This window comes from Brassica rapa, chromosome A01 (assembly GCF_000309985.2).
Source record: "Brassica rapa cultivar Chiifu-401-42 chromosome A01, CAAS_Brap_v3.01, whole genome shotgun sequence".
Classification (NCBI taxonomy): domain Eukaryota; kingdom Viridiplantae; phylum Streptophyta; class Magnoliopsida; order Brassicales; family Brassicaceae; genus Brassica; species Brassica rapa.
In genome coordinates, this window is record NC_024795.2 from 15,627,804 (window position 1) to 15,768,874 (window position 141,071).

The 141,071-nt window shown below is 37.4% G+C and overlaps 15 protein-coding genes, 1 long non-coding RNA gene and 1 pseudogene across 22 annotated transcripts in view; 7 read left to right on the top strand and 10 right to left on the bottom strand.

Annotated features, from left to right (window-relative positions):
• Window positions 1–8,259, bottom strand: part of LOC117127920 — a 14,886-nt gene extending 6,627 nt beyond the window's left edge. Inside the window, exon 1 of the mRNA XM_033278941.1 lies at window positions 1–8,259. This exon is cut by the window's left edge and continues 3,508 nt beyond it. Coding sequence (XP_033134832.1) covers window positions 1–169 — 169 coding nt within the window. The 5' untranslated portion in view covers window positions 170–8,259.
• Window positions 691–1,230, bottom strand: LOC117126718. The gene has a single exon (XM_033275637.1). The coding sequence runs from the start codon at window positions 1,228–1,230 to the stop codon at window positions 691–693; it is 540 nt and encodes a 179-aa protein (XP_033131528.1).
• Window positions 8,260–8,386: 127 nt separating the features above from the next.
• On the top strand, window positions 8,387–12,615 carry LOC103873146 (xyloglucan endotransglucosylase/hydrolase protein 31). The gene is made up of 4 exons (XM_009151575.3): window positions 8,387–9,395; window positions 9,830–9,930; window positions 10,099–10,316; window positions 10,454–12,615. Exons 1-4 carry the CDS (start codon window positions 9,197–9,199, stop codon window positions 10,812–10,814), a joined length of 879 nt encoding a protein of 292 aa, XP_009149823.1. The 5' UTR covers window positions 8,387–9,196; the 3' UTR covers window positions 10,815–12,615.
• A 6,393-nt stretch (window positions 12,616–19,008) lies between these two features.
• On the bottom strand, window positions 19,009–22,131 carry LOC103873136. Its single transcript, XM_009151566.3, has 2 exons — window positions 21,240–22,131; window positions 19,009–21,022 (listed from the first exon to the last, which is right to left on the bottom strand). The coding sequence occupies exon 2, from the start codon at window positions 20,893–20,895 to the stop codon at window positions 19,231–19,233; it is 1,665 nt and encodes a 554-aa protein (XP_009149814.1). The 5' UTR covers window positions 20,896–21,022; window positions 21,240–22,131; the 3' UTR covers window positions 19,009–19,230.
• A 3,608-nt stretch (window positions 22,132–25,739) lies between these two features.
• On the top strand, window positions 25,740–29,749 carry LOC103873110 (uncharacterized protein At3g43530). 2 transcript variants are annotated; one of them, XM_009151543.2, is made up of 7 exons: window positions 25,748–26,720; window positions 27,180–27,962; window positions 28,039–28,200; window positions 28,288–28,816; window positions 28,944–29,192; window positions 29,266–29,334; window positions 29,408–29,749. In XM_009151543.2, exons 1-7 carry the CDS (start codon window positions 26,277–26,279, stop codon window positions 29,575–29,577), a joined length of 2,406 nt encoding a protein of 801 aa, XP_009149791.2. In that variant the 5' UTR covers window positions 25,748–26,276; the 3' UTR covers window positions 29,578–29,749. The 2 variants fall into 2 exon arrangements, with proteins under 2 accessions (XP_009149799.2, XP_009149791.2); XM_009151551.2 differs by lacking the exon at window positions 29,266–29,334 and having other exon boundaries at window positions 25,740–26,720.
• LOC103873383 lies at window positions 27,278–34,145 on the bottom strand. Its single transcript, XM_009151793.2, has 2 exons — window positions 30,461–34,145; window positions 27,278–27,499 (listed from the first exon to the last, which is right to left on the bottom strand). The coding sequence occupies exon 1, from the start codon at window positions 33,022–33,024 to the stop codon at window positions 30,667–30,669; it is 2,358 nt and encodes a 785-aa protein (XP_009150041.2). The 5' UTR covers window positions 33,025–34,145; the 3' UTR covers window positions 27,278–27,499; window positions 30,461–30,666.
• A 14,675-nt stretch (window positions 34,146–48,820) lies between these two features.
• Window positions 48,821–54,715, top strand: LOC103873100. The gene is made up of 2 exons (XM_009151532.3): window positions 48,821–53,126; window positions 53,551–54,715. The coding sequence occupies exons 1-2, from the start codon at window positions 53,076–53,078 to the stop codon at window positions 54,214–54,216; spliced, it is 717 nt and encodes a 238-aa protein (XP_009149780.1). The 5' UTR covers window positions 48,821–53,075; the 3' UTR covers window positions 54,217–54,715.
• A 2,403-nt stretch (window positions 54,716–57,118) lies between these two features.
• LOC103873090 (cation/H(+) antiporter 4) lies at window positions 57,119–67,798 on the bottom strand. Its single transcript, XM_009151523.3, has 3 exons — window positions 67,495–67,798; window positions 66,367–67,425; window positions 57,119–66,213 (listed from the first exon to the last, which is right to left on the bottom strand). The coding sequence occupies exons 1-3, from the start codon at window positions 67,756–67,758 to the stop codon at window positions 65,083–65,085; spliced, it is 2,454 nt and encodes an 817-aa protein (XP_009149771.1). The 5' UTR covers window positions 67,759–67,798; the 3' UTR covers window positions 57,119–65,082.
• Window positions 67,799–68,036: 238 nt separating this feature from the next.
• Window positions 68,037–69,629, bottom strand: LOC103873073 (50S ribosomal protein L9, chloroplastic). 2 transcript variants are annotated; one of them, XM_009151510.3, is made up of 7 exons: window positions 69,366–69,629; window positions 69,093–69,220; window positions 68,963–69,008; window positions 68,776–68,873; window positions 68,655–68,702; window positions 68,386–68,550; window positions 68,037–68,235 (listed from the first exon to the last, which is right to left on the bottom strand). In XM_009151510.3, exons 1-6 carry the CDS (start codon window positions 69,513–69,515, stop codon window positions 68,430–68,432), a joined length of 591 nt encoding a protein of 196 aa, XP_009149758.1. In that variant the 5' UTR covers window positions 69,516–69,629; the 3' UTR covers window positions 68,037–68,235; window positions 68,386–68,429. The 2 variants fall into 2 exon arrangements, with proteins under 2 accessions (XP_009149758.1, XP_009149752.1); XM_009151504.3 differs by having other exon boundaries at window positions 68,037–68,242.
• Window positions 69,630–81,210: 11,581 nt separating this feature from the next.
• PAO (pheophorbide a oxygenase, chloroplastic) lies at window positions 81,211–83,727 on the bottom strand. The gene is made up of 7 exons (XM_009151496.3): window positions 83,201–83,727; window positions 82,703–82,938; window positions 82,503–82,629; window positions 82,270–82,406; window positions 82,036–82,195; window positions 81,685–81,969; window positions 81,211–81,581 (listed from the first exon to the last, which is right to left on the bottom strand). The coding sequence occupies exons 1-7, from the start codon at window positions 83,609–83,611 to the stop codon at window positions 81,327–81,329; spliced, it is 1,611 nt and encodes a 536-aa protein (XP_009149744.1). The 5' UTR covers window positions 83,612–83,727; the 3' UTR covers window positions 81,211–81,326.
• Window positions 83,728–85,235: 1,508 nt separating this feature from the next.
• On the bottom strand, window positions 85,236–87,960 carry LOC108871832. Its single transcript, XM_018658804.2, has 3 exons — window positions 87,446–87,960; window positions 86,312–86,375; window positions 85,236–85,634 (listed from the first exon to the last, which is right to left on the bottom strand). The coding sequence occupies exons 1-3, from the start codon at window positions 87,604–87,606 to the stop codon at window positions 85,515–85,517; spliced, it is 345 nt and encodes a 114-aa protein (XP_018514320.1). The 5' UTR covers window positions 87,607–87,960; the 3' UTR covers window positions 85,236–85,514.
• Window positions 87,961–89,915: 1,955 nt separating this feature from the next.
• Window positions 89,916–91,160, top strand: LOC103873347. Its single transcript, XM_009151764.1, has one exon. The coding sequence runs from the start codon at window positions 89,916–89,918 to the stop codon at window positions 91,158–91,160; it is 1,245 nt and encodes a 414-aa protein (XP_009150012.1).
• Window positions 91,161–98,639: 7,479 nt separating this feature from the next.
• Window positions 98,640–101,828, bottom strand: LOC103873044 (BTB/POZ domain-containing protein At3g44820). 3 transcript variants are annotated; one of them, XM_009151480.3, is made up of 3 exons: window positions 101,534–101,828; window positions 101,169–101,238; window positions 98,640–100,882 (listed from the first exon to the last, which is right to left on the bottom strand). In XM_009151480.3, the coding sequence occupies exons 1-3, from the start codon at window positions 101,581–101,583 to the stop codon at window positions 99,077–99,079; spliced, it is 1,926 nt and encodes a 641-aa protein (XP_009149728.1). In that variant the 5' UTR covers window positions 101,584–101,828; the 3' UTR covers window positions 98,640–99,076. The 3 variants fall into 3 exon arrangements, with proteins under 3 accessions (XP_009149728.1, XP_009149734.1, XP_033135999.1); XM_009151486.3 differs by having other exon boundaries at window positions 98,640–101,083; window positions 101,534–101,816; XM_033280108.1 differs by having other exon boundaries at window positions 101,169–101,442; window positions 101,534–101,814.
• A 716-nt stretch (window positions 101,829–102,544) lies between these two features.
• LOC117128209 lies at window positions 102,545–108,328 on the top strand. 2 transcript variants are annotated; one of them, XR_004451441.1, is made up of 3 exons: window positions 103,514–106,164; window positions 106,229–106,327; window positions 106,419–108,328. It is a non-coding gene; the product is annotated as an uncharacterized LOC117128209 (long non-coding RNA). The 2 variants fall into 2 exon arrangements; XR_004451440.1 differs by having other exon boundaries at window positions 102,545–106,327.
• A 554-nt stretch (window positions 108,329–108,882) lies between these two features.
• On the top strand, window positions 108,883–118,169 carry LOC103873031 (annotated as a pseudogene).
• A 2,138-nt stretch (window positions 118,170–120,307) lies between these two features.
• Window positions 120,308–128,098, top strand: LOC103873020 (AP-2 complex subunit alpha-2). Its single transcript, XM_009151453.3, has 27 exons — window positions 120,308–120,690; window positions 120,961–121,092; window positions 121,378–121,503; window positions 121,693–121,755; window positions 121,833–121,930; window positions 122,003–122,210; window positions 122,383–122,454; window positions 122,533–122,625; window positions 123,025–123,126; window positions 123,242–123,339; window positions 123,871–123,952; window positions 124,047–124,135; window positions 124,277–124,382; window positions 124,470–124,535; window positions 124,740–124,846; window positions 124,936–125,040; window positions 125,131–125,251; window positions 125,355–125,519; window positions 125,612–125,848; window positions 126,189–126,269; window positions 126,441–126,605; window positions 126,693–126,779; window positions 126,874–126,999; window positions 127,077–127,157; window positions 127,249–127,320; window positions 127,400–127,479; window positions 127,584–128,098. The coding sequence occupies exons 1-27, from the start codon at window positions 120,565–120,567 to the stop codon at window positions 127,738–127,740; spliced, it is 3,045 nt and encodes a 1,014-aa protein (XP_009149701.1). The 5' UTR covers window positions 120,308–120,564; the 3' UTR covers window positions 127,741–128,098.
• A 7,877-nt stretch (window positions 128,099–135,975) lies between these two features.
• The window catches only part of LOC103873000 (DDT domain-containing protein PTM), a 7,532-nt gene continuing 2,436 nt past the window's right edge, over window positions 135,976–141,071 (bottom strand). For both annotated transcript variants that reach the window (XM_018658776.2, XM_009151431.3), the window contains 8 exons: window positions 140,358–141,044; window positions 139,226–140,144; window positions 138,729–139,008; window positions 138,514–138,638; window positions 137,962–138,428; window positions 137,831–137,859; window positions 137,086–137,562; window positions 135,976–136,991 (listed from right to left, as the gene is read on the bottom strand). In XM_018658776.2, coding sequence (XP_018514292.1) covers window positions 136,147–136,991; window positions 137,086–137,562; window positions 137,831–137,859; window positions 137,962–138,428; window positions 138,514–138,638; window positions 138,729–139,008; window positions 139,226–140,144; window positions 140,358–141,044 — 3,829 coding nt within the window. In that variant the 3' untranslated portion in view covers window positions 135,976–136,146. The remainder of the gene's footprint in view (window positions 136,992–137,085; window positions 137,563–137,830; window positions 137,860–137,961; window positions 138,429–138,513; window positions 138,639–138,728; window positions 139,009–139,225; window positions 140,145–140,357; window positions 141,045–141,071) is intronic.

Below are 141,071 nucleotides of genomic sequence, written 5' to 3' on the forward strand. Positions count from 1 at the left end.
CTGAGGCGGCGGCTTTAATATCGATCGATGTACCAGGCGTGGTATCGATCGATGCAGATGATCGTTTTGCTGGATGAGGGTGGGAATCGACCGATGCTGAGTAGTTGATGTCGATCGATGGTGTAGGCGTGTTGTTGAAGGAATGGGTTGAATATCTTTCATCCTGCATAGCAATCTTTGTAGCTCTTTCCTTCCAGTAATCCTCATCATACTCCTCAGTAGGATCCTATTTGGATGAAAGAATCACAGTCTCCACTACAAAACTTTCATGGAATCCACTATCTGCCCAACTGCCTATGGAATAGTCATCTCGTCCGTTCTTGTTGGGTTGTTGAAAGGCAAAGTCTGGATAGTACTAATCTGGTAATGTGGAGTGGTCTACCGGTTGCATCTCGTCGAGCGATGTGGGATAGCGTTCATCGGTCGTCGGTGACTCATTGGAATCGATCGATGTGACAGTGTGAGTGTCAATCGATTCTGAGTACTCGGTTTCGTAATCTGCTCCACAATGACATGCTGCAATGTAGCCAAGATTCCAAGCTCCACGAGGTTGACCTGTTGTCTCACAACTCGAACTAGATCATAGTGGACGCCTGGATCTATATGTGTCTGACATAATCTGTTTGTGTTCATGTCACATACAGCTCCAACTGTAGCTAGGAAAGCTCTTCCAAGCAGAAGTGAAGAGTTTTAATTAAGCTTGATGTCCAGGACTTGAAAATCTACTGGGACAAGGGTGTTACCAATCTGTACCTCAAGGTCTCTTATGATGCTTCCTGAGCTCCTTTCTGAAAGATCCACGAAGGTGAAAGATTCTGATGAGGGCTCTATTTTCAGACCTAGCTGGTTTGCCATAACCTTAGGTAGGATACTGACTGATGCTCCTGTGTCACAAAGTGCATAGGGAAATTCAATACCCTTTACCAGAAATGGTATTACAAACTTCCCAGGATCACTCTTCTTCTTCAATGTGATCCTTAGTTTCATCCTTTCCCTGACATGATGAAACATTCTCCTAATGTCCTCCTTAGTTTCCTTAGTCTCCTTGAAGAACATCCACAACCGGTGTGTGAAATAAACTTCATCAAATTGTTTCTCCACTAGGATTCTGAGGACTCTCTTAGTGAAACCATTCATGTTCTTCTCATTAGCTTCCCTCTTAATGTTCTTAGGAGTTTTCTCCTTCCTTTTTCTTAACACTCTTCCCTCAGTTGCCTCATCAACTTGCATAGCCTCTGGTGTAGTGTCTGAAGGGTTGGTTGTAGGTTCTGGTAGGTTTGCTAAAGGTTTAGGTGGTGGTCTGAGTGCGTTGATTCAGTTACTATCAATTGATGGCAATCGCACTCGGTGGGTGAGAGGTATCAGTCGATCGATGGGAGGTGAGGGGGGTCGATCGATGTCGGTCTCTCTTTGTCGATCAATGTCTGGCTCATGCGGTCGATCGATTTTGACGTAGAGAAGGGAGGGTGGGTGAGGGTGTTTTTCTGCAAATTCCTCATAAGTCATGATTTGAACTGCACTACACTCCGCAATCGATTCAGCAGATGACGTCGATCGATGTCTAGAGTAATCCGTCGATCGATCTTTGTCTTGGTCTGTCGAGCGATATGCATCCGTTGACATCGGTCGAGACCAGTGTGATCCGCAAACTCATGGAGCTTTCGACTTCGAAGTCTCCTTCTCCAAGCTTCTCATGCTTCACCACTTGCCTGAAATCATCATCTAGGATGGCATTCACGTGGTGTTTTGCTTTCTCAACTCCTACCTCTCTAGCCAAGGCTTCTTGCCTCTGTACAGTGTCTCCAGTCTGAGCCACTTGCATTTCAAGCTTCCTCACTTGAGTTCCTAAGGTCTCAATTCTTGTGTTCAGACTGTTGTAGGTAGAATCTATCTTTCCATTGAAGTCCACAGTTAGTTGCTGTTGTCCTTCCAGAACTCTGTCAAGTAGTGCATCAATCTTGTTTTCCTGAGTCTGTGGTGGTGGATTCTGGTAGTATGAGTTTCCATAGCCTCAGCTGTTGTTGCTGAAAGGTTTCTGGAACTGTGAACTCTGGTTACTCCTCTGACCATTGCCATAGAAGTTTATGTTTCCACCCTGGTTTCCAGATCTCTGAAATCCAGTACCTCCAATGTAGTTCACATCCTCTTCTCCTTCCATTTCTACAACTACTTCTCCTTCAGCTGAATAGACATGCTTCCTAAGAAGCTCATGAACCACATCTAACTTTGCTCTAACTTCGTCCCTCTGTTCCTTTCCTAGGGATGCAACAAACTTCTTCCTCTCAAAGTTAGTGTTCTTGGTGCTGCTGCTGTTTGCTAGATTTTCTATCAGTCTCGTAGCCTCCACCGGATTCCTGGTGTTGAACTTTCCCTCGCTAGCTGTATCAAGAGCCATTTGATACCTCAAGGCGATACCTGTGAAGAAAGTGCTTAGCAGTTGCACTTCATTGAATCTATAGTGTAGACAGTCTCGCTGGAAGAACTTGAATCTGATCCACGCATCTTTAAAAGACTCTCCAGTCTCATGCGCGAACGTAGCAATTTTGCTCCTCAAGTCTTCAGCGCATGCCTCATCAAAGAATTTTTGCAAGAAAGCATTCTTGATGTCGGCCCAGGATTTTAGAGATCATGTGGGTAGCTACTTAAGCCAGTGCATCGCTTCTCCAGTTAGAGTATACTTGAAGAGCATGACCAATAGGTAGTCCTCAGGGACTCCATCCATACGAATAGCAGCGATAAGATCCTCGAACCTCTCCAGATGATCCATAGGATGCTCGTGCGATAACCCAGAGAGGATAGCTGCGACACGAGTGTATAGTACTGAGGCTTCAGCTCAAAATTCTCCTTCTGAATCTCTGGAAGGCGAATAGGTGATCTGTTGGTGTAGTACTCGTCTGGACGATTGCAGTCGGCCAGTGCCTTTGGTGGAGCAGCATCTTCTACAGGTTAAGCAGCTCGTGTAGTATCAGCATCAGGGATTACATTCCCCTAAGTGTCTAGTTTCTGACCTGTTGTATTACGCGAATGACCATCCTGGTCATACAGGTTTCCATTCTCATCCTTTTCTGAGAATAACAGTCGCAACCATGTTCCGCGACTGAGGATCGATCGATGTAAGCGGTGTAGGATCAATCGATGTCGAACGAGGTATATCGATCGACGATGAAGGTCGGGTATCGGTCGATGGGTTGGTGCGAGAATCAGTCGACGTTAAAGCTGCTGCGTCGATCGATGTGATAAGTTGACCTTTGCGGATCGTGCATTCGAGGTGAGCAGGATCTTCTGAGAATAGCAGGTGTTTTTCCTTGTTACTTTTGGTACTGCTGGGCATGCACGTGAAAAGAGAAGAAAAAAATTTTGTGTCAGAATGGGGGTAAAGAAAAAGAAAAGAATTAATAACACTAAATCTAATGGCGATCAAAGCTCCCCGGAAACGGCGCCAAATTTGATACCACAATTACCCTAAGCAGTGAATTACTCTCTCAAATAAGAGGTTCAATTGTAGTACTTAGGGATCGAATCCACAAAGAGCTAGGGAACCTATTAAATCTAGTAATTTATTAATTCTAAGTGTTTGTTGTTTTATGGTTTTAAAGTAAATAGCAATCCTAATTGAGCAAGTCTATTGCTCGACTAACAAGATGATTTGGGGGTGTAACTTATTAGAAATGTATTAGATGCAGGGTTTCTATTCAGGTATTGGAGATTATAATCCTATAGATGCGTATCAGTTGCATGCATGATATATTAGAGCTCAACCCCTTAGACACAGTGATCAACGATGGCAATGTTTCACTGATTAACTAACTAGATCTTGGATCTCAACTGTCGTATATTGATCACGAGAAAGTGTCGATCGATGGTCCTATAGGGATATCGATCGATACACCTTTCACAAATATCGATCGATTGTCAAAAGATAGTATTGATCGATGCTTCTAGTTAAGCCTTAGGCGTAAGTTGATAATGCTCACTAGCTTTCTAGTTCAACGGTAGCCTTTTTCCAGTTGTCTAGTATGACAGATTAAATTCAGGACTGGATGGTCAAGGATGCTTTACTCATGCAGATTCCTAGATTCAATATTCTAGGTAGATAATCTAGAACAAGCATTAATAACAATCAATCAATGAATACCACAACTTAGCAATCTATAGTTGGGGCTAATCCCTCAAACCTATTTGAACCCTGAATCTAACAAGTAAACTACTCAGACATAGCTAAGCAATTCATGACACAAAATGTAAATAAAAATGCATAGACTAGAATAGATGAATCAATGGAGTTCCAATCACAAATCTCTCTATGATCTTCTCTCCTAAAACTCTCTGCTGAAAATAAGAATACAAAGGTAGCTTAAAGCTCTCTTGCCTCCTAACACTTAAGCAAGTATATATCTATTAGGTTAAAAACTCGTCAGGGGTAATCTTGTAATTTGGTGAAGTCTTGGATTTATAGTCAGCTGGAACCAAGTCGTGCTTCCGCGTCTCGGCATTAAGCGATGGTACAGGATGTACATCGATCGATCTTAATCTTCAATCTCGAGGCTCCTCTTCTGTATCGATCGACGACACTGCATGTGTATCGATCGATGACACTGCTTGTGCATCGATCGATTGTGTCTTCTTCGTATCGACCTCTAATGGTCAGCTTGGATGAATACTCATTTAAGCTCCTAAATGCTCCATAATCATCACTTTACTCCAAGATACTTCTGAACCTGAAAACATACTTAATAGGATAGAATATATAGTATATAGATAGTGAAATACTTATATACCATGGGTGAAAATGAGTCAAATCCATGGTATATCACGCATCATCAAAGAAGTTACGCATGAATGCATTTTTATGTCAGTCCAGGATGTAAGAGATCCTGGTTCCAGCTTCTTAAGCAAATATGAAGCATCTCCAGCAAATGAGAACTTGGAGAGCTTACATAACAAATAGTCTTCATGGACTCCATTGACTTTATTAGCAGATACTAGATCCTCGAATTGCTCCAACTGATCCATTGGGTGCTCATGTGAGAGACCATGGAATGGCGCTTGTCCCACAAGAGTGAAGTAAGCAGGCTTGAACTCGAAATCGTACCTTTGGAAAGCAGGGGACGAATTGCATATCTGTTGGCATAAAATTGATCTGGAAGATTGTAGTCAGCCAACTTTCTGGGTCGAGTAGCCTCACATTAGCTGCAGCATTCTCAACTTCATACAAGCTTCTGCTTCTGGATCAGGGATTCTAGCCCCCTTATCATATATCCTTCGACCTGTTGTGTTACATAGGTGAATCCTCTGGGTTACGCAAGGCTCCATTCTCATATCGGGTTAATACTAGAGGTGTGACCATGTTGTTAACTTGCGGGCTTGTATTGATCAATGCTTCTGAAAAAGTGTCGATCATTGTTTGCCTACGAGTAGTGTCGATCGGCGGAGTTGTTTTATCGATCGATGATGATCGCTTTCCTTTGCGGATTGTACGCTCGAGTTGACAAGGGTCTGATGGTTGTAAGAGATTTATTTCATTACGGCTTCCGGTGTTGTTGGACATGCACCAGGGAGAGATCGTTTTCCTTACTGCTTCTGGTATCGAATCTAGCACTTGTGGATCGAATCCACTGGGAGTGGGGGGACACAGTAGATCAGCTGAATAGTGATATCAAGCTAGGAAAAGATATGTTAAGACAGTTAATATTAATAAGCAGTAGAAAAGATAGATGAGATGTGTGTTCACAGATAAGATAGAAGTTAGACTTTCAGGTTAGGTAATCCAAATTATAATCTAGTTGCTATGTGCATGTGAATAATCAATCCTAAAACTCAAATTCTAACGTAATATATCCAGCTCTCGCTGTGAGTCTACGTGTTGAAATTCTATGTCCACGCTCTTGCGTGTCACACTCAAATCGATATCGATCGATGCACATATATAGTGTCAATTGATACTCTTCCAAACAAGCTTTAAGCTTTGATCAATAAGTTCACTAAATTGGTTAGGCCAGCAAGTAATCGCTCGTGTCTAACAACTTTGCTCAAAAATATTGCTATAAGGTATGAGTATACTCTCGTAGTTGTCAACTCCTAAATCATTATCGTAGTTAGCTACTCTAGAATGCAATCAATAAGTACTAACTCTGTGAATGACGTCAATTTATCACCTTAGCAGTTCAATCAATAGAAAACATCCAAACGTAAAAATTTAAACCGGATCCAACCCGAAATAATAATTATAATGAAATAAAAGGAATTTGGAAGTTAAATAAGACCAAGAAGCAATGACAACATTATATACTTTCTTATGTACTAATTTAATGTTTTATTAAACTTCTCTGATGTTAAATAATTTTCTTGATTCAAGATTTATTAATGATATATTTTCATAATAATATTTTAATTAAAATGAATTATAAACTACTACATAGTAAAAATAAAAAAAAAATGTAATAAGATAACGATGAAGCTTGATTTGTTTTTGACTAAACATATGTACGGTGACAATAATAATATTAATTTTATATGAGCAAACATGGAAATGTATATATCAAACATGTGTTTGATTTTCGTATAACCAAACACATAAATACCAATCATGACAAAATCCTAAATTTTGATTTTTGTTAATTTAATAGCTTTATCATCATACTTGTCATCAAATTATTTTTTTAAATACTATTAAATACGTATGTTTACTTTTGTTAGGATTTTTTTTTTAAAGGAAAAAAAATCTATTTTATAAATCTTGTTTTTATTTACAATTAAAAAAAGAAAAACTATCCAATAATTTTTTATATTTTTGGTTAGTATTATAGAAAAGGAAAAGTATTATCATATAAACTTTTACAATTATCTTCTGTTTAGAATTTCAGAAAATTATTATTGCTATCAAATAATTATTTCTAGTTACTATTAAATAATTTTAAATTATGATTTTTACAGTTCATATCAATACTATTTTTACACTTCATTTTTAATTAAATAATTTTTAGTATCATGTTCGTCATCAAATTTTCTACACTATCAAATAACTTCTTACAATTCTCTTTTGGTTAGGAATTAAAAAATATGACACAAATCTCTTTTTTTTTCGGATTTTCTTTTTTAAGGAAAAAACCTATCAAATATTTTATTACAGTTTTTTGGTTTTATAAAAGAAAATTAAAATTACATAATCTTGTATAATTATTTTTTTCTAGGATTTAGAAAATAAAAATACTATCAAATAATTATTTCCAGCAAATATTAACTATTTTAAAAACTTTCTATTTTGAAAATTCGTTTCCCCAATATCACTAATATTTTTAATTAAATATTTTCATTATCATATTATTTTCAAAATTCCTTTTCTCAACATCACTAATATTTTTAATTAAATATTTTCATTATCATATTTATCATTAAATTTTTTAAGTAAAAATTACTTTTACAATTCTATTTGGTTATGATTTAAAAGGAAAACACAATCTTATTTGGTTAAGATTAAAAGAGGAAAAAGTTATTTTCACATAATGATAGATTTTTATTAATACATACACAATGTTTCTTTTTGTACAAATGACACAATCATATCATGTGAAATATTTGAAGTAATTTTTGGTTTATAAATTTTTAACACAAAATTATCTATTAAAAAGAATAGTTAGTTATTTATAAGATATAAGTTACTTTAAAAAAATTAAAAAGGAAAATTCCAACTATAATTTTTTCTTGTTTTTTAAGATTTTTATAAAACTAATATATTTCGAATTAAAAAAATTATCTTTAGTTAATTATATATTGTGTCTTATACATACAAACATATATTCCTCATACTTACACATACTTATGTACGATAAAAACATCAAAATTTAAAAAACTTGTGTTAGCATCATAAGATGTAATAAGGATGATAAAAAAATTGAGCTGTTTAAAAAAATTAAAAGAAAATACTCAGATAATATTTTTCTTGTCAATGCTATTTTTGTTAAAATAATATGAGGAATCTTAAACCTAAATAGATGTGAAAATAATATTAATTTGGTTTGTATTTTTGTAGCATACATTTATCTGTTAAAAATGAAAGTTAGTTATTTATATGAAAATAATAAGAGTACTTTTACATTTTTATTTTCTTAGGTTTAAAAAAAGGAATATCACTAATTTTATAGTTAGTTTTTCTATTTGATTTTTATTAAATAATTCTTGTACTTGTAGGATTTTATAATTCATTTTTTTTTAAATAAATATTTTCTCTTATAATATCTTTCTTTAGTATCTTTAAAATGAAAAATATACAAAATATTTTATAAAGATAAAAAATACTTTCAAATAGCTTTTTACAATTATTCTTTGTTTATAGAATTTTCAAAAAAATAAATTTACTATCAAATATTTTTAAAAGATTATAAAAAGAGCCGTACAAATATAATTGTAAAAGGCTATGTGATAGTAATTTTCCTTTTCTTAACTCCTAAAAAGAATAATAAACTGTTTTTGTAATAATTTTCCTTTTCTAGTGTCAAAAAATGTAATAATAATTTTTTTTTTCTAAATCTTTTTAAATCCTAATAAAAGAGAATTGTAACATATTTTTGACAAATGTTACAATCTTAATAAATTAATTGACACATGTTGTAATCATATTAATTAGGAAATTTGAAGAACCAAGCTTTATATAATAAGATAAGTATATATTTTTTTATGTTTAGCTTTTAAGTTTTTAATTTTATTTCGTATATATCTAAACCAATTTTGTATAATCTAAATCCAAACGATATATAATTAATTTATGGATTCTAGGATGTAATACAAAACCGATCTGAAACCGATGTGTTATATCCAAACTCAACCCATACTAGTAAATTTACTAGAATGTAACCTAGGAATTGTTATAAAATAGAACCAAAATCTGAAATATCCAATCCGAAGCCAACGTCCAAGTTTTAATATTACGTATTTACGTACTCCATCTTCTTGATTAATTCGTTTATTATGCAAGTTGACATGAAATCTTCATATTTGGTAAATGGCATGGGATATTGGAATCAATCTATAAGGCCCATCCAATCAACGGATAACAGACACTCACTTCTGTAGCTGTAGGACCTACAGACTCTCTATTTAAACACCACCTGTGTTCTCCGTTTTTCTTCATTCATTCATAAATCTAATTATTCTCCCTTTTGTGGTAACCACTCAAAAGTTCTACTACCTCACTCTCCATATGGCTTTTCTTGTTATTCTTCTAGCTCTCTTAGTGTTCTCCCATTGTGGTTACAGCCAACGTTCTCCTTCGCCAGGATACTACCCCAGTTCTCGAGTACCGACTTCACCATATGATCGTGATTTTCGAACTCAATGGGGATTTCAACACCAGCGCAGAGAACACGATATAACCACTCTTTGGCTCGACAAAGCTTCTGGTCTTGTTCTTTCTTTTTTTTTTCTTTTTTTTAACTCAATCTTGTTCTTTCTTTTTCACCTTTTTCGTGTGCATCCAAATTTGTCGATTTATTGGTCCATATTTTGTGTCCATGTTATATACGTCTAAAGTATTATATGGTATTCATTTGAAAAAGGAACAAAGAAAAATGATATGAATGTTTTTAGCAAAAAAAAAATATGAATGTTAATTTGATATGAATTGATTTAGGTATGTGACGATTTGTTTCTTTGTCGAACCTCCCGCACTTATTTTCCTGATGTTATTTAATTCACCGCTCGTCTTGAAAATGTGTCGGCAGCTTATAGTATTTATGATATTTTATTTCCAATTAATTATTTTAATCAGTATAATTTATGCTTTTGTCGTATATAATAAAAACACTGTAATTAATTTAAATGTGATTATGAACAGGGAGTGGATTCAAGTCTATCCGTCCGTACATATCGGGTTACTTTGGTGCTTCCATTAAACTTCAATCAGGCTACACAGCTGGAGTTGATACGTCTTTCTTTGTAAACCCACACCCCCCCCCCTCCCCCCCCTAAAAAAAATCCCCCTTGAAACTATCCAATTAATCTAAAAATAATATATATATATATATGTATATATATATAGTTACTGACTTAAAGAGTTACAAAGACACAAAATTTCATATAATTTTTTTTTTGTTGGATTTCTAGCTCTCGAACCACCAAGAGCATCCTGGAGACCACGACGAGGTTGATATCGAGTTTCTAGGGACAACGCCAGGGAAACCTTATAGCCTTCAGACTAATGTATTCGTTAGGGGAAGTGGTGACCGAAATGTCATCGGGAGAGAGATGAAATTTAACTTGTGGTTTGATCCTACTCAAGATTTTCACCATTACGCAATTTTGTGGAACCCTAATCAAGTAGTGTAAGTTAAAAACTATTTTTTCTATACGTACAGAAGAACCGTTTATACCAATTATATCCATCTTTTTGAGAAACAAAATACATCCATATGTTACGTTTGATATACTAATTAAATGGTCAATTTTTCATATTATATAGATTTTATGTAGACGATGTACCCATACGTACGTATGATAGAAAGAATGAAGCTATCTTCCCTACAAGACCTATGTGGGTGTACGGATCGATATGGGATGCATCAGACTGGGCCACGGAAAACGGGAGGATCAAAGCCGACTATCGATACCAACCATTTGTTGCGCAGTATAGAAATTTCAAACTAGCGGGATGCACGGCAGACAGGTCTAACTCATGCAGACCACCATCAGCTGCACCTACGGGGAACCGAGGACTGAGCCAGCAACAAATGGGGGCAATGGCATGGGCACAGAGGAACTTCTTGGTCTATAACTATTGCCATGATCCTAAAAGAGACCATACGCAGACACCAGAGTGTTAAAACAAACAAACAAACAACCAAAAGAAGAAGGTTTTAATACTTATTTTGCATTATCAATTATACGTTTAAGTTAATAATAGGAGGTATTGAGACGGGTCCACACTGGAAACTGGAGTGCAGCAGTTGAGCGTCCCGTCCTCCATGATTTGAGATTAAAAAAAGGTTTTTATAATCTTCTTTTTTTCTATTTGTGATTTTTTAATAATTGTTGAAATACTGTGTGATATTTTTAATATATGGTATTGTATAGTTGTGTAACCCCAAAAAACAAAGAGAGTGGTTGGCTTGAACTTTATGCTGGATTATATATTAACATGTGAACCTACAATCGCCATAATAAGGATAGAAAATAAAAAGGACAAACACTGAATTGTAACAACGCAGTCTAATGGTTGATTAGTGAATGACAAATTGATTTACAAAATAGTTTTGGCTGATGAATTTTAGCAGCAACAATATGCATATATATATATATATATATTGATGGGTTATTTTTGACAACCTCAAATAACGATCTACCGGTGTACTTTCAATGTGGCTCATGGAATAAGCGGTTAGGCAGATATTTCATTTCTAAACGGTTAATTAGGCAGATTTTATTCAACACATACAAACAAAATTGATGGGTTATTTTTGCAAACAGAGTAGGAATGTTTTTTTTTTTGGTATTGTAAAAGGAACGGTAGGAAATGTTGCGTAATATATCGTACTAGTGTTACCCGTGCATACGCACGGAAATATTTTTTCTACAAATAAAATTAGTTTACATTACATACATATAATTAACATGTAAAAAGTTAGCCAAAAAAATTAAAGTTAGCATAAAAGCATTAACACATTTATCACTGATTAACGAAAGTTAGATCTGTTAAAAAGTTAAGAATGTAAAATAATTTGAGTAATCAAAATTACTTTATATGTAAGTTTGAAAATATGTGATTTTTATATAGATGATACATTATACATCAGATAAGACTGAAACATCAAACATCTGTTAGTTACTCTTATCAAAATGGCATTGTGAAAGAAATCTATTCTTAAGTTCCAAAAAAAAAAGTTCTTAATTGACATATCTGGTAAATTTTACCAGATTTATCAACACTTACACAATCACAAAGGCATATTATTAATTGACACTTACACTGGCTCAAGAAATCTGGTTTTGGAAGTAGCGACTCCATTCAAAGGTGGTTTGCAGCTCCATCTAGAAGAATTACATGGGTCTTTGATAGCTCATTTACTGTTTCTTTTGTAACATCCTCATCTGATGTTCTAATGCCTGAACAATATGTTAGAAATGTTTTGAGTACAACAAAAATCTATCTTAACCACAGCATGAATATAGTTGGAAAACCCGAATCTAATCCAGTGACATCTTCAATTTGTTTCCAGCAAAAAAAAAGGTGAAATAGTTGAAGATATGTATAGACGATGGAAGAGATGTGTCTAAACCTTTACCAAATGCAACTACTTAGAATCTATGAATCAGATAAATAGCTTTAATAAATGACCTAAGAGAGGCTAGGGGAAGCTAGGAAATGTGAATTTCATCGTGAGTTTAAGCCGAAACGGTTTAGAGATCGAGGGTTTTGGATGACAAACTGAGGATTTTTAGTAAGATAGATTTGTGCTATTTTGAATTAGCGTTTTAAAATTGAAGGAGTATACTCATGTACTGTTTTCGATGGAGAGTTTTATTATTTGTTTGTAAAATCCAAGAGATTAGGATAGGAGTATGGAAAATAAATTAGTCTGCAAAAAAATAAAAATAAAAATAAAAAATAAATCTAGATGAAGAAAGCAAATAGTGGGTAGTTACATTTTTTCTCAACATTTTTTCTCAACATTATTTTATTTCAAATGATTGTTTCTTAATTTTGATAAACAGTATTTAGGTGGCAAAATTTGATGATTTGATTGGTCATGTTACTTGTGATTTAGTATATAGAGGATATATAGCCCGATAGTGAAACATTTGCACAGATACAAGGGCTTGATAGCGAAACAAAGTGCAGTTGCAGTGGCGTGTTTAATATTTTTGAAAATTCCAGTAGACAATTTAGAAACTCTACACTTGTTGCTAAAATAAATCGATTTAATTAACAAAACCTTATATTCTCTCTAAAACCAAAAAGTATATACTCCATCCGTTTCATGAAAATAGATTTTCTAGTGTTTTCGCACATATTTAGAAAATACATTAAATCACTATAATAAACGTATCATTTTCAGCAATTTTTAATTTTTAATATATTTTAACTAATAGTAATTTAATAAAATCAATTAATTTTTTGGAAGTTTACAATTTTTTTATAGAAAACAAAAAATATCGATCTTTGTGAAACAATTTTTTTTTAAAACATCTTTCTTTTTAAAACGGAGGAGATATATATCTATATTATTAAAACTGAAGTACACATTAAGATTGTTTGGAAACTTAAATAGTAGTCTTAGTGAAATTTGTTTGAAAATATGGATAGCAGTTTTAAAAAAGAAATTTGTTTGGAAATATGAATAGTAGTATAAAAAATATAACATTGTTTGGAAACATGAATAACAATATATTAAAAAAAAGTAATAGGCTTATGTTAATAATAAAAATTAGAAGTCCATTATATTATGATAAACTATCTATTTGAGCAAACTTTAAAATATACGTAAATTGACTAACCTAATTATCTACAAGCATTTTTTTGTCTAAAATAATCATAAAATAAAATTTAAACTTTATATAAATATTTCAAATCAAAATAATCATTTAAAGTTGATTTATATCAAAAATTGATTTAAATATACATATATTCAAAATTTTATTTTTACTAAATTATTTTCCAATAACCATTATTAAAATAATGTTTTCAATATATATAAGAAAAATACAATAAAAGCCAATTTCATATACCAACTTAAATTATGGTTTTTATATTTCATATTAAATTTTAAAAATATTATATATTATTATGTATACGATGAAACATATAAAATACTATTAATTATATGATTACTTATATGATGGTACATATAAAATCTGATTAATTATGTGATGACATATATTTGATATGTAATAGTGACTAGGGGTGGGCTTTTGGGTATCTATTCGGGTTCGGTTTGGTTTGTTTGGATTTTGGGTTTTCACGGTCAAAGATTTCAGACCCATTAAGATATTTCTAAATTTTGGTTCGAATTATTTTTAGATCTTTGCGGGTTTGGGTTTGGGTTCGAAAAACCTATTTAAATTATTTTTTAAAAAATTTAAATTCATTATATACTTTAAATTTCTCAAAATCTATAAACAAAATAAAATTTCACATATAAATTTGAATAACATATGTTAGAATACCTACATTTAACATATAAATTGGTTTATTTTAAATATTTGGATCGAGAATCAATAATTATTTTAATATTTTTGGTGTTTTGAGTATGCTTTAAATATTTTAAATATTTATTTTTAACTATTTGTAGATATTTTCAAGTATTTAAACCAATTTAAAAGTATCGTATGTATTTTGGATGTCTTTATATATATTAAAACTAAAAATAATTAATTAATTTTTTTTTTTTTGTCATCAACTTATACAGACTCATATAGACTCTGTGAACCATGTTGGTAGATTTGCATCCATGTGAACGACGAAAGACGGTTGCTTCCTTGCACTGCGTGCTAGGCTGTCCGCCTTGGTATTGTGCGTTCTTGAAACATAGAGAATCTCTGATCGGAGGAAACTTGCTTTCAGGAGTTGTAAATCTTCTAAATAATTTGCAAAAGCTGGCCATTCTTCTGGTTCCGAAACCATCTTCACCAATTGAGAACAATCTGTTGCAAACGTGACCTGAAATTGTCGTAAATTCCTCATACATTCCATTGCCCAGATAAGCGATTCCATCTCTGCATGAAGAGGAGAAAGACAAGCTCTAACATTTCACGCCCCCATCAGTCCATCAAATCCTTCTAAAGTACTAAACCATCCTTGTCCAGAAAAAGTATCTTTCTCTTTCCAAGAAGCATCTGTGAAACACCATCTTCCTGGAATTACCGGTAGTGTAGTAATCTCTATGTTTTGTGCTATCCTCTGGTCGTTCGATATTTGTGCCTCTGCCCAGAGTGTTGACTCTGTTTCTGCCCGCTTAAGAGTTTCCCGAGGATCGATATCCATGTTACTGAAGACTTTACTATTCCTTCCTTTCCAAATATACCATAATATCCATGCAAACTGATGGTCATCCATCTGAGGAAATACTCTCCAAAAAAGAGGATCCATATTTGTGAAAAGAGAAGAAGTGGGGAAAATATCTGGATTTGATGGAATCTTCGAGAGAGCCCAAACCTGAAATGCTGGAGGACATTCGAAAAATACATGATTTACCGATTCCTCAGAGGCACCACATCTTGCACAACATATATCCCCTTGTAATCCTCTTGCAGATAGATTTTTCTTAACTGCTATACATCCTGTTACCAATTGCCATAAAAAATGTTTTAGTTTTGGTGGACATTTTATTTTCCAGCAGAACGCCTTTATAGCATCGATTGTGGGTCCAAAGAGTAACGGTGGTCTTTCCTTGTCTGGATAAACTCTTTCTGCCTGATATCCAGATTTAACCGTATATTTCCCATTTTTTGTGAAGTGCCATCCATCCTTGTCTATCCCCTGAGTTCGACTCAGTGGTATACTTTCTATAATTTTTGCATCTTGTGGGTCCACCAAATCCCTAATCACCTGCAAGTTCCAAGTTCGCGAAGTGGAATTAATGAGAGAATCCACTGTGAGGTCCGGGTAGAAATCGTGTTGTTTTTTATTGGCTGGTCTCGGGCGAGTGGTTGGGAGCCATGGATCATTCCATACTGAGATAGATGATCCTGATCCCACCCTTTTGATTAGTCCTTTGCTAACCAGAGATCTAGCAGAAATTATACTCCGCCAGCCATATGACGGAGAATTTGAACAGATCGATTCCAGGGGTGAGGCATTCCGGAAATATCGACCTTTGAAAACTCTAGAAAATAAAGTATTTGGCTTCTCTATTAGCCGCCACAACTGCTTAGCTAGCATCGCTGTATTGAAATCAGTAATATCTTTAAACCCCAAACCTCCATCATCCTTATCGACACATACTTTGTCCCAGGATTTCCAGTGCATACCTCTTGTACTCCCCCCTGGACTCCATCAAAATTGCGCTACCGCACTCGTCAGTTTTTTAACAGTTGCCTTAGGCAGGCGATAACAGGACATCACATGATTTGGTAATGCAGTAACCACAGATTTGATAATCACTTCCTTACCTCCTTTTGTGAAAAACCTAAAAGTCCAACCATTGACTCTATTATTTAGTCTGTCCAGGACAAAACTAAAAACTTGTATTTTGGATCCTCCAAGATTTTCCGGTAAACCTAAGTAAGATCCCATTCCTCCTATATTCTGGATTCCCAGAATATCCCTTAACTCCTGTCTAACCGATTCTTCAATTTTGTGGCCAAATTGGATGGACGACTTCTCAAAATTTATAAGTTGTCCTGATACTACCTCGTATTCCTTTAATATCCTGAGGATAGTTTGACACTCCTCTTTCTGCGCTTTACAAAAGAAGAGACTATCGTCCGCAAATAGCAAATGAGATATTGATGGACATGCTCTAGCTACCTTCATTCCCGTTAATTGTTTCCCTTGCTCTGCCTTTTTTATGTTTGCAATTAAAGCCTCAGTACATAAAATGAATAAATAAGGAGATAAAGGGTCCCCTTGACGTAAACCCCGATGTGGGACAATGAGACCACGTGGATGACCATTCAGGAGAACCCGATATTGAACCGATGATATACATTCCATCATTAGTTTAATCCAGTGAAGATCAAACCCCATCCTCTGTAGTAAAGCCTTTATAAAATCCCATTCCACTCGATCATACGCTTTACTCATATCCGTTTTAATGGCCATAAACTTTCCCTGACATGCCTTATTGGTTCTCAAACCATGGAACATCTCCTGAGCGATAAGAATATTATCAGAGATCAACCGACCTGCAACGAAAGCTGATTGCGTTTCCGATATAAGATAAGGGAGACATCTTTTCAACCGCTGACACAAAACCTTCGAAATAATCATATACCCCACGTTACATAGACTGATGGGCCTCAACTCCGTCATCCTGGTAGGTCTCTCCGTTTTAGGGATCATACAAATGTTAGTAATATTTAACCTTGGATCCAAAGTACCAGATTCCAGAAAATTATTTACCATATTAACCAGATCATCCTTAATAACATGCCAAGAGTGTTGGAAAAAAAGAGCAGTCATACCATCTGGGCCTGGCGCTTTCTCTGGATGCATCATAAACAAAGCCTCTTTGACCTCGGATTCGGTTGCTATTCTAAGCAATCGTTGATTCATCTGAGGTGTAATACCAGGTGTTACCTTTGTGAGAAAATTATCAAATTCTGATGGTGCAGTGGTAGTAAATAAATCTTCAAAATAGTCTACTGCTACCTTTTCCACCTCATTATCCTTTGTAATCCAGTTCCCCGCAGCATCATATAGCCCCACAATCCTATTACATACCCGCCTTTGTTTCGTTAAAGCATGATAGAATTTTGTATTGAGATCTCCCGATGAGTGCCACATATTCCGACTTTTCTGATGTCAATATTCTTCTTCATCCTTATATGCATCTTGTAACTTCCGGGATACTTCCAAAATATCCTCCTGCGACCTATTATTATCTGTTTGTACCTCTTCGAGAGCTTTCTGTAGATCATTTATTTTTTCCTTTCCATAAGGGGGATTATTTTTTCGCCATTTAGCAATTTCATGACGACAATTGCCAATTTTCTCCACTATACCTTCAGATTGTCCTGCTCTATAATTTGACCAACCCATTGTGATTGAATCCATAAGTCCTTCTTGTCCAATCCATCTCTTATCAAATCGGAACTGGCCTTTCCTTCTCACAACTTTATCCTCCAAGTAGGCCACAACTGGTCGATGATCAGATGCCACCAGTCCTAAATACTCTGTATGAGAACATGGAAACAAAGTGTGCCATTCCTCATTAGCTAAAGCCCGATCCAGTCGACATCTAACCATCACTGCTCCTTTTCCTTTTCCTCTTCTTCCTTGCCATGACATTTTGTTTCCCCGAGCCGGGAACTCCAATAATCCATTGTTGCGTATCATGTTGTTAAAAGGAATAAATGAGTCCGCACTTCTCAAAGATCCTCCCTCTTTTTCATGGTTTCCAGTGATCTCATTTAAATCACCAATAATGAACCAGGGTTCGGATCGTGAGAGCCCATATCTAGTTAACCTCTCCCACACTTGTTCCCTCTGTTTCTGAACTGGGTCCCCATACACAAAAGTTAGATAAACAACCTTTCCAAGAGCCACTGCTTCCACATCTATCATCCTATTACTGGAGTATAAAATCTTAACTTGATACTCATTGTTGTAAAAAAGAGCTAATCCACCACTCCTCCCAATTGGATCCACTGTAACCAGGTTATCAAATCCAATATGAGATTGAAAGTTTTGGACAAACTCTAAATCTTGTTTAGTTTCTGATAAAAATAAAAAATCCGGTTTATGTTTATGCCAAATTTCCCTTAGATAGCTGATAGTCCAGTTGCTTCCCATTCCTCGACAATTCCAACTAAGTACTCTCATTAAAAAAAATTTTGAAAGAGCCTTTTCAAGCTAGAGAAGCAGGTGTGAAGAAACCTTTTATAATGAACAATTTTATACAATCCAGTGAACAAAAATAGCATGACCCAATAACCCAATAACACGAAATATCGCATTTTCTTTGCCATTATAAACCGTAGACCCCTCAAAAAATTAACTCCTGACGAGTGACCTTTTATTTGATAATCTCCATAACTTTGACATAATATCTTATTTAAGTACGTGATGCATGACAATCTCAAACGCACATGCCTATCAGCTCTTGCCCATACATAACGGTCCCTACTATCCAGTAAAAGATTAACGCCATCAACCATAATCCATTGACAAGCCGCCTTTGTACGAAACATAGAAGGAATCAGATCTTCTCCATCTCCTCCTCTATGACTTAAAGAGGTCATGTAATCAGAAGTATCATCCCATGCTGATCCTAAGAATAAATAATATTGCCAATACCCTTGTGCATCAACGTAATCCTTGACATGCTTCAACCACAAGCAATGTGAACCGGAAGCCCATAAACCAAAAAAACCAATTTTATTCCATAAACGAACCATGAATAGAGATTGAGGCCAATACAAAACCAGTAAAATAATACTTAACCATAAAAACCAGACATTGCTCAATGAGCTTATTAAGAAAACAGAAATTAAACCACCACAACGTGAAACCATCACACGAGCTCGCACTTCTTCATGATTGTAATCCATAAAAAACATCACTGTTTGTTGATTGGAGGTTTAGGGTTTGAAGTACCCTGCTCCGCACCATGCTTTGTTCCCTCGCCATGCTTCGTACCCTCTCCCTGCCTGGAAGTCGACTTGCTCTGAATGCGTTTGCGCGGTGAGATTAGAGAATGCACCATCCTCATCTTGGAAGTGCCAACCACAAGTGGAACTCCTTTGAACAACTTCTTTTTTGGTCCTTTGTTCTTCTCCCCCCCCAACCGTATTCTCTATCTTCTCCAGCTCTCCCTCTTCACCAATCTCAACACTGGCGGCACTGTCACCTTGTACTAGAGCCTGGTTCCCATCAGCCTCCTCATCCGTAACATCCTGAAACTCCTCCTCCCCCTCAATGGTCACCACCCCCTCCTTCAGTGAAGGATCATTTTCATCAGTATCCATATCATCCGTTTTCACCAAAGTTTCCTGTTCCAACATTACTTCATTGATAACATCAAGTCCATTCTCGACCACCTCGTTCCTCATACATACCTGATCAGCTCCGAGCCCTTTGACAGGTGCCAAAATCACATCGCCTTCTCTCTGCTGAGACGCTTCCCGGTTTGTTACCACTGGCTCTAAGGGTTGAGAAGATCTCATGGTGCCCTCATAAGTGCGCCCCTTACTCCTCTCCTGATTTAGAAAGTTTTCTCGAGGACTACGTTCTCTTCTCACTCCTCGGAACCCTGAAGACCTGTAACGCCCATCCTGAATGGAGTTCCTGTTGAGCTCATGCCTGGGCCGACGGTAGCGTGAATCTATCTCCTCACCCTTGAAGCGGCTTCCATCAGCACTCGGCCTCCTGGTATCTCTTCCTGACACACGGACCCAGTTTGTCTCATCATCCTCCACCATTTTCCCCTTACCCTTCCCTTGATAAGCTCTGCCCTCATTGTTTTGCTCCCGACGACCATCGTTACCATTGATAACAACCCCTTTATAACTTGCTGCTCGTTCTCCACCCCTCTCGGTTCTTGCCTCCCGCGCTTCAATCTTTCCCTTCGGGCTTTCCATATTCAATGGACACTTTGTCATATCATGACATAAGCTGAAGCACATAGAACAGTAACCAAAGAGCTTCTCATATCTCAATGCGATCAGCTCCTCCCCTCCTCCGTAGAATTCCCCACCGCAAAAATCCACTGATGTCTCGAAACAGAGACACTGTGCTCCATCGACGACCACCTTAACTCTCCCGTACTCAAGGTCCACCTCCACGACATTACCTAAAGCTCCTCCAATACTTTCAAAAGTCGGCTCTGCCCAATATTGTAGCGGAACCCCCAAGACACGGACCCAAAAGGTGATCTCCGTGGGGTAGCTCTTCTCCATCACTGGCTTCCACCTCACGAGAGAGATCATCCAGTAATAAAAGTGGTACGGCTGCATCTTCAAGACCTCCTCGATGTCTTCTTCATTATTGAAATCAAACTGAAACCTTCCAAGACCAAGATCAGCTCCAGCGACCCTGTCTTCCACTTTCCAGATTTTTGGCAGCATGATGATCAAAGCCGTGACGTCTTGTTCCTGAGGATTCATACACTTGCCAATCAGGGTCTTGTCATAGTTTTGGATGAGCGCCGAATTGTCAAAATGAGGCATTGTGATTCTCAAGGGCTTGCGGGCAGCTTCACCACCATTTTTGTTCCCCGCCTTAACAAGAAGCTGTCCTTGAGTCATGTTGATGACAATCACAAAGAATTCAACCAAAAGGAATATAAGGGAAAAGAGATTGCTTTGTTGTAAAGTGATGATATGAAGTCTCGCCTCTCTTCCCCTTTTATAGTACTCCTTCTCTCCCTGAGATCTGACGCAAATAAAAAAACATTGAAGACCAAATATTGTATCCTCAATCATGCGATACTGCAAATACTGAAAAGATTTGCGAGTGATTCTCCGAATCAATCCAAAGAATCCCGTTACTACATCAATTTGAAAAACGAAATTCCGATATAATTGTATCAAGATCCTGAGCGTAGAAACCCCCTTTAACCCCTTCCTTTGATGAACCAAAGAGATCATACCTTGATTACACAGAATATTTTCCAGAATAGTTTGGGAGAGTCGGAGCAATCCGAACCAATCAGATACTCCCTTAATTTCCCAGATCTCCAATATCCAGCCAAATCCCTTAACACCTTTCTTCGAAATCAAATCCCTGTGTCGCCATCTTGCGATTCCTCTGTTTCCTTCACGTGATATTCCAAATCCATCCATCGAAGGAGTATCTCCATTTGTATTTCCCGAATCATTCCGTAAATCCCCCGAAAATTTCAAGAAATCAAACATCGAACCCTAGATCCCCTTTGTCGTCGCCATCGCCATCGCTTTGAGAGAATGTGGGCTTATAAAAATATTATATATATATCTAAAAAAAAAAAAAAAAAAGGGTGGGATCAGATTTTTCGAATACATTTGAGTATCTGAAATACTCCGGTTCGGATCAGATTTTGAATCTCTAAATATCAAAATTTTGAATAATTTGGATATTTAATCAATTTCGGTTCAGTTTTGGTACTACTCTTTCGGATTGGGATCGGTTCGGTTCTTCAAATTTGGATTTTTTTTCTAGCCTAATATTGACATGAAAAACAAATAGCAACATATTTTTTTAAAATACACTTGCGCGGGTGCGCGGGTAAAAATCTAGTTTAGTTTCATTAACAAAACAAAAAACGAGGAGGGGTCATTCAGCAATTCATTAAAATCTATAGGTGAGGGATACTGGTGCATCTCATGAGCGTCGAAAATGACAATGATGAGCAACGTCTCCCAATTTCGAAAGAGATAGTGAAAAGTGTGGAACCCAATCTAATTCTCGAAGATTTCGTCACCTCGTGGGTTACAAATGAAAGAAACATCCCCCTATACATTAAAAGAGTCACTTTAGTGATTTCTGCTGAGGTGGCACTCATATAGAGCTTCTAAGAAAAAACGTTATAATTCTATTGGCTGGTTTTTTTGAATTTTTCTTTTTCATTTATTTTTATCAATCGCTTATGTAGAAAAGCCCAAAACTATTGTCGATTTCGTTAAGCCCATATATAGCTAGAGGATAATAATTATCGATTTAGTTTAACCTTGGGTACCCGTTCGGGTTCGGGTCGGGTATTTCGGATTTTCGGGTATTTTGGTATAGAGGTGTAGAACCCGTTCGGGTATTTCTGTACTTCGGGTCGGGTTCGGGTATTTTTAGTTCGGATTCGGTTATTTCGGATATGGTTTGGATATTTAGATTTTGAAAAAAAAAATTAAAATTTTCATTTCTCAAGTTTCTTATATTTAAAAATATAACTTTCAGTTAACTAATTTTTTATTTTTAATAGATTGAATAGTTAATAGATTTGGACATAACATTTTAAAACTAAAAAGGCATTAATTTAGTTATTTTTTTTTAATTTCGGATGTAACTTTTTGTTAATTTTTTAAATAAAAAACTTGACATGCATTTTAAGTGAGTAGCAAATCATTTTTTTCGTAATTGTATGTATATCATATGAACTTAAAGTATGTGTAGTATCAATATAAATATTTTATATAAAATGAGAGATGTAAACTAAAAATATAAGGTTAATTATACATATGTTCGGTTATCTTCGGATATCCATTCGGGTTTGGGTATTATCCGTTCGGGTTCGGGTATCCAATCTCTCCTTATTCAATACACGTTCGGGTATTTTGCTACTTCGGTTCGGATTTCAGTTCGGGTTTTTCGGATCGGGTTCGGGTGCCACTTCGGATATCGGGTAAAGTGCCCACCCCTACTAATTAGGTTGTTTATTTTTAATAACTTACCTTTCTAATATGGATTACTTGCGCAAGTTGAAATCATTAAATATGCAAATAACGTATTGACAAAATTTGTTTTTAATAACTTACCTTTCTAATATAGATTACTTGCGCAAGTTGAAATCATTAACTATGCAAATCACTTATTCACAATATGGATTACTTGCGCAAGTTGAATACATTAAATTTTATCGATTTAGTTTACCCTTGGGCAAGATTTAGAATTAAGATAAATATTAAAAACATTCCTTATTATTCAAACGGTAAACTTGCGCATGTTGATATCATATTTATTATATTGCTTACAAAATATTTTAATGTTTCTAATTAGGTTGTTTGTTTTTAATAATTTACCTTTCTAATATGGATTACTTGCGCAAGTTAAAATGATATCATATGCAAATCATTTTTTAACAATACACATTTAATATCTTTCTTTAAACGATTTTATTATTTATTGTGCAAAATATTAAAATTATTAATATGAGAATAAATCGACTGTATATATATAGGAGACACCCAAGGTCTTAAAATACAAACATTCTCTTTTCATTCTTTAAAGTATTATTCACAAATCTCTCCTCTCATACTATTAAGGTATTACGACAATGCTGCTTGTGTGCTAAGAAAAATGTGTTTAGACGCAAAGGCTCCTCATCTTTAGAACCCTGAACTCAACTATTTGTGTCTTATCTCCAAAAAGCATGTTTGGTCTATCTTTTCCATGTGTTGAATACTGGTAACGACAATATGGTCTTCCTTTTTTTATATGTAGACCAGGTCGTAAGAGTGATAGTGATCCAGAAAACCTTGATTGAACATGCTGAGAAGCTTCGCCAAGTTAAAGCAGTTCTTGAAGAGGTTCTTTAGTACTTTCTTTCTCTTTGTTGAATATTGTCCGGGAAAGTATTACATAGTATCATTTAGTAATACTATCTTATATCATTTTTTTTTGTTGGATATACTATCTTATAAGTAAGCTAGCATTATGCATTTTTTATTTAATTCATGATGTCATTTTCTCACAGCAGAGAACCTTTTGGAATGGCACAGGGAGGAAATTTCTCAGAGATATACATGAAGGTTCAACTGAAGCCGCTGAAGTGGGATGACGAAGGCGAAGAATAAAGACCTGTAGAGGTCCTTATGATTCTTAAATAAGGCGGTGTTCTAACTCACGCTGGTAGAAAACAGGTGTTTACATACTCTACCATTTAATTTGTCATTGTTATATATATATATGTTTTCCAAATATGGAAGAATTGTTTAACTTATTGACGTTTAACATCACTTGCCATATAATCTAACCAATATTACAAATAATAATTTATGGAAACTATTCTCGAAATTATTGAAAGACTAATAATGTTTTATTTATTACTTTTAATATTTATAACCTATAAAATAAAATGAACAAAATTTTATATAAGATAATTATAATAGTTTTATCCTCTACTTGATGAACTGTGTTCGAATATAATTATGTAATAACTATTTTAAATATTACAAAATCCAAAAATGGTTATTAATATTATTTTTAAATTATTTATCGTTGTTTAAAGAATAAATTTATCATAATTTCAAAATAATTTATAAAATGCTTACAAAATGCAAGGCAAAGTTGCACTTTCAAGAGTTAAGTCGAGATCTGGATTAAAAATCCTAATAACTGGTAAAGAAGGGAAGCCGAAGACAAAAACATTGAATGTTGTCTACAAACAAATTTTTCAGAATATTCCGTAGTCACGGTATGTAATTTTAATCTACTTTTTTTCAAATACAAATTTTAAAATATATAAACTGTTACAATTATTTATTTTTTGTATTTGCCAGATGGGTTGTGATGAGTTAGGAGACCGATGAAGGTATGTCAATTTAATATTATTTCATGTTCAAGAAAATTTAGAAATTTATAAATCTATCAAATAATGTTAACCCGTCAAATTGCTTACAAAATTTATTTAATTTTTTGCACGTTTTTAATTGAATTTGCTTTCTTTATCGAGAAATGTACTTCGTAATTTATATTATTTATGGATAATATTTTGATTTTTTTATATTTTCTTTTAATATGTCTACATAAATTTTTGTTTATTATTTATGGAAAAATAATATTATTCACCTAAATAAAGAATTACGACACATATACAATCCTCCTATACATTAAAAGAGAAGCACTTTAGTGATTTCTGCTGACATGACATTAATATAGAGCTTCTCAGAAAAATTGTTATAATTCTATTGGTCAATTTTTTTGAATTTTATTTTTCATTTATTTTAATCAATCGCTTATGTAGACAAGCCCAAAACTATTGTCGATTTCGTTAAGCCCATATATAGCTAGGGGATAATAATTATCGATTTAGTTTAGCATTGGGCAAGATTTAAAACAAAGACAAATATTAAAAACTTTCCTTATTATTCAAACAGTAACCTTGCGCATGTTGATATCATATTAATTACATTTGCTTAGAAAATATTATAATGTTTCTAATTAGTAAGGTGGGCGTTCGGGTACCCGTTCGGGTTCGGGTCGGGTATTTTGGATTTTCGAGTATTTCGGTATAGAGGTGTAGAACCCATTCGGATATTTCTGTACTTCGGGTCGGGTTCGGATATTTTTAGTTCGGAATCGGTTATTTTTTTAGATCGGGTTTGGATATTTAGAATTTGAAAAAAAAAATTAAAATTTTCATTTCTCAATTTTCTTATATTTAAAAATATAACTTTCAGTTAACTAATTTTTTTAATTTTAATAGATTGAATGGTTAATAGATTTAGACATAAAAATTTAAAACTAAAAAGGGATCAAATGCTGGGATGGACCAGGAGGGCACAAAAAAATCTAGAATAAACCCCTTCTTTTTTTCTTTTCTTAATGAATTAAAAATAAATCAAGATTAAATAGAAAATACCACAAAACCTAAAACTTCAATATATTTACATATCCAACCAGTCACCCACCCACTTACAATTAACCCGACCCGACCCGTGTTTTAATAACCCTAAATCCCTAAATTCTTTGTCTTCGACAAAACCAATGAAATCACGATCTCCCTCTATCTCCCATTACTAATCAAACTTGGTAACAATCATCTTGAATAACATCTATTTCTCCAATTTCGTCTCACTCATTGAGAGACTATGTCTCCAAAGACTCGACTTGCGGAAAAAAAAAACAATGAAGATGTGCTGGAGAAGAAGAAGAACGAGTCAATAGCGAAGAAGAAGAAAACTGCAGCGGAGAAGAAGAAAGGAGGGAGAAGAAGAAGATGGACTCCGCGAGAAAGAAAAAAGAAACATCAGTGAAAAGAAGGATAGAGGCCGTGAAAAAAAAGAGAGATGCGGCGAAGAAGAAGACTGAAACCGAGACCGCAGAGAAGAAGAGGAAGAGAAACAGTGGTGTCGACGGTGGGTCCTTGTCGAATCCAACCAAGCGGGCTCGGAACACCGCATCTCCACCGGAACAGGAACATCAAGGCGATAATTCCCCAGCACCATCAGCGGAATTGCCTTCTCAGGCCGATGTCGAGAGTACTCGGGCACCTAGTGAGGCCAAGAATCCACTGCAACCTCCAGTAACCTCACTTTCAATCTCAGAATCTGCCACAAATTGTCCTTCACATCGTTTAGACAATCACGATGAGGAGATTGTATCCAACAACAGAGATTCACACACACCCGAGGCTGCCATTGACCATACTGCGCAAAGAACGGTAAACAACTCAATTTAAAATAGTTTTGAAAATGTCTATGATTGGGTTGAACTAACAAATAGGTGGAATTATATAAGTAGTGTAACTGGTACAAATCAAAGAATGAAACTAGTTTCACTAGTAATAATATGTTGTAAACGAAACTTAGTGGAACTAGTATAACTAGTACAACCACGCTAAGTATAACTAATATAACCGGTACAACTATCAAAAGTATAACTAGTTTAACTAATACAACTCAGTATCGTATAACTAGTACAACTAAAAGAGTGAAAATGGTGTAACTGGTAATAATATGTTGTAAACAAATTCAGTGGAACTAGTATAACTAGTACGATCACATTTTTTATAACTAGTACAACTATTAAAAGTGCAACTAGATTAATTGTGATGTGTAACTTATAACACTTGTACAACTATGGTTTAATATTTTTGTAATTTTGTTTTGTTTTTTTGCAGGAGGCTGAGGATATGGCGGTAAACCCCCTTAGACCAAATGAGTTTTTCTTCAAACCGAAGGATTATCGGAAGTCTTGTAAGCTTCAATCAAGATGCCACCAATACAAATTCATGACGATCCTTGGGGGGTTAGATGAATCAGAAAAGAGGTGGTTTCTTGAACACCCACAGTTCAAGCACTTGTTCCACATGGTTTGCACCTCAACTAGAAAGATGATGGGATTGTGGATGTTGCTACTCCGCACCATTTCTACGCATAAGAGTCAGCAAGCGTGGTTTGCTGTAAATGGTGTTCCTATTCGGTACTCGATCAGGGAACACGGTCTCATCTCAGGTTTATACTGCCACCAGTATCCTGAAAATTATCAGAGTGGCTTGAACATGATGTTTGCGGAGAAACAGTTTAGGAAAATGTTCATGAAGAAGCTGAAAAAGCTGAAGAATAAGAAGAAGAAACCAGAGGAAGAGGAACTAAAGGTGACAGTTCAGGATGTGGAAGAGAAGCTTTCGCAGATGAAGCTAGATCGTACCAATGACCGGCTGAAGGTGGCTATTCTGTACTTTTTGGCCACAGTTATAGATGGGAAGTCCAAATATGGAGGCCCCATCGATCCTTTTCTTCTGCAAATTGTTGATGATCTAGAGCTGTGTAATAAATTTCCATGGGGACGTTTCACGTTTGATCACTGCATGAAAGAGATCAAACATGTGAAGGATCGTCTTAGAAGAGGACTGCCCGAAAACCCGAAATGGACATTTCCTGGGTTCATCAACCCTTTAGAGGTAAATTGCATGAATATTTCAGAAGCATATAATATATGATATATGAACTAATATGTTTGCTTGCAATGATGTGCAGATATTGGCATTTGAATGCATTCCTGTCCTGAAGGCAGAATTTAGAGAACCTGTGCCAAACTACGACCCTAGTTGTCCAAGAATGTGCAAGTGGAAGTTCACATCAACTGGGACAACAGAATATGCACTGGAAGAACTTTATAAGGCTCTTGGAAACACAAAGGTGAAAATTTAGTAAGATGTTTCTGGAATGTTTGATGAAACTTTGGGTTCAGTAAACTTAATAATGCTTAATCTGTTTTTTTTTCAGACAATTTCTAGCATTTTGCCACCAATTGAACGTGAGCAGCAAGTTATCAACCAGAAAATGGACGAAGGATGTTGGGAAGATATGGAACTTTTAGATGATGGGGATGATGATGATGCAATTGTTGATGTATGGAACAAGTTCATAGTTCAGGAAAGAGGGCAGATATTTTGGGAGGATATATGCATGGAAGATATTAAGTCTCGAAGTCTAGAGATAGAACAGCTAGAAGGAGATCAACTGGAGGAGGAGGAGCATGAGGCTGGGAACGAGCCTGAGGAGCATGAGGCTGGGAACGAGCCTCCGAGGATTGTCGGTGGAGAAGCTGTGGCAGAACTTGAAAGTTTAAAAGAAACGGTGATGAGTCTGATGAGTCTGATGACTACAATGGAAGGGAATGTTAATAACAAGCTTGAGGGTTTTGACAGAAGACTAAAAATGTTGGAAGGAGATAGTATTGGGAGAGAAGGTTTTGAAAATATGGACTTTCAATATAATGAAGATGGTGGAACGTCTGGACAGCAAGAGAAAGGTATAATTACATTTTAAAAAGTATTCTTGTTGTGTGTTGTTCTTGTGTTGTGTGTTGTTTTTGTGTTGTGTGTGGACAAAAAGACAAAGGTATAAACACAATATTAATCTTGTGTTGTGTGTTCCAGGTAATGAGGACGAGGAGGATGAGGATGATGGGAAGGAGGCTGAGCATGATGATGATAATGGCGAGAAGGATGATACTGAGAAAGAGCATGAGGACGAGGAGGCTGAGGATGATGGGAATGAGCACGAGGACGAGGATAATGACGAGAAGGATCATGACGAGGAGGCTGAGGATGATGGGAATGAGCATGAGAACGATGGGAAAGAGCTTGAAAAGGAGCTAGAGGTGCAGCCAGAAAAAGAGGCAACTGGTAACTTGTTGTGCTGTGAATTTGGAGCATTGACATTGCAAATCGGTTCTAATGTGTTTTGACATTGTTGTAGATGATGCTGAGGATGATGGGAAAGAGCCTCAAAAGGAGCTAGACGTGCAGCCAGAAAAAGAGGCAACTGGTAACTTGTTGCGCTGTGAATTTGGAGCATTGACATTGCAAATTGGTTCTAATGTGTTCTGACATTGTTGTAGATGATGCCGAGGAATATACACTTCGAGTAATGGAAGCAGCTGCAGAGAAGGTTGAGGCAGAAGCTGCAGAGAACGTTGAGGCAGAAGCTGCGAGAAAAGAAGCAATGACGAGGCCAAAGAGGGTGTTGAAGCCTTCACACTTGCAGAAGTCTCCTTTTGTTAAGAAGTGATTGAAGTTGTTGCTTTTTTTATGTTAGGAAACTTGTTTGTGGCTTTTGTTAAACTAGATCTTTTTAAAACTTCTACTGATGTAAACCTTGTTAGGAAACTTATTTGTGGTTTTTGCATTATAAAAACTGGATTTGCAGTTGTGTTTAGTTTAATAGAGAAGATTTGCAGGTATTGGCTATAACTAATATTACTAGTTTTAGTGAGTCTAAGTTATTAAGAATGGTACAACTAGTACAACTATCAGAAATATGGAACAATGAGCTTAAATAACATGTGTAAAACCTGAGACACAATAAAATAGCTTTCGTAAACATGTTATAAACATGTTAAACGTGGCTGAACATAAATAACACATAGTTGTACCACTTTATGTAGTTGTACCAGTATATGGTTGTACCAGTAAACCAGTTGTACCATATTGCACATAGTTGTACTTTTGGACCGAAAATGCAAATATTAATTGTACTAGATAAAATATTTGTATACCTCAGTTGTACAACTCTCATTTATTTAGATACATATGCGCACATGCAATGAAATCATTAATTTTGTTAAAACATATTTGGTGTATGTTTTTCAAGAATATAGTGAACAAACTAGTAAACAAACCTTTAAAGTATAAGGTAGATCATGAAAACTTATGTGATCATGTAATAATTGTAAAAAAAATTGATAAATTTTTTGAATAATTAGGATGGACCACTCTAAGTATCTTCCTACTTGTCTATTCTATTGTTATTTACTTATGGAAAGCCAAATAGAATTTAAAACTTTTATAACCGAAGCAGTTGTACCAGTTATACTAGTATTTCTTTCCTCATATATATAATGTAGTTGTTCTAGTTTTCCTAGTATTATAATATGTAGTTATACGAGTTGTACCGGTATAACATCACAGAAACGTGAGTGTTATGTTATATGAAGTTTTACCAGTTGTACCTGTAGTACTTGGCAGAAACAGCACATTACATAAAATAAGTTCCACAACACATAAATAAGTTCTACAACACTTAAATAAGTTCCACAACACATAAACAAGTTCCACAATACTTAAATAAGTTTCACATACATAAAAACATAATCAAGGCTTATTCATTGTTCTCATTTCCATCATGACCACTTCCTTCGTTGTCACCTCCCTCGTCGCCACTTCCTTCGCTGCCACTTCCCTCGCTGCTACTTTCATCGCTGTCACTTCCGTCATTTTCACCGACCAATGGTGGATACTTCTTCTTTTTCTTCCTCCGATATTCTCCTGCAGATGGGAATCTAGTAACTTGTAGTCTTCCTTTCTTTTTCTCAACATAAGGAGGGAAGACAACCTGAGATCGGATTTCTTCAGGAATTTTGTAACTCTCCCATGAAGAATGATGAGGCACTGGATATATTGTCCTGTAATATGCCAAAGTCCACTGCTCCATCCAGTAATACCTAGAACAATAATGTTCAGCCATTTCTCCTCGCGCCATGATGGCAGCAAGTGCATGCACACAAGGATACCGGTCAATATCAAAACACCTACAGTAGCATGTTCCATTGCTCAAATCAACAAAATAACCTTGACCGTCCTTTCCAATCACATTGTAGTGACGTTCAAATCTGTTTAGCTCCCTCACCTCAAGCTTTTTTGCCTTCGGATAATTGTGATGCAATATCCCATGCACGTACGAGACTAGTATCTGCCTCTCTGGTACACGCAAAGATAACTGTCGATATTTGTTAAACCATTCTACAATCTTCCCCACCACCACATCAATCATAGGCAACAACGCATATTTCCTTGGTTCTTTTAAAACACCATTGATAGATTCAACAGTGTTGGTTGTATCTATGTTGTACCTTTCTCCCGGAAATTTACATCTTGCCCATTTGGTCTCATGAACACTGTCATCTAGATAAGCGGCGGCCTGAGGATACGTGCTCCTGAAATCATTGTAGCACTTTCTGAACTCTATCTGTGTGTACATACCAGCTATTTTTCTGAACTTTTTGGCAACCCCTTTCTTGTTAACATTGCTGCATGCTCCACTGACATTATTAGACAAGTGATAATTGCAATATCCATGAATTGCCAATGGGTACACCTCGTGTACTTTCTTTATGATGCTTTGGTTTCTATCAGTACAAAATACAAGTTGGGGATCATCTGGTATCAAAGTTTTCAATATAGTCAAAAACCACTCCCAGCTCGCATTTTTCTCACTATCTACTACTGCAAAAGCGAGGGGATAATGATGATGGTCTGGATCCTGAGCAGTGGCAATGAGAAGCACTCCTTTGTACACACCCTTTAGGTGAGTTCCATCCATTATTATCACTTTCCTCATCGCCTTAAACCCTTCGATGCAAGCTCCGAGCGCAAAGAACATATACTTAAACTGATTAGTCTCATCCACTACTAATCGTGTAATGGTATCAGGATTCATCTTTTCTAACATGTACAAGTAAGATGGCAGTCTAGCAAAACTCTCCTCAGGGTTATCACGCAGATCACTGACAGCTTGGTGTTTCCCTCTCAAAGCCGTAGAATATGAAACCTTGACACCTAGTTTGTTCTTCACCAAACTTATGATAGTAGTTGGATCTGGAGTCTTGAATTGGCCTGGATAATCAGCGTGCACCACTGATGCGACCAAGCTTGGTGTGCCTCTTTTCCCCCTCTTAATTATACTTCCCTCTCCCCGAGAACACGTATGCATCTTTCTATACTTTCTGATAGTGAAAAATGCCGAGTTTTTCAGCTTTGCAGCTCGTAAATACCATCTGCATCCAACCCCACGACATTTCAATACATAAAGAACAGGATTCGACTTCAATATATCAACCTCAAAACAATTCGAATGCACTCCTCTGTCCACTAAATCCCTCACTTCCTTCTTAGTTGCAAATTCTTGATCCATACTCATATCAATACCATCATCCCACTCAACATTGACAATTGTTTCTTCAGCTGGTGTAACAGCTGCCAACTCCTCCCTATCATCCATTTCATCACCCTCTCCATTGCTTTTCTCATGCTCGTACCCATCTGATTGTTTTTGAGGAACAATTGCCAACTCCTCAACTTCAACCATACCATAATTAGCTCTGGCATCACTCAGAATTTCCTCATTCATAGAAAAATGCTCCTTACTCTGATTTTCTGAGATGATTTCGGAAAGCTCCACATGCAAGACACTACGCCGGTTTTTCTTGTCTACCTCCATTAAATATCCTAAAACATCTTCATCATCCAAAATATAACAAGGCCTCTTATTATCCACGACCAGAGGAAAGTAACTAAGTTGAAGCTTTGTCGCAGCTACATCGATATTCATTTTCTTGCATATTCTATCAACCAAGTGAGAATAAGTAATCTCCTCATATCTTCCTTTTATCACTAATGTAGAAATATGCCGGTCTCCACCATGATCAAAATGTATCACCACAGCTCCACTACTATCCATAGTTCCTGAAAAGGAGTAAAAACCAACATTACCGCTTAATAGTTATGCCAGTTATACGAGTTTTACTGTTGCTAAAATTCTGGTTATACTAGTATTACCAGTTAGACTGGTTTACATGTAACAGTAATTAATTATAAGTAATACTAGTAATACCAGTTATACTATGTTCACTCGGCACATGACTACTATAAGTTATACAAGTTCTACCCATATTTTTATTTAATGTTACTTAGAGTTATAGCAGGTGTATTAGTTGTACGTTTCGTATGAATAATAACAGTAATACTAATTCTGCCAGTATTACTATTTTCACTTTTTTAAGTTGTACCAGTGTCACTGGTTCTTAACGAATTTTTAAAAGTTGTACCAGTTGTACCGTAAGCAAAAATGATTTGTTCTACAATATTGTGCTTCATACTTCAACAACATTATATTAAACCTTACAACATGATTCATAACGTTAACAAACATATTATGTGACTAAACCGAAACAGAAAACGAAAAAAAAAAGACTGAGAAGAGTGAAAGAGAAAGAGAGGGAGAGAGTATACATACACTTACCTAAAGATTTCTGAACCAAAGACGTCGTACATGTGATATTTTAAAGCGTCATAAGCTGTAGAAAAACCATAAGAAACAGAGTTAAGGGTTTGTAGATGAAGAATTGAAAAAGAGAATTTTGGTTGGTGAAGGGAGTGAATTTTCGTGTAGTTGAAGTGAAATGAAGAAGAAGAAGATGGATTAAATTTCGGTGGGACCCAGGCGAAAAAGAGAGAGAGAGATCCGATTTTAAGGGAGAAATTGGAGGGTTCAGATTATAAAATAGATAATCTGATCTAATAGTCAACATTGATCTATCATTAAAGGTAAAATGGTCATTTTACACCCTTTGGTCCATACAGATTTTTTTTGGATGTTCTAGATTATGTTTTGGTCCATTTAGTCCAAATCAGATTTTAGTCCACTAAAAAGGCATTAATTTAGTTATTTTTTAAAAAAAAATTAGATGTAATTTTTTGTTAATTTTTTAAATAAAAAACTTGACATGCATTTTCGGATCGGGTTCGGTTGCCACTTCGGATATCGGGTAAAGTGTCCACCCCTACTAATTAGGTTGTTTGTTTTTAATAACTTACCTTTCTAATATGGATTACTTGCGCAAGTTGAAATCATTAAATATGCAAATAACTTATTGACAAAATTTGTTTTTAATAACTTACCTTTCTAATATGGATTACTTGCGCAAGTTAAAATCATTAAATATGCAAATCACTTATTCACAATATGGATTACTTGCACAAGTTGAAATCATTAAATATTATCGATTTAGTTTACCCTTGGACAAGATTTAGAATTAAGACAAATATTAAAAAATTTGCTTATTATTCAAACGGTAAACTTGCGCATGTTGATATCATATTTATTACATTGCTTACAAAATATTTTAATGTTTCTAATTAGGTTGTTTGTTTTTAATAATTTACCTTTCTAATATGGATTACTTGCGCCAAGTTAAAATCATATCATATGCAAATCATTTTTTGACAATACACATTTAATATCTTTCTTTAAACGATTTCATTATTTACTGTGCAAAATATTGTGCGTCATTAATATGAAAAATAAATCGACTGTATATATATATGAGACACCCAAGGTCTTAAAATACAAACATTCTCTTTTCATTCTTTAAAGTATTATTCACAAATCTCTCCTCTCATACTATTAAGGTATTACGACGATGCTGCTTGTGTGCTAAGAAAAATGTGTTTAGACGCAAAGGCTCTTCATCTTTCATCGACTCTGCCACCCACTTTGCCTTAGAAGTATTATATGCTACTTGATGAATCGACTCTGCCACCCACTTTCATCGACTCTGCCACCCACTTTACCTTGGAAGTATTATAGAAAGATTAATAATGTTTTATTTATTACTTTTAATATTTATAAACTATAAAATACAATGAACGAAATTTTATATAAGATAATTATAATAGTTTTATACTCTACTTGATGAATTATGTTCGAATATAATTATATAATAACTATTTTAAATATTACAAAATCCAAAAATGTTTATTAATATTATTTTTAAATTATTAATCGTCGAACACCCTGGTCAACCACTTTAATCTCAAAAACGCTTCCTTGCACGTGAGAGACTGTTTCGATTTCTAACACCATCGATCCATTAAATTCATCGTCTTTACTGACTGACCTGTTATCGGCCCTAAACCACCGCGGTAATTAAACACCTCTCTCTCTCTCTCTTCTCTCTCTCTCTCTCTCTCTCTCTCTCTCTCTCTTCTCTCTCTCTCGCTCTCTCTCTCTCTCTCTCTCTCTCTCTCTCTCTCTCCTCTCTCTCTCTCTCTCTCTCTCTCTCTCTCTCTCCTCTCTCTCTCTCTCTCTCTCTCTCTCTCTCTCTCTCTCTCTCTCTCTCTCTCTCTCTCTCTCTCTCTCTCTCTCTCTCTCTCTCTCTCTCTCTCTCTCTCTCTCTCTCTCTCTCTCTCTCTCTCTCTCTCTCTCTCTCTCTCTCTCTCTCTCTCTCTCTCTCTCTCTCTCTCTCTCTCTCTCTCTCTCTGATAATCGTAAAATACCCTTTAATAGTTTTACACACGTTTTTAGATACACCTATTAATGTGTGTATACATGTGTTTGTGGATAATCGTGTACACCAACATCCACGTACACCAGCATCCATGTACAAAAATACTAAATTTTATGTGCACCACTTGATTAATACACTGTGATTTGTTAAGAAAATAAATAAACCAATATAACCATAGCCGGTGTTAAAAAAGAAAACAAGAAAATAGAGCGAAGGGAGATTTTAGAGCATGTGAGCAATATTGGAACATATCCAAAAGAGCCCGCTGTTTTTGCAGGAACCTTCAAGGTCCATTATGTAATCATGGCCATAGAGGCACTTTGGTGATTTGATGACCTCATAGTCAGGAAATTAGAAGGTTAGAGTGTAGCTGTTTAAATGTGGCGCCAGGAACAGAGTCAATCTCCACTCAAGCTCATCGGCCAGTTCCAATAAGGTCGTCATGAATTTCAGCGAACTCCAGAAAAATTTTATCGGCTTCTTTATCTTTACCAAGACAAATGTTGAAAACACTGACAGCCAACGTTGACAATCCGTGCGTTGGGACGTTTGGTTCCAAGACGTTGATGGCATGCTCCACATCAAATGTTGCTGCGTAAAGACTTTCGTAGTAGACAGCGTCTGTATTTTCAGCACTAACGCATTTGAACAAGAACTCACAGAATTTTCTACCTAAGCGGATTTCTAAGTTTATAAGCATAGGAGTGACATTGCACGTCTGCAAGACCGAGGGTTCATGGACAAGAGCGTATCCGTGCTTCCCAGGCCGCAAGAAAGGTCTAAGGTGCCAAATTGAATCCTCCCCAACTAATCCAATTATTTTGCAAATAATTTCGTCCGAAAGATTAGGAAGAAGTTGACGTGCCATCGTATTCGGTGAAAAATGGCTTTGCTAGGAGGTTGATAATATTGTCTGAGTTAAATAGAAAAGTTATTTGACCACCCCCACTCCCAAACAAGAAATGCAGTTCCGATATTACGTAGCCTCCTATGACAAAAAGGGTAAAAGTAAGTGTGAAATTAAATTTGATATTTACCAACTAATGTCAAATTTATTAACTAATGTACACATCCTATGACGACACGTACACCCCTAATAAATTGGAGAAAGATGATTCAAATATTGTATTTACATATACTGTTAGAGTCTGATAGCCATAAATGAAGCTGTGTACATTTTACTGAAATATATCACCTAAGCAATTACTCTAACCTTACTCTCAACGAAACTACCTTTACTCTAACCTTTATTGTTACCTTTAGTTTGTACTGACTACTGATACTGGTTAGAAGTATAGCCCAAATGTATTTCGTTGTTTATCATTGCAGGCCCAATGTATTAACATTAAGACCGATTTCGTGGTGGTTCGCCAAACTAATGCCATTAAGTGGTTTTAGAAGGACTGACGTGACAGTTGAGTTGCTAGAAGTATAAGTTCCCTAAACTGTTTTTTCCATCATCGTCGTCATCTTCTAGATCCACGAAATTAGCAGAACTATGTGTGGGAACTGAAATTCACCGATTTTCGTAATCGGACGAAAGTTAGGAAACCCTAACTATTCCTAAGGTCTCAGATTCTCTGCGAGAGCCAACGACAAGTGATCAGATAAATGCGGAAAATATGAAAAGATAACAAAATAAATTTATAGAAAAGGTAGATCTTATTTCGAATCCGCGTAAGAGCGTTGCGATCATTTCAAGAGATTATAAAAGCTTCGGCCGCAAGAGCTGTCAGCGAATTACCTAGTTATAACAACCTACAACCTTAAACCTAGTTGAGTCGCAGCTCGATAACAGAAGACATAAAAGATATGAAAAAAGTTTTGATTGATTTCGGACTGAACCTTATGAAAAGCTGACTACATACCACTTTCGAAGATCAAGCCGAACGTAGTTCAAGGGTGAACCAAGAGATCGAACTGTTTGTGCGTGTTCGTCTGGTAATCGGGTGCCAGTCATAGAAACAGAGCATGTCGAGAATAAAGCTTAAAATTTTCTAAGTCTAAAAAATTGTCCCTTTGCCTCTTCAACCTCGACATCTTTATATACTCCTCCTAGAGGCGGTTTTCTCTTTCCCTTTCTGCCCTTGGTCGAGTTTATCGCTTCGCGGAAATATTCCATTTTCCTTCAATCTTCGTGTTTATCTTTGGAAACATGACATTTAATCTCCGAACTTGATATTTATCTTCTCCTGCATAACAAATGATAAACAGTCATAACCATTGGGCTTGATTTGGTATAAAATCGTAAGTGGGCTTTTAGCCGCGTTCTGGACCCTTTCAGACCGTTTTCCAACTTAAGCATTTTTACGATTTATCGAAAGAGCGCTTCTGAAACGATGTCGATTCCGAAGAAGGTTCAAATTTCTTGTATAGTGGAGGCAGTCCAGGTGTTTAGTTAACTGTTGCCGTCTTATACGATCAATTTGAACTTCATATGAGACAACGAGTTATTGCGGTTTTAAATCGTAAAGTTCCTACGGTGACTCTGATCGAGATGAAACAAGAGCATGTTCGATCCAATCCCGAAGGAGGGAGCTACGAGGATGGGACTGTGATAGCAATATCCTTCCAACTCAGCCATCCGCCGAACTTGACTAGTCCAGCTCGGCGGATGGCCGAGCTGGTCATGTGTTCGGTCCAGCTCGGCCATCCGCCGAACTGGACTGGTCCAGCTCGGCGGATAGCCGTGCTGGTCGCGTGTTTGATCCAGCTCGGCAATCCGCCGAACTGGACTTGTCCAGCTTGACGGATGGCCGAGCTGGTCGTGTTGTCGATCCAGCTCGGCCATCCGCCGAGCTGGTCGTGTTGTCGATCCAGCTCGGCCATCCGCCGAGCTGGTCGCGTGGCCGAGCTGGACGGTGTGCTCTGTCCACCCTTCGATAAAGCGGGCATAACTTATGCTACAGGATGCTGATTAACCTCAGACCGGTGGAATTGGAAAGCTAACTCAAATCTATATCTTGTGTCAAAATATGGGCTCAATCAAACCATGAGAATGTCTTCATCCATAGCTAAGCATCTGGCGCGTATGTGCAGTTCTGCACCTCAAAAGGTTTGAACGAACAAGTTAGACTGCTTGTTTGGTTCCGTGATCCATTTCTCTCGAGTCTTTTACTCAATAACTTTTGTCGAGAGTGTGTCGAGAAAGCTTTGGTACAGAAACTCAATTTTTGGACGTTTATTTCGAGATAACTGTTTTTGACCCAAACAATGTTTGCTTCTTATTGTCGATAAAATAATTATAGAACGTCGTAGAACCTTTTCAATAAGAATTATACAGAATTTATATTGCGAGAAATATTTTCCTGGGACTTTTAGACATTGATTCCGTCGTGATCGATTTTGACCCCAATAGTTAGCCCCCCATCTCGTTAGAATTGTGAGCTTTTAGCGTGAAGTTCTAGCGAGTGGCTTGGCAAGTTAGGCAAGTTAGGAGAAATTAATGGTTGAAAAGGTCTGTGGTAAGTAGTATTCTCGTTCTTCTGAGAGTGGAATGCGAGAATTTTGGGGCTGCTCCTTATACGTATCCTTGTTGAAGGGATCAAGCCTTTCTTAGTTTGTCTTAGAGTTAAGATTCTTAACCTGCTTTCCAGCGAGACCTTTACGGTCTAGTTTATATGTCGTGTAGAGGTTATCAGGCATGTTGCTGCCGTTGGCATTTTATATGGGTGTAGAGTTAAGACTACGAGTTCTCATCTCGTAATGTAACTCTGTCTGAACTGCTATATCTGTGATATGTTTCGAGAGTTTCCCGCAGTGCGTAAACTTGCGGGATTTCTGAAGACGCTCGAATATTAGCCAAGAGACAAATTTTGGGATCTCGTATCAGGGTGTTTGATACTATGCTTAGAGATGTTAGAGACCAGTGTGCTGGGATTAAGACAAGACCTAAGTCTAAGCACATCTGTAGGGGGTGCAATGACTACTTCGACTTACGTTTCCCTTATCGTTTTTGACCTGATTCCATCCCGCTTTAAAGTCCTCGATATGTTCTCGGCCTAGGTGACTTGTATGGTAGCAATCGAGCATCTCTTTGAGGACAAATTTTAAGTCTCCCGAACGTGCTGACCAAAAGTTAAGATTTTTTTATATAGCGCTATTACCCTTTTGTCGGGTGTTCGAGAACTATCTCTACGAGATGGCTTAGTCTGTTTAGGACGTTGAGAGTTTGTTGTGATCAGCAACAAACTTATCGGTAGATATTACCGTTTCTGACTCTTCGCGAAGGATATGTGTTTGAGAAGATGTTAGTGTGTGTGGGAACCGAAATTCGCACTGTCAATTTCCGTTTAAATTAGGAAACTAGGAAAACCCTAATTTCCCAGAGGAGCCGGATCTCTGCGGGGCCAACGACAAGTGACCAAATAGATGCGGAAAATATGAAAAGATAATAAAACGAATTTAGAGAAAATAGTATATCTTATTTCGAATCTGCGTAAGAGCGTTACGATCATTACAACAGATTATAAAAAATTGGCCGCAAAGGCTGTCAGCGAGTTACCTAGTTCTGGCGACCTAAAACCTTAAACCTAGTTGAGTTGCAGCTCGATAACAAAAGACAAAAAAGATACAAAAAAAGGTTTTTGATTGATTTCAGACTGAACCTTATTAAAGGCTGCCTACGTACCCCTTTCGAGGATCAAGCCGAACGTAGTTCAATTGATAGAGCTGGACAAGAGATCGAACACCCTGGGCGAGTCCGTCTAGTAATTGAGTGCCAGTCATAGAAACCGAACTTGTCGAGAATAAAGCCTAAAGTTTCTAAGTGCAGAGAATTCTGAGTCTAAAAGAGTTCCCCCCTTATGCCTCTCGCCTAGGACTTCTTATATACTTACTCCTAGGTCGGTTTGCGCTTTCTCCTTTCTGCCCTTAAGCCATCATAGCTCAAAAATGGAGATATTCCATTTTCCCGATCTTTGTGATTATCTTCGGAACTTAACATTTATCCCCAGAAACTTGAAATTTATCTTGTCTTACGAACCAAGCATAAACCATCATAAGGCTTATGGGTTTTCGGTTAAGAAATCGTAAGTGGGCTTCGAGCTGTGTTTTAGGTCTCTTTGGGCCGTCTTTGACTCGAAACGTTTATTATCCATCTTCCTTCTTACTTGGATCAAGAACGAACTCCCAACCAACATTATCCATCTTCCATTGTCCAAAAACAGTAATTGAGTGCAACATTATCTGCATAATAAAACTTACATCAGAAGATCTGAAGTCACATTGCAAAACTATTTTTTTTAAAGACAACAAGGTATAGTGAATCGTAGCGGCAAGAGATCATCATTGTTAAGGCAACCATAAAAAAAACACTTGGCCTTTGTTCATAGATCTTATTACAATTGACTGTTTGTTGTACATGGTGTCTCAGATCTGGTTTCGAAGTTTCTATCAATCAAATCGCATATAATCTGTTCGCCTTCCACCAATAAATTAACTTAATTTTATCAAAAATAAAGGGAGATTTGACAGCAAAGAAAGTAGTTATGAGGCTGAAAAGTATGAAAAACTGTGAATCTGATATGGGAGAAAGCTGTTGAAGACTTGAAGATAAAGTGTTGTCTTTTATTTCTTTTTTAATTTATATAAAACTAATATTGACATTTTTGTTGGAAAAAAGTTAAATAGTAATTTCAAAAGAGGATGGTTTTTCTTAACAATTTTTCTTTGGAAGGATACCATTCTCCTTTTTTTTATTTTCGGAAGTAGAGCATTTCAATAAATGACCCTCTATTTTAATAATAAGGGGATTAGTGATTTATGATGTGTCTTAACCTATACTTAATATGAAAACGAATGTGAATTATAAGTGTAGGTGACAAATAAATATAAAATCATTTGTTATAGTTCAATTGATTTTTGCTCTAATTTCAAACAAAGATTATACTAACATATTTCATTTATTAGTCTCAAGGTTTGAAATTGCACCTAGCTCCATACCAACTAATGTACGACCGTTGAAAACAAATGGAGATGCTTAATTACTTCCGATCACCATTTAACCGGACGAGTATATGACCGTGTTTTCGAACATGGATTAATAGTATGTGATTTTAACTTTTTTATGACTACATATCGACTAATTCTAAAAGCTACCACAATATTTTTGTATTATGTATTTTAACTTTTGTGGTAGTTTCAAATTTATATATATCGACTAATTTCTGAAACATACTACAACTTTCCCTTTATTACACTTTTTCTAAAGTTTTTTTGTAAAATAAATTTTGGTTTTTGCTATGTAAGAAAATACATAAAGAAAAATCATAAAAATACAAAATTACATAAGACCCAAAGCAAATCCATATTAGGCTCGATCAGGAGAAGCCTGAACCAGCTTGACCCACAAAAAGGCCTATATCCAAAACCCTCCGGAAACCCTAGCTCCACTTGAAATTAATGAAACCGTTGTCAAGAACCCCGCCAAAGCAACCATGAAGAAAGGAGAAGATGAAGAGAAGAGGAGGACTGGTACGAACCCCTATCGTCTAAACCACAACCCAGACGAAATCAAGAAAAAAAAAAACAAAGGCGAATCACTATGAACGGATAGACTCATCAAAAGAAAGGAAAGATGTTCCTCTGTTTCTTCTTGTTGGCAACATTAACGACATTGGGAATCTCTAACTACATGTCTCCGTTTTAGATTATTCCCAGTAGCTAAAGCCTTTGATAGTAGCTTCCAAAGAAAGTGTTTGAGCTTAGTCGGCACATCTGTTTTCCATATTTTGTGCTTGACATTTGCATCACCATATGTTTGCAATCCATTTTCCTGATCCAGTAGATGTGTACTCAGCCAATAGCCTGATTTAACTGTATAAATACCATCTTCATTGTAGTTCCACCCCAATAGGTCCATCTTTGCCTTGCTACTTAACTTAATTTGAAGAATCTTATCTATGTCTTCTGGTACCACTACAGCTTCTAGTTTTCCAACATCCCAGTTGCTTTTGTCTGAATTCATAAAAGCAGTAACTGATGTATCTGAACGAAGTCCATTTAGTGATCTTGGTGGCCGTGGTGGATGATATGGAATCCATGGGTCCAACCACATTCTAGTTGTAGAGCCATTTCCTATCACCACTCTCATTCCTTTAGCCACTAGTTCCCTTCCAAATAAGATAGACTTCCAAGCATAAGAGGATTTTTTCTTTTGACTCGCTGTTAAAATACTACTATCTGGGAAGTAACGAGCCTTTAAAACTCTTGCCATGATACAATTTGGTGCTTGAAGAATACGCCAAACTTGCTTACCCAATAAAGCTTGATTAAAGATTTCTATATCCCGAAATCCTAATCCACCTTCTCGTTTTGGTTTACATACTCGTTTCCAAGCGTACCAGTGTAGACCCGTCCTGTCTCCTGATCCCCACCAGAACTTACCCAGAATTCTGTTGATGTCTTCACAGATTCCTTTAGGTAGTCTGAAAACATTCATAATGAAAATAGGCATAGCCAAAGCTACTGCTTTCAACAAGACTTCCTTTCCTCCATGTGAGAGATACTTTTTTTCCAACCTTCTGTCACAGCTCTGACTTTATCCGTGATGTATGCAAGCATATCACTTTTCTTATTTCCAAATTGCTCTGGCAAACCGAGGTATTTGCCTATACCTCCCACATTATGTATTTGGAGAATGTTTCTCACCTGAGTTTGAACCGCTGGCGTCACCCTACTCCCAAAGGTGATCGATGATTTCCTAAGATTTATAGCATGACCCGAGACTTTTTCATATAATTGGAAGATGTTCTTCATAGTAGTAGCAGACCTTTTATTTGCCAGCGAGAAGAACAAGGAGTCATCTGCAAATAATAAATGGTTAACAGCAGGGGCTTGAATCGCTATTTTCACTCCTAATAGCTTTCTCTGCTCCATAGCTTTGGTCATGAGGTGTGATAATGCTTCAGCACACAATATGAAGAGATAGGGTGATAATGGATCACCCTGTCTGATTCCTCTCTCCGGTCTTATGTAGCCTTCTGGTGAGCCATTTATTAACACTGAGAAGATAACTGACTTCACACATATCATAATCCATTGAATCCATTTTGAGTCTAACCCCATTCTCTGCATTATTTCCTCCAAAAAACTCTACTCCAGTCGATCATAAGCTTTTGTAATATCCGTCTTCACTGCCATGTATGACTTTGATTGTCTTTTCCTTGCTTTTAAAGCATGAAAAATTTCATGAGCAACAATGATGTTGTCCGTTATCATTCTGCCCAGGATGAAAGCAGTTTGATTCTTAGTAATGATGCTTCCCAAATGAGTCTTGAGCCTATTAACCAATATCTTGGATATCACCTTGTAAGCCACGTTACATAAAGCTATTGGCCTGAACTCTGACATGTTGGAAGGAGGATAAACCTTTAGAATCAATCTGAGATTTGTATGATTAATCTGTTGATCTAGTTCTCCTCGCTCAAAGAAAGCTGTAATCTCTTCTACTATTTCAGGCTTCAGATCATCCCAGAACTGGTGATAGAAAACAGCAGTAAATCCATCAGGTCCAGGAGCTCTATGTGGTACAATGTCAAACATAGCTTGTTGTATTTCCTCAGCAGTCTCTCCTCTTGTTAGATCCGCATTCATTTCATTAGTTATTAGAGCTTGAAAACCTTCAAAGACCTCATTATATAGAGATGGATTTATCGGGGAAGATGAAAATAAACCTTGGAAATAATCCACAGCAACCTGAGTTACTTCTCTGTGATCCTTTCTTGTAACTCCATTTCCATCTTGGATAGTTGTTATTGTGCTTCGAATTCTCTTCCCTTTAGTAACGGCATGGAAATACTTTGTGTTTCTATCTCCTGATCTAAGATCTTAGCCACTGAACTCTGCTCTTATGTTTCCAAAATTCTTCTTCCTCCAGGTAAGCTTGGTTAAGCGCTTCTTTCAATTCTGTACGTTCCCTGTTTGTTGTTGAAGCTAAAGTGATTGCTGCATCTAGCCGGCAACAAAGTAACTGAATTCTCTCTGCAGAGTTGACCTGATTACTTCTCTTCCACACTGAGATATGTTGTCTGCATCTGTGCAAACGTTGGGACAGAGGTTGTCTGAGTAGTTGTTGCTGTCCATTCCCATTCCATCATCTTCTTACTGTGTCTTGGAAACCTTCTTTTGAGCCATCCGAGAATCATATTTGAAAAATCTTTTTGGTTTCTCTTGATCATACGATATATAAGTGACCAAAGGTCTGTGATCAGAATCACCTATCTCCAAAAATTATGTTTCTGAACCCGGATATTCTGTTAACCACTGTGAATTAGCCATTGTGCGATCCAGACAGCATTGAACCAAGTGGTTTCCTCAAAATTAGATATATTGGATTGCATTTATTTCTCAAAATTTAACCATAATATTATTGTGAAAAAATAAATTAAAATTATGATTAATTCTTTTTGTTGCATTTTGACTTTTGATTTTGTGTATAAGAATTTGGATTGTTTAAGGTGTTATTTTGTGGGTTATATTGAGTTACACATATTTCTTTACATCGAGTACAACTACTTTTGATTGTAGTTAAACTAAACTTGATTTGTTTTATTTATTTAATTAGTTCTTTGATATGTAATTATTCTTTCTTAAATTATTTTTATAATTTGATGTGTAGATTTGTAACAATAATACAAAAAACTGAAGTATTGATTAGTACGAAATTTTATAAACCGACATTACCAATAAATTTTTGAAAACTCATAAACGGATATCAGTATTACAAAATATTTTTTATAAACTTTAGGTAGCTTTATACTTTAGATGTATAAAATATAAATTACAATATTCTAAATAATCTTAACCATAAAAATTCATATTGGTTTATGTATTCTTATTATAGTTATATTATGATATACAAATCTATAAAATTTATAAATAAAATGAAAATATTAATCCTTGAAGAATTTTAGTGGTATATTAGGTTTGATTAAAGTTTGTAGATTGTTTATCTATGTACGTTATAGGAAATTATATTGAAAACGTAAATGACAATTAAAATTAACAAAAGACAATTATGAAAAAGTGAACAAACATCTCAATAGTAGCAATTATAAACTATTTTTAGTTCATTAAAAATATTTTAGTATGTGTTTATTTACACTAATTTCGTAATAATATGAGAAAGTAGATTGTTATAGATAAAATATTTTTATTAGTCATAAATATATATTATGCTGTTAAATATTAGGGGAAATTTTACTTCTACACTTTCTTTAGTACCACATTTCAAGTATACCACTAGTATGGGGACATTTTCACAAATACACTTTTCATTAATGACCAAAAGACCATATTAGCCCTAATTTATCTCTCTCTCTCTCTCTCTCTCTCTCTCTCTCTCTCTCTCTCTCTCTCTCTCTCTCTCTCTCTCTCTCTCTCTCTCTTCTCTCTCTCTCTCTCTCTCTCTCTCTCTCTCTCTCTCTCTCGCGATCCTCTTTTCTTCCTCTCTCTTTATCTCGATCTTTTTTCTTCTTCTCTGTCTCCGATTCAACGGAGATCCACCGTCTCTCCTCCTTCTCCTCCGTCCTTAACCAAGGCTTGGATATCGCGTCTCTCCTCCTTCTCCTCTTACTTCCTCCGATTCTGCGATCTCGGATTGCTTCGCAACCACACCAAAGCTCTCTGCCTCTCCGCCGGCGCCGGACACGCTCCAATGGCGATGGCCCAGATCGAGTTATCTGACGTTACCGCCGTGGAGTTGGTGGATTCACTTCCTCTCGAGAGGAGAGCTGATCCTCATAACCTTCATTTTTCGACGGTGCGTTTGATTTCGCGTTTACTGCGCATCTTGATGATGCTCTGTTTCCGTGGAGGGTCGTGGAGGAGATGGAGAGGACGGTGAGGCGAGGCGCAGTTGATTATTTAACAAACTTTATAAACTGTCTTATATGCCTTTCTAAATTGTCTTTAAGTTGATTGAGTTACTTAACACATCGTTTTCTGCAGCTGAAATGGAGCCTTCACTTGCGTTATATCATACTTTTTATCGCTGCTAAAAGAAACAGACTCTGCAATCTAAGACCCAAGAAGAAACTAAAAAATGTCAATGGTTGGTCAATAAGACTTTATAAAAAAAACAAGAGACAATGATGAATTTGATGATTAACATTGTAGATCAAAGAAAATGTGTGATGGCAGAGTTGTGGCTCTCATATAAGCTTGAACATATGCTTCTTTTTTGAGTGTCGGGGACTGAACATGTCAATTACATTACTAAATAACTTCGATTTATAAAGAGTTATAAATTTTCAAAAACTCAATGTTCACTATTAGAAATCTTTCTCTTAGATCAGAATATTAATAGATAACTCTTTCTCTTAGATCAAAACAACAAAATCCGAAAAAATACTTACAGGTTGTGATTCTTGCTGAGGATTCAACATTTGAAGTTATAAGACAGTTTATAAAGTTTGTTAAATAATTTATAAGGTTTATAAATTCTGCACAATTTTGAAGTTAACTACGAGGTATTGTGATACTTCAACAGAGCTACCAGACAAGCCAAAACTGATCATCCAACGTTCAAATATGAATTATGTTGAAAATGATTTTTTGTATTTTAGGTAAGGATGAATTTAGTGAAATTGAGAATTCACACCTTGCGGAAGTGTTGTAGAACTAGCTAGAAAGAATAACATTCAATTTTCAGGAGAACCTTATGCAAATAAGATTATTGACGAATGGGGGTAGATCTATGGTTCACTTTCTCATATCAACCAATGGGGTTAGATCTATGATTATTGATGAATGTAAATAATTTATAAAAGTTTATAAAAAACGTTATGAAAGCATACATTCAATTTATAAGGGTATTATATGAGTTCCATAGGTTTATAAATCAACTAAAAGAGTCTATAACAATTTAGAAAGCCTTATAAAACAATTTATAATGGTTTGTATAATAATTTATAAGGGTACGTAAATAATGTATATGGGTTTATAAAAATAATTTATTAAGTTTATACACCATTATAAATATTATAAAATGATTTATATGGGAATTTAAAATTTCTGAAGCGGTGGAGTCTTGATTGCTGTCCACATGTACCTCAGAATCTGCCATGTATCATCATCTCTTTACAAAGCCTTATTAGGATATGTAAAATTATTTGTAAGAGTTTATAAACTATTAATAAATGCATATAAAAAAGTCATAAAATCTATAAACCATTTATAAATGTTTATAAGAAAGTTATGAAAGTTTATAAATAATTTATAAGGGATATGTATACTATTAATAAGAGTTTATAAAAACTGTATGAAAGATTATATTCAATTTATAAGAGGTATTATAAGAGTTGTATAGGTTTATAAATCAACTAAAAGAGTCTAAAACCATTTAGAAAGCCTTATAAAATAATTTATAATGGTTTGTATAATAATTTATAAGGGTTTATAAGGGTATGTAAATAATGTATACGGGTTTATAAAAATAATTTATTAAGTTTATACACCGTTATAAAATATTATAAAATGATTTATAAGAGAATTTAAAATTTCTGAAGCGGTGGAGTTTTGATTGCTGTCCACATGTACCTCAGAATCTGCCACGTATCATCATTTCCTTACAAATCCTTATAAGGATATGTAAAATTATTTGTAAGAGTTTATAAACTATTAATAAATGCATATAAAACAAGTTATAAAATCTATAAACCATTTATAAATGTTTATAAGAAAGTTATGAAAGTTTATAAATAATTTATAAGGGGTATGTATACTATTAATAAGAGTTTATAAAAAATTTTATGAAAGATTATATTCAATTTATAAGGGGTATTATAAGAGTTGTATAGGTTTATAAATCAACTAAAAGAGTCTATAACCATTTAGAAAGCCTTATAAAATAATTTATAATGGTTTGTATAATAATGTATACGGGTTTATAAAAATAATTTATAAAGTTTATACACCATTGTAAAGGATTATAATAAAACAATTTATAAGGATATGTAAAATTTCTGAAGCGGTGGAGCCGTGCTTGCTGTCCGCATGTGCCTTAGAATCTGTCACGTATCATCATCTCTTTACAAAGCCTTATAAGGGTATGTAAAATTATTTGTAAGAGTATATAAACCATTAATAAAGACATATAAAACAAGTTATAAGATCTATAAATCATTTATAAATGTTTATAAAAAAGTTATGAAAGTTTATAAATAATTTATAAGAGGTATGTATACTATTAATAAGGGTTTATAAAAACTTTATGAAAGCCTTATAAAATAATTTATAATGGTTTGTATAATAATATATAAGGGTTTACAAGAGTATGTAAATATTTTATAAGGGTTTATAAAAATAGTTTATAAAGTTTATACACCATAATAAAGGATTATAAAATAATTTATAAAAGTATGTAAAATTTCTGAAGCGGTGGAGTCTTGCTTGCTGTCCTCATGTGCCTCACAATCTGCCACGTATCATCATCTCTTTACAAAAGTATATAACTATTTATACAGGTTTATAAAACTATTTAAAAGGGTGTATTAAACTATTTACAAAAACATATAAGCTATTTATAAGTCTATTGTTAAAAGTACAACTCGACGATTTATAAGTTTTTATTAAGAAGTTTTTAAACAAGAGTTGATTGTATATGTCTATACAAAACACATAAATGTTTGAACTTGAGAAGTCTTGTGAGGAATGCTAGGCAGAATGAGTGTAAGAAACTCAAAGTGATTTATAAGCGTTTATAAATTTATTTACAATGGCTTATAAGGTAATTTTTCTAAAATCCCTCCAAAAGACAATCAACACAAAAAAGACATATCTGGTGAAAGAGCCACGTCCTTCAACAAGGGATATATTGCTTTAACATAGTCTGAGAACATCAAGGCTTCTCCATATCTCACTCTTCTATAAAAGAAACAATTGAAACCAAACTCACTTACATGTCCAACTAATATCTTCAACTATGCAACTACTAAAAGAGAGATACAATTGTTTTAGTATAAGAGATGTCTAAATAAGATGAGAGAGAAGAATGTACTAAGAAGCCAACTCTGCAACGTTTATAAATCGTTATAAATATGTAATTCTTTGATAGCACAAACCACATTCTTCTTCAGAGTCTCTCTTACCTCTTCAAACAGCTCACCAACCTCGTAAATTTTCAAAATCTGAACAAAAGCCAGTCACATATTATTTCTACGCATCAGCATTCACTTCCAAAAATAAGATTCAAAAATAGTATGCTTTCGTAACTCAACAAACTCATCATTCATCTCCACTGCTTCTGTAGATATTATACACAAAACAAGACATAAAAAATAAACTCACAAAGTATAAATAGAACGTTACACTACCAAAACACCAACGTTCCACCTCATATACTGCACATACTAAAACATTGCTAGTCAAACTACAAATAGTAGCATTGTATTACCTTAAGGAAGTGAGATACTTAGATATGCATATCACAATACACATTTGTAATTCTCTGCAACATCACCAAATCAACCAAGAGAAGAAGTAATCATAGAATAATTATACTCTTAGGTTAGTACCTTCTCATGAATTAAATAATTATATAAATCTGAAAACTATGACAATAAATCAACCAAATCAATAATTGTACTCTTACGTTAAGCTTTGTGTCTTTTGATTGCTAACAGATCAACAGTAAGATTTGAAAGGACCCAATTTATAAGATCTTATAAATTTGAGATCTGAAAACTTCACTTGAAAAACTTCGTCTTCTTTCTTAGAAACATATCGATTTTGATAAATCAAGCTAAGATTACAAAAAGAGGCAAAAATCACCATATACTATCATCTTACCTTTGTTAGTGTTTCTTAGGCGTTGGGAGAGAGATCGTCTCGTTCGTCTGAGCTTGTCGAGTCTGTCAGCTTTGCCGGAGAACTTCTCGGCATGCGATTTGTGACGAACGTGACCGATTTAGCATCGGAGGATTACTACGACTACATAATGCCGGCGGAGGAACGGCGGGATGTCCACTCGCCGCCACGCTCTCCCAATCCGGTCGAGTTCGTCGGAGATCGTCGAGTTCGCCGGAGATCGCCAAGTTCGCCGGAGATCGCCGAATTCGCCGGAGATCGCCGAGTTTGTCGGAGATCTCGTTGGAGCTCGTCTCAATTTGATCTCATTTTCATCTCGTGACAGACATTTGGAGAAGAATAGATCTAGGTTAAATTAATGAAATGAGGGGTATAATGGTACTTTAGCCATTAAAATTTTAATGGTAAATTTGAAAAGTGTAAAGTTGAAAAGTGGTATTAGGAAAGTGGTATTAATGGCAATTCCCCAAGAAATCCTAAATATTATGTTTTTAAAAGATGATTATTTTGTTTTAACATCAAAATTCTTCTTTTGGGAACTTTCCTTTTTATGAAATCACATTATATATAAAATATATTTTCATTCTCATATATTTATAATATATAATTTCATAAAATAAGTTTTCTTCCTTTTTGTAAATATACTTTTGTATTATATGAATATTTCTTTTTATTATATATGTTATTGAAAAATATAAAAAAAACTAAAATTAATAACTTAATTGACATAAATTATGAAATATATGTTTTAATAATGATAATTAAATATAATATTTTAATTATTAAAAGTAATTCTGTAAGTAACCATCGAAAAATTAATGTGTGCATAACATGTAAAAAATTAACTTCTCACATAATATTATATAATAGAAAAAAAAAACTAAAAGTGGAAATATAGCATTTGGTTTCCGCTTTTCTCGGTGTAATGTGAAATCGGCGTAATGTCAAAAGACTATACTCTTACGGTCTTTGTGTCGTCTTGGGTAAAAGACAAGAAATGGTGTTGTACCCAAAGACAATACTATAGAAGAAAACAAACCTGCTTTAAGAGGATTAGACTACTGAGAGAGTGAGCCCCGTAAGTAAGTGAAATACTACAGCATCGGTCATTGCACCGAACCAAAAGCTAGGGTCGTGCCTAGTGTTTTGGAAGTCAATATGAACGTTTTAATACTTACGTTTGTTACAAATGGACTTGAAAAGTCTTATAGATAACTGTTTACAAATATACCAACTGAAAATTTCTAAATTAAGGACCTCAATAATTCTATAATATTACCAAGCAAACGCAAATGCTTTATCACATAGTTCTAGCCCTACACAGATGACAGAGCAGTGTTCAGCAATAAGTAGTAAAAAATAAAAAGAATTGTCAAAACATATCTTATGTCTATTTATCGCATAGTTCCCTGACGACCCCGACTGTCAAAACATTTTCAGTTCACTTCTACTTTTGTCTCTATAATAGTATTTAGAAGTAAAATCACTTTAACTCATTTCTATTTTTACTTCTAAACATAGATTACTAATTTTTTTCTTATATTTATAAAGCAAGAAATATCATTATTTTATATTTTAATTTCGGAAATCTCTATTTTAGAAAAATACAGCAGAGCAAAACACATATCTATTATAGAGTTCTTTTATTTTAGAAATAAAAATAGGATAATACATTGGAAATTGTTTTATGAAACATTAAAAAAAAGTTGGAAACAACTTTCCTTCAAGTGTACTTTTCCTTTTCTAATTTAAATTTCGTATAAATTGTTAATTTTAGGTAATGTATTCTATGTGAAATTCAGAGTTCTTTGTATTGAAATGATAAATTTTTTGTCAAACATGTTTTTTTTTTCTAACAGAAAAATCAATTAAAATTTAGTGCTGTTGAATTTCTAAGTTTAAGATAAATTTTAAAATTCACTGTAAACATAACTATGTCAATTAGTAGTGGAGTTTAAGAGATTCGTGGTGGTTTAAAATATCTTTCAATATTTTGTTGAAGTTCCTTAGTTAAAAATATACAAATCTAAATCATATGGCTAAAGATGAGAATTAATAATGTTTTAACCAATTTTATAAGAATTTTATTAATTCAGTCAAAATCATCTAAACCTTCGATATAAACATTACTGCAAATTTCTTCAATGTATATACTGAATATATCCCCTTACACTATACGAATATGTTAGAGTGCAATTAGTTAGGTAACTTCAATGTATATGATTAATGCTGAGTAGTGGCTAATGCCGATAAATGTATTTTATATGAAAAGAAAATATATATTAAATCATACTTTATGAGCATTTTTCCCTTCCTAATAAGTGATATCCGATTATCTTGTATATGCGTAATGGATACAATAATCTTTATATTTATTTTGGGTGGGGTTTGAAATTTTTGTAGAATACGTTGGTTATATAGAAGATGAAAGGAGTTGAAAGCTCTGCATATTACAGGCATATGCTTCCTTTAAGCAGTCCACGAAGTTTCACTACTTTATAACTCTCTCTCTTTCTTTCCATTCTCCCTTGCATAGAACAACCCTTCACTAAACCCATTATCTTCCTCTATATCTTGCACACTTATTTAGATACTAAAGATCTTTCACTTAATATTTATTTTTGAAAGAAAGATTATGGACCAGAACAATGCTCTTCTTACCTGGGCTTACTTCTCTCATGGAAAGGTGAACATTTTCTTTCAACATTCTGGTTTCCTCTGTTTTTATGAAACACTAGTTATGCTTTCTTCAGTTACTCACTTTTCTGCTTAGATCTATGCATAATGTAGGTCCAAGACCATAATTTTTTTTCTGAATTTCTCTGTCTTCTTCTTTGTCTGTGTAAAAAAAAACCTTAAACTGAATTTTTAACTTTGTTCTGAGATTTCAAAGTCTTATTCTTTCATGGGTGTTCTTAATCCGTTGATAATTTAGCTTAACTTTAGCGTTTTTGTATGAAAAGTAGCTGGAAAAGACAACAACTTTGAGGATAATTGCTTTGCTTGCGCGCTTAATTAGTGACCTAAACCCTAATTTGCAAATGAATTGCTCAAATTTAGGGGTTTCTCTGTTATTTTCTGATTGTTTTGTTTTCTGTTGAATTGTTCAGACAATGGAAGAGCTAAGACAGGCTCTTGTGTACACGACACTGGAGCTAGAACAAACGAAGCTCGTGGCTCAAGAGGAACTAAGGAAGAGAGATGAACAACTGATCCATCTCGAAGATGTTTTAGCCAAAACCCTCAAAGAAAGAGACGAAGCTCTCGAGAAATGTAATAATCTCATCTACGACAATCTCTTGCTTCAACCGCAACATAACCAGGATCATATCACTCCTCCTTTATCAGGAGCTTCAAGCATCGAAGAAGAGCAACTTCAACCGCACCAGCAGAATCCTAACTCAAACAAAAGCTTTTCGTCTTCAGACACCGAAGAAAGCATCATGTCCCCATCAGTGATCAATCCAAACCAAACATCTCAGGTAGAGATAATGGCTACTTTGTTGCTGGAAAAGCCATTGCCTGAAAAGGGAAGTCTTTTACAAGCTGTTCTCAAGGCAGGTCCATTGCTTCAGACACTACTCTTGGCTGGTCCCTTGCCTCAATGGCGCCACCCCCCACCGCCACTTGAGTCCTCTGAGATCCCTCCAGTCACCCTTCCACCGCTTCTGTTTGAGAGCTCAGTTATCAACAATGGCTGTGGGAATCCAAACAAGAGAAGAGCTTTCTCAATCTCAGATGGGTCTTATTCAGAAACTAAGTACGAGAGTGTTTAACCAGAAATTCCGCACTCATCTTTTATTCTTACTCAGCGAAAATAGTAATAGTCTTCTAATATACCACATACATTTCACTTTTATTGTATTAATTTCACTTAGGGTTATAGTGAGAGTGGTCTTTTTAGTCAGTTTTAAGTAGATAGAACTTGATTTTGTTTTTCTACATTTGTGGAGTGTGAATCTGATCCATTTAGGGTTTTAGATCTAGGGTGATGATGGGAATGAACTCCCCTGGTTTAAACTCAAGCTAAAACTAGAGTTTTTTTTACCAAGTGAGAGAGTTTTGCTTTTGTTTTTGTTTCTGTTGCTTATTGATTGTTGTTTCCTAACCCAATTTCACATCCATGTTTTGGCTCCATGAATGTAAAATTATTGGGGTTTTTTATTATGTTTTTATTTTTTACTTCTATTTGTAAAATACAATATTTGTAAAGCTAGAATGTTGAATGTGATGCATGTTGGGTGTTTAATTAAAAGACAATACTAAGAGATCTTTTTTGGAGGGTGTTTAAATATAGAAATTGGAAACTTCAAGGGTATGTTCCTTACAAAAAGTATGTTCAAGGTGTATAATGTAATATTTTGTTGAAAGGGGAGATGGGAACCGGAAAGTCGATGGGTAAGCCAACAACTAGTAAAGAATAGATTTGATGTTTTATCATTTTTCGGGATGTCGGTGGGTCCTGAAGATCCACAACTGGATCTTTTGTCTATGTGCTAAAAAAGCTAGGTGTGGTGCACTGTGCACACATTATCATATGGGCCTTCTTCAAAGGAAAAAATAGAAGTCGAGATTCAAGATTCTATTTGGAATCCTCTGTCTTTTTTATCAAGCATCAATTTGTAATCTCTTAAAGTTCAGATATTTAAAAGGATTGTTGAGATTTTGATTTCTGAATGATTGCTGAACTCTTTACTTCTACAATTTTTTTTACGCCATTTACTTCTATAAAATTAAAAGTGAAACATCCGCATTTTTAATTTCAAATCAATAAACTAAATTTATGAAATTTTCATTTAATTAATACTCAAAGAACATTTCCAATATCAAAAATTTACTCCCTCCGTTTTGTTTACATGACGTTTTAGAACTTTTGTTTTGTTTTGAAATAGTTGACGTTTTCCATAATGATAAATGATTTTATTAATTACCCTTTCATTGTTATTATACAATTCGGTCAACAATCCCAAGCTTCAAGTAGAAACAACACGTATTTTATGTGTTTTATGAGAGATAAAAAATTTCAGCAATTAAAAAATTAATAATTGAAGAAACAAACTAATAGTATTAGCACAATTGCTATTTTTGCTCTTTCAACCCACGAAATGATTAAGAAATAGAAATTGGAATCAATTACATTTGACCAAATAGTGATGATAATAATAATAATAACCTACAATAAATTCTCAGCATTAAAAATATAACGAAAAGGATAAAAAAGGTATTGTATCAACTGCCTTAATCTATGTGAAAGGTCCTAAAACGTTATATATATCCAAAGGAGGGAATAATAGATAAAAGAAAATTTTAAATATATATTGATAAAATCATAAAAACGAAAATAAAAAAACAAGAAAACAATCCTCAAAGCATCCGTCCGATACAAATTATTCATGCTCGTAAATGTAATTATAGTCAAATTATTTTGATAAATTTGGTAATGTATTAAACTATAGGCAAATCTAACAATGTTCTTTATAAATATAAAAATCTCTTAAGTTTTAAAAAACAAACAACTTAATATTGTTAATTAAAATGATGAAATCCAATACCATATTTAATCTGGAATTTAATCAAGGTTTCAAAATCTACACCTAATAAATATATTGAATATATTTAAAACATTTTTTTGTGGAAATTTGGTTCCTAATCTTCTGAAAGAATATTCTTGCAATAGTTATTAAATGGCAATAAAATTAGAACATCTTGTGGTGTTTTCATGAAGATTGTGAGATTTGATTAGAAAATTAGAAAATCTGAAAACAATGAGTAAAATAGAGTTTTAGCACCATCAATTGTTGGTATTTGAGTTCTTATGACTTTCTAATGAAACACTGGATTTAGTGAAAAGAGACATTTTTTTTTTTGACAACGAAAAGTTATTCTATTACTCAAGTTTGAGGTGGTCTAGCTACCAATAAAACATAAATCTCTATGGAACGACCTCGCATTCTTAGCAAAGAGACATTAAGGGAAGGAAACCAAATGATTTATCCACAAAAAAAATCACATATTATGCCACAAATTATGTGGAAATGTCATTTAGAACAAACATCACTTCTTTTAATACTATTTCAAGGAATTTTGACGCGCGAGAAGAATATATACATGTATTCTTATGACTTGCATTCAGAATATATACATGTATTCTTATGACTTGCATTCAGAATTGGAGGCTCTATAATGGGTTATACACACATGTTGTCTTGGTCTTTTGAAGATGGTCTTATCACCAACATAATAGCCGGGGCTTTTTTATGATTCTAAAGTTGAAAAGTAATTTGTTTCCTTCCAAATCTCTTTGATTGTTTGCTTACTCAATTGTAGAGTTTCCATGTTGGTTTCGAGAGCAAAGAGGCTAGGGATCGTTACTCTCGTGTAGGTTACATTCTTTTACAGTTACAAGAAAAAGGGTTACATTCATTTAAAGTGACTCAAAATATTGAAAGTTCTAAAACTCCATACGGATCAAATAGATCTTTTAAAATAGGAAAATAATTACTAAACGTATACACATGTATTTAAAACTAAAAGATTAAGAAGTTAAGCTTTTCCAAATGAAAAAAATATTTATAATTTAACAAAACGTATATTGAATAATAGTAGGACAGAAAATACAGAATGTATTTCATCATATATTAAATAATTATAAAATTTGCATAAAATGTGATTTTTTTTTGAAACACTAGTGAAAACATATGGATGGGTGATTGGTTGGACTGTAAGAAGTGACTTTAACTTTATTTTTCATCTACAACCTTAAATACTATCAATCATGTTTTATCTTGATTTTTAAAGTTACAATAAAAAAATTAAAGCTACAGCAAAAACACACAAAAAATGGTTGTAAAAATCTTATTTTCTAAAACTTCATTTTTTATCTGTAGAAAATTTTACAGCTATATCTCTTAAAGTTAAATCCAAAAATTCTAAGTAAAGTAGAAAGAATTTGATTTTTGATTTAATTACCGTGGAAGTGCAGATCTTAACGTATCTTCTTACAAGATGGATGAGGTGCTTTGTGGATTTTAATATTGAAACTTTATCTTAAGTTATTCATTATTGAATTATTTTTTTAATTATTTCAATGGGAGCTGTAGTTGTGCTATAATTGTAGTATCATATACTTAAAACTCAAGAAACAAGTTTTGTATCCATTTTATTAAAATATATATTACCCATGTACTATTTGTATATTTATTATGCTTAAGGGAAAAGTTAAGACTTGAGAGTGATTATATAGAGATTGCATACTCTATTAATTGGTCTTTTCCTTAAAGCAAAAGGCCAAACTTGGTACTGCTTAAAAATGATTTCAGGACTAGTATAGTACGTTTCTTTTACAGACAATAAGAAATTTCGATTGTACGAGAAAATCTTGTTTTTCTTCTCTTTTTGAGCCCTACAATGTCATGATTATGCTTATTCCTTCTTTTTTGGGTTCAATTGCCAAGGAAAATAAACATAAAAATATTAAAGAAAAATAACACAGATATATATATATATATATATATTATTAATTTTATGAAACTAAATTTTCATATTTTTATTGATTCAGGCCCCATAAGATAGTATAAAAATACTCACATAGTGGTGGTCTAATTACAGGCGATCTTCGTCTGGATTTAAAGATACTCTACTACAGTGTGACCATGCAGATATGAATTTATTACTTATGGTTCATTTGAATACTTAAGAATAAATGTAAGCACTTTTGTAGATTTGGAATATCCCAGATTATACAAAAGAAAAACTCACAAAAAAAGAATCAATAAACCGCATATTCATCCTAACTCAAGTTAACCATTACAAAATTGGTCTTTTACTGTGGTTAATGAATTGTAAACGATGCTTTTCTAATCAAAAATTTTAAAAGTTCAATTCCCTAATCAAGTTTGAAACTAGTATTCTCCATTAAAATTCATAATTAAGTTAAATAGTGTATATAGAGAGAAAGACTCAAATCTTGGCCCAACTACAATTCTAGTCCAACAAGAATTAGATACAAAACCAAGTAAGAAAAAGACGTTAATTTTCTCTTTGTCATATCGGTCAAAGACGTGATATGAATCCAAAAGGGAATAAGATATTGAAGATGGTGAGTGTTAAAAATATAGAGGTGATATAGGCTTTTGAAGGCATCCGAGAAAGAAGAAAAAAATACGAGAGCTAGGGAAATAGAGAGAGACAATAGAATCAATAGTTAAGGTTATGGTTCTTAAGGAAAACTTGTGAATTATATTTTGTTTTTGTAAGGAAACCATGTGAATAAAGAGAGAGAGTTTTGATATTGATTTCATTCTAAGTTTAAGCACTAAGAAAATGTTTAAAACCTAACAAGTGTCATAAGAGCAATCCAAGTTTGATTACAAGTGCTAGGAGGAGATATGGAATCAATATCGGGAAAGTTTGAAGTTGAGAAGTTTGATGGAAAAGGTGATTTTGGGTTATGGAAGTACAAGATGCTAATGCAATTGGAGCTTCTAGGGTTAGATTATATGATTCAGGAAGTTTCGATCACGCCTTCTGATACATGAAGAATAAAGACGAAGAACTGCCAGAAGTCAAAGTAGATCCGCTGAAGGAAAAAAGGCAAAGAATCTAATATGCATGAGCCTAGGAAATTTGGTTCTGCATAAGATGATGAAGGAAACAACTACGATAGGAGTTTGGAAGGCTTTGGAAAGAGATTACCAAACGAAGACACTTCCTGACATGATTTACATGAAGCAAAGGTTTGCGAGCTTCAAGATGGAAGATCACAAGAGCATGGAGGAAAACATGGATACTTTTCTTAAGCTAGTTTCAGATCTTAATTGCAAGTCTAAATATCAACATTAGCGATGAAGACCGAATAATTCAAGTTCTATCTAGCTTTCCCCAGTAATTTGATTCACTAGTTGACACGCATAAGTACAGAACTGCAAAAGAAACTTTTACCATGAACATCATGATTAATTCAGCATACTCCAAAGAAGTGGAGTTAAAGGAAAAGAGACTCCTGAAAAAATCCAGGCCTGACGCAGAGGGCTTGTATGTAGAATCAAAGGGCAGATCAGATAAAAGAAGTTATGAAGGAAAATCAAATCCATGGAGAGGAAAATCTAACGGCAGGGCAATATCTAAGTCCAATCAAAGATTCTAAAAAAACAGGTTGTTTTATCTGTGGAGGAGGACAATGGAAAAGAGAATGTCCTGAAAGGAGACATTCAGAGTCTGCAAACCTTACAATGGAGCCGAAGCAACTATTAGTGTTAACAGCTAGTGCACAAGACACTAACCAAGAATGGATTATGGATTATGGATTTTGGATGTTATGTTTGATTTCAAGGAATTCAATGGTGGTCCAGTGTTAATGGCTGATAACATTCAATGTGACATCAAACAAATTGGAAAAATAAAATTCAGATGGCTATGAAGTGATACTCACAGATGTTAGATACATACTGGAGGTGAATAGAAATTTAATTTCCTGTGGGATGTTAGAAAAATCAGGCTTTTTTAATAGAAAAATCAGGTTGCAAATATAAAAGAAAAAAATTCATGTGTACTTCTACAAAGATAACAAGAAGGTGATATCATAAAAATATCACGATGGAGTTTATTATCTACAAGGCACAATTGATAAGAGTAAGAAGAACATTCCTAGAGTGGAGAAAGAAATCATAAAGAATAACTCAAAGAAGGTGACGTTTGCAAAAAGTCTGATTTAGGGAGATAGATTTGAAACAAATGACTCATCAGCTCAAGGTGGAGACTCTTTTTCAACAGCAAAAAAAAAAATTGAGTCTAAGGTGGGTGGAGGATAATCACCAACGAGAGCTGAAGGGAGACGACTATCACAGCCGGTAAAACAAAGCATATCACCAAATAAGTATAACATTACAAATATCACCTTAATCAGCTTAAAGAGAAAGAATGACCTTACCAGGAAGTTGAAGTGGAAATGGGTTCGTCGGAGTAAAGGAAGAGTCTCCAAAAGGGCACCGGAAACACTGGAAAACGGCATATTTAGAAATCACCATAAGATTTCATGGTCAAAATTCAATAGAGGGTAAATCTTTGCAACTTCAAGTAGGAATAGTCAAAACTATATCAAGCAGGCTCAAAATTCAGAGAATCTCACCAGAAAGCAGCAGTACGGCGGTAATATGGATTGAATTTATCAACACCAACATGGAAAAACAGATTCACTAGCTGATTTGCCCTAGTATTTACTACTTTAGGCCATATATTAGGTCATATTTAGAGTATATTATATAATTCGAGTCTATTCTAGGTCATTTATAGGTTTAGGTACGTTTTGGAGAACTTTGGAGATTATGGAACAAGTTGAAACTTGATGAGGAGAGAACCCATAGCTGTGCAGAAAGGAGGATCGAGATATGATGTAAATATCTCTAAGAAGCAAAGGCAGAATCCTAGTAGGGATTATGCTTTAATAGTATAGATTTGCCATGAGATCCTCCAAAAGAAATAATACATATTCACACAAATCGACTGTAGAGGAAAATTACATGGATTCGTGGGTATCTTTGATAAGTCTCATAACTGAACAGCTGGTGGGCATTCAAATAAAATATGGTTTATTGATTCCTCTTATGCTCCACACCTTTCATAGAGGACATCACATTTTATTGCTCTTGATATTAGGTTATTCCTCATTGGTAAACAACCTGAAATAATTTGCCAAAGAAAGTGTTTTAGCTTTGGTGAACACATATTTTTCATGAGTGTTCTCGCATAGCCTTTGTATCCAGGTGTAAACTGGTACATTTCGAACTCTATAATGGTAAAGTTTTTCTAATTGATAACCAGATTGATCGTATATTTTCTGGATTGTGTAAAGTGTCATCCTTCTTTTTCCATCGTTGGTATCTGACTTACCGGATTGCTTTCTATGAGTGATGCATCTTCTGGTTCCACCAATGTCCTTAAAATCAGTGAATTTCACTTGTGAGATGTAGGTTTGATGAGCTTGTCTACAATAAGTGCATAGTCAAAAAGAGTTGATTTACTGGTTGCTGGTCTCAGGCGGTTGGTTGGGATCCAAGGATCATTCTATACTGAGATAGACGATCATGTTCCACCCTTTTGTATAGTCGTCTGCTTACCAGAGATCTAGCTGATACAATACTATGCCAACCATACGATGACGAATATGATCGTATTGGTTCTAATGGGCTCGTGTTCCTGACGTATTAAACTTTAAATACTTTAGAAAATAGAAAGTTTGGCTTTTTGATTAATTTCCAGAACTATTTTCGTAGCATTTATGTATTAAAGTCCACAAGGGTCTTGAATCCTATAACTCCCTCCTCTTTTGAAAAACATAGTTTATTTCAAGCAATCAAGTGCATACCCCTTCCATTTCCTTTGTAACTCCACCAACATTGTGATATAATAATACTTGTTAATTTCGACGTAATTGTTTTTGGTCATCTAAAACAGGACATGACATGATTTGGCATAGCCGTTGCAACTGATTTTATAAGTAATTGCTTCCCTCCTTTTCTCAGATATTTAAATGTTAATCCATTCACCCTTTTATGCATCCTTTCATGAAAGAATCCAAAAATCTGTGTGTTTTGAACCTCCAGGATGTAAATGTAAGATGACACAACAATAAGGTAATGCAGAAAGTAAAGCAAGAGACAAACATCTATAAGCAACCCTTAAGCTTTATTAGAAATCGCCTTATACACTCTATTACAAGTTCTGCTTAATCAGCTTTACACAGTCTGTTACACCCTAACAACTGCTACTGAAAGATTCTTAAGCTACCCGCTTGTGTTTCTCTTCCGTCGAGTACTTCAGCCACTGCTTCAGCACGACCCAGAACACTTCCAAGAGCACTTTATATTGCACTGATATAATACATTTCATCCTCAACTGGATCCCTTGTGAATCGAACCCTGTTTTCGTGAGTAGTGCCTGAACAAAACTCCATTCCACCCTGTCGTAAGCTTTACTCATATTTGCTTTGATCGTCATAAATTTCTACTGAAATGATTTATTTGTCCTCAATCCATGGAACATCTCTTGCGCTATTAATATGTTATCTGATATTTATCTTTTTAAGACAAAAGCAGATTGTGTTTTCGAGATTAACTTTGGTAGGCAATTCCTTAGTCGCTTACATAGGACCTTTCATATAATCTTGTAACCCACATTACAAAGACTGATTGGACGTAAATCCGTTTGTATTTGAGTTTTTGGAATCAAACATATATTTTTCATATTCAGCCTCCCATCCAATTTCTATGTTCTCATGAAATTGTTCACCTGCTCGATAATATCCATCTAGACCATGTGACACGCATGCTAGAAAAAAGCGTTGTCAGGACTTCCTCTAGACCAGAGTCCTGGTGTTCTTACAGGATGCATCATAAGCAAAGCTTGTCAAACTTCCTCTTCTGTTCAGTAATAGTTGTCAGGACTTTGTAGAAAATTATCAAACTTAGATGGAGAAATAGATGTGAAAATATCTGTAAAATAATCCACCGCCGCATTCTCCACCTCCTGATCCTTTGTTACCCACTGTCCATCATCCTTATGTAAACCAATTATCATGTTCCTAGACCTTCCTTGTTTTGTCAGTTCATGGTAAAATTTTGTATTTGAATGCCCTGCAGTATGCTAGATATTCCTACTCTTTTGTTGTCAATAATCCTCCTCATCTCTTATATGCCTCATGTAAATTTCTGGAAATTTCTAATATATCCTTTTGAATTATAGTTAATCTTGTTTAACCTCATCTAAAGCTTTCTGTAACTCACTTATCTTCTTTTTTCCATAAGGAGGGTTATTTTTCTTCCATCTGAAAATTTTGTGTCTACAATTACTCAACTTAGTCACAAAGTCTTGTTCTGGTCGGCCAATATCTGAAAACCATCCAGGGGTAATAGATTCAAGTAGACACTCTTGTTTGATCCATCTTTTGTCAAACCAAAAAATTTCTCTCCTCCTTGTAACTTCGTCCTCAATAGTTGCTATTATCGGTATGTGGTTACATTCTACTAATCCCAAGTTTTCTGTTAAAGAGCATGGACATAAAGTATGCCAGTCCCCGTTTGCCAATGCTTTATCCAATCTGCATCTAACCATTTTGTTCCCTCTTCTTCCTTGCCATGATATCGTATTTTCCAAACCTAAAAGTTTAAGTAGACCACAATTTCTTATAATATTATTAAAACCCATAAAGGATCCGATGTTTCTGTCAGGTCTTTTTTTTTGTTTTTCATAATTTCTAGTAATCTCATTCAAGTCTCATATAATAAATCAAGGTTCTGTCTTTGTAGTCCATACCTCGCCAGTCTTTCTCGTACTTGATCCCTCTTGTTTTGAACGACTTCTCCATATACAAGTCATAAATACTTTTTCCCGCAAATTTACACTTCAACTTCTATCATTCTGTTACAGGCGTATATAATGTTGTTGTTGAAATCAGTATTGTAATACAATGCCAAACCACCACTTGTTCCTTGTGGATCAACTATAACCATATAGCCAAAATGAAGTCGGAAATAATGAACAAAGTTGAAGTTTGCTTTGTCTCGGATAAAAAAAAGTCTGGTATTTTTATTGATCATTATTTTTAAGAGACTTGATTGATCATTATTTGTATTGATTGTTAAACCGGAACTAGGATAATAGATGATTCAACGGTTGATTGAATTGATTGATGTTAAAAACTGTTATATATATATATATATATGTATATACATAGTTATGAGTAGGAGCTATGCGAGAGGGCGTGAGTTCAAAGATGTCTGAGCTTCGACGCTATGGTGTTACGGGCGTGAGTTCAGAGACGTTTGAGCTTCGATGCTACTGTTTTGGGCGTGGTGCAGAGACGTTTGCATTCGACACTATGATGGGCGGGGGTACAGAGACATACTATACTAGCGACGCTACGAGTATATGTGCATATCCTTATGAGGAAATGTGTGGTGCAGAGAGTAGCTGTATGCTATTAGCGCATTGATTGTTATTTTGTGTGGTATAATAGACACCGTGTTTGTTTTATGTTAGGGCTTAAGCCTACATAGTTGTAGTGCTATGAACTGAGTCAGTGGTTTGCGGTTTAGCATCACATACCTTGCTGGGCAACTCCCATGTTGCTCACCCCGCCTTTCTTTTACCCTTTCAGGTGAGACCGACGAGCAAGAGTGATTATCGGACCGGTGCTATTGGGCTTTTGGACTTCTATCGCTTTTATCGTTATCGGATTTTTAGGTTTTTGGACTTTTATCGTTTATGTTATTTTGTATCTTAGACTTTCGGATTTATGTTATTTTTATATTTCTGACTTATGTTGTTATCAGTATTTTCAGTTTGACTTATGGTCATGTATTTAACTTGATATTATAATGCGGAGTTTATGATTCTTTCAGTATCTATTATTATGTTAACTTTGCGTTTATATTATTTCGAGGAAACCGGGTGTTACAGCTGACTTGACATGTCCTGCCAGTCGCCCGACCTCCCAAACAAGCATAATAACCTAACTGTCATCACAACTTCTGAAACAAACTTGTATGAAATATATACACTAATCAAAAACATTGTAATCATTACTTGTATATGAAGGCAACGTTATTTCTAAGCGTTGAATTTTATCATGGTTGTATATTTAAAACCTAAATCATCTGCTGTTGCTGCTGAATCACCAACACCGAAGCTTGGCATTTAAGATCTTGTGAAGCCAAGAGATCTCCAACCACGCCAAGTTCTTCGAACTCACTCCATTCCTCAAGCCCTTCCGTGAAAACACTCTTCCTTCCTTTCTCTCTTCCGACGATGAACAGATCATATTCATTTGCAATCGATTTTAACAGTGTTGATGTTTGTGAGGCGTCATCCACTACTTGCTCGGAGTAGATAATGCTGACACCTTCAAGAACATTGCTCTTCACGTCTCTGAGCAGTTCTAAATCGAGCATTCGATCCCAATCAGTTACTTGATTGGCTCTTTGTTCAGAAGAGACCAGACAAACCACTGTGATCTTTATCCGTGCGTTACGAGCCATGCGCTTGGCGAGTGTTAAGGCTTCTCTATCGTCTTTACCTCCAAGGAAAAGCATGCATACTTGGTAAGATGAGAAGTTTGCAGCCGTCTCTCGGATCGTTCTCCTACCATTGTTGCTCCGGTAGATGAAGATTCCGACAGAGCAAGGAGAGAGCTCGAGGACGCTCTTGTTCAGTTTCCGGATCATGAGACTGTCGGAGACAATGGCAGATCCATCAGCAGACCAAGTCTGGTGAAAAGGAAGGATGATGAGAGACGTTGTGTTGTTCAAAGCGAGCATACATATGTCTCCATGCATCGTCTTGGGAACAGATATAGCCGTGTAAGTGCTGACGAAAACAGAGCCGAAGAAATCTTTGTGGAACTGATCAAAGGAGGCAATGACGCTCTCGGAGTTATAAGAAGTGTCCTCGCTTTTTCTTGTTTGCAAACGGTGAGAGATGAAAACCGGAGAAGCTCGTCCTATGAGCTCCATCAAGTGAAGGACGTAAGTAGCTACAGGACTTTCTCTTGAAGGACACGTAGCTTCAAGGAGATTGATCATGGGATGAATGTCGTCGGTTCTGTAGATACACGACAGAACCCTCAACTCGGAGTTTGGTTTCATGTGAAGCATGTTCCGCTTCTCGTATCCTGCATACATCCTCGAAGGATCGTATATTCGTCTCAAGATCGGAGGTATTATTGCAGAGTTCAACAAGATGTAAAGAGATAAGATGGTGAAGGTCACAGGCCGAATAGACTGCAAAATGAAGAAAAAAATAAAACAACTCAACGGGTTTGTATCTCAAAAATGTCAAATGTAATATAAATATAAATATAAATATGTGGATCACTTATGTGAGACCAGGATACCTCTGTATAATTTAAAAAATATATATATAAATATACTTACTCCTCTTTGGAACCCAAACGCATAAGCGCCGAACTCGAAGATGCCTTTAAAGGACATAATAAGAGAGAGAGCAAGGCAGTCATTTGCGGGCATACGGAACAACAAGGCAGGGAGTGTGGTGAGGGCGAATTTGACGACAAAGGATACAAAGACGATGATGAAGATACTTTTGAAATCTGTCCAAGAGTGTAACATAGAAGTATCAAACTCCTCGGCGCATGTAGCCACGAAGAAGGGAAGGAATGTGCCGAAAACCGCGGACTCGAACTTCTGGACGATGGCAGATCCCAAAGGCGGTCCGTGCGGAACCGCCAGGCCTAGAATAAAAGGTCCGATGAAAATAGTTTGCTTGCACCAATCCGCAAGAACGGCTGATCCAAAGACAAGAATGATGATTAAATATATGTAGAATTTCTTCACGGGACGACCAGAAGGTGTTCTGTTGATGATAACGAACATCAGTGGCCTGAAAACGTATATGGCGAAACAAACAAAGACCACCACTGTCCCTGCACGCTTCAAAGGACGGTTTCCGACGACAACATCTCCGATGAATATGGAACCAAGCCGAGTTTTCTCTTCCCTGAGTTCCTTTAAGAAGACGAGAACCGCAGAGAGGACCGAGGTGCTGAAGTCACTGATCACAGCAGATGACATAGCGAGACGACCAAGCTCTGAGTTCTGCAGTCTCAGCTCGAAAAGAAGGTTTCCGATTACAGGAAAGGACGAAAGGCATTGGATGGAGTAGATGATGATGATTTCGAAGAAATTCACAACCGGTTCTCCCTTTTTGGTTCCTACATCTCTTAAGATGACGAAGAAGATGAAGGAGCAAACCGTTATAGAGAGCAACACAGAGGAGAGGCCGATGGTGATGGCTTTCTTCCCTGTGTTGCGGACTAGACTCAAGTCCATTTTCACTCCCATCAAGAACCAGAACATCATGTAAGAACACGCACCAACCAGACCAAACAGAGTGTCTTTGTAGTCTTCTGTCGAAAAGAAATTCCTCGCGGGTGTATTCTCTTTCATAAACGACTTGCTGAGAAGAATTCCTGTCTGCAAACAAAAACACATTTAGTCGGAGCTTGAATCAAAGTAAGAAACAGTTTTTAAAGATTTACTTACAAGCATGTGGGAAGTGAAACGAATCATGCCAAGACGTTTGAAGAAGAAATGGAAGAATTGCCATAGGACGGTGACGATGAGGAAAATGATCTCAACGTGTGGAAACATGTAGTTCCAGAACTCAATGTTGGCTTTAGGATCTTGGAGCTTAGTGGATGGCCATATCCCGCTCGAGCTCGGATTCATGGGCAGGACGCCGCAGATTGTGTTTGCTTCTCTCCATGTGTCTCTAAGGTAAAGACTCCTATCATCTCCGAACTCCATTGTGACCCAAAGAGAATAAAGAAAACAAGAACAAAGATGATAGAAACAAAACAAGATCAAATGATTATGAAAAGAATTGGAAAAAAGCTACAACTGTTTTAAACAAAATGTTTTGGTTAACGGAATTGGAGTGAACCGAAACAACATCTGCTTTTTGTTTCTTTTGAATAACCAATTCTCTAATAATAGTCAAATCTTGTGGGAACAAGAGGCGGCAACATACATTTTTACATTACAGATTTCTGGTTAATGGTTATTTGTTAGGTTATTACAGCTTGTTTAGTTGTTAATTTAAGCGTCCATCTACTTCAACAGACAAATGTATTACAAAATAGCTTCAAGTATTTATAACATTTTCAAGATTCCAAAATATTTTTTTTAAATAGCAAAAAAGACAAATGCAGCAAAAGATTTAACAAGAAAAACTTCACAAACTTTGATCCTGGCCAATCTCTTCCCCCCCTTTTCTCTATGTTCCTGCAACCTCAAAACACCAAACACAATGCAATGGCCAGTTAGCATCTGCGTTTGCCCAATCCAGTATGGGTTTAACTACATATTTCAATTCAGACTGAGACGAAACTACCAAAAAGCCATATTATGAGAGCATGGAGAGTAGAGAAATACCTTGGGGATGCAGCAGTAGCAGACTTTGACTATTGGAAAGGTTGTTAGTTGGCGAAAACGTTGAGCCTAACGCGAGCAGTGACATCAGGGTGAAGTTTGAGTTCGGCTATGTATTCTCCGGTTTCACGGATCTCCGGAAGAGAGACAAGGCGCTTGTCTATATCCCTGTTAAAACCTCAGCCACAGAAGTAACCATATTAGGGCTCTTCAAAAAATATTGAAAGCTTGACCCATCTGAGAAACTATCAAAATTGTCAGTGTTCTGTTACCTTTGGAGCTGCGCCTTGATGATGTCAACAAGGTCTTGTGCTGTGACACTGCCGTAAAAGAAATGCCAAGTTAAAATGAGGCTAGAAATGATTCTGAAGGCCACGAACACACAAGACTTACGATCCAAATATTTGTTTGCCTTTACCGCCCTTGCGTTTAACCTTGAAAGCCCCAACGGTTTCGAATACCGTAGCCAATTGTAGCGCCTCTTCTTTCACCTGAAAAAAAAGAATATTAAAACAAGAGCTCAAAACACACATGATGAGCAAAGCAAAACACAACAATGAATGTACTCATCTCAGATTACCCTTTGCTTTTCTGCCTCTATCCTTTCGTTTTCCATCTTCATTTCCCTAGCAAAACAACAACAACAAGGGTTTACAAAACGCATGTAAGAGATTTTTGATATACGAGTTCTGAAGTTGAATGTGAATTACTTGAGCAGAAGCGGAGTCATGAGCTGAGCCTTTCCAGTGGGCAAGAGAAAGTTTCTGAAGAAACCGGCTTTAACGTCCAGTAATTGCCCTTGCTTGCCCAAGTCCAACACATCCTCTTTCAAGATTACCTTTAACAAACAAATACAACATTCTCTTTACCTAGAGATATAAAAGGTGTCTACTTTGATGATGAAAATACAAAGACTAGCACTAGGCTTATTCAAGTTCTCTTTCATCTAAATAAAAATCAAAAAAAAAAAAAAAAGACTTTACCTTGCGGAGTTTCTTGGCTTTCTTCTGGGCAACAACCTCCAAAGTAGACCTTCGCTGGGATACTTTTAGGGTTTCATTTCCGACGACATTGAAGGTGTGAGACGAACAAAGCGAGGAGCTCCACGAGAGTGACAAAGACGAAGAAGCCATTGGCTAAGTTTATTCAGTTCCCGAGCAGAGCAGAGATAAGAGAAGCGCTTTCGAGTCTTATCTTCTTCTTATCGGCTTCCTCCGTAACATATGTTTTCTCTCAATGTTTCGAATTTGACCCCATAAGTTTTTGGTCTTTTGGTTTTCTTCCTTATACTTTCTTTATTAGAAAAATTGTCCAATATGACTCACAAGTTGATTTATATTGCAAAAGTTGTGAGAAATGGAGCTCGACTCAAGTCTACTGGGCTTCAGCCCATGAGGAAGCCGAGCATTGGAATATGGGCCGCGATGACTTAAATGGAGATGGCCTAGAACTTCCTACTAAGTAGTGTGGGATGCGTAGCAGAGGATAAGCTCCCTTATAACAAACTGTAACGGTGAGCGTCTTCCTCATCCTGAAACAGAGAGAGAGGTTCTCAGTTGTAGCTAGAGAGAGAAAGCGATAAGCTTTTGTGTAAACACTAAAGAGAGATAGTGAATTTACCAGGTACCGATCCTGAAGGAGATGTACCTCGTCATTTGACAGGGAACTCTAAAACGTCTTGAGTGTTCTTGCATCTTTCTATCGTTTATCGCGTTTACTCGATTCTTTCGTTCACCGGAGTCGCGAACCTAAGTACGGAGGTTAGGAGTTAGCAACGAGACGACGTAGAAGAGGAGATCGATACTTTCACAATTGGTATCAGAGCACGGGTTGAGCACAGGAGGAAGATCGGTAGAGAATCAAGACTAACGGATCGGGAAAGATAAGTCAAGTCATCATCACCAGATCGCCTCGATCTAGAAAGGGAGTACTAAATCCAACTAGATCTGATATGAGGGATAACTGAGAAAGTTTGTTAGATTGTGATTGAAGTTGGGGTACGAAGAATCTTGTGATCGCGCTTTGTTATCTGCAGGTAACAAGATCACGAGATGGATCCTACTCGAGGGAAGTTCGAGATCGAGAAGTTCGATGGGAAGGGAGACTTTGGGCTGTGGAAATTCAAGATGCTAGCACAACTTGAGATTCAAGGACTACTAACGGTACTGAACGATGATCCTACAAGCTCTAAGGAGGCATCAAAGACCGAAGAAGATGAGACTGACGTCAAGACAGACCCTAAGAAGGCAGACAAGGACCTGCGCGTCAGAAGCCTGCTCAGTACGTGCTTGAGCGATGTGATCTTAAGGAAAATCATGCACGAGTCAACAGCACTGGAAATGTGGAAAGGTCTGGAAAAGGACTATCAAACCAAGTCCCTTCCAAACAGGATATACCTGAAGAAGAAGTTCTCATGTTACAAGATGGAGGAAGACAAGTCCATGGAGGAGAACTTTGACCTGTTTCTCAAGCTGATTGACGATTTAGCAAGCATCAAGGTCGCAATCCCCGACGAAGACCAGGCCATACAACTCTTGTCAGCACTACCTCAAGCCTACAAACCACTTGTTCACACGTTACAGTATGGCACTGGGAAAGATACACTAACCGTAAGTGAGGTTATGACCTCCGCTTACTCCAAGGAGGTGGAGTTGAAGCAGAAAGGTATCACAGTGAAGGGAAGACAAGCTGAGGGACTGTACACAGAAGCTAGAGGGAGATCTAGCAACAGGAGCGAAGGTGGAAACAACAAACCTTGGCTAAACAAGAACAAGGGACAAGCTAGATCAAAATCAAGAGGAAGGCCTACGGGAAAGACGGATAAGAGCTGCTGGATCTGTGGCAGTGAATCTCATTGGAAGAGAGACTGTCCGGAAAGAAAGCATGGATCACAGCCAAGCAGGAACAATAATAATAACAACTCTGCAAACCTGGCGCTTAACCTACCCGAACCAACAGTCCTAACAGCAAGCCTGTATGTCTCAGCAGATGAGTGGGTGCTAGACTCGGGGTGCACATTCCACATCACACCAAGAAGAGAAGTATTGACTGACTTTGTGGAACTGAATGGGAACAAAGTCATGATGGGGAATAACACTCACTGCATGGTGTAAGGAATGGGAAATATCACCATAGACAACAGTGATGGTACGGTAATAGTCCTAAGAGATGTAAGGTTCATGCCGGAGATGGGAAGAAACCTTATATCATACGGTCAACTAGAGAGCTCAGGATGTCATTACAGAGGAAAAGATTACATGATTGAGTTCTTCAAGAAAGACAAGAAAGTCTTAACAGGAAGATATGCTAACGGACTATATTACCTACAAGGAACAGTAAGGAGGGCGGAAGCTAACACAGCATTGAAGACGATGGATCTCACAAAGACGTGGCACTCAAGATTAGCACATATGAACATCAGATCAATGCAACTGCTAGCAAGAAAAGGATACATTGCCAGCAAGGAGATAGGAAATCTAGAGTTCTGTGAAGGGTGCGCAATGGGAAAGGCTCACAGACAGAAGTTTCCAAAGGAAAAGCACTTCTCAAAGGGAGTGCTAGAGTACATCCACACAGACCTATGGGGATCTCCGAACACGGTTTCGAGCTTATCAGGGGCTCACTACTTCTTGACTTTTACAGACGACTACTCTAAGAAAGTATGGATTTATTTCTTAAAGACTAAAGACGAAGTGTTTTCATGTTTTGCAGATTGGAAAGTCTTAGTAGAGAACCAGACTGGAAAGAAGATAAGGTGCCTACGAACGGACAATGGACCAGAGTTTTGTAATCACCAGATGGACAAGCTTTGTAGAGAATCCGGAATAAAGAGGCACAAGACCTGCCCCTACACACCGCAACAAAACGGCATCTCGGAGAGATTGAACCGAAGCATTATGGACAAGGTGCGAGCTATGCTGATAGAGACGGGCCTAGAAGGGAGATACTGGGCAGAGGCAGCATCAATTGCCGTTTACCTCATCAACAGATCACCAAATGCATCAATAGCATTTGAGATCCCTGAAGAAAGGTGGACAGGATCAAAGCCGAGTTATGAACACCTCAGGAGATTTGGCAGCGTAGCATACGTTCACCAAGTAAAAGAAAAGACTAGTCCAAGAGCAGCTAAAGGTATATTCTTGGGTTATGCACAAGGCGTGAAAGGATACAGAATACTGCTACTAGAAGAAGAAAGGGTTGTGGTGAGCAAAGATGTGGTGTTTGATGAATCGAAACTATTCAGTGATACAAAAAGAGAAAAGGAGCCTCAAGAAGAGGTAGCAGAACATGCACCAAAGAAGAAGGTGTCTTTCAGAAGCAATCTGGAAGAATACTACACAGGAGAAAGCTCAAATGAAGGTGGAGTTAACTTAGAAAGCTTAACTGAAAATCGATCTCACGAAGAGGAAACAGAATCAGAAAGCGAATCAGACTCAGAAGCTTCAGCAGGTATAGACAAGGAGACAGAGATTGGAACTTATTGCCTGGCTCGAGATAGAGAAAGAAGAACAATAAGACCACCATCCAAGTTTGAAGATGCAGACTTCCTAGCTTACGCACTGGCTAGTGCTGAAGACTTAGATAAAGAAGAGCCTAAAAGCTACAAAGAAGCAATGGAGGGCAAATACAACAAGTTATGGAAAGGAGCTTCAGATGAAGAGATGGAATCTCTGGAAAAGAACCACACTTGGGATTATGCTGAGAGACCTAAGGACTGCAAGGTCATAGGGTGTAAGTAGCTCTACAAACTTAAACCCGGCATTCCAGGAGTGGAGGGCCCAAGGCACAAGGGACGGCTAGTGGCTAAAGGCTATGCACAAACGGAAGGAGTGGATTACAACGAAGTGTTCGCCCCAGTGGTCAAACACGTCTCCATTCGATTACTACTTTCTGCGGTAGTTCAGTTTGATCTAGAGTTGGAGCAGCTAGACGTGAAGACAGCCTTTCTACACAGAGTTCTTAAAGAGAGGGTATACATGGAACAACCAGAGGGTTACATAAAGAAGGGAAAGGAAAACATGGTGTGTCTACTCAGAAAATCTCTATACGGGTTAAAGCAGTCCCCACGGGAATGGAACTACAGGTTCCATACCTTTATGATCAAGCTAGGGTACTTGAGGAGTGAGTTTGACCCTTGCATCTACTTAAAGGGAGCAGAGATGGAAAATATGGTTTACCTTCTACTCTACGTGGACGATATGCTAATTGCGTCAAAGGAGATGAGCAAAATTCAAGTATTAAAGGACCAGCTGAGCAAAGAATTTGAGATGAAGAACCTAGGAAAGGCAAGGAGGATCCTAGGCATGGACATAATCAGAGACAGGAAGAAGGACACATTACTCCTATCACAAAATGAGTACCTTGCTAAAGTACTAAAAACATTTGGAATGTGGGAATGCAAAGCAGTCAGTACACCCCTAGGCTCCCAGTTTAAACTACAAGCGGTTCCTAAGGAGAAGATGATAGAAGAAGAAAAGGCAATGGAGAGTGTACCTTACTCCAGTGCAGTAGGGAGTTTGATGTACGCCATGGTGGGTTCCAGGCCGGATCTTGCGTATGCTGTTGGACTGGTATGCAGATACATGAGCCAACCTGGAAGAGAACACTGGTTAGCAGTCAAATGGATTATGAAGTACATAAAGGGAGCATTGAAGTTAAACTTAACTTTCAAGAAGAGCCAAAACTTCAAGATCAGGGGATACTGCGATTCAGATTACGGCACAGACAGAGATCGAAGCAGATCAATTACAGGGTATGTTTACACCGTAGGTGGCAACACCGTGAGCTGGAGATCTTCACTGCAGAAGGTAGTGGCCCTGTCAACAACCGAAGCAGAATATATGGCACTATCAGACGCAGTGAGAGAAGGCATTTGGTTGAAAGGAGTGTGTGAGGAGCTAAAGCTAAACAGAGGATCAGTGGAAGTAAACTGTGATTTGCAGAGTGCAATCTACCTAGCAAGAAACTTCGTATACAGAGAGAAGACTAAACATATAGCTACGAAGTACAATTTCATTAGAGATATCATCGCAGATGGGATTGTGGAGCTACAGAAGATACATACATCGATTAACCCAGCTGATATGTTAACAAAGACGTTACCTGGAGAGAAGTTTGAAGGTTGCTTAGCAAAGCTGAGTATCCTTGAAGCTTGAAGAAAGAAGATGAAAGGGGGTCGTCTTTGGAGCTGAGAAGATGACCGGAGAAGAATTCGTCTCGGAGGTCAGAGAGACGACATGGCAGATCATAGGAGGATGATTGAAGCCATGATTGGTTTGAGTGAGGACAAAAGAACCAAAGAACCAGGATCGGTGGAGTTCCAATGTCGGAGAGACAGAGATCGGCTCCAAGGTGGAGATTGTGAGAAATGGAGCTCGACTCAAGTCTACTGGGCTTCAGCCCATGAGGAAGCCGAGCATTGGAATATGGGCCGGGATGACTTAAATGGAGATGGCCCAGAACTTCCTACTAAGTAGTGTGGGGTGCGTAGCAGAGGATAAGCTCCCTTATAACAAACTGTAACGGTGAGCGTCTTCCTCATCTTAAAACAAAGAGAGAGAGGTTCTCAGTTGTAGCTAGAGAGAGAAAGCGATAAGCTTCTGTGTAAACACTAAAGAGAGATAGTGAATTTACCAGGTACCGATCCTGAAGGAGATGTACCTCGTCATTTGACAGGGAACTCTAAAACGTCTTGAGTGTTCTTGCATCTTTCTATCGTTTATCGCGTTTACTCGATTCTTTCGTTCACCGGAGTCGCGAACCTGAGTACGGAGGTTAGGAGTTAGCAACAAGACGACGTAGAAGAGGAGATCGATACTTTCACAAAAGTAAACCCAAACTTAAATCAAATGCACAAGTAATCTAAAAAATTATTAAAATTACAACAAGTCCCTTGTGAACAAACAAAAAAATCGAAATTTTTTTACGTTTCTAACCCTCGTAAGTCGTCTGTCCATACGACTTTGCAGTAAGTCGTCCAGAAAACTTATTGGAAAGTCGCCTGGACTAGTTATACTTAGAAATAATTTAAAAATTTAAAAAAAAAAATATTTTGATAAGTGAAAAATTGAAATCATGTAATTAACATATGTTTTAAGAGATATAAATTAAGATATAACAAAAGTTAATTGTTTTCAACATAAACATGTTCGGATGTAAACGGGTTCGGACAAGCCCGTTTTAACATCCCAGACACCCAACCATTCGGGTACGTATTGACAAAATTTGTAGTTATGTTATTACAAAATATAATTAACTACTTTGATAGAATAGTAATTCATCATTTCCCTTTTCAGGTTATATATGGTTTTTCTTGCTTTCACTTCCATACGATATGTTCTTCCTAATCTGATATGGGCAACGACATGTTTTTGTTTCCATGTGACGTTATGTGTAAACGCCCTTTGCTCTGTGACTGTGGGAAGTTACTAAAGCGCGCGTGCATCAACAAATAAAACAGTGGCGGAGCATGGTGTTTTCTTCTTTTTGCATACAGTTCTTGTAATACTATCTAGAAACATACTTATTTATTTTGCTTGAAAACCAAAAAAAACATATTTATTTATCAAAGTAAGGCCAATTAACTACTGACTATAGACAATTGAGGAAAAAAAATTACTGACTAGACAGGCCCTGTTCGTTTGCTCAGTTGAATGATCCATCTGGGTGAAGGTGAGTATTGATGTTCGTTTAGTAGACTTAATCGGTACATCCAGATGGATCAGCTGGGTGAGTTTCGAAAACTCAGCTGAATTTTTTCAAAAAAGCTGGCTGAGTCTTCACCATGCATCTAGCTGCAGCTGATTCAGTCAAAAACAGTCAATGACCAAAATAACCCCGCTACACATAACCCTAAATTTAGTTTTAATCTCTCAGGCTCTCTCTCTCTCACGCTCTCTCTCTCTCTCTCTCTCTCTCTCTCTCTCTCTCTCTCTCTCTCTCTCTCTCTCTCTCTCTCCGGCGACCTCTCTCTCCGGCGACCCCTCTCTCCGGCGACCTCTCCGGCGACCCCTCTCTCCGGCGACCTCTCCCTCTCGCTCAAGTAAGATTGTGTTGTGAGTTTTCTGTTTTGTTGAATCGCTTACATATGAAATCCAATCTCTCTTTCAGGTTCTCTCTCTCACTCCGGCGACCTCAGCTCCGGCGACCTCTCTCTCTAACTCAAGTAAGAGTCTCTGAGATCTCAATGTTGTGGGTTTCTGTTTTGTTTGGAATAGTTTTATCACCTCACCATATATGAATCTCTCTCTCTCTCTCTCTCTCTCTCTCTCTCTCTCTCTCTCAGATTCTCTCTCTCTCAGGCTCTCTCTCTCACTCCGGCGACCTCAGCTCCGGGGACCTTAACTCCGGCGACCTCTCTCTCTAACTAAAGTAAGAGTCTTTGAGATTTAAATGTTGTGGGTTTTCTGTTTTGTTTGGAATAGTTTTATCACCTCACCATATATGAATCTCCCTCTCTCAGGTTCTCTCTCTCAGATTCTCTCTCTCACTCCAGCGACCTCAGCTCCGGCGACCTCTCTCTCTCGCTCAAGTAAGACTCTCTCGCTCAAGTAAGACTCTCAGGGATCTAAATGTTGTGGGTTTTGTAGATTGTTCTTCTTCAAGTCTGTAGTTTATAAGTCTGTACTTTGGAATCAATTATCTTCAAGTCTCTAGTTTATATCCTATAAGTTATGTTATGGGTTTTGTTTGCATCTTCAAGTCTCTAGTCTGTACATTAATAACTTTCATCTTCAAGTCTCTAGCCTGTGTCCCACCTTTCTTTTGGTGTCTAGCAGGTGCAACAAGAAGCTTTCTCATTCTATTAAACAATGACATCCATCCCTGGATCTGATGTGAGTATATTCCACTCTAATCTTTTATTTGATCTCAGTTTTGTCAAGTGCTTTTCTTATTGTCTTGAATCTTCAAATAAGAATCTTATATGGAGTGACGAGCAAACACGGTTCTTTCTTCAACTAAGACTTGATGAGAGTCTGAAAGGAAACATAAGAAAGCAGATGGTTAATGAGGCTGGGAGACAGGTGATCATGGATAAGTTCTATGAGGCATTTGGTATAAAAATTCCATGGAGAAAATTTGGGATAAAGTACAATACTTGCAAGAAGCAGTACGACTCTTTTAAGAAGTTGACTCGGAACAGAACGGGACTTGGTTTTACTTCAACTGGATCCATCAACATGAGTGAGGACTGGTGGAATGAGCGATGCAAGGTACAAGTTCTATGATTCTCTTAACTTTACTGGTTCAGTTTTGATTGTGTTGTTGGAAAAATAATGATGTGATGATGATTCTGTGTTATGTTCAAGCAAAGAGTGATGAATATATTTCTTTGAATTTTCTTTGAATACAAAATGTAGTCATTTGTGTAGAGTACTAGTATCATCTAGACTCTTTGACTGTTACTGTGTATTTTTTTGAATGTTTCTATGTATTCAAAGTGGAAATACAGTGTTCTCACTTTGAATTTTCTTGTTTCAGGAGTGGCCTGGTGCTAGAAAATTTAAAGACAAGCCGGTAGCAAACATGGATTTGATGGAGAAGGTATTTGGGACAGTTTATATTAGTGGAGGTGAAGGTTGGTCTGCTCAGCAAGGTGAAGATGTTTTAGACACAAAGCACACAGATCATGATGATGAAGATGATGCTGAATCAAGGCGTGATGTCCCTACTCAAGAAGCTGTTGGAGATGAATCAAGGCGTGGTGTCCCTACTCAAGAAACTGATGTCGCATCTGAATCAAGGAATGTTGGCCCCTCTTCTTCTAGGTCAAAGGTTAATAAAAAAAGATCAAGGGCTGTACAAGCAGGACAAGCTGTGGCTGATGTGATTAGGGAGAGTGTTGAGTCTCGAGACAAGATTCTTTCTCACAAGAATCATCTAATAGAGAATCATCCCGAGTTTAGTTGTAGTCAACTTCGAGCCATGGAGGTTCTTCACTCCTTGTCTGCTGTAAGGATGTGGTCTCCTCTCTACAAAGCTTCAATTAACCACCTCAAAGAAGATGCTGCAAATCGTCAGACTTTCTTGTTTTATGGAGATGATGAGAACAGGGTTCTTTATTTGGAGTTTGCAACTAGTGAAAGCAGAGATCATTGAGGAGTTGTTTATGTTTTATGTCTCTGTCTTAGTTTAGTATGAACTCTAGAATGAATCATGTTTTAGTGACTGTTTATGACAATATTTTTATGAGTTTCACCCTACTGAAATGTCTATGTTTATTTTTATTTTGAAGTGGCAATACAACTCTTGCGGATAAGCAGTTTCTACGTAGCAGCTCTTATACACTTCTAGCTTAAAGTCTCCAAGATACAATGAACAGTAAGGTATGTGGTTATAAGAGCTTTTAGTGGATTTGGGTAAACTTATTGCTTGAGAGTTTACAATCTTCTCTGCCCACATTTTCGCATATTTAAATGAATCAGACTAGAGAAAAGAAGAAAAATCTTAGTCATTTTCATAAAGGAGTTGGAGATTTAGTTGAGAGTACGTATAGTCTAGTAGAGAGATAGCAAGCTGTTGAAGGTGGAAACATGAGCACACCCAATAACTAGTGATCCCACATGACTATACGTGTCATTCTTCTATTTAGTTGGTTTCTCAAAATTTCTTATTAATTTTCTAAACACAGTTTTCATTTACATGTCTAGTGTTTTTGTATTTTTCTCTGCCCACATTTTCGCATATTTAAACTCAATGATAACACGGCAGTAGCACAATAGTACTAGACTACTAGTATGAACCAATAGGAGATAAGCCACATTCTATTGTTTGTTGTCACTTATAGACGGTATAGTTCATAGAAAATTATATATATCATTGTTCAGAGTACGGTGTGAATATATGATAATTTAATTGGTTGTATGCTTGATGTGGTTTCAGGACACGTTTAGGTTCTTAGTTGAAGATGACGACATGGATTTGATACTAGATGAGGAGAAACACATGTTTGCTCTTTTAGAAGAAACGTATGGAGTAGCAGAAACAAATACTAACAAACAGTTAGTGAGGACAAACCGAGGTGGAGGTTGGCGTCGAGTGCAACGTTTCATGAACGATTCCGAGGTACAGTGCTATGAGATTCTTCGCATGAACCAAGCAACGTTTAATAGCTTATGTAAGATACTATCAGAGAAGTATCAGCTAGAAGAGACTTGCCATGTTTACTTAGAGGAGAGTGTAGCAATGTTTTTAGAGATGGCTGGACAAGATTTATCCGTACGGGCTTTAGCTGAGAGATATCAACATTCATCTGACACAGTGAATAGGAAGATAGATGCGGTTTTAAGTTCTTTGTTGAAACTTGCAGCAGACATTTTGAAACCTGAAAGGGATGAGTTTGCAAGTGCTAGTCCTATTCTAGTAGATGATCCGCGATATTACCCTTTTTTTAAGGATTGCATAGGTGCTTTAGATGGAACTCATGTGCCGGTTCGTCCTCCTTCTGGGAATGTCGATCCATTCAGAGGTAGAAAAGGAGAACCAACTATGAATGTCTTAGCTATATGTAATTTCAGCATGAAATTCATATATGCTTATGTTGGGGTTCTTGGGAGAGCACATGATACAAAAGTGTTGACATATTGTGCTAAGGAAGAAGCTTCTTTTCCTCATCCTCCAGTTGGAAAGTATTATCTAGTAGACTCTGGATACCCAACTAGAACTGGTTATTTAGGACCTCACCGTAGAGCTAGATATCACCTGGATCAGTTTGTTAGAGGAGGACCACCGACAAACAGCAGAGAGTTATTCAACCGAAAACATTCTGGCTTGCGTTCGGTAATTGAGAGGACATTTGGAATATGGAAGGCTAAGTGGAGGATTCTTGATAGGAAGCACCCTAAGTATGAGCTGAATAAATGGGTGAAGATTGTGACAGCAACAATGGCTCTCCACAATTTTATAAGAGATTCAAACCATGAGGATTGTGATTTTGCACATTGGGAAAGAGTGGAAGAATATGAACATCATGGGGATGAAGATGATCATGTTGCATACGTACCAGCTGGAGATACAGTCATGGAAGCTATACGAGATTCCATTACTGAAGAGATGGTGAGAGGACGTCGACTTCCATACTAGATGTAAGTTGTTTGATAAGTAGTTGTTTGATGGTGTCTTTTGAAACTTTGTAATGTGAATTGATGATCCTTTTGTGGCAAATGCTTATTCTAGTATGGGTTTGTAGTTTTGTTTCCTTTGGACCAATTGATAATGCAAACTCATTATCCTTTTATGTTTAAGTTTTTATTTACCATGATCTATTTAAAATTTTTGAGATTATCTTATCTTTATTTATTTTTGGAATTGGTTTTGAGTTATCAATATATCAAAACCATTGTTGGATTTTAGTGTGTTAAAATTTATCATATATCAAACAATTGTTAGACTTTTATTTAAATATTTTAATCAAATTTACAAAATTATAGTCATTATTTATAATTTCATTGTCTTATTTTCATTAAAATAGATTTATGAAATTTAAAACAGAATTTTAAAATTATTTTTTTTGTAATTGTAATTTAGATAAGATATTAAAATTAACAGGATTAATATAAATAATAATCATGATTTAATAGTAAGATATAGATAAATTAAATACATGTCCATTTTAGTCATTTTGTCATCAACTGCATTTGGATGCAAATGTAAGTTCAAAAAAAATGAACAAACGAACGCAGCATCTGGATGCTTCATCTAGATGCACTTTCCAAATGTACAAACGAACAACACCCATGTAGAACATCTGACTGATCCATCTGGATGCACCTTCCAGATGTACAAACCAACAGGGCCATAATGATCTAGCTAAAGAATTACGCAGGGTGGTAGTAGTGATACTGTAAATTTGTATGATGATTATACATATCTATTCGATTTTACAAAGGTTTTTTCTGTAACTGATGATTTTACAAAAGTTTTTGTATGATGATGATTATACATATCTATTCGATTTCAGAATGCACGTAATCTCTGAACACGAAGTTCTTCTCTTTCTCATGTAAAGCATATGCAGAAGCAGCCGAGATTAGAGCTAAACCGGCCAGAACCAACCGAATCTGGACATCTGAAGGAACACCGGCCGTGGCGGCCAAGAAAACCGTTGTTCCGACAAGGAACTTCTTGACGATCTGGAAACCGTTGTATGCTCCTTTGCAAGAGGAACACACTTGTGTATGCTGCTCAAATCTATCCAGCATCTTTTTTTATAAATGGTTCAATTACCACATTCAGACATGTCAGCTCTGACATATGTATATAATAAATCAATGATGTCTAGAACGCATGGATTCAATGGCTTACCTCGCGCTTGGTTAAGACAGTGGAAGGGAGAGGTTGGTTAGCTGCAGTGGAGCCGAACCACTCAGGCTGACTCTTGCCATACCGTCTGAGCCAGTTCCTGAAAGCTAGAACGAAACGGTCTGCTTGTGTTGGAGTGAACGTGAGCTTCGTGTACTGTTTGTTCACATCGTAGTCTGGTGACTCCATTGATTTAGAGAGGAATACTTTCTCTTGTCCCTGAAGTACAATCATGTCTCCGTCGTAGACTAAGTTGGAAGTCCAGTGTTCGTACCATCTTGGTACAACCTAACAAGAAACAACATCAGAAGACTTGTGCAGACAAATGAGATTTGACATGGAACCAAGCTTTACCTGCCACCAAGCAGGTCCTGGTACAGAGAACTGGAAGAAGTTACGGGCGCTGCAAACAATGGAACGGGTCTTCCCTGGAGCCATTGGTATATTGAATGAGCAAATCCATATAACCCATTTTTGGTTACCGACAATCGGTAGCTTCGCATCTATCTCAATTCTGTACACAATCCCAACAAGTAAGGAAACTGTATGCTAATCACTTATGTGTTGTGTGTGAAACTCAAGACTCACTTGTTAAGAGAATAGCAGGGAGCAACGAATTTTGCGGTTATCTTTGGACTGTCGTCATTGGCACCTTGGAAACCCCAAGGACCACTTGACTCCACCTTGAAGGGCAATGGTTTGGCTCTGTCTCTTCTTCCTGTAACCTGCTTACAACATAGCCTATGCTGAGGATGGTTTCTTTAGAGAAAACGTAAACACATATGGGGGGCTTGGGCTTTGAGAGAGAGAGAGAAACACACCTTGTGATGAGCAAAATCGATATGGGAAGGATCAGATACGTTTTCCATGAGAGTATCATACCCATAGAAAAGATCCCTTTGAATTGTCACCGTTGAAAACTCTGGTTTATCGAAGTCATCCGGCAACCTAAAAAACAAAAAAAGAGAGTTAAAGATCAGAGCAATATTAAAGTTTCCGCACTACTTGTTTGGGTTGTTACCTAGGGGGTTGAACGGAATTGGCTCTGTCCCATCCATTTTCATCAGGCCACACAAAGAGAAGACCTTGAGACACCATTGCTGGGAACTTAATAGCGCAAGCTCTAGGAGACTTAACAGCGCGAGCTTCAGGACCTGAAGTAGCAGCCTGTGGAATCTTAGTGCAAGATCCACACCCGGCAAAAGACCATCCATGATATGAACACTGCAAGTGTCCGTTCTCATCCAACCTTCCTTCCTACAAAACCACACAATGCATCAATCAACACATATCAAAGCTACTCAAATATCCAGACTTAACCAGAAAGACTTTCTTTTGTTCATGTCAATAAATATATAACTGTTGTTAATATTATATTCAAAAACATGCATGAAGCTGACTTGTTATATGAATACTTTACAATAAACAATAGTTTTATTCATCTAATCCAAATCAATAGACCTAATGAAACTACTTGTCTTTCAAGAAACAGAGAGAGAGAGAGAGAGAGAGAGATTACAGAGAGAGGAGCAAGGCGGTGAGGACAGAGGTCATCAAAGGCGGCCCATTTCTGATCGTTCCGATCGAACCAGAGGACGAGGTCTCGACCCAGGAGCTGAAACCGGGTAGGCGAATTCGGATCCAGATCTTCAACCAGAGAAACCGGATACCAGTGATCTCTCCACTTGAACTCAGACCCTTCTTCGCCGTGCTCTTCTTCGATCCGACTACTCTCCTCCGCCGGATCTGAAGTGGGTACTGAGGGTGGCGCCGCCACGCGAAGAGGGCTGTCGAGAAGTTTCCGTCTTTGAGGAGAAATCGAGACTCTGGACGGGAACTTCGCGGAGGAGTTGGGAGATAAGAAGGGAATCTTTATGGATTTAGATTTGGTGAGTGTCGCTGAAGCTGAAGAGACTAAAACAACTGACATTGCTTCTTTCGTAGGAATGATTTTTGCTGAAACCTGCGAGAAGAACAAGGAAGAGGAAGAAGAGATTGCGTGCAAGTTTTGCGTTTTACCATTTGGTGTTCTTGTCTTTTAACGCCAAACTGTTTGAACAAATGTTTAACACGTGGCAGATTTTGGCACTTGGCATAATAAGAACTAGATTTTGACCCGCGCAGGCGCGCGGGTGTATATTTTGAAAAATATGTAGATATTGTTTTTCATGTAATTATTAGGATTTGGAAAAATGAATCCGAGGAACATAACCGATACCGATCCAAAAATATAGTACCAAACCCGAACATAAATTGATTAAATATTCTAATTATTCAAAATTTTGTTATTTAGAGAACTGAATCTGATCCGAACCGAAGTATTTGGGTATCCGAATTTATCTAAAAATAGATTTATATACTTATATATATTAATTATTTTTAGATTTAACGTATATAAAACATCAAAAATGATACTTTTAAATTGGTTTAAATACTTGAAAATATATATAGATAGTCAAAAGTAAATATCTAAAATAGTTAAAGTATACTCAAATCACCAAAAATACTTAAAATAATTATTGATTCCGTATCCAAAATTTTAAATCAAGCCAATTGATATGTTAAGCTTAAGTATTATGACATATGTTATTCAAATTTATACGTTATATATTATTTTATTTATACATTTTGAGAAATTTAAAATATATAATGATTTAAGACTTTAAAAATAATTTAAATTAGTTATCCAAACCCAAACCAAACCCGCAAAGATCCAAATCGAACTCAAACCAAAATTTAGAAACATTCTAATAAGGCTGAAATCTTTGACCCCGAAAACCCGAAATACAAACCGATCAGAACCAAACCCGTATGGGTACCAAAAATCCCATCCCTAGTCATTATTATATATCGTATTTTATCATCATATAGTTAATCGTATTTTATATGTACCATCATATAAGTAATCATATAATTAATAGTATTTTATACATACCATCATATATATAATTACATATATTATATTTTAAAAACTTAATATGAAATATAAAAACCATAATTTGAGTTGGTATTTCAAATTGGGCATTTTATTATATTTTTCTTATATATATTGACAATATTATTTTATAATGGTTATTGAAAAATAGTTTAGTAAAAAACTATTTTTGAATATATGTATATTTTTGAATCAATTTTTGATATAAATCAAATTTGAATTATTATTTTGATTTGAAATATGTATATAAAGTTTAAGTTTTGTTTTATGGTTAGTTTAGAAAAAAAAAATTTAGGCATTTAGATTGATCCATTTTGGTATATTTTAAAAGTGGCCTAGATAACTTTCAATTTTTTTAAAAAACATAAGCCCATTACTTTTTTTCTTAATACTACTATCTTTGTTTTCAAACAAAAATATTTTTTTTTAAAAGACTGCAATCCATGTTTCCAAACACTCCAAATTTTTTTAATAGTCCTATTCAAGTCTCCAAACACTCCAATTTTGTACTTGAGTTTTAATAAGATAGATGCTAATCAGAGATCTCAATGTTTTGTTTTTCCAACCAAATCTATGGATGGCACTAAACGACCAAATCTATGGCTTCTGCTTGTTTTCAAATTTCAACATTAGCATCTGGGATTCTGGGTTTTCGGACCAGTTAAGCATCCAACAGTTTCGGATAAATGTGTAACGATATGATTTGACAGTCTTTTTCTCCAGATTTAGTTCCCTTAAATAACTTTTTCCCCAACGATATGATTTGCCAATTGTGTTATCTGTAACCTAAGTCCCGCTGCACAATTCTTCTGTAGGATCAAGATTTCTTGATAGCATAACTAGTATACTAATCCTCAGCTGTAGCTCATGATTAGGTAGCCCCAATGTCTTTATACTATTAAAAAAACTCTGGTGAAAAAACGAAGTCATCTTTTGAATTCATAAGCACATCACTAAACACTTCTCCCATGTCTGAATCAATGTCAGCAATTGTGCACATCACTATACACTTCTCCACCTATATAAACATGAAAAATTGTTTAAGGAAAGATAAAAGTAAATCAGAGTAAGAACAAATAAGTGTACAGATTTTCTAGGAATTACAATAATCAAACATTTGAGGAACAGATTTTCTAGGTGTGTGAACAAAAAAAATCATCCTTTATTAAACTCCAATCACCAAAATAGAGGCTTTGAGTCCATAATTGCTAATGATATATCATCGAATACAAATCACTAAAGCAATTTACAAACTGATAAAACTATTCACTTTCACAAACGAAATTGGAGACGAAGCCAAATGCTTAGTAAGTCTCTCAAATGATCCCTAACTTGAACAAAGAACCCATACATAGTGAACATAACTTTGGATGTTATAACTTTTGCATGCTCCCAGACATAGCGAAAATAAGCTTTTATTGACTATTATTGACTAAAAGTTCATAATAGACACAAAAACTTCCACCTCTGCCATATTCGAATTTATGTGTGATATCTGACACATTATAGGCAATGGAGATGCTCCGATCTTCAGCCAATATATATATATATATATATTCAAATACACAATTAGAAACACTACTAATATAAGATCTACCATCAATGAGAAACTGTCTACATCCGTAAATATTTAACTTTTCAAATTTTAATCTTTCTAAACCTCAAAACACAAATCAGTGAATGTTGACTACAAACCTGAATATCATCAGCAACATCTCTTGCAAATTGACTCCATAATACAGGTGGGAGACCTTCGTCCCTAATTCAAATAGAAGATGTTAGTCTTTTAAAAATTGTATTTGATGTTGTGGTTGAATATAAGTCGTGTTTAGTCTTCGATATATACTCAGGTTGTGAAGTTCAATAGAAATCTTGTTGGTGTCTTTCCCATTGACTGAAACAACCTCAAGATGTGTCACTTTGACTATTTGTCCGATAACATTTAGAAAATTAAAATTCAACTTCTGGTTTATGAAAATGCAACATATGCTAAAATTCAACTTCAAGATGGTATATGTCAATAGTTTTTTTTTGTGATTAACTAGGCGATAAAGTCACTGATGATGTATGCATTAGTCGTTATTACATAAGGCATGCGGAGTGGTGGGTTACCATGTGGATGCAAGATATGCTGAGATGGAGAAAGATAAACTGAGGGTTTATGTCTTGATGTAGTCGTTGAAGTAGTTGATGAGGCAGTGCGTGTCAGAGAGTAAACCAGGAGGCATGAGGAGTGGTAGAGACCATGTGGACGCAAGGTGCTGAGCTGGCGTGGGATAAACTTGAGGAGCAAGTTTATACCGTGGAGAAAAAGCAAGAGATAAATTTGGTGAGCAAGTTTATGCCTTGAGGAATAAGTGCATTTCAAGAAAAGGAAAGTGTATTTATTGATATAGAAGTTGTCCATATCCATGTTCATTGGAGGCTAGAGTTTCAAGAACGTGGAGATCACTATAAAAGAGTTATGGAGTCGTGTGTATTCCATAAGACACTGGCTATTATTATAGAGGAAGGGTGGAAATCCCTTATGGATGTTCTTGGATCGTGCTGACGCAGATGCTGAAGTACTGACGACAGGGAGACAAGTTTGGGTAGATTAAGAGTCTTTCAGTAGCAGCTGTTAGGGTGTCAATAGGCTGTGTAAAACTGATAAGCAAGTCTTGTAATAGATTATTTAGGCGATTTCTAATAAAGCATAGTTGGTTGCTTGTATCCGATCGTCTCTTGATTTATCTTTTGCATTACTCAATTGTGGTATCATCTTTGCACTAACAGTTTAGAATATGTAGCATATATAAAAAAAATAGAATAGTGAGGAATGATACTAACCAACCAAGTAATCCCGGTTGAAAGTTCCATCTAGTATGGTTTTGCAATTGGCCAGTCACTGCTCTTGGTAAATCTGCACAGATTCTCACACATGTTGTTGACATGACGCTTATCTTGTAAATGTGATTCGTAGTACGATATGATCCACTTGAATGGTTCATATAGAATTTTATGAAAAAATTGACTTGCCTTAAGCCATGAAAGAATCAAATTGGTTCACTAAATCCTTTTTCACACGTGTATGAATTTTTTAACCTTATTTAAGAATTATGTCAACACATTCATGTTAGGTCACATAGCATATAGTACTGAAGTTAGAAATAAATTCACGTTAGACCATGTTATCAATCATTGCATTCCATATATATAGGCATTACAGTGAGATAAGTAAGACATTACGGTTACTTACATTAGCATCGATGAGCACCATTTCAACGGTGAGACCACTGACCGCCAAGTACTTCTTCTGCACATGTGTTTATTCAATGTAGGCTGGATAGAGCAATAGGAAACGAAGACTGGCACCATTGCTTTTCCCACACAAATGTGGAGTACTTGCGCCTCTGGGGCAGTGATCACCGGCCAATCCTTACCCGTTTCCTATCTGTTAAAAAATCTGGCACGAGAGCTTTCAAATTTGACAAGAGATGGTTAGGCAAGGGCGGTTTTCGTGATGCAATTCTACAAGGATTGAACGACCCCAGCGTGTTTTGCAACGAAGACCTCCATGAACGGATTGCCCGATGCCGCAAGTTTATCTCAAGGTGGAAGCGCGCAAATCCCTCAAATGCTGCGAAAAAGATAGAAGAAATTAAGGCACAGCTCGAGCAAGCGCAAGTTGATGATGACTTCTCTCATGAAGCGATTTTGAGTCTCAAATGGAATATATGTGCAGCATTTAGAGATGAAGAACTCTACTGGAAGCAAAAGAGTCGAGCAAACTGGTTGAGAGAAGGAGATCAAAACACCAAGTTCTTTCATGCTACCACCAAACAAAGAAGAGCTCGTAACCGATTCACAAGACTTCGTAAAGCCGATGGAGTATGGGCAGAAACGGAAGATGATATAGAATTGGTGGCAACTCGATACTTTCAAACCCTCTTCACCTCCTCGGACCCTTCTGAGTTCGGGGAATCTCTCAAGTACATCACCGAGAAGGTCACTCCAGCCATGAATGAGGCCTTAACAAAACCTCCATCAGATGATGAGATACGCAAGGCGGTTTTTGATATAAACCCAGATAAAGCGCCAGGCCCCGATGGCATGACAAGCCTTTTCTTCCAAAAGTATTGGGGTATTACAGACGTAGCAATGCGTCAAACAGTAAAGGACTTCTTCCAGCACAGCACGTTAGACCCACGGCTAAACCAGACCAACATATGCCTTATCCCAAAAACAGACCGTCCTAGCGAGATGTCGGAATTCCTACCTATCAGTCTGTGTAATGTGAGCTACAAAGTAATCTCCAAGATCCTGAGTAAACGTCTAAAGCGATGCCTCCCCAGCCTAATTTCAGAGATACAATCAGCCTTTGTGGCTAGGCGTCTGATCACAGACAATATTCTCGTTGCACATGAGATTTTCCATGCTCTGAGAACAAACCCGAGTTGTAAAGCAAAATTTGTAGCCATCAAGACCGACATGAGTAAAGCTTTTGACCGAGTGGAGTGGTCCTTCTTAAAAGTTCTCCTCCTAAAACTGGGCTTCTCGTCGAAATGGGTTTCCTGGATAAAAAATATGTATCTCCTCTGTATCTTACCAAGTGCTCCTCAATGGCGAGCCAAAATGAAATATTTCCCCTTCGAGAGGCATAAGACAAGGAGATCCCCTATCGCCTTTCCTTTTCATCATCCTTACGGAAGCTCTCATATCCCAACTCCAAGGAGCAGAGAGGGAAGGAAGAATCACTGGTTTGAAAATTGCAAGAGGAAGCCCACCAATCTCACATCTCCTTTTTGCAGATGATAGCCATTTCTTCTGTAAAGCAGAAGTCTCGCAATGTGCGGAGCTTATGAGGATCATCAATACATATGGCTGCTCCTCGGGGAAAAAACTAAATGTTGATAAGTCCTCCATACTTTTTGGTAACAAGGTCCCACCTGACAGAAAATCGGAGATCAAGCAAACCCTTGGAATCACCAAAGAAGGCGGTATGGGAGTCTACCTTGGCTTACCCGAGAAAATATGTGGAAGTAAAAAACAAGCCTTTGCCTTCATACAAGATCGTCTTCAGAATCGTATCAGCTCCTGGTCAGCGAAGCTCCTCCCCAAGGGAGGAAAAGAAGTCTTGATAAAATCAGTAGCCCAAGCCCTCCCGACCTATGTCATGTCATGTTTTCTACTGCCCCAAGACATCATTCGGAAACTAACAAGTGCAATATCTAGATTCTGGTGGAGTACAAAAAATAGCAACCGCGGATTTCATTGGATCGCATAAAAAAAGATATGTGCACCACAAGAGAAGGGGGGCATGGGCTTCCGCGACTTCAAAAACTTCAATCTCGCATTGCTTGCGATGCAACTATGGAGACTCATACACTACCCAAATTCACTTCTCGCTCGCGTCCTCAAAGGTAGATACTTCCGCCTCTCAAACCCAATCGAAATCAACAAAGCGAGCAATCCCTCTTACGTATGGAGAAGCCTCATGGCTGCTCAACCCGTACACAAAGCAGGCATACGCAAGTCTATCGGGTCAGGCCAAAGTACCCTAGTCTGGTCGCAACCATGGCTTCCAACGACACCGGCGCGGCCAGCCATACCTTGCGGCTCGTCTTTTAACCCGTCCCTACGGGTTAGCGAGCTGATTGACCCCATAACAAACGAATGGAATCATGATCTCTTGAGGGAAATGGTAGCCCCCAGCGATATTACTCTAATACGTAGCCTCAAACCGTCCCGCTTCCTCCGTGCTAACAGCTACTGCTGGAACCTAGCCAAGTCTGGTGTTTACTCGGTGAAATCTGGTTATACTCTGGCCGTGGAAAAAATGGAAGCTTCGGAACTGGAGCAAATACTCGAGCCTAGCACCACCACTCTCAAAGCTCGGACCTGGAAGCTCAAGACTACAAAGAAGATCAAGCATTTCATATGGCAAGCGCTCTCCAACTGCGTACCAGTCTGTAGCTCGCTCTCAGACCGGCACTGTGGAAATGATAGAACCTGCCCGAGATGTGGCGCGGAAGAAGAAACCTGCAACCATTTGCTCTTCGAATGTCCGCCCTCTGTTCAAGCTTGGGCGCTGGCTGATATACCACACTCTCCGGGGCTATTCCCGTGCAATTCGATATACAGCAACCTAAACCATGTCCTATGGAACGCGAGGACTTACGGGATCCCAGATACTCTTCTTGCCACTGTCCCATGGATGATTTGGTACATCTGGAAAGCTCGCAATGATAAAATTTTCAATGGCAAAGACACAACTCCACTGGAAACTGTGCAGATCGCTAAAGCTGAGGCTGAAAGCTGGCGCATAGCTCAGATAATCGAAGAGCCTTACGAAGACGAGGATGTGGAAGCTCGCCCAAACTCTCAACCTCCACCCACCGGGCCTTCATTCTCAATCGACGCCTCCTGGCACAAAGATGACGCTTTATTTGGTGGAGGAATGGTCCTGATGACCGAGGATGGGACTACGACTTATGGTTCATTCGCTAGTAAACATGTCTTAACCCCCCTACATGCGGAGTTCCAAACTCTGTGTGGGCCATGAAATCCTCTATTCAACTTGACCATGCATCTATGACCTTCGGAACTGACTGCCTACAGCTCGTCAGACTCCTTGAAGAGGATGAAGAAGACAACTGGCCATCTATGTTGACCGAACTTGATGAGTTTCATCTTATTTGTTCTATGTTCACTTTTTGCTCCATATGTTTTATTCCTCGTTCCCTAAACGTCCGAGCCGACCGCCTTGCAAAAGGAGCCCGGTCTCGTGGTTTTACCTTTTCCCATGTAAACACTCAGCTTCCAGGCTGGATGGCTCCTGAGGCCAACCTCCTGGTAGTTTCTTAATAAAATATGGAGCTTTCGATGTCAAAAAAAAAAAATTATATGTAGATTCAAGAACCAAGGTTTCCACATTTTTAATGTATTGGAATGTCTCTTTTCAAAACAAATACTACATAAACAACAATTACAAAATTTACCGAAGTAAACAAAAAATTCAATCTAAAATAGTTTTTTTTTTTGACAGCCAATCTAAAATAGTTTTTTTCATATATTTCTAAAGTTTAATGGCTCAAATTATAATATATGATCAGTAATAATTTTTATTATGCATGTTGTTGACCTGTTTATAGCTCAAACTGTAAGATCTAATCAGTTAATGCGGTTTTTAGTTAAAATACTGAATATTGATGATAATTATGTGTTGAAGTGTTATTTAAACAAAAAAAAGTTTAATACATGTTTCAAAACTAACTAGATATAAAACATAAATAAATTGCTCAAATTTTAATATATGATCAGCAATAAATTTTATTATGCATGTTATTGATCTTCTTATAGCTCAAATTGTAATATCTAAACTACTTAACGCATTGATGAAAAATACATGTTGAAGCATTATTAAAAAAAAGGTTAGTAATGTTATAAGTAGGGAAGATAGAAAGAGGAATTGGTGTGTCTTATTCATTGAGTAATAGATCATTTATATAGTTTGGAGACAAAGTCTAACTTGGAGCGGAGAACAAGTATATCTAGGACTTTCCATATGGACATCACCACAATATTCATAACACTTCACCTTGATGTCCATTATACCAAAGTGCTTTCAAAACGCCGTAGATGCTGTCTCGTTAAAGACCTTATCAAGAAAACCCAATGGGAAAAACCATAATTAAGAGAAAAAGAGTACAACGCGTGATGTAGTGTAGCTCACGCTACGATAACGCAATGAATCCTATTTAGTCTGAGAATTCCTAGGATCAAAGCCTTCTTGAATCGTTGAGAATACCTATATTCTAGCCGATTGCAAGGGTCAAGAACACCAAAGCTCTTTAGATTAATATTCAAATCAAATAACGTGCCCTTACAAATCAAGGGATCCGTTCTTTATATAACTAACATAAAAACCTATTCCTTATAATAAAAGGAAATATAACTGAATCGAGATAAACATAAAAGTAAAGATAACAATGAAAGGAAAAGGAAAACCAAAGCCTAAGGAAAACATGAAAGATATCCACGCTGCATCAGGTCACCCGGGCTAGAGAAAGATTCGACCTCGAATCTTCGGGAACATCATGAGAAACGTGGGGAACAAGGTGTTTAACGTTAAAGACGGTGGAACACCTAACGTCTGCCGGTAGCTGCAGCCGATAAGCATTTGCATTCATCTTCTCCAAAACCTCAAGCGGTCCTATCTTGCGAGCCTTAAGTTTGTTAAACGTTCCTGGAGGAAAACGTTCTTTAGTTAGTACTGCCCAGACGAAGTCACCCACTTTGAATTGCAAATCCCGCTTATGTCGATCAGCTGCCTATTTGTACTTGGCCGAAGACACCTGCAAATTGTCGTGAACCTGACCATGGATGTGTGATAAAGTTCCAACCAGCTCTGTTGCTTGAAAATTCTCACGACTCAAATCCGGGGCAAGGCCAAGATCCACTGGACCTCGCGGAACCAGTCCATAAACAATGCGAAACGGACAGAAACCTGTGCTCCTATTGATGGCATGATTATGGGCAAACTCAGCCTTACACAAAATCTCATCCCAAGACCTGATGTTATCACCTACCAAACAGCGCAACAAATCGCCAAGTGATCGATTAATAACCTCTGTCTGGCCATCGGACTGAGGATGATATGCTGAACTCATGTCCAAACTGGTGTGTAACAATCGCCATAACGATCGCCAAAAGTGACTTAAGAAGCGTGAGTCTCGATCAGATACAATCGAAAATGGTAGACCATGAAGTCGATAAATCTCTCGGAAGAAAAGCCTAGCTACTTGTAGCGCATCTGTCGTCATTTTGCATGGGACAAAATGCGCCATTTTAGAAAAACGATCCACCACAACAAAGATAGAGTCATTACTACGTTGAGTACGCGGCAAACCTAGGACAAAGTCCATACTTATATCGGTCCATGGTTGCGTAGGAATAGGTAATGGTAAATAGAGACCACTATTTGTTGCATGTCCCTTCGATTTCTGACATACGACACACCTTTCAACAAGACGCAAAACATCACGCCTGAGGCTTGGCCAAAAATATGACGATGCGACGAGTTGAATGGTCCTGTCACGACCCACATGACCTTCCTCATGGAGTTCTTTGACAAGCTGGAGACAGAGGCTACACGCCGGAACACAAATACGATTGTCTCGAAACAAGAAACCTTCGTGTAATACAAACTCCGAGCTCTGCTTATGCTGCCAGTCACGCCAAATATTACCAAAATAAGGATCATCAGGGTACAAATCCGAAAAGGTATTGAAGCCTGGAACCGAGACGTGCATTGTAGCGAGAAGAGTATGTCGCCGGCTAAGAGCATCGGCCACCTTGTTTGTCTTTTCAGACTGATGCTTAATAACAAAGGTAAACTGCTGTAAGAAGGCAATCCAAGATGCATGGCGAGCAGAAATTTTATCTTGACTACCCAAATGTTTTAAGGCATCACGATCTGTATAGAGAATAAATTCTTGGTGAAATAGGTAGTGTCTCCAATGTTTGATGGCTTGGACAATGGCATAAAACTCAACGTCGTATGTGCTGTATCTAGCACGAGAGCCTGCAATCTTCTCACTAAAGAAGGCATTCGGATGGCCGTGTTGGCTGAGCACCGCCCCAATACCAAGTTTGCAAGCGTCACAATGAAGCTCAAAAACTTGTGTGAAGTCCGGTAAAGCCAGTATCTGTGCTGAAATCAATTGATGCTTTAATTCTTCAAATGCCTCGTCTGCTTCCTTGGTCCAAACAAACGAAGTGCCTCTCATGCAATCAGTTAAGGGAGCCGCAATGTTGCTAAAGTGATGGACAAATCTCCGATAGAAAGAAGTGAGTCCATGAAAGCTACGAATCTCGCTAATAGAACGTGGAGTAGGCCAAGACTGAATTGCTTCTACCTTGCTGGGGTCTACTTGAAGTCCCTTGTCAGAGACGATGTAACCCATAAAGAGGACGTGATCAACTCCAAATACACATTTATGGTGTGCAGCAAAGAGTTTCTCACGTCGCAATACGTCCTGTAGATGACTCGACATATCGTTGCTAAAAATCAAAATATCGTCAAAATAGACAATGACGAATTTGCCGATAAAAGGACGAAGTGCCGGGTTCATGACTCTCATAAACGTACTTGGAGCATTAGAGAGACCAAAAGGCATTACTGTCCACTCAAAAAGGCCTTCCCGAGTCTTGAAAGCGGTTTTCCATTCATCTCCAGGGCGTATACGAATATGGTGATAACCACTTTTCAAATCCAATTTAGTAAAAATTGAAGCCCTGCCGATTTGATCCAGTAAGTCGTCTAGGCGAGGGAACGGGAATCTGTAGCGAACTGTTATTTTATTGATAGCTCTGCTGTCAACGCACATACGCCATGTCCCGTCTTTCTTTGGAATCAATAGGGCTGGTACTGCCGCTGGGCTGAGGCTCTCACGTACGTGTCCTTTGTGTAATAACTCCTCTACTTGTCGTCGTAGCTCATCATGTTCCTGCGGGCTCATGCGATAGTGAGGCCGGTTAGGGAGAACCGCATTTGGAACCAAGTCGATATGATGCTGAATGTCTCGTAAAGGAGGTAGATCACTTGGAAGTTCTTCGGGAAAGACGTCGCTATACTGCTGAAGCAGTGGTATAAATGGAGCAGGTAGTGTAGGCGCGCATGGAGAAGGTGACGGAGTGGCCACCAACGCCCAGACTACATCGACCTCATGAACTTGCTTCTCAAATTCTGCCTTAGGAAGTGTTAACAAGGTTTTTGCTAATGACGTCTTATCTGCTTGTACCACAAGTTCCTTGCGCGAACTTGGTTCTGGCTGTTCTTTGGATGGAAGCAAAGTTATAGTCCTATCCTCAAACACGAAACTATAGGTGTTGGCCTTTCCTCTGTGCACGGCATCCCTATCGAATTGCCATGGTCGACCGAGCAACAAGTGACACGCATCCATTGGAATAACATCACATGTGGTTGAATCTTTATAGTGGCCGATGGAGAAAGAGACGTGGACTTGCTTTGAAACTTTCAATTCGGCGCCGGTGTTGAGCCATGCAAGTGTGTAAGGAGCAAGGTGCGGAGTGACTTCAAGACCTAATTTCTTTGCAGCTTCACTAGATAATATGTTGGTGCAACTTCCAGAATCGATGATTAGTTTACACACACGACCATTGATAGTGCAAGTTGAGCGAAAAAGATTGGTGCGAAGCCAAGATTCGTGTGTAGCTTTTGGCAAAAGACAGTTGCGTCGTAATACCAAACTGAGGCCCGTGTCTCCTTGGATTGTATCCAATGTGTCGTCATTGCCATCATCTTCATCATACTGAGGTTCCTCGTCGTCTGCATCTTGAATAATGAGACCACGTTTTGTGTTCTTCAGACATGCCGTCTGTATATGACCACGTTCGCCACATGTAAAGCACCGAAGAGCATGGGTGCGTGCTGGTCTGGAGTTGGCGATTGTGTCTCCGTTATTATTTGTCTTAGGAGAGTCGGATTTAGGAATGGTGCTGTCCGTTGTAAGTGAACCTTTATTGTCGTTTGTTGAACGTTGTCGGGATGTAGATGACCATGAAGGGCGAAGCTGAAGTTCCATAGATACGGCTCGTTGGTATGCTTCTTCAGTAGTGGGATTAAACTGTGCTAGGGCGACTTGTAATTGGGATCACAAACCTCCGATGAATCGGGAGATGAGTTGTTTCTGTGATTCCCCTGCTGTCATTCTTGCCGTCATGTAAAAAAAATCAGTCGCGTAGTCCTCAACAGAGCGAGAGCCCTGTCACAGGTTCTGTAACTTGTTATACAAGGTTCTTTCATAGTTAAAGGGTAAGAAACCACGACGCATATGCTTTGTCAGGCGCTTCCATGAGTCGATACGGGATTTATTTTCTTGTCGTCGTGACTCTTTGAGTTGCTGCCACCATGCCATTGCTCGTCCTTTGAATCGTGTTGCAACCAAAGAAACCCTAGCGTCATCTGGAACTTTTCGAAACTCAAGGATTTCTTCCACCATGTTGATCCAATCAATAAAATCTTCTGGGTTCAGTGTGCCATGAAATTCTGGAATCTCCGAACGAAAACTAGACTCCCAACGGTTAGCTTGGTGTAGTCGCTGGTCATGTTCATCTCCGCGCTCGTTGTTGCGACCAAGGTGGTGAACATCACGTCGTCCTCTCTGTTCATTCCTCTGTTCTGCAAACACATTATCAATCATCTCGTCCTCATCAGACGTATCTTGTTCCACTGCTTGTTGCTGCTGTCGAGTTTGAAGGTTGTCTCCTTGAGCATCACGTAGTCGGTGTTGCTCGTGTAGTACTGTCTGTAACGCTGTAGTCATAGAGGTCTGTAGTGCCGCCTGTAATCCGGTTGTAAACGTCTCCAACATGAGCCGTATTTCTTCGAGTTGATCGTCCGTAACTTTCCGCGGTGCCATGATCGAGTATTTAAGATTGAGAAATCTTAAACAGCTGTCTCTGATACCAACTAGTGTAGCTCACGCTACGATAACGCAATGAATCCTATTTAGTCTGAGAATTCCTAGGATCAAAGCCTTCTTGAATCGTTGAGAATACCTATATTCTAGCCGATTGCAAGGGTCAAGAACACCAAAGCTCTTTAGATTAATATTCAAATCAAATAACGTGCCCTTACAAATCAAGGGATCCCGTTCTTTATATACCTAACATAAAACCCTATTCCTTATAATAAAAGGAAATATAACTGAATCGAGATAAACATAAAAGTAAAGATAACAATGAAAGGAAAAGGAAAACCAAAGCCTAAGGAAAACAGGAAAGATATCCACGCTGTATCATGATGACTTCTCCTCATGTGTACATACGTCAAGATCTTTGAGATGACGTAGTCTGATAAGATGAACTAACTTCTTGAAAGTAGCAGTGGTTAGCGGCTTGGTGAATAAGTCAGAGAAATTGTCACTTGAACGAACTTGTACGACGGACATCGACATTCTTCTGCAGTGTATGAGTCTTGATATGATTTGATATTTTTCTTCGATTCTCTTGACTTCAAAGACTTTAGATCTGTTATAGACTTTCAACTTTGAAATTATAATAATTCTTTCGGGTGTCTATCATTTGTGTGTTCTTTGTTTAATGTTTAGGGTTTTTGCTCAGGGTTAGGATTTCGTGCTGATAACGTATTATAAGAAGAGAAGATAGAAAGAGGAATTGATGTGTCTTATTCATTGAGTAATAGATCCTTTATATAGGATTACAATAGCTTGGAGACAATGTCTAACTTGAAGTGGAGAACAAGTATATCTATGACTTTCCATATGGACATCACCACAATATTCATAATAAATAACATATTTTAAAAATAATTTGATTATATAAAACGGACAGCTTTGTTCGAGATTCCTAAGAATCGAGTTGTTAGTAAGGGTCTATATAGTTTAACAAAAAGTTGGAGGTAAATTAGAGAGTAATTAGAGATTTATTCTGAACGTTTAACATACTAACGGTGTTTTTAAAACTGGAGCGACCCGATAGTTGAACCGGGTTCGACTATGAACCGGTTACATAGCCGGGTTTGGTCTAATAAATGGTTCGACCATGAACCGGCCACGTAGCTAGATTAGATCTTAGAGTTATTAAACTGATAAAAACCATTAAAACTATCAAAAATCGATAAACCATTCATATAAACATAAAATTAGTTTATATTTATAGTATTTTATGCTTTAAATTTATTTTTATTTTAATTATGTATCATATTTGTTAACATTACTTTTAAATCTATATATTAAAATATATTAAACCAGATTATTGAACCAAGTTTGATCCGGTCGAACCATATTGAACCGTGACCCAAAAATTATCGGATTCAGTTTCCGGTCCGGTTTTAAAAGCACTGCATACTAAGGTTTAATCCTCATTGCAGAAACATTTTTTTAATTTGTTTCAATAAACAAAATATTTTGTCAAACTTTTAAAATGATATTCCACTTCATACAGTTTTTGGGTAGCGTAATTCGTTTATGAACCATTTAAATGCGTCTGAACAGTATAAAAGAATCTATATTTATTGACAGAACAGCAACATGCTTGCAGATGATAAGATGACTAAGAAAGCGTTACAAACAGGTAGACACAATAACACATCTACAAAGATTCCACAGAATCATATCAAATGAGACAAGAATTATACCCTCTTTTCTCTATAGATCCTAACTCTAGTTATTTACTTTTACAGTATACCCATTTTCCCAAACACCACCAAGATCACAAAGGCATGACTTGTCCGAAACCTTTGATGGTAAGAGTCTTCAAAACTTTTACCTTTAGAAAAAACCGCGGCAGATACTCCTAACCGAAGAGTAATAGAGAAACAGAACGCTTTGCTGAACAAAAAGAGATCCAGTTCCAAATGAACAGCTTCTGCTCCTCTTGAAACAATGCAACCCCTTCCCGAGTAAACAGAGAAGACAAGCTTCGGAGAGAGATTTATCCGAAGAATGAGAAGCTTTTACGGTGTTTGGAATGGCGGGAAGAGCGAGGCAGTGCGTGTTCAGCAGCAGCAGCAGCAGATCTTGGAGTGCTGGACACAGATCCATGGGCTGTATCATTATTCTTGGCATCAGAGGCTCGTGGAAGAAGAAACTTGCAGCCCATCTTGACCAGGCGAGGCGAGCTCACTGAGCTAGAGGGCTTGCTCACTCTCTTCTTCATTTCCCGCTTCATATTCTGAAACTCCTCTTCCAGTTCTCCAACCCTTGACCTCATTTTCTGCATATCAACTTTTAAAACCTGGTTTTGACGCACAACCGTCACCCACCCATCCCTCTCAACTATCTCTTGTCCTGGAACGGTCATTGCATGAGCTGTTCCGGTGTTGGTACCCCCTGCAAGTGCGGTTCTGAGATGCATTTGTTCGAAGAATAGGACTTGAAGAACAACTCTGAGGGGTAACCTGTCGTTATGGGAAGCATGAGCGCAAGCGTCTATTGAGAGTCTTTGGTAGTCCATCATGTTGCAGAGTTGTTCCTTGTCTTTATCTGACAGCCATGGATGCTCCTTGAAATAGATATCAAAGGCTCTGTATAGACCATCGTACAAGGGTCTTGAACCTTCTGGAAGAGCTGCCGCAAGAGACCGCATCTTATCAGGTTTCAGATTCACATCAGAAGCAACCTCTGCCATGTAGCTATCGACCAGCTTAGCCACTTTCCTCAAAGAGGAAGGAGACATCCCTGGATCCAAAGACGGAGGCGAGAAGTCAGATAGCTCTGAGGATGACGATGATGATACAAAGTGGCGGATCATTCGTTCTACACAATCTACATTGTACAAAGTCTCTGAATCGGAATAGTTAAGTATCAGAAGATTCTCGAGCGTTGCGAGCTCCAACTGCATCCCTATCCTTCTCTCTAACTGCTTCACGCAGCTCCCATCAACTCCCAAAATGAAAGCAACACGGAGAAGACATAGCAAGAACTTGCAGAATGATCTTCCTCTCTTTTCAGGGAGAAGACTCAGAATGGTTTCAAGCAAAGCAATCTGATCAACAGGAGACATAGACGAAGAAGCTGCTGCCAAACTAAAACTCACAACACTTGTTCTGCTTTTGTTGTTGTTGCTGCTGCCACTTGTTCTTCTGCTCTGCCACCGTCCCAAACCAGGCAAGTACTTTCTCGCATAATACACCATAGCACCCACTAAGCTTTCCGCGCGTATACCTTTGGTTTCCATCGCCTTGATGAGCCTTCTGAACAAATCTACACTTAGATAAGAGACATCTTCGTACCACCAATCCGAACCAGCGCTTCTCATTCGCGCTCCCGTGTTTATTCCGTTCCATAGAATGCTTCCACCAGGACTCTGCAACGTACCATACATCATCATAGGCCATCCGAACAGACTAGGGTCAGTACACACCATCGTTGAAACAGCGTTCATGAGTTTGGGTATTGTCTGAAGCTTTTCAGCAGATTTCAACACATGGCTGGAGCTTTGTAAGGCCAGGATACAGTCTTTCCAATTGCGAAGCACGTGCTTGTGCAAAAATGCTTCCACTTGGGATATCAAGTTATCTTCCCCGTACTCACTTGTCATGTCGAGGTACTCGGCTGCGCAGTGTGTGGAAACTATGTTCTTCGAGGTCAAATCTACCCGAGCCCCGTAACAGAATCTTGCAGCCGTCAGGAAAGTTTCTGACCCACCTGGGAAATCTTCGAGAACTGTTGTCCACAGAGATTTCTTATCATCTTCATACATCCGTGCTAGCTTTCCACATTTTGACACTAGAGGAAACTGCAAATAAACCCCCTTGTAGTTCTGTAAGAGGGTCGCTACCAACACTCATAGATACTCAATTCAAGTACATGCACATAACTATAGTTAATGAATCTATGTAGCTTAACATCTAACAGTTCCGCCATACTTAAAACCACTAGCTAGAGGGTAATCTCCATGGTTCATCTTAGAGATTCACACAAATTCTAACCGTCAAACCTAAAAAGATAAAACGGCAATTGGATACAAAACTCAGGAAGAAAGCAAAGCATCATGATGAGTAATAAAAAAGCTATATACCTACCTTATGAAGATGGAACTTCACATCATCAACAACAACAGTTATGTCACTTGTAAGACCTGTTCTGCAAAACCTGCAAGAATTTAAAATTCAGCTCTTTGTAACAAAACAATTCCATCTGGAGAAGATCTTTTTGTAAGATCTATTCAATTTTCCAGGTCAGTATCCGAAACAAAAAAAAAACATCAAAAAGCCAAATGATTTCTGAATCCTTGTCTCACTGAACATCTTTAAAATGAGAATTGAGAAAAAAGCTGCAAACTTTAAGGTCTCCGAGCTACCAAGACCATAGAATTGGACAACTGAATCAATTCAAGACAGAACTACAAAGACACATACATGCAGATAAAGAAGAAAGAAAGATTTACCAATCATTTCCTTCTCTGTGAAACTCAGAGACTTTGGCTGCAGGTGACATGCCTCTGAGAGAGATGACCCAACTTCCAGCTCAGAAATATGATCAAAATTGACAAATTTCACATCTCACATAGAAATTCAAAAGAAAATTATAAAAAAAAAAAACCCCAGAAGTTTCTCAACGGAGAATTATAATAATAAACTGAAGAGAAAATGATCACCACTAAAACTCCATCAAAGAAATAATTGGTATTCAAATCAAAAGTCACATAGAGAGAGAGACGTCAAGAAGGGGGCATTTTGTGGGCAATGGTGTATGTGTGGCCCTTTACAGATAAAATCAACCCAAGACCGAAGAACATCCAAAAACGATTTAAAGTATAAAAATTAAAATATAATAAATACTTTCTTTTTTTTTTCACCAAAATTGAAAACAAACAATTTCTCTCGAGTTTGGTCGAAGCTGCTGGCCTCTTTCCACTTCACTCGTCTTCACCAACCAACCCAAGAGAGTAAATGAAAGCAAAGCAATAAAGAATAGATTTTTTAGAGTAAAATCAGGGAAAGTAGATGATATATTAGTTTTATAGATCCCAAGACGAAAATGTTTTTCTTTTCACTTTTAGTTTTACGTTATGTATATTTTTCAGAAGAAATTAAAATAGAAAATAAAACATATAGGAGGGAATTAAGGAGACAAAGAGACAAAAGCAACTGTGTGTATGAGTTTCGACATTTTTTAAGGGATAGTCAACATTGACTTTAGGATGTAAGACCACCTCCAATAGGTAGAATTTGGAGTTCTTAAAATATATATCATGTATGTATATATATTATATATGTATAAATATTTATGGAATTCATAAATTTTGTGGAACCCCATAGACAAAAGCTTCTAAAATCTTATTTTAAAAACTTTTGTTTATAGGGTTCCACAAAAATTGTGAATCCCACAAATAATTATACCCATATAATATATATATACATATATACATATATAATACATATTTTAAAAGCTTCAATGAGAAGAACTTTCATTAGAGGTGTTCTAAGGGCATTCACAACGCAGATCATTAGCATAAGGTCCTTACCAAAAAATAATAAAATATTGCATGGGTCCCATTGTTTTTTAAAAAATAGATCTTTTAAATTGTTATATAAAGACTGATCTTCACTTGTTTCTTGCACTGATCGCAGGTCCTACTGATAAATGGCGGCCCGCAATTGGTTCGACTTTTTATTTATTTATTTTTTATCAGAAAAAAAACAAAAAAAAAACAAAAGAAAGTTTAACCGGGCCGGAATTCTCAGCGATAATCATGGTCTAAAAGGGTAAAGGTTCAGGTAGACAGCATCACGTATCCAACGTGGCTTTCGATACGTTATGTTAGTGTTGGAGATATATTACATCTCTTGGATAATACTCACTAAACAAACAGAATTCAGTCCAATTGAATTCAAGTCAGCCCAATCGAAGATGAAGTCGGCACAATTTCAAATCGATTTGATAGAAAAAAATAAAAAAGACTTGTATATAAGGAGTAAGCCACCGAGGAGTCGGTTATCAAAGTCGGTAGCACAAAAGTTCTAATTGTGACATCGGGTCGGTCCAAGTTTTTATTTGCATTTTGCATACCTAAGGGAGAGATATATAATTGATTCCGGTTTTGGCCTTTTGACTCAATAACTTTCAACTTGCGACCCACATAACTTCATTTTTTAACAATTTAAAAACGACCCAAACACTTTCGGACCCAATGAAAAGCAACTCTACACACGTGCGAGTCCGACCCCACCTTCCGCCGGAGGAAATTTTTTTTTTTCGCAACCCGTCGGAGTTACTTTATGTGACTGGTAACTGTTGGGGAAAAATACTCAGGTATTGAATCCTCCAAACCCCAGGCATGACACCGGCCTCTGGATCCCCGCTGGAAGGAACCCGGTTCCAGGATCTCCGCTAGAAGGAACCCCGGTTCCCCGCTGTGGAGTTTTCCGGGTCCGGTCCAAGGATCGCCCCCCTTCCTCTGGGAAATGGAAAACTTCCGATAAGGAGAACCTTCCATATTTTCGAATATGGAAGAGTTTAACCTACTCCAACCGACTAAGGCCCGCCTTAGGAAGACTATATATGGGGAACCCAAGCCCTAAAGCAAGGGATCGATACTTCGAGACATAGAGATTAGAGCTAGGCGGCTAGAACTAGGGTTCTTACTCAAAATTCTTGTAGTTCCACCTCTTTGATATAATAAAACGTCTCCTTCTACTTTCGTACTCGCAAATCAATACAAATACAAGCCTTATCCATCGTTCCGTAGTACTCACAAAAATTCTACACAAAATTCTCCCAACAGTTTGGCGCTAGAAGGAGGGGAGTAATCTAAGCTACGTGATAATGGCGGTGGATGAGCATGACGAGCTACCCGAAGCTACCCAGAGAGAAGCCGAACTCCAGAGGCAAATCGACGATCTGCAAGGTCAAGTAACCGGGTTGCATCGAACTCGAGAAGAGACCAATCCCGAGCTTTCCTCGGAGTTTCAGATCCTGAAGGAAAAACTCAACGAACACTCGAAGCAACTGGAGTAGAGCGCCGAGAAGCTCAGCCAGCTCGAATCGGAGAATCTCACCCTCTGAGACGAAAGCCAAGCCCTTAACACGGCAAGCAACAAGAAGCGTCGATTCCGGACTCGGGTTCGCCACATGCCGACTCTGGAAACACCCAACTCCGAGACAGGCGCGAAGCCCCCAATTACGACGACGGGAGGAGACGCGTCTACGCAAGAAAAAGCCAAGGATGCTCAGGCTTATGACGTGGATGATAGCGACTCGGAGCCCGAGCCTAATAAGGAAATATCAGACGGAGCTGCGAGAACGGAGTCTCCTATGATCGCTCACCTTCACCAAATGTTCTCCGATAGGCTCGACGCCATGCGGTCCATGGTAAGAGAGACTCCCGGGGGTAGCTCCCTCCATCCGGAAGAGCAACCCTGATTCCTATGCTGATACTCCTTTCATGGATGAGATCACCTTGATCGAGATGCCCATGAAGTTCTCTTTCCCCAGCATAAAGGCCTACGATGGCACCACTGATCTGGACGACCACGTCGCCCAATATCGACAAAGGATGCTCGCCATTGCACTCCCAAAGGGGTCACGCGAAGCTACCATGTGCAAAGGTTTCGGCTCCACCTTGACCGGATCCACTCTGCAATGGTATATCAATTTGCCCTCCAGGTCCATAGCCTCCTTCGCGGTTCTCAGCTACAAATTTGTGGAGCAATTCGCCAGCAGCAGGGACCTGGAGAAAACTTCTGACAGCTTCTACGAAATCCTCCAGCACCGAGCGGAACCCCTGCGAGGCTACATAGCCCGCTTCAATCAAGAAAATGTGGTTATCCCCAAATGCAGCATCTCCACTGCTATCTCTGTTTTCAAGAGAGGTCTGCTCCCCGACGGAGACCTCTACAAGAAACTGACCAATTACAAGTGCAAAACTAAGCGGATTGTCATTCCGAGTTATTTTCTGAAAGTTGTGTTTGTTTTCGCGAGAGGTATTGCTGTAGTCTTTGTATGCGACCAGCCTGGAGGTGAAGCCATTTTGGTTGATCAAATGGTGGCCGATCGTAGTAAAACCGGTGGCTATGGACAAAGAACATATAGTACTGCATTCTGACCGGAGGGATCGAATGTTTAACGGTCAGTTCTTAAATTATTCATCTGTTCTCTCGAGGGTTCAGGTCTGCCGAAATCCTCATATTTGTCTATTTTCAGAAAGTTCAGGAGTTGTTATTTTAGAGCCGTTAAAGTCCATTCGGTGTGTTCTCAGGTTTTCTGAAGAACCTGTGGCAAAGGTAAGGGTCTTTTCCCGAATTTCTCTTACACGGCTTAGGACTTCGAATAAGTATAATTTATTTCTAATATGTTCCGTCTGCGTGAAATCGAGTCTGTCATTGCTTGTTTAGTTTTTAGGTTCTTTGCTTAAACCGGAATTAGGGTGTTAGAGGATTCAACAATGATTGTTTCATTTAAAATTGGTAAATAAAAATAGTTGTTTTATTAAGAGTTATGTGATTGTTTGAGACGGATACAGAGACGGACTTTTGTATGCCGGATTGTGTGGAGGTTACGGTCAGCTATAGTCGAACGGTTGACGCGTAACCCAGGAGGTCGATAAATCGTCTACAGGCGTGTGTTACCGAGCACTTGTTCGGTGTGTGTATGAACCGAGCACCTTTTCGGTGGTGTTTTTGGCCTGTTAGTGGGCAGCGAATGTGCACCTCGCTAGGACTATTGTTTGATCTCTGGATACTTTAGGTACCGTGTTAGGATTAAATTATATTTATTCGGAGTGCTTTGTCCGGGTCCATGAATTTCGGGTTTAGTATCTCATACCTCACTGAGTGACTTCCCCGTTACTCACCCCTCTTTCTTTCCCATTTCAGATGAGACAGACGAGTATATGATATTTGGACGGATTGGTGCTACTGGATTTTTTATTCGGATTTGTATTTGAGCTTAGAGTGAGTTGAATCGTGTATATGGACTATTGTGTTATGAGGCATTGTTGGTGGCACGCTGTTCTCCAGATAGGAGGTGACGGGTGTCACAGATACCTTTGCTTGCTCTTGAATACCAACCTCCTAGGTAATGATTCTTCTTTACCTTCGAAAAGAGTTTATGCTTTGGCTTGATTCTTTTGTTTTGTTAGGACTAATTCATTCAAAACGGTGGAAGCCTCGTTGAGAATTGATGGAGTAGCTAGTGCTGGTTTCAAGATTTCGCGGTCAAAGCTAGTTAATCTGATTAGGTAAATTAGCTTTCTTTTCTTTTTGATCTTCCATTGCATTCTCATGTTTGCTGAGAAAAAAAAATCATTCTTCTTTGTTGTTACCTCGCAGTAGTGGGGACATTCGGGTTAACTGGGCAACGGTTACCAAGAACGGAACCATGGTAAAGACTGGTGATGTTGTCTCTGTTACCGGGAAAGGGAGACTCAAGGTAAGACTGTAAGAGGGAAAATGGCCTATTCTTCTATGAACTAATTGTTTCCGGTTTTTTCACACACAGATTTTTAAGTCATGCCAAAAACCACATGAACAACGGAAAAGTGGTTTATTCCCCTATGAACTAGTTTTTTCTGGTTTTTCACACACGAACTTTTAAATCATGCCAAAAAACACATGAACAACTCTATTTTTGAATAACATACACAAACTATCGATTTTTAAACTAATTCCTCTAAAACTGTAAATGGTGTTATTTAAATGTTAACTAGTTTGTGATAGGTGGAGAGCCGGTTTGATTTGGATTAATAAAAAAATTACTATGTAGTTTTATCTTTTTTCTCTTTTTTTTTGTCAACTGTTCTTCTTTTTCAGAAATAGTTTTACTTTTCGTCATCAATTGGAGATAAAATTTATAATTCTGCAGAAGAATAAAATGTTTTACATGATGCATAAAAAAAAAAGAAAAGCAGTCCACAAGGAATTATAAAATCGGTGCAGTATCCCCAACTGATGATGAAGAGTAAAACGATTTCTGAAAAAAAAAAAGCAATTGACAAAAAAAATAAAGAATAAAACGACAGTATTTTTTTATCAATCCAAATTAAACAGGCTTTCCATATGTCATAAACCAAATTGATTGTGTAATTACTAAAATGACTCATATTTTTTGAAAATTATTAGAATATTTTTTGGTCGAAATTGCCCCTGCCCATAGTTATAATTAAAAAAAATTATTACAAAAATACCCTTACATCTGATCGACGGCAGATTTTTTTTTTTAAAAAAAAAATAAATCTATCGAATAATAAGTCTGTTTATAAAATCTGTATGAAAAAATAAATCTACCATTAAAGTGGTGACAGACTTTTTTAAAAACGTCAGATTTGTTTACACGGCAGAGTTAATTGTTTGATTTAAATAGAAAATATATTTTTATGAATATATCTGTCAAATGAGGTAGCAGATTTGTTATGAATGGTAGGTTTTTGTGGTCAACTTATTTTCTTATGTTCGACTTATTTTTTTTACGGCAGAGTTATATATATGATCTAAAATTGTTGGTAGATTTTTTGCTTATATGGTTGTAGACTTTTTGATTTATGTTGTGGAAGATTTATTGACGGAAATTTGGGTTTATGTAAATCAGATTTAATTTAATATCTAATTTTGATCCGGTTTACATTAATTTCAAATCTTGTTTATTTTTAGGTTAACTAATATCATAATTAGGTAATTTTTGGTACTTGTCATCATCTTTTTTATCTTTCTTTTCTTCTTCGTCAAGTTATTCTCTTTCGTGGTGGTTTAATCACTTCTATAGAGATAATGAATTTGTTTAGAGATGCTCAAAGAAAAATAAGTTTAAGCTACCAAAGCTAATTAAAAATAGTATACTTAGCACCACGAACTGTCAAGCAATGCAGACAGTTCATTATATAATATTAGTGAATTTCATAGTAATCAGTCAATATTCAGTAGCATGTAAATGTGATAATCGATCATTGATTTCGACAAGAAAATAAACGAAACAACTCGGCTACATGAATGTTACATGTTGAGAAACAGACGACATAACAAAAAGAAACAAGAACAGATTATCATCTAAACGAGTTTCCGCATTCCTCATACAGGTATACATTCTCTGGCTTAGCTCTTCGCACGTCAGCTCGTGATTATTTATGTTTCCCATTTGAAGATGCAAACTGTAGACGAGCCTTTCTCCATGAGACCTAGAAGATGAAACATCAACAAAGAACAAACCCATCTTCTTCCGAATCTGGGCAAAGCATAAACCAGAGGACATATCATAGAAGCACCAAGCACTGTCAAAGCGATGCAGACACAGAGTATTTATTCGTTGCATGGACAGTGACAGCTCGCACCTGAGAAGACATCATTGTTTTATTGTTATAACAGAACAAATGCAGGTAAAATTGTATGCGACTGTTGCCTAAGTTTTTCAATTTCATCATTATAAGTTTAAGTCAACTTTTTATGGGGACATGTAACACCAGGATCACTTTATATCAGTTTTCAAAGATGATGACTTTACGAGAACCAGATTTCACAGTAGCTGCGTGAGCAGCAACTAAAAAAAATCTAGACTTTATATAAACAAGTTCATTATCTCTAAACTAGGAATTAGAGTCTACAAACTTTCACAATCAATAAAACAATAATAAAACAATCTGTCATAACCAAATTAATTACGAAACAAAAAAAACAGGCTATCGATTTCAAAGGGGAAGGAATGTTGAAATTGGGATTTAGGGTTTTTGAAACTAAACGCTCAACCAAACAATATATGTTAAAAATGTGTAACAACAACTTGGAATTGGATAGATTTAGCACTTACAATTTCAATTTCGTCGATTTAAAAGGAAAGACAAATCAGACCTAGGGCTTACACGACAGGGACGATGGCGACTTGGCGAGGAGGTGCCGAAATTAACGACGACAGCGTCAGAGTAGATATTGCAGGAGTGGGATAGGGATGACGGCGACTCTCGATCGGAGATGGCTTCACCTCCAGTTTCGTCGACGCCGTGACTCGTGAGAGAGACCCGATAAACTCTTTTCTTCTTTTCTAATTTTTTTTTGTCGTCACCTTCTTTTCTAATTATTATTATTTTTATTATTTTAACCTATATTTTCCATTTTTTTAACTTACTATAAAGGCAAACTTGTAGTTAATCAAGTTAGAAATGGGTTTTCGGTAAATTTTCTTGTATCTCATTTTAGTCTAGTAATTAAAATTTAATATGAGTCATTCTAGTAATTTTTAGATTAATTAGAGTTATTCTAAGTAATTTCTCTTTAATTTATGATAAACGTACAAGAATCAATTTATGACTGAAAGAGTCGAGAAATCAATTTATACAATAGCTAATTATATTCTAAAGAGCAATATGCAATAAGATGATCAATAATTCATACACCATAGGATAAACCAACCAAAATGCAAGAACATTCTACCACAGCTGAAAAGTACATAAAGACATTACTGTTTATGTACATAACATCAAAATTCAAATGATCTTTAGTTTAGACTTACAACAACTAAGTTTATTTTTCGTTAAAGATTACAGCTGAATCTTATCTACAATAGCATGACTCTCCAATCACATTATGCCGTTCCTTAAATGATCATATAACACATCCGAGTCTTATTATTTTAGTATGTAATAGTAATTCAGTGTGATAATTTGACGGACAACAAACAGAAAATTGGATGGTTTTGTACATAAACTAGAGTCAATAATTTCCAGAAAAAATATCTGACATCACATTTAGTCGACCTAAAGAGAAGAGAAGACCAGAGCACCTATTCCAAATGTTTACAACTACTAGACTTTACATACAGCTACTTTCTTGAATTTGACATCAATCATAGAAACTTAAGAAGCTTCATCGGCTCTGTACGACTAAGAGATCACAGGATAGACACACGTATATAACATAGAATTCTCGATCACTGTTATAGTAAAACTCAATTCAACATTTAAATCTATAAATGTAACGTGTTCATCAGCATATGATGAAGAATTCCATAAATTGTGAAAATTAAGTGATGTATATTTTTGACAAGACTCACAAACCAAGGCTTAGATACAAATACCATAACAATTGAATTTTTCAAGTCAACATATACAATTTAAATAATCTAACATAGTAATCATCAGCGTAGAGATGTCATTTCACATGTTTAAAATGATCACCCAGGGTAAAGAGCATTAAAGAAAACATAACATTCAAGATGCAAAGAAACTACTACCACCATCTCTAGTCTTTCAGATATGTTGAATCTACAAGAGATACATCTATTTCATAAAATGAGAAACCTTGTAGTAGATGCAAGCACCAAACTAAAGAGAATACTAACACTGTACATGTTTAGAACGATCATTCAGGGTTAGGAGGAGTATTGACACAGAAACAGAAACATTTGAAATTCAATGAAACTACCACCCGAATCTGCAGGAGAGCCTCACCTACTTTGATCTACAAGAGACTACAAGATACATCAATTTCAACAAATTAGAAACCTTATAATACATGCAATAGAGAGAGATTACACAAAAACAGAAACATTCGAAATTCAATGAAATTAGCACCACAAATCTGCAGGAGGCTCTCACTTACTACAAGATACATCCATTTCACAAAGTGAGAGACCTTATAATGCATACAAGTACCAAACTATAAATAGTTTTATTAACACTATTTAGAATGATCAGTGAAGGTCAGGAGAATAACACAAAACAGAAACATTCGAAACTTAAGAAAACTAGCACCACAAGATGCAGGAGTGTCTCTCACCTACTTTGATCTACAAGAGCTACTAGATATATTCATTTGACAAAATTAGAGACCTTATAATACATGCAATAGAGATTACAAATACTGAAAACAAAAAAAGTAATGCTCCAAAATCAAAATAGAAAATCTACCTGTTCATCAGTGGATATGTTAGGAATTAATTTTCTAGAATCTCACGGATGCTAGCTAAACCAATGATAGAAATGTTGACTAGTCAGCTTAAATGGAGCATAGATATTCATTTCCAGTTACTTTTATCTACGCATATATCACTTAGCTTTGTAAATTTTCGTAAGTAAAGAAACCCATTTATACAAGAGCAAAGTCAAGAAAAGCATATACCTGAGAAAGCCTTTGCCTCAATGAGGATATGAGCAGTTTATGAAGCACAAACCTGAACAGATGAAACTAATCTTTACTTCATGTTTGTGTCTCAATTTTCATAATTGTACCAACTAAATTACAAACAAATTTGAAATGCACATACCTGTCAAAGAAATCTGCTACACTTGAAATCTTCTATAAGTCTCTAACAATTTGAAGTAGCACATACATACCTGCAAAATTCAGAATTAATCAGTCTCTGCTTCACTTAAATGCCTCATTCTTACCTTGTGAATTTTACGTTGTGAGTGGTAAAGTAATGAATGTGTTAGACATTCATAGTCTTTTTCTTATCTAACAAGTCGAATCTTTGGTCTAAAGACTTTCTATATCCCATTCATAGTTTCGGGTAACACTATTTGAGAACTTTTTTAAGTCTCGGATAGTAAAGCACATAATCAGTTTTCAGTTCATTTGTCTCTGTCTTAAGACTTGGTTTAAGTTGTTAGTCACTTTCCCCATCTAATAAGCCAAAAACCAACTCAATTTCGGTTCATCATAGTCTCTGTCTTAAGATTTGGTTTAGGCCGTTCAGTTGGTCGTTTTCTCCTTCCATCAAGCCAGAAACGAACTCAATTTTGGCTCATAGTCTCTGTCTTAAGACTTAGTTTAAGCCATCGGTCGTTTTCCCCTTCCATCAAGCCAAAAACGAACTCTACTTTGGGTCATAGTCTCTGTCTTAAGACTTGGTTTAAGCCAGTGGTTGTTTTCCATTTGTCTAAATACTTTGCCAAGGCTTGTGGTGAAGTAAGGAGTCTGTTTTTGATTCATATAACCTGTCTTAAACTCTTTTTCAGCTTTTGGTCCTTCTCTGTCTAGCGGTTATTAAGCCTTTTGATTATTGTTTTGGTTCATAGTCTCTGTTTAAGTCGTGTTTACCATACAACAACTCAAACAACCATTGTCTTTGTGTAAGACTTTTCTAAGCCGCAGGTAGTTTTTTCCATCCAACAAGTAGTAGGTTTGTGTGCAATTAAACCGGTGGTCGTATTTTTCCATCCACGGTTAGTTGTTTTTACATCCAGTTCATAGTCTTCATCTTGAAGACCTTTCATGAGCTGTGTGTAGCAAGAAACTCAATTTTTAGTCTATACTCTCTGTTTTAAGACTTGGTTTAACCTGTTGTTGGTAGTTTTTCCCAGCAATCAAGTCAAAACCAACTCAATGTTTGTTTCATAATCTCTGTCTTAAGACTTGGATTAAGCCATTGTTTTCCATCCAACAAGCCAAAAACTGACATGTAGTCAGTCATCTGTCTATTTTCATACTCTGTGTTTAATTTCATACTCTCTCTGTCTTAAGAGTTGTGGTCAAGTATGTCTGTTTTTGATTCATATCAGCTTGTGGTGATGTCGTTTTCACATCCAACTCATAATAGTCTTCAACTTTAAGACCTTTTATAAGCCCCTTAAGACGTTTCCAGAGCTGTTGGTCGTTCTTTCATCCAACAACTGCAGAAACTAATTCATAGGATTTGTCTATAAGATTTTGCAAGCCGAGGGTTCAATCACAATTTGTCTAAGCTGTTTGTTGTTTTTCTAAGCCGTGGGTACTGGTAAAGCAGGGAACCCGTTTCAATTCATAGTCTTTGCATTTAGACTTTGTTAAGACTAACCCCTAGTCTTTGTCTGAAAACATTCTTTAAGCCGTGGGTAGTCTTTGTCTAAAACATTCTTTAAGCCGTGGGTAGTCGTCAAGCAATAATTCTGTTTGGCTTAAAGACTTCCATAAAGCCGTGGGTAGTTGTAGTATTGACCCATAAAGACTCTTCTCATAGAGCTGTTGTTGGCCAGATTCAGTCTTTGTCTAAAGACTTTACATAAGTTGTGTGTAGCAAGAATCTCAAAGTCTTTGTCTAAATTTTTTTCATAAGCTGTGGGTAGTCTTTGTCTGAAAACAAACATTCTTTAAGCCGTGGGTAGTGTTTGTCTGAAAACATTCTTTAAGCCGTGGGTAGTCGTCAAGCAATAATTATGTTTGGCTTAAAGACTTCCATAAAGACTCTTCTCATAGAGCTTTTGTTGGCCAGATTCAGTCTTTGTCTAAAGACTTTACATAAGCTGTGTGTAGCAAGAATCTCAAAGTCTTTGTCTAAGAACTTTTCATAAGCCGTGGGTAGCAATATTTTCTAAAGCCTCTTAATCAACTCATGGACTTTGTTTAAAGACTTTATAAGCCGTGGGTAACTAATAGTCTATGTCTAAAGACGTTACAGTGTACCGTTGGTCGTTTTATCCATCCCAACATTCATAGTCTTTTTGTGTCTAAAGACCTTTGTGAAAGCCACGGGACATTTGATCCAACCAAACATTCATAGTGTTTGTCTGCCTAAAGACATTTTTTTTGCAAGCCACGGGTCGTTTGATCCAGCCAACCTTTGTCTAAAAACTTTATTGAAAGCTCTGTCTAAAGACTTTTCTTAAGCCGTTTTTGTAAGCCGTGGGTACAGTCTCTGTCTAAAGACTTTTCTTAAGCCGTTTGTTGTGTTTTGTAAGCCGTGGGTAACAAAATTCTGTCATACTTTCCATCGTTCACTTAGACATGCACTACCACCAACCAATAGAGTTGTTGGACCCATGATTTCAAAAACAATTCAGGGTCTAGGCTTCACGCAACGGGACAATGTCCCCAAATAAGAATCTGACAAAACACTATTAGATTAGTGTCTGCCTTATGATCTTTTTGGGGTTTGATAGAACCAAAACAAAAGTAAGCAAGAATCGGCAGTGCGGTACTGAATCTCAAACTTGGAAACAAAACAGTAAAAGAGAAAGTAAAAGAGCTTATCTGTTTTACTGCTGCTACTTCTTTGCCTCCAAGATCCGATCTTATCTTCAATTGTTTCAGTGACTCTATCAAGAGGTATGATGTAATGGAATCTGTCAGCAACGGTTTCTCCACACAAACATACTACTGTAAACAAAAACAGAGAGAAAATATTACTTGTATGGTCAAAACAGGTGAAAGAACAAAACTTGGAACTCAAAACAAATATGCAGTCTCAATATTGATCCCCTATGTCTATTTGCATGAACATAATCTTTTACTCTCACAAATACACTATTAAGGAATCAACAATGGTGCTAGCACAAGAAAGAAATCAAATAGATCCGCGTATGTGTATATAAGTATCTACCTCTCTATTCGCTTTATATAATCGATCTTTAAGTCCCAATGATATCCATAACTAAAACTCCAAATTAAAGCACAATCACGCTTTACAATAGATCAAAAAACTCTAGCGTAAGCGTAAGACAGAGAAGTACCTCAACGAGTGATTCAAGCGCTTCCATGTAGATTCAACATCACTGCAAGTCTGCAACAAATAAAATAACGAACGATTTAGGAAACTTGAAACCCTAAAGCAAAATCGCAAAGAGGATTACGAAACCCAACGGATCGCACGCGAACTCCAAACAAGATAACAATGGATCAAAATCAAATTCATGATCTACATATTACATGAATCGGAAAAGAAACTTACTGATCTAAGAATCTCACCGGTTCCTCCGAGAGAGAGAGAGAGAGACTTCCTCTGCTTATATTATGTGCATCGTTGCGTTTTTGTTAACAATAATTTTCTAACGGATACATTTACGGTTTACTAACACATTACGATCAAACACCAAACCAAACCGGATTAAGAGCCATCAGATACTTTAATTAGGACGGTCCCGCATTTCCCGGTTATATCACACGATTTAACTTTTCCATCAACTGTCCAACATATTAGATGGGCTTCAAGAAAGCCCATTAAAGCCAATTAATTCAAATTTCAAAATCTAAAGTTCGGCTTCCTCTTACGCTCTCCGTCCGCATCTCGCAACGTTTCATCTCTGCGAATCTTGAACACTCTTTCCCTCGTCAATGGCGAATTCAAACTCATACCTTACCACACCCACTAAAACCCCGTCTTCACGTAGAAACAATCAGTCTCAATCGAAAATTCAATCTCACCCCCAGGATCCGGCCACTTCGGAGTCTAGGTCACGATTCGAAGCCTACAACCGTCTCCAAGCAGCCGCCGTCGCTTTCGGGGAGAAACTTCCGACACCGGAGATCGTAGCCATCGGTGGTCAATCAGACGGCAAAAGCTCTCCTAGGGTTCCGATTCAACGTCCGCGAGGTCGAAATGGGGACGCGCCGTCCTCTGATTCTCCAGATGGTTCATGATGTATCTGCGTTAGAGCCGCGGTGTAGATTCCAGGTAACTATCATCTTTCGATTGCTTTGGTTGAGATGAATGGTGTTGAATTTGGTGAGTTTTGGATTTTGGTAGGATGAAGATTCGGAAGTCCGATTGTTTCGGCTACAGCAGTAGCGGATGTGATTAGGTCTAGAACGGAGGCGCTTTTGAGGAAGACGAAGACTGCGGTGAGTATGCTCATTCTCCCAATCTGACCATCATCGATACTCCTGGTTTTGTTCTTAAGGTAGCTCTCTCTCTCGGGTTGAGATTTTGATTTTCGGTTAAGCTTAGATTCAATTTCGGTTCGGTAGATTAATAACAAATTCGGTTTTGTGTGTGCAGGCAAAGAAAGGAGACCACACCTGATGAAATTCTATCGATGGTCAAGTCTCTGGCTTCTCCTCCACATCGCATCCTCTTGTGGAGTGGTGCTCTTCTTTGTGGCTTGATGCTGTTCGTGAAATTGATTCAAGCTTTCGGAGGACAATTGTTGTTGTCTCCAAGTTTGATAATCGCCTCAAGGTACTAGAGTGTTTGAACACACAATCACTTAAGTTGATGTTTCTTTTTACTAATTTGAGTATCCGCAGGAGTTTAATGATCGTGGTGAAGTTGATCGTTACCTCAGTGCTAGTCGGTACCTTGGGGAGAACACTCGTCCTTACTTTGTGGCCTTGCCTAAAGACAGGAGCACTGTCTCAAACGATGAGTTTCGTAGACATGGACGTTATAAGGCATTTGCGTGAGGGTGTCAACGGAGGATTTGATGAAGAAAAGTTCCGTTCTCATATTGGTTTTGGGTCGTTAAGAGATTTCTTAGAGTCTGAGCTTCAGAAGAGGTACAAGGACGCTGCTCCAGCAACACTAGCTTTGCTTGAACAGCGATGCTCTGAGGTAACTGATGATATGCTCAGAATGGATATGAAGATTCAGGCTACTTCTGATGTTGCTCATCTCAGAAAAGTTGCAATGCTATATATGCATGGCTTCTATTAGCAATCATGTGGTGAGTAAATTGTAAAAGTACAGTTTCTAAGTCTTTAGTAAATGAGTTGAGAAATGACATTGTTTTGCTTTGGTTTGTTAAGGGAGCTTTGATTGATGGAGCTGCAAATCCAGCACCTGAGCAATGGGGGAAAACAACCGAAGAAGAACGTGGCGAGAGTGGTATTGGAACCTGGCCCGGCGTGTGGCTGGATATTAAGCCGCCTAATGCTGTTCTTAGACTCTATGGAGGAGCTGCTTGTGAAAGAGTCATTCACGAGTTCCGCTGTGCTGCCTACTCAATCGAGTGCCCTCCAGTGTCAAGAGAGAAGGTACACTTCATCTGCTTTACTCAGTAAAACAACATTTTTATACTTTCCATATAAACTCAAAGTTAGCCTCAATTTTTTCAGGTAGCAAACATTCTGCTAGCTCATGCTGGGCGTGGAGGTGGTAGAGGAGTAACAGAAGCTTCAGCAGAGATTGCTAGAACCGCAGCACGGTCGTGGCTCGCTCCTCTTCTGGACACAGCCTGTGACAGCTGAAATTGCTCTCGAAAGAAACCTGAACCAAAACTCAGAATGTAAGAATACGATCCTTGATTTTATAAAATCTCATAGATCCCCTGTATCTCATGAAGTTTCTTTGATAGCAGATGAGAAGAAAGCTGAAAATATGGATGGATGCGTTGGTTTTCATGCTGCTCTACGGAACTGTTACAGTCGTTTCGTGAAGAATCTTGCGAAACAGTGCAAGCAACTAGTAAGACACCATCTTGATTCGGTGACGAGCCCATACTCCATGGCCTGCTATGAGAGTGACTACCACCAAGGAGGATCTTTTTGGCTCTTATAACAAACCTAACCAAGCCTCTGGTATTGGTTCGTTTTGCTTCGAGCTCTCTGATACAGGGCGTGATGAGCCAATGAAAGATCAAGAAAACATTCCTCCTGAGAAGAGTAAGGCCCAAGAGACAACACCAGGGAAAGGAGAGGAAACACATATAACAGTCCCTGAGACACCATCACCAGACCAGCCATGTGAGATAGGATATGGTTTGGTAAAGAAAGAGATTGGCAATGGTCATCATCATGATGGTGGTGGAGCCAGAAAAAGAGTGGCGAGAATGGGAGGAAACAGGAACATACAGCCACTTAGGATTCAGAACGGAGAAGGTGGGCTTCTGTTTGGTACCACGGAAAATGGAATGAATTCAAGCTCTGCTTACACTGAGATATGTTCATCAGCTGCACAACATTTTGCTAGAATACGTGAAGTTCTTGTGGAAAGAAGCGTAACGTCGACCCTAAACTCAGGGTTTCTAACACCTGGTAAGTTCTACTTGTTTCATGCTGAAGAAGACATCGTTTGCGTCTGATTTGATTTGAGTTAACTTAAAATTGATTGTTTTGTGATTGCAGCCGAGACAGGCTAGTGGTTGCACTTGGTGTGGATTTGTTTGCAGTAAACGATGAGAAGTTCATGGACATGTTCGTTGCACCTGGAGCTATTGATGTGCTGCAAAACGAACGTCAACAGCTTCAGAAACGTCAGAAGATTCTTCAGTCTTGCTTGACTGAGTTCAAAACCGTGTCTCGTTCATTGTAATGGAAATGAATGATCATTTGTTTCTAATGATGTTCCTTTTCTCTGTAAACACGTGATATTCTTCTTGAAATGACAAAACTGAGGTTGTTGTTTTTTGTTTGTTCTGTAATAACCAAAAAAAAAAAAGAGAAATTTTTGGGTTCATCTCCTATTTTATATACAGATCTTTTTTAATAAGGAAACAGAATATTTAGAATTTATTTTCTAAAATAAAAGGATAAAAAATAAATAAATAAAATGTAACAGCAATAAAAAAAACGAATTTTTTAACATTGTTAAAGTTGTTCATACTAAATCCTAAACCTTTGGATAAATCCTTAACCCTTAGGTAAAATATAAAAAATAAATAAAATATGGTAGCAGCTGTAAAATTTTTTTTTTTAATATTATTAAAAGCGTTCATACTAAACTCTAAATCCTAAATATTAAACCTTAAACCCTTAGATAAACCCTAAATCCTTGGATAAAGAGATATTCCAAGGGTTATGAGTCATATCAATGGATTTATGATATATCCAAGGGTTTAGGGTTTAGGGTTTAGTGTTTATCTAAAGATTTAAGGTTTCATGTTTAGTGTTTAGTATGAACGGCTTTAACAATATTAAAAAATCATTTTTTATTGTTATTATACTTTTTTATTTATATTCTATCCTTTTATTTAAAAAAATAAATTCAAAATATTTTTTTTTTTTGAAAAAATATATATATAAAATAATCAATTTTCATTGGCTGGTTCACCTAGGGGGTGAATCCAAGAATTTCTCATAAAAAAACACAAGAATCAAATGCTTTGTTGTTGTTTTTTTGTTTGTCAAAGTGTATTATTATTACGTAAGAAAGGAGAAGAAGGGGAATAGAGTTATAGGCTGGATCGAATAAATAGAAACAATCTATCTATCTATCTATTATTATAAAATACTTTTTTGTTTAAATGTAATGTCTTAATCTTTTGAAATAGTTTCATATTAAAAATGTAAAAATACATAAACGTTAAGTTTTTAAAAGAAATTATTATACTCCCTCTGTTTCATAATACTTGATGTTTTATCTTTGTGTACAAAAGATTAAGACATTACTTTTAAACAAAAAAGTATTTGTAAAGATAAAATATTTTTAGTAAAATTTTAAAGTTAAAAATTAAATGAATAATAAAAAAATTTAAAATTTTAGAAAATTTACCTCTTCGTAAATCTTATCCACTTCAGGTGTGGATAAAGTGACGGGTAATCTATCGGTGGACTGTTGGGTCTGTTGGGTCTGGCGGTCTTCAACCCGAGCAACCAAGTCGTTGTAGATTTGTTCGGACTTACCATCTAGAAATACGCATGCCTTGTTCTTGTGGGTCTTCTCGTAAAGTTCCACAAGAGACGGGAAATGTCCCGTCTCTTTGGCCTAAGAAATATTTAAGAAAGTTAGAATATAAAAATATATAAATATATATTAAATTTTTTATTTAATTAAATATTTAATTACCGTTTCCAAACGGACACCGGCGTGGGGTTTTTGGCCTGTAGTGTGAAGCATCGGCCCGTTCCCGTGCTCATCGACCGTGTTACGGGAGTTAGAGCAAGACTGGACGACTCTAATGTAATCAGGATGGCCTCATCCGATATTGCTCTCTTACTTGTGGTCATAATTTTCATTTTACATGCATTGACCAATGGCTTCGTACAAACACAAACTGCTGAATATGTAGGGAAAATAATCTATGATTCCACTTTCAATATGATTAATAACATGGAATATCATGTTTTAATTTCCAAGTTTATTTGTGTAGTATTTTCTACTTTGTTTTTCTCATTTTCAAAAAAAAAATAATTAATAATTTATCCTCATTAATAAATATTTTCCATTCACACTATTATTTTATTATATAAAAACAAATAACATCAATAAAAACAAATAATACATGACAAAAAAATAAGATTCTACATAAAATTAAAGTACAAATGCCGAGACTATTTTATACAATTCACAACTTTCTTACTATCTACCTACACTATTTAAAACATAAAACCATTAGCAACACCATGAATACAAATATTGCTTCATCATCTAACATATAACTAAAATTTTCAAAATACCATCCACCAATCAAGATATACTACATCAAAGAAAAACTAAATTACAACAATATAGAGCCGTTCTGTGCGTAGCGTGGGCAAACCACTAGTTAGTATAGAGAGATGTTTTACTCACCTAAGGTAGATTTATTGTAACATGTAACACTTATATTTTAGTTATGAATAAATTTCAATATGGGGATAAAAATAAAAAAATGACATTTTTGATGGCAGAAAATCAGAAGTTTGGTAATTAATTCTTCCGATCAGTTCTCCCCAATAAAATACATATCTGGAAATTCAAAAAGGAAAGTCGTCTTTCCCTTTCTCTGAATAATAACCTTCCTAATCTTCCACCTTTCGAATCCAATAAATTCGACAACCCAATTTCACCCGTTTCCAGATTAGGGTTCCGACGATCTGCAGCAGCCGTCGTCTCGTCGTGTATAGATCCAGTTTAGCGAGGTGGATCTGAGGAAACGTTTCGACCATGAGCGGGATGAGAGGTCTCTCCGTCTTCATAAGCGACATCCGAAATTGCCAGAACAAGGAAGCCGAGCGTCTCCGCGTCGACAAGGAGCTCGGTAACATCCGTACATGCTTCAAAAACGACAAGGTTTTGGTCTCTTTTTTTTGTTTCTCCCTAGAAAATCAAAATCGAGTTAGTTTTAGAGTTTGCTTGGCTTCTCTAGAATTTGTGTAGATCATTAGTTTACTTTGATGTCCTAGTTATTTCATTAATTAGCATTTTGTTTTGCGACGTCCACTATCCAAATTGGATAAGTATATGATGAATATATCACCCTCAGCTAACTTGTCCATTTCGCGGTTCAGATTTGAAGTGAATCAGCATGCATTCGTGATTAAATTTTTCGTGTATGGATAGGGCTTGACACCATATAAGAAGAAGAAGTATGTGTGGAAAATGCTTTATATACATATGCTCGGTTACGATGTTGATTTTGGTCATATGGAGGCGGTTTCTCTTATATCTGCGCCAAAGTATCCTGAGAAGCAGGTATACTCATTTGCCTATACCATTAACTATTACTTGTTTGACTAGGAATATATTGTCAAGGTGGAAATTAAGCAAAATGTCAATTAGATATCGTAGAATTAGCTTATAGATAATTTAAGAGCGACATTTGTGAATATTCTTTCACGTGCATTAGCAGTTATATTATGTGATCAATGGTATCTTTTGCTCTCTCTGCAATCGCCATGTGTTTCTGATCTCCCAGTTTTGTTATTTTCATGCTTTTTTTTTTTAAAACTGAGTTCAAATTTTCATCCATGGATATAGGTTGGTTACATTGTCACATCGTGCTTGCTCAATGAGAATCATGATTTTTTGAGGTTGGCAATAAATGCAGTCCGAAACGACATTATTGGACGGAATGAGACTTATCAATGCCTTGCATTGACTTTGGTAAGCGCTCTTTCATCCCCATTATATGTTGATGTCTTATCTTTCAGTTTCACCTTATGATATGTAGTTTAGTATTTCAACACAAGGGTCATTGAGTATATTTTTGTGCATCATGCTTATTATTTCAGCCATCTTCGTCATTAAATGATGCTTGCTTTTGTACCGTCCTGTGCTCAATTTCCTCTGTAGGTTGGAAATATTGGTGGACGAGAATTTGCAGAGTCGTTGGCACCTGATGTTCAAAAGTTACTAGTAAGTGACTTGGTAGTGATGCATGTCTTCCATATAAGTACGTAACAGTTGAACTTATGGGCTTCTTTGCTTTATAGATTTCTAGCAGTTGCAGGCCTCTTGTAAGGAAAAAGGCTGCACTTTGCCTGCTACGGTTGTTCAGGAAAAATCCTGACGTTGTCAACGCTGATGGCTGGTGCGTATTAAATACTCTTTTATTTCAGTTTATAGATGTGTCTTTTATATTCTCGTCTTCGTATGCTTACAGGGCAGATCGTATGGCGCAACTGTTGGATGAACGTGATCTTGGTGTCTTGACATCTTCGATGAGTCTTCTGGTATCTTTGGTATCCAATGACTATGAGGGGTACTCGAGTTGTCTACCCAAATGTGTCAAAATATTAGAACGCCTTGCTAGGAATCAGGATGTTCCTCAGGAGTACACATACTATGGTATCCCATCTCCTTGGCTCCAGGTTTGTATTAACTCGCGTTACTGATTCTTGTTTACCTAGCTTTACCGCCTTACATTACCCTGGGCACTTCACATTTTAGCTGAAATAGTTTTTGAAATTGATGCTTGCACATTTTTATTCGTGGTTCTTTAAGTGTTATCTTGGCTACTTACATGTCTTTTGGTTAGCATAGGTGAAAACGATGAGGGCTCTTCAGTATTTTCCAACAATTGAAGACCCCAGCACTAGAAGATCCCTTTTCGAGGTTCAATTTGTTCCAAAAAACTTGCTTACATACATTTAAAAAAAATCAGCCTCATAATATTTTCTATGTAAATTTCAGGTCCTACAACGGATACTGATGGGGACAGATGTTGTTAAAAATGTGAACAAGAACAATGCGTCTCACGCTGTGCTCTTTGAAGCTCTATCTTTGGTAAGATTTCCAGGCAGAGAATTAGCGTAAAGTTTATGCCGTGAAATTCATTGATGCAGTTTTCCTTTTTGCCCATCTCCTTGGCATGTCTCAACTCCTTTCTGCCAAGACATCTGAACCCAAAACAGAATGCTGACTAGTGCATGGACGTTTTCCTTTTGATTCTGTTTATTAAGGAAATAGCTAGTTTTAAATGTTTGGTAAATGATTTACTTGCTTGTCTATCTTCCGTTTACCTTCTTTTTGCTTTCCTTTTAAACATACCCTATCCTTCATCGATTCACTGCTATTTTGCGTAAAAGTTTTTGTACTGTTTTGCTTAAACGTTTGGTACTAATTGTTTATCATGAATATATGATTTTGAGTATTTTAACCTGTTAATATGTTGTTCCGCTGTAGGTCATGCATCTCAATGCTGAGAAGGAAATGATGTCACAGTGTGTTGCTCTCCTAGGAAAATTTATTTCTGTACGTGAGCCCAACATCAGATATCTAGGCTTGGTGAGTTTTTATATACTGGTTTCCTGCTTGTAAAGCCGAGCTAGAACTCTGTGCACTGTTTGTGGTGGATCATCTATTAGTTGGCCATAATGATGCATTTCTTGCAACACTGCAGGAGAATATGACACGAATGCTGATGATCACAGATGCCCAAGATATCATAAAGAAGCACCAGCCTCAGATAATCACCTCTTTGAAGGACCCTGATATAAGGTTGATTTTGTTTTTCACTATATCAATATGAGCTAATTCAGTCACGAACACTGGTTGCAGTTCATAGCTTCCGTGGAATAGTGTCAATCGAAATTCAATTCGATTGGATTTGGGTTGTAGATATGCAACTTAAAACTAAATTGTGAATTTGTTTCCCTATAATCTTCAGTAAAGCAACATCTTCTTGACATATACTCCTGGTATCCTGTGTTAAATAGTTATTGGTATATTTATTTATGTTAGCAATTCTTATTGAGTAGTATAAGAACTATTAGACAGTACACTTTGTATGATATAAATCATCACTGTGACTATATTGAGTGAATACCAAACATTAAACTTACCGTTCGCAATTGAAACCGTCTTCCGCAATTTATAGTTGTAAATTTGTAAAGAGTTTTAATAATTATATATGTACTTGTATATATATCTATAAAGAGAGAGATATCCTACTTCCTTGTCATTTGATTCAATACTTTTCCCATGTTTGTTTCATATTTTTGTATGCTGACCAGGATTGCCTTCCTGCAGTATTCGTAGGCGAGCTCTTGATCTGCTTTATGGAATGTGTGATGTGTCAAATGCAAAGGGTATAGTCGAAGAGCTGTTACAGGTAATTTTTGTTAAGGTTGATATTTCCTTTACCTATGGTTTTCCTTTTGCGTGAGATGTTTAATAGAAGTTCAATACGAAAAAATATAATGCAGTATCTTAGCACTGCTGAGTTCTCCATGCGTGAGGAATTATCACTTAAAGCTGCTATTCTCGCTGAGAAATTTGCTCCTGATCTATCTTGGTAAGGATTCAATCTAATATGTACATCACTTTGAGATGCACACAATAACATTACGATGCATTAACCAATCGTTATGATTCTCAACACGATAAATCTGATCAATCTTTTGCTACGGAACATGATTCCTGTGATGTTGATCAGGTATGTAGATGTGATCCTTCAGTTGATTGATAACGCGGGAGATTTTGTTAGTGATGACATTTGGTTTCGTGTGGTGCAATTTGTTACAAATAATGAAGACCTGCAGGTAATGAAGATTTGTTACAAGAAATCTGTTTTATATATTCGTTTAGTGGCATTCTTAACTTGCTTTAGAATTTCTTCAATGTGTCAGCCTTATGCAGCATCAAAAGTAAGAGAATATATGGACAAGATTGCGATACATGAGACAATGGTGAAGGTTCGTATGCCCTTAAATTTTAGAATTAGCTCTTTCTATTGCAGGGTGTGGTAACTTGTGATTCTTATATTCTCATTTTCGTAATGCTAGCTAAATTGCAACGCACAGTTTCTACATTTTCAAACTTTGAAACGATTCTTTACCATTTGAATGGTATGCGAATTTCAGAGTTTAGAGTAAGTTATATTTCAATACATCTTTCAGGTCAGTGCTTATATTTTGGGGGAGTATGGTCACCTTCTTGCTAGACGACCTGGATGTAGTGCAAGAGAGCTCTTTGGCATTTTACATGAGAAGCTTCCCACTGTATCGTAAGCAAATCTAAACGATGCATGGTGTTTTTTCTTTCCTTTGGGTAATTTTTATTTGCTGTACCTTAGCCACCGTTGTCTTTTCTCAGGAGTCCAACCATTCCTCTTCTTCTCTCGACATATGCAAAGCTTCTTATGCACGCTCAACCTCCAGATATAGAATTGCAAAAGCAGATTTGGAATGTATTTAAGAAGTGAGAGTTCTGAACCTTGTTATTCATCCCAGGAGTTCTGCTTGTCATGTTATATGCTCTACTTTTCTTATTAAAGTTTTATGTTGGCAGATATGAGAGTAGTATTGATGTGGAGATACAACAGCGAGCAGTTGAATATTTTGAATTGAGTAAAAAAGGGGCTGCCTTGATGGATGTATTGGCCGAGATGCCAAAATTTCCTGAGCGCCAGGTTTGTTGTTTTGTTTCCTGGTGTTTAAGCAGCTTATCTGGTAATTTTTTTTTAGGCTTTCAATAATGGTGATGTGATGTTGAAAATTTTCGTCTTTCCATAGTCATCATTGATAAAAAAGGTGGAAGATGTTGAAGATACTGCAGACCAGAGTGCGATCAAGCTTAGAGCGCAACAGCTACCTTCAAATGCTTTGGTTTTGGCTGACCCACAGCCTGTTAATGGGACACCCCCGCCTTTGAAGGTTCCAAGCATAAGTGGAATCAAAGTGGGTATTTCCTCCAATTGGGTCCCAAATAAAGGAGACATTTTTTCACCACATATCTTCTGACGGTCCCTTTATCGTTGTTGTGTATGTAGCTGGACCACGAGTCAGCATCCCAGACTCAATCTCAGCCAAATGGCGATTTGAGTAAAGTACAGTCACAAATTCCATCAGCAGATCTCCTTGGCGAGATGGTCGATCCTCTGGCAATAGAGGCTCCGCCGGTAGACATGGGGAGCCACCAACGTGTTTACAGAGAGGAGGACGGAATTCCAGATGAAGTTGATGGCACAGCCATCGTACCTATAGGTGACCAAGCAAACAAGGTTGAGGTATGTTTAGCTCTTTCCTTTTACTCTCTTTGGCGTTGTAGGGGATAAACATTGATGAAATGCTATATCTAAACAACTTTAGCTAATTGTTTCGACTTTCTAAAGTCAGTCATTTTCTGTATCAGTCATTTGCCTTGTAAGTGACTTACGTTTTAATCTCAGTTCAGCATTAACTGATAGGTTGTTATCCTACATTCTGAAGAGCGGGCACATAACTGACTTGTCATATCTAACATATTATCCATTTACCTTTTATGTACATCTAATTGTTTTTTGCAATCATACTCTCCATTTAGATCCTTGTTATTGTTTTCTTATTTGTTTTTCTGTTCTTAAACAGCCGATTGGAAATATCACCGAGAGATTCAATGCTTTATGTTTGAAAGATAGTGGTGTCTTATATGAGGATCCTTATATTCAGGTTTGATTTCTTCTTTTGTCAACTCCTTTCCCTTTGTATTTGGTTATCTGTTTCACATATAGCGAACTTTTACTTTTTGTGGTCTACTTTGAACGGTGAAGATCACAATACTCTATTTTAATTCATGGTTACAATGATCTAACATTCTAAAAAATGTTGGTACTCTCTCAGATTGGGGTGAAAGCTGAATGGCGAGGACACCATGGAAGACTTGTCCTCTTCTTGGGAAATAAAGTTACTTCTCCACTTACGTCTGTTCAAGCTCTAATACTACCCCCTGCTCATTTAAAACTGGAACTGTCTCTTGTACCTGATACCATTCCTCCTCGAGCACAGGTACTTATATATACACACATATATAGGTTAAACTGATCCTAATATTTTTCTATCAATTTTTATGTTACCTGTTTCTTATGGTCTTAGGTACAATGTCCACTCGAAGTGATGAACATCCGTCCTAGCAGGGATGTTGCGGTTTTGGATTTCTCCTACAAGTTTGGTACAAGCATGGTAGTTACTGAATCATTGGATAAGACGATATGATAGCTTGTTTACAGACAGGGTTTCTTGTTCGCCTCCCTCTGACTTCTCGTCTCTCTTATAGGTCAGTGCCAAATTACGCCTCCCAGCAGTCTTGAATAAGTTTCTTCAACCTCTACAGTTGACATCTGAAGAGTTCTTCCCACAATGGAGATCACTTTCAGGACCACCATTGAAACTTCAAGAAGTTGTATGTATTCCTGAATGAAATTCATACGCTACTAATGTCTCGTTTGCGTCATTAAATGAAACTGCAATTTCCCGCAGGTTAGAGGTGTAAGACCTCTTTCTCTTCCGGAAATGGAAAATCTATTCAACAGTTTCCGGGTGACGATATGCCCCGGGCTTGTAAGTATCTCTTTTAATATAATATCTATCTAAAAGTTTACGGGTGATCATATGCTGACCTTAATATATATAATTACGTGGTCTGATGTAGGATCCCAACCCTAATAATCTAGTGGCAAGCACAACCTTCTACTCAGAAAACACAAGACCCATGCTCTGTTTGGTGAGATTTAGTAATCGAAGTTCCAACCTGGGTGTTTCTTTCTCCATCTCAACGTGTTCGTATTTTTCTTCAATCGCAGGCAAGGATTGAAACAGACCCAGCGGACAGGACCCAACTGCGGTTGACTGTAGCCTCAGGAGATTCAACCCTTACATTTGAGTATGATAATCGTCTCTTCCACTAACACAATCAACCCTAAACTTCATGATAAGAACACAACTCTTCCATTCCATGATTGGCTGATTTTACCTTCGTCTATACAGGTTGAAAGAATTCATTAAAGAACAATTAATCGCCATCCCGATGGGCTCTCGAGCTCTGGTTCCAGCGGTGCCAGTACCAGCTGCACCTTTAGCTCAACCGCCTAGCCCAGCGGTGGATGCTAATGATCCAGGAGCTATGTTAGCGGGCTTACTTTGATTCAACCTGGTAAGACAAACGCTTACAGTGGCACGATGTGAAGATCATCGTTGATATGCAAAGAGTAAAATCAGAAGATGTGAGAGGGCTTGCAGAGGCAGAGTAAGAGTGAGCTTAGTTTTGATCCAAATGCCTGTGTCCGTCTATTTGTGAGTTTGGTCTGTAGTTTTGCATTCTTTATGCACACATTTTGTATTGCGAGGTCTTTTGGGTGTGTATCCTCTTTTATCTTTTCTCAGTGATCTTTTACTTAGGCTTTGTTATGTTCCTCCTTTCTAAAATTCTTGAGTTCGATACCAAATTACATATATACATGTAGAGCTTGTGGGGTTATTATAATTATAATATTCAATTTGTATCATTGCTTTTAGTGGTCTTTGTATCTTTGCGGTGGTAAATGTTTAGAAGCGATATTTCTTGAGCTTTGAGAATTCCTAGCCGTTTTGTTAGCTTGAAAACATCAACAATTTGTCATTGCAAGCTCAGGCCGCACATTCTGATTCACTCACACCACATAAACCGGTTCTTTAATGAATCGGTTCTCAACAAATAATATGAGTGATTTACACCCAAGATCTGAGTTTTCATTATACTCTTGGCTCTAACCGGTGACTTATGGAATTAATGAGAACAATGAATTTCTATTCATTTCTTAAATATTTACATCATCTACTAGGAATATTGATTACATATAATTCTCGAGTATTCTTTTCATTTAAAAAAAAAAGTATTCTTTATAAAAATAAGTAGGAAGAAAAGTAGTAATTGTTCTTTTCCATTTTTTTTTCTTTTTTCAAATAAGCCATAAAAAATTCATTTCCTGTAAAAAAAATAGTGATTTGGGGTCAGTAATATAGGTATAGCTTTTTTTCTGCTGATAGTAGCTTCAACTCTCTATGTTAGTTCAGAAAAAGAAAGAAGAACTAGTAGACTAATAATCCAACTCCTTCCACAATGGAGGTCTTCTATGAGAGGATGAACTACAGAGAGATTCGAAATGCGATGGCTTCTCATTAGACAATGTTACAACATCCTAGTTTGTGGTATATAATGAAAGGTTTAAGAAAATCAATTTGGCTATCTAAGTCATTAAATTGCGTTTACCTTATCAGACATACATCGGCTTCGAACCCTAGAAGTAAGCATGATGAGCTGGAGTAGTATAAGGATAGATGTGATTCGCGATATCGTGTGAGTGAGGCCAAAAAACGAGAAAAAATCATGTGGTGATTGCATGGTTAGTAAACAAGACTATAGGGTTCCGAAAAATTAACGCACCATCCATCATACAAAATGGAATCCACGAGCCGAGAGAGCGGCCGTGGAATGCCCATTAGTCCGTTACAATTGTGATTGGGTGAGAAAGTTTTGGTACCGTGTTTAAAGACTTTCTCCCTGCTGAGAACATGGTTGTTGCTGTAAAAGTTTTAAACATGCAAAGACATGGAGCAATGAAGAGTTTTATGACAGAATGTGAATCCCTCAAGGACATAAGGCATCATAATCTTGTGAAACTGTTGACGGCTTTTTTGAGTACTGATTTTCAAGAAAACGAGTTCAGAACTCTCATCTATGAGTTATGCCTAATGGAAGCATTGACATGTGGCTGCACCTAGAGGAAGTGGAAGAGATTCGTAAGCCTTCAAGAACCTTGACGCTTCTTGAAAGGCTCAATATTTCTGTAGATGTTGCTTCTGTTTTAGACTATGTTCATTGTTATGACCTATAACTCACTGCGATATAAAACCAAGCAACATCTGAGACGGTAATAGGTGGATAGATTCCCGAACTAGAAACCCTACTTACGGATTCGAAGAATGGGGATACGTAAACCTAAAAGATGATCAAGTAGAGAAAGATCTTCTTAGACGTTTTACGTTCGTAAGCTTAGCTTCGTAAGGAGCTTTGCAAGATAGCTTGAGAGTAAAGTAAGATGAGATAAAATAGTTTATTGAATGCTTGAATAAGTATCAGCCATAAGGCTTACATATATAGAAAAACCTTCTAAGAGATAAGGCTAACTAAGATCCTTATCCTATCGTAAATAGAAATCATAAAACTAGCTTGATAATGATAAACTTAAAATCGTTAAAACCGTTATGAAAACCCACGTGACATGACCTGTCACAATACTCCCTCCTTCAGAACATCCTTGGCCTCAAGGATAGAAATCTGGAAATGTGGAAACTTGGCAATGAAGTCTTGATAGAATTCCCAAGTTGCTTGCTGAGCAGGTAACCCTTTCCATTGGACCAGAACTTTAGTTACTGCCTTATTCTGCCTGTTTACCATCTTCTTCTCAAGAATCATTTCAGGCTCCTTCGTCTTGCCTACATCGGAGAGATATTGCGGAAGAGCCGTCGAAACATATGAAGGATTAGGGCAAAGCTTAAGCTGGCTGACGTGGAAAACGTTGTGTATAGCCGCGCCCGGAGGAAGGTCAAGCTTGTATGCAAGGGAACCAACGCGATCCTGAACAAGAAAAGGCCCATAGAACCGTGGAGACAGTTTATGAGGAATGTGTCGACCTTTGAGGGAGTGTTGGCGATATGGTTGCAATTTCAAATACACGTGATCACCTATCTGAAAGACACGATCTGACCTTCGAGAGTCTGCGTACTGTTTCATTCTGTTCTGTGCACGTAAGAGGTGGAACTTCATCATATCAATAACTTCTTCTCTTTTCTGTAGTGTTCTATCAACTACCGGAGATGAGCTTTCACCAGGAAGATACGGCATGTGAAGAGGAGCGGGTTGGCCGTATACGATTTCGTACGGAGTACTGCGTATGGCTGAATGATAAGTCGTATTATACCACCATTCAGCTAGTGGAAGCCACGAGCTCCATGTGTGAGGAGTATCAGAGGCCATACATCGCAGGTACGTTTCAAGCGTTTTGTTGGTGACCTCGGTCTGACCATCAGATTGGGGATGGTAGGCAGTAGAGAAGTTTAAGTTAACACCGTGAACCCGAAACATCTCGCGCCAAACTTCACTGAGGAACGTTGGATCTCTGTCGCTGGTGATGTCTTTAGGCATCCCATGAAGACGAAACACTTGGTCCATGTACGTTTTGGCAACATCTAAAGCTGTATAAGGATGTGATAAGGCTAAGAAGTGAGCGTTTTTGCTCAGTCGATCAATAACCACCAATATACAGTGTTTGCCTGAAGATGGAGGAAGACCTTCAATGAAATCTAATCCAATTGATTCCCAGACACCAGCCGGAACAGGCAGGGGCTGAAGCAAACCAGGTTTGGCAGCTAAGTCATACTTGTTTCGTTGACACACCGAACAGTTTCTGACATAGTTTTGGACTTCGAGACTCATCTTTGGCCAGTAAAACAGAGACTTAATTCGCTGTAATGTAGCATCCCGACCAGAGTGGCCACCAACTGCCGAATCATGGAGCCACTTGAAGATATGGAGCTTTATCTCTGTATCGTTGCCAATAACTAGCTTCCCACGCCGACGTAATTCACCATTAACAAAAGAGTAAGCAGCGTGTAGAGACGGGTTGACCTGTAGGTCAGAGATTATCTTTTTGAGGTTTGGATCTGTGTCCCACAACTTCTTTAAATCCTCGAAGAAAGTGTGATTAGCCTGCGACAAAGTCAGGTGAAGTAATTGAGAACCAGAAACTCGTGAGAGTGCATCGGCCGCAACGTTCTCTTTTCCTTGTTTGTATTGAATCTCAAAGGTGTAGCCCATTAGTTTGGAGAGCCACATGTGTTGAAAAGGAGTGGTAATTTTCTGCTCAAGCAAGTATTTGAGACTCCGTTGATCCGTTCTGATGATGAATCGATTATGAGCCAAGTATGCATTCCATGTTTGTACTGCATGAACGACTGCGAGAAGTTCTTTTTCGTACACAGAAAGACCATGGTGTCGAGGTCCTAGTGCGCGGCTTATATAGCATATAGGGTGGTTCTCTTGCATGAGGACGGCACCAATGCCTGTTTGAGAAGCGTCAGTTTCGACTACAAACGTTTTTGAGAAGTCCGGGAGAGCCAAGACAGGTGCTGATATGAGAGCCTCTTTCAATGTGTCGAAAGAAACAGCGGCTTCAGATAACCACGTGAAACTGTCTTTGCGAAGGAGGAGCGTAAGGGGACGAGCGATGATGCTATACCCTTGAATAAAACGTCTGTAATAATTTGCAAGACCCAAAAAACTGCGGAGTTGTTTCTGATTAGCCGGGGTAGGCCATAGTGCAACTGCTTTAATTTTTGCAGGGTCGGTACTAACGCCTTCGTTGGATATGAAGTGACCAAGGTATTCAATCTTGGTTGCTCCAAAGGTGCACTTTGACTGTTTGAGATAAAGCTGTTGGTGTTGCAGGATGGAGAAAACCGTTTCCAAGTGTAGTAGATGCTCCTCCCAGGTTTTACTGTATATTAGAATGTCATCAAAAAAAACCAATAGAAATTTCCGAAGGATGGGCTCAAAAACGTGGTTCATGAGGCCTTGGAACGTGCATGGAGCATTCGTTAAACCGAATGGCATGACGAGGTACTCGTAGTGGCCAGAGTGAGTTCGAAAGGCTGTTTTATGCACATCATCGGGAGACATTCTAAGCTGATGAAACCCTGCTCTTAAGTCGAGCTTGGAGAAAAATTTTGCGCCACCAAGTTCATCGAGAAGGTCTTCTAAGAGCGGAATAGGGTACTTGTCTTTAATGGTTTGCTTGTTTAGACCTCTATAATCCACGCAAAGTCGCCATGAACCATCTTTCTTCTTCACAAGAACCACTGGTGAGGCGTAAGGGCTGGAACTATATTGAATAATTCCTTGTGTAAGCATCTCTTGGACCATTTTGTCAATAGAGTCTTTCTGCAGTGATGAGTAGCGGTATGGTCGCAGGTTGACAGGGTTGGAGCCTGCTTCGAGAGGTATCTTGTGATTGAAACCCTCACGGTATGGAGGAAGTGAAGACGGTTCAGAGAAAATGTCTGAGTAAGATTCCAGTAGACGTTGTAGTGCTCCATCGTCGTCTGTTTCTGGATTGCTAACGTCTATATGGTAGAAGATTGTATCAGGGGTAAGCGGTTGTTGAGGCAGAACTGGATTGTTGAGGTCACGTATGTGAAGCAAGGCCATATCGGGTTCGTGTAGCATGAGTTTGTTCAAGCTACTTCCTGATATGATTTTAGAAACGTTTGGAGTGAGTCCTCTAAGGACATGTTTCAAATCACGGAACGTGAACTCCATTCTAAGGTTGAGAAAATCCCAAAGAATAGGACCAAGTGTAGAGAGCCATTGTACACCAAGTACTACGTCGCTACAACCCAACGGAAGTGTTCTGAACTCAGCCACGAAATTATATCCCTGCATTTTCCAAGTGAAGGTACTGCACTTATATTTGGTGATCAGGTCGCCACTTGCTGCAGCTACTGACATTGGTTTAATAGGAGTCAAAGAACAGCCTAAGCCTTTAGCCATTTGAAGATCGAGGAAATTGTGTGTACTACCGGGATCAATCAATATATGTAGCTTCTTCTTCCCGTACTGCCCAAAAAGTCGCATACAATTATATGTAGAGGAACCGTTGAGGGCGTGAACAGAAATAGTGGGGATCTTATCGTCTTGATCCTCGATAGTCGTTTCGCGTATCTGTTCTTCTAGAGCTATTTCTTCATTAAACTCTGTTGGATCTGTTTCCAACAACAAGAACTCAGAACGCCTGTGCTTAAGTTGATGACCTGGTGTGAATGGTTCCTCGCAATACATACATAAACCCTTACGTTTCCGTTCCTGCATCTCGTCGAAACTAAGTCGTTTCTGAGGTGTGGTAGAGAGTAGTGGTTTGTTATTTTGATTGCTGATGGAGTTAGGTGCGGCTGGGGTTGAGCTGTTGTGTTGATTCTTGTTTTGTGTGTAGTTTGATCGTTGAGAAGAGCTGAAAGCTGGTCGAGATGTTTTCGACGGTGTATGCGCCAAGGATAACTCGTGAAGTTTTGCTATTCTTGCTGCTGCTGGTACAGTCGTGACATTAAATTGGCGAACATGAAGCGCTAAGTGTTGGTTCATGTTTGTCAAGAAAATACTCAGGGCATGCTCTGGAGCGAGAGTAATTCTTGTCATAGCCGAATCAAACTTCTCAAGATACTCATCGATGGAGTCGCTCCCTTGTTTTAGGCTGACTAGCTCGGATAGTGGATCGTCAAAGAGCTCACTGAAGCGTTCAGACACTGCAGCTACGTATTCTGGCCATAGAGGGAACAAGTTGTAGCGGTTGGCGATATAAGAGTGGTGCCATTGTAAAGCCTTGCCGGTCATATGAAGGGAGGCGAGACGAACTTTTATTTCTGGCGGGGTACTGTCAATTGAGAAGAATTGCTCGCAACGATAAATCCACTCTCGTATTTCTGAACCATCAAACATAGGAAATCCTATCTTTGTAAGTCGTGCGGATAGGCTATTAGGACGGCTCTGGTTTTGGTTCTGTGAATGATCGAGGACGTGGTGATCTATTTTTGATGCACTCTGATCAGGGGAGACGCGATCGGGTGGGACGGGTCGTCGGTTCGTATCTGCTGCTGTGAGATCAGAAGAGGATTCTCCTTGCTTTCCTTCACGTTGGTTGAAGGGTGTGGAGTTAGCAAAGTATTTCTCTATTGTATCTTTGAGTGCTGAAATTTCTCCACCGAGATCCTTGCGAATCTCTTCACTTTGTTGAGTTTGTGAAGAGCGGAGTTCTTCGATTTGTTTGTTCATGTCGCTCAAAGCTGTAGTTTGTCGAGTATCCATAGCTTAGTCCTTAGGATTGTTTGCTCTGATACCACTGAGACGGTAATAGGTGGATAGATTCCCGAACTAGAAACCCTACTTACGGATTCGAAGAATGGGGATACGTAAACCTAAAAGATGATCAAGTAGAGAAAGATCTTCTTAGACGTTTTACGTTCGTAAGCTTAGCTTCGTAAGGAGCTTTGCAAGATAGCTTGAGAGTAAAGTAAGATGAGATAAAATAGTTTATTGAATGCTTGAATAAGTATCAGCCATAAGGCTTACATATATAGAAAAACCTTCTAAGAGATAAGGCTAACTAAGATCCTTATCCTATCGTAAATAGAAATCATAAAACTAGCTTGATAATGATAAACTTAAAATCGTTAAAACCGTTATGAAAACCCACGTGACATGACCTGTCACAACATCCTCCTAGACGATGATTTGACTGCCCATATTAGCGATTTTGGCCTCGCTCGTCTTCTATTCAAGTTCGATCAAGAGTCCTTTTTGAACCAACTAAGCTCAGCTGATGTTAGAGGAACCATGTCGCACCAGGTAATATTATCACACATCCCAAATGTTCAATGAAAAAAAAATATTTTTGTTTCATTACAATCTTGTTTCTATGAATTAATACCATTAATATGGAGTGGATCTTGTTCAGAATATGGAGTGGGAGGACAACCATTAATACATGGCGATGTGTATAGTTTTGGAGTTCTGCTTTTGGAAATGTTCACCGGAAAACGACCAACTGATGAGTTATTTGGTGGATACTTTACGCTCCACGGCTACATCAAATCTGCGTTGCCAGAGAGTGTTGGATATTGCAGACAAATCGATTTTTCACAATGGTCTCAGAGTCTGTTTCCCTATTGCTGTGTGCAGGGCACAGATTTTGGAGGTGGGACTTAGGTGCTGTCAAGAACAACGGACGAACCGGATAGAAGCTTGAGTGAAGCTACAAAGGAGTTGATCTCTATCAGAGAGAAGTTCTTTAAAGCCAGAAGAACAGCAAGACGTTGAAGTGTTTATGGTTTTACTCTACAGACTTAGAAACCTACTTAAAAGTTTATTCTGAGGCCTCTAAATTATCGTTTGCATAATGTGGTTTTGCTCTTTTATGTACTCATATGCTTGCAGACTGTTGTTTATGAATGCTTGTTATTTGCAGACGACATATGAATGTTGTGTTACTAGCTTGTTAAATATCGTTTACATAATGTTGTTTTGCTCCTTGTGCCATGTTTGCTTTGTTAGTTATTTCACTCGATTCTTTTTTTTTCTTTTTTGCGGAAAAAGGAAGGAAACAGAGTTGGAGATTGCCTTTTCCTTGGCATTTCTTTACTGCATGAACCTTACAGGCGTTTTTAAAAAAGCGCTGTCCAGGTCGAACTGACTTAGGAAAAGAAATTCGTACATAGCAGAAAACAAGGACTCCACTCTTATGAAGCTATGCACGTCGATGTCGTCGAAAACCCATGACATAACACAACTATATGAAGAAAACACGTATCCATTATATATACCACGAAAAACCCATAAAGAAATTACAAGCTCATCCGCCATAATAAGCCAACTGAGGAAACGAATCATTGTGTCAAGGAAAAACAAAGAATGTCGCTAGTCAATTTGGCGGAAGAGACCCACAAAGCCAGAGTCCAGCTACTGCTACTGCCACTCACGGCACTGACCACAGCTCCAGCTAGTTCCGGGGAAGGACAATGGTTCCTCCCATGGAGAGCAGTGAGAATGTATTAGCAATCCACAGACCGTGCAGAACAGATCAGGCACTGGCTCAATCTGCGAACATCTCTGACATGGCCCCATCTCTTCATATTCTTCTTCTGTTGTTTCTCCTTGAGGGTTAATTACTGGAACATCCTTATCTCCATTGATCTCACCCTGACCATTGCTATCATCGGCTGTTAGCAACTCGGTCAATGAGAAATAGGTCTGAGGTTCAAATTCCATGTCCTCGTAGTCGAATAGTAGCTCGCCAGACGCATCCCAGTCCGAGACAACAGGCAAAGCTTGCTCGGCTTCTTCGGGTTTCACCATAGGCTGTGGCTCGGCATTACAGTCCTCTCGTTTCGCTTGTCTTCTCACTGGTAGCTTCTGAGGACCAGGTCCAGGTGCAGAAGCACCCGTGTTCCACTCAAGATCGAAATTAGTTGGTGTGATTTGTTCAACTTTGGAAACTGATACCAGAAGCGGATCATCCTCGGGGAAAAAAGCGTCCATAGGTGGAAACATAGGAGTAGCAGGCATAGGAGTAGAAGGTTTCGAGTCTTGTTGTTCTGACATTCTTTCCGAATCAGAATCCAACCCGGAGCTTCCTTGCCTTTGTTTCTGGTTCTTGAAGACTAATCTTTTGATCTCCTTCTGTTCTCTGAGTTTTGGATCGATGTAAGGGCATTCAGGCTGTCGTATACGACGACATTTGCAACATTTGAACCCAACCACTTCAGGAATTTGTGACTCCTCCAGCTTAACAGCTTCAGTGTGGAACCACTCTGCATTTGAAGATTCAGATAAATTGATATGAAAAGGCATTCAAGAAATAAGAACTTGGAAAAAGATGTGTACTGAGTAAATGATTCTGCTTACTTTCGCATTTTGTACAGTGAATATACGTCAACCCAGGATTGTACGGCTTCTGGCAGAGCCCACAAACCGGTTCCAGATTGGGTTTATCTGATCTTCCAGCCAAGAGAATGTTTTGTTTCCTGAAATCAACGCCTGTGTCCTCCAAGTTCTTTTTCCTCCACATGATTCCACAGGACAATGTCTTCGGTTTACTATTGGATGCAACAGCGGAAGCAGGAGCGACTTGTTTGATTCCAGAAGGCTTCTCCTGTGTTTTCTGGGATGATAACTGTTGACTAGGAGGCTTAATCTTAATGACTGGAGTGACTATACTTTGATGTCGTCCGGTGATCGTGAGCTGGGGTGTTGTCGGTTGTCTGTGGTTGATATTTGTTGGAAGACGAGTTTTTGCAAGATAGCACTTTTTGCAGGTGACTACAACTTCAATTTTTCCATTTGTGTGTTGCGATTTCCAAGTGCACTCATTGTGACAAAATCCTGAAAAAAAGACATGACAATCCACATTTCAGTACAAACTGACTCATAATGGAATTATACAACAGAAATTTACAGTCCCAAGCAAGCTTTGCCAAGCATGTGATCAAACTTTTATTCTTGATCTAAACTCTAATCAAGTATAGCACTTAGTGTTTCTTCTTGAACTAAAGAAACAGTCATCAGGTTAGCAAGTCAGATACCAGCAACTTGCATTTCTAGTTACCATACTAAATGCAAAACTAGAAAGAGTAAGAGGGAGGTTTTGTACCTTGGCAGGAACTGCATGTTGTTGTATCCCTGCCAACATGTCACATAGTGGGAAGAGAAAATTAGTGAGATACACAATTAAAGTGACAGTGTAAAACAATCCTTTGAGAGGTAAAGAAAACAAAAGATTACCGCAGCAGAACATCATGATAACATGACGCACAAGAACATTTCTCCATGTTGTCCCTCCTTGAGGCTATATATGAAAATAAGTCAGTGCGGGAAGCTTTCAGCTGCTTTTTCTGCAGCTTCGATAATTTATTTGATGGCTTCTTGGTTGGTGGCATTGGTACTCTATGCAAGCTCTCTTCAAATTCTTTGATCAGGTATAAGGGAACACGTGCTTCCTGAAACCAATACTTTTCATTTCCATCTTGGGTTTTCTCGACCTCGATTATGTTCTTCATGACTCGTGATGGCAGATGCTTTTGATTTCCAAAGAAAACTCCGTAGCTAACCTTGGTATCACTAATCTTTTTGTCACATATTCGAGCATTTCTAAAAACGTTGGCATCTGTCTCTAGGCCTTTGACATCCTGGAGATTTTGCTCTGGCCTTACAAGTTCACTCCACCTTATACTCATATCCAGATACCTTACCTGGCCCAAAAATTTGATTGAATCTCAGAAACGCAACAACGAAAAATACAAACTACAACAGAAACCATAAAATATAGACACAAACCTGAAGAGCAAGCTGAGATATGTTCTTGCTACTTTCAACTGCAGCTTTCCAAATAGACCGTCTACTTCTCTTAGGGATGTAAGAAGCATCACCATAACTAAATCCAGATATCTTTTTAGAACCGCCTAATAAGAAACAAAGAATGATAATTTAGTGGAATAAATTAGGATTTTCAGTGTGGTGGCGCAATCGGAAAATTAAACAAACAAGTATACCTTGACAAGCTGCTTTCCTTATTGCTGACTGTGACAAAACTGCTTTCGAAAGTATAACTTTTGATAACTTCCCTCCTCTCCACCAAGTAAAGCTATCATCTTCAGAACCTTCAGCTGTAACTTCAGCGAGGTTCCTTTGCCTCCTCCTACCAGGTCCACGTTTCTGTGCAACCACAACAGTAAGCGGAGCACTTGGGAACATAGAGAGTTCTATTAACCAATCGTCCATCAGTTTAAACCAATCGGTTGACAGAGCAATACTGCAAATATTTTCCTCAAGCTGCAACCAAGATAAACAACCCACATTGAGATGTTAGAGAACAAGATAAATTCGATGAGACAACCAAAAATACCATTAGTATATCATAATATAGTGTCGACTATCAGATTTAATCTAGAGAAAAATAGACCAAGAGTGTTCCAATGTTTTAAGAAACAAAAAGGAGAGTACATAAGAAGTGTATTAACCAAGAAAATTATTATAAAGAACTGCTCACTTCAAGTAGGAGTGCTTTTACGGCTTTGCATGTTGAGGCTTCCTCTACCTGCTTACGCCACTGTTTTCTGAGAGTTTCACTGAGAAATGGGCCGGCAGTCAGACCACGCAAGCTTTCCTCTAGATATAGAGCATATGCTGCAATACTTGAAAGCACTCCATCCCCATTCCTTAGAGGAAAAAGTCCACTGAAGATCTTCATAGCACCCTTAGTGGCACCCGATACAGCTGCATTTAACATGCATCCTCTCTTGCTTGCAGATGTGAGTTTGCAAGAATGACACCAACCACACCTCTCTCTGGTAATTTCCTTTTTATCAGGACTTGGCCAGAAGAAACGTGAAGCTACTAATGAAAATGCTTTCATCTGCACTAAGATGTTATTTGATGCAGCTTTCTTGGCAGTACTGTACTTGCGAAGATCAGGTTCATGGGCTTCCTCTGATGTTAGATCAGCCAAAGTGGCAGCAGCCGATACAGCCAACTCCCCGTTTGTGTAATGATTATTGTACGCTTGGGGTTTAAATAACAAGCCGGAGTATGTAACACCAGCAGCCAATTTCTTCTCATGCATTCCACTTGAACCTTCTATAACACCATTTCGAGTATTACTCAAAGCAGATGTCGGTAGGTCAAACACAGTTTGGATGTCGTTTCTACTGGAAATATTTGCACCATCGGACTTGATCTCTGTAACCTTGGCATCCACTTTATCCTTTGCCTCATCTAAACCAATATCTCTTTCTCTCAAAGAGAAAATAATACCTTCGGGAAGTTCCCAGTATTGGGCGATCGCTTTGCAAATATCCAGATATTCTAGCGCATGGCTTGATGCTGATAAAAGCACTCGTACAACTTTTGATAAGTCATTGACGCTGTAGTACTTTACAGCTGTATCTCCATTGACAGATACGTTAAGCCTGTGATTTAGGATAAACATCAGTGTCAGAGCAAGAAAATTAAAGCAATTTAAGTGTTCTAGCCTCTTGCCGGGACAAAAGGTTGGCAAATATGTCTAGAAACTAGTCAATCCTAAATAACCAACGCTAGCAGGGGCATATAATTGAAAGATCAGCTCTATAACTCCAATTAAATGCATAAAACATATATGAATTAAGGCATCGAAAACATACACCAGCAAGTGATTGCAAGTACCCAAGAAGAGCCGCCCATGAGGATCCATTCCAAACTGTACAGCTCCTCTTAGTGAGGTTCCATGAGCAATCTTCGGCCCCTTTTTGTTGATAGAGCACTCTGGACAAAACCATGGCCCGTCTGGTATATACATTTTCACCACACCAATGCATCGTGAGTGATATGCTAAAGGACATCCATCACAACAAAGCAAAGTCCCATCCATTCCACAAATCCTACATTCATCGCTGTTTTCATCCATATCTGAGTTAACTTCATTTGAACCTAAATTTTTAGACGCGTTTGCTGAGCTTATCCCATGCTTTATTGGGACCATATCTACAGCCCCTTTCTCCATGCAAGCTGAGGTTTTAGAGAATCTGGGGTGGACCCGTCTAGGTCTGCTTTCAGGAAGATTGGTGGCAATTCTGTCAGGATCAAATCCAATTTCAGATTCTTCACGTGCATCTATTTCGCTTCTTAGATCTACCACATCAAAGATATCATCACAAAGAATTTGCAGGATCTTCAATTTCATCCCAACGGGTAAAGAATAATACTCCATTTCCAGGACAAATTTGTAAAACCAATTCCACTGAGGCCCACTTGCATGCGCCATTGCAGTTAAGTATTGAACCAAATAAACAGGCCAAGTTAGCACATCGAGCAAGCTCCAATCAATGCACCTGCAGACGGCCAAGCAACAAAATTAG

Bases quoted from the DNA above. Each gene is read 5' to 3' on its own strand.
- LOC103873100 (XM_009151532.3), top strand. From the start codon at position 53,076: ATGGACCAGAACAATGCTCTTCTTACCTGGGCTTACTTCTCTCATGGA. The intron at 53,127-53,550 runs GTGAACATTTTC...TGAATTGTTCAG, and splicing joins CTTACTTCTCTCATGGAAAG to ACAATGGAAGAGCTAAGACA.
- LOC103873090 (XM_009151523.3), bottom strand. From the start codon at position 67,758: ATGGAGTTCGGAGATGATAGGAGTCTTTACCTTAGAGACACATGGAGA. The intron at 67,426-67,494 runs GTAAGTAAATCT...TTTTGTTTGCAG, and splicing joins GTTTCACTTCCCACATGCTT to ACAGGAATTCTTCTCAGCAA. The intron at 66,214-66,366 runs GTAAGTATATTT...TTCATTTTGCAG, and splicing joins CGTTTGGGTTCCAAAGAGGA to TCTATTCGGCCTGTGACCTT.
- LOC103873146 (XM_009151575.3), top strand. From the start codon at position 9,197: ATGGCTTTTCTTGTTATTCTTCTAGCTCTCTTAGTGTTCTCCCATTGT. The intron at 9,396-9,829 runs GTCTTGTTCTTT...GATTATGAACAG, and splicing joins TTGGCTCGACAAAGCTTCTG to GGAGTGGATTCAAGTCTATC. The intron at 9,931-10,098 runs GTAAACCCACAC...TTGGATTTCTAG, and splicing joins GAGTTGATACGTCTTTCTTT to CTCTCGAACCACCAAGAGCA.
- LOC117126718 (XM_033275637.1), bottom strand. From the start codon at position 1,230: ATGCAAGTTGATGAGGCAACTGAGGGAAGAGTGTTAAGAAAAAGGAAG.
- PAO (XM_009151496.3), bottom strand. From the start codon at position 83,611: ATGTCAGTTGTTTTAGTCTCTTCAGCTTCAGCGACACTCACCAAATCT. The intron at 82,407-82,502 runs GTGTGTTTCTCT...TGTTGTAAGCAG, and splicing joins TCGATTTTGCTCATCACAAG to GTTACAGGAAGAAGAGACAG. The intron at 81,970-82,035 runs GTAAAGCTTGGT...GTTTCTTGTTAG, and splicing joins CAGGACCTGCTTGGTGGCAG to GTTGTACCAAGATGGTACGA.
- LOC103873073 (XM_009151510.3), bottom strand. From the start codon at position 69,515: ATGGCTTCTTCGTCTTTGTCACTCTCGTGGAGCTCCTCGCTTTGTTCG. The intron at 68,703-68,775 runs GTAAGTCTTGTG...CTTTTACGGCAG, and splicing joins GGCAAACAAATATTTGGATC to TGTCACAGCACAAGACCTTG. The intron at 68,551-68,654 runs GTAACAGAACAC...AGGTTTTAACAG, and splicing joins ATCAAGGCGCAGCTCCAAAG to GGATATAGACAAGCGCCTTG.
- LOC103873383 (XM_009151793.2), bottom strand. From the start codon at position 33,024: ATGGATAGTAGTGGAGCTGTGGTGATACATTTTGATCATGGTGGAGAC.
- LOC103873347 (XM_009151764.1), top strand. From the start codon at position 89,916: ATGGGCTTCCGCGACTTCAAAAACTTCAATCTCGCATTGCTTGCGATG.
- LOC103873044 (XM_009151480.3), bottom strand. From the start codon at position 101,583: ATGTCACCTGCAGCCAAAGTCTCTGAGTTTCACAGAGAAGGAAATGAT. The intron at 101,239-101,533 runs GTAAATCTTTCT...AAATTCTTGCAG, and splicing joins CACAGAGAAGGAAATGATTG to GTTTTGCAGAACAGGTCTTA. The intron at 100,883-101,168 runs GTAGGTATATAG...GTTTATTTGCAG, and splicing joins TGAAGTTCCATCTTCATAAG to TTTCCTCTAGTGTCAAAATG.
- LOC103873110 (XM_009151543.2), top strand. From the start codon at position 26,277: ATGGACTCCGCGAGAAAGAAAAAAGAAACATCAGTGAAAAGAAGGATA. The intron at 27,963-28,038 runs GTAAATTGCATG...AATGATGTGCAG, and splicing joins GGTTCATCAACCCTTTAGAG to ATATTGGCATTTGAATGCAT. The intron at 29,193-29,265 runs GTAACTTGTTGT...ACATTGTTGTAG, and splicing joins GCCAGAAAAAGAGGCAACTG to ATGATGCTGAGGATGATGGG.
- LOC103873136 (XM_009151566.3), bottom strand. From the start codon at position 20,895: ATGACTCAAGGACAGCTTCTTGTTAAGGCGGGGAACAAAAATGGTGGT.
- LOC103873020 (XM_009151453.3), top strand. From the start codon at position 120,565: ATGAGCGGGATGAGAGGTCTCTCCGTCTTCATAAGCGACATCCGAAAT. The intron at 120,691-120,960 runs GTTTTGGTCTCT...GTGTATGGATAG, and splicing joins CATGCTTCAAAAACGACAAG to GGCTTGACACCATATAAGAA. The intron at 125,041-125,130 runs GTGAGAGTTCTG...TTATGTTGGCAG, and splicing joins ATTTGGAATGTATTTAAGAA to ATATGAGAGTAGTATTGATG.
- LOC108871832 (XM_018658804.2), bottom strand. From the start codon at position 87,606: ATGAACCATTCAAGTGGATCATATCGTACTACGAATCACATTTACAAG. The intron at 86,376-87,445 runs GTTAGTATCATT...TATTTGAATTAG, and splicing joins CAACCGGGATTACTTGGTTG to GGACGAAGGTCTCCCACCTG. The intron at 85,635-86,311 runs GTTTGTAGTCAA...ATGTTTATATAG, and splicing joins ATGTTGCTGATGATATTCAG to GTGGAGAAGTGTATAGTGAT.